This window comes from Oncorhynchus kisutch, linkage group LG8 (assembly GCF_002021735.2).
Source record: "Oncorhynchus kisutch isolate 150728-3 linkage group LG8, Okis_V2, whole genome shotgun sequence".
Lineage (NCBI taxonomy): Eukaryota > Metazoa > Chordata > Actinopteri > Salmoniformes > Salmonidae > Oncorhynchus > Oncorhynchus kisutch.
The window spans coordinates 66588389-66710284 of record NC_034181.2 but is presented as its reverse complement, the minus strand read 5'-3'; the positions used below and the strand labels follow the sequence as shown (position 1 = coordinate 66710284).

At 43.8% G+C, this 121896-nt stretch overlaps 4 protein-coding genes across 6 annotated transcripts in view; 3 read left to right on the top strand and 1 right to left on the bottom strand.

Annotated features, from left to right (window-relative positions):
- Positions 1-270: 270 nt before the first annotated feature.
- On the top strand, positions 271-51943 carry LOC109895248 (PH domain leucine-rich repeat-containing protein phosphatase 2-like). Its single transcript, XM_031830914.1, has 19 exons — positions 271-578; positions 4273-4553; positions 8622-8755; positions 22895-23085; positions 23524-23649; positions 27747-27901; positions 29551-29697; positions 30247-30477; positions 32907-33109; positions 33226-33286; positions 35108-35203; positions 35911-36066; positions 38643-38843; positions 39053-39215; positions 41301-41431; positions 41601-41714; positions 42514-42708; positions 43266-43497; positions 43664-51943. The coding sequence occupies exons 1-19, from the start codon at positions 384-386 to the stop codon at positions 44954-44956; spliced, it is 4305 nt and encodes a 1434-aa protein (XP_031686774.1). The 5' UTR covers positions 271-383; the 3' UTR covers positions 44957-51943.
- Positions 51944-52331: 388 nt separating this feature from the next.
- On the bottom strand, positions 52332-56772 carry marveld3 (MARVEL domain containing 3). 2 transcript variants are annotated; one of them, XM_020488656.2, is made up of 4 exons: positions 56615-56772; positions 55119-55440; positions 53851-53948; positions 52332-53190 (listed from the first exon to the last, which is right to left on the bottom strand). In XM_020488656.2, exons 2-4 carry the CDS (start codon positions 55415-55417, stop codon positions 52580-52582), a joined length of 1008 nt encoding a protein of 335 aa, XP_020344245.1. In that variant the 5' UTR covers positions 55418-55440; positions 56615-56772; the 3' UTR covers positions 52332-52579. The 2 variants fall into 2 exon arrangements, with proteins under 2 accessions (XP_020344245.1, XP_020344244.1); XM_020488655.2 differs by having other exon boundaries at positions 56516-56771.
- A 383-nt stretch (positions 56773-57155) lies between these two features.
- On the top strand, positions 57156-88086 carry LOC109895389 (ubiquitin carboxyl-terminal hydrolase 10). 2 transcript variants are annotated; one of them, XM_020489044.2, is made up of 15 exons: positions 57156-57492; positions 69301-69369; positions 69869-69914; positions 70304-70363; positions 71223-72455; positions 75441-75532; positions 75655-75764; positions 76000-76058; positions 76153-76256; positions 77717-77816; positions 78028-78205; positions 79446-79611; positions 80550-80694; positions 81687-81752; positions 84733-88086. In XM_020489044.2, exons 1-15 carry the CDS (start codon positions 57466-57468, stop codon positions 84918-84920), a joined length of 2643 nt encoding a protein of 880 aa, XP_020344633.1. In that variant the 5' UTR covers positions 57156-57465; the 3' UTR covers positions 84921-88086. The 2 variants fall into 2 exon arrangements, with proteins under 2 accessions (XP_020344633.1, XP_020344635.1); XM_020489046.2 differs by lacking the exon at positions 70304-70363 and having other exon boundaries at positions 57176-57492.
- A 12368-nt stretch (positions 88087-100454) lies between these two features.
- Positions 100455-121896, top strand: part of LOC109895390 (cysteine-rich secretory protein LCCL domain-containing 2-like) — a 24963-nt gene continuing 3521 nt past the window's right edge. The window contains exons 1-11 of the mRNA XM_031830913.1: positions 100455-100640; positions 107171-107561; positions 111050-111168; positions 116646-116778; positions 118667-118782; positions 119266-119528; positions 119650-119777; positions 119866-119996; positions 120124-120167; positions 120281-120353; positions 120741-120816. Coding sequence (XP_031686773.1) covers positions 107256-107561; positions 111050-111168; positions 116646-116778; positions 118667-118782; positions 119266-119528; positions 119650-119777; positions 119866-119996; positions 120124-120167; positions 120281-120353; positions 120741-120816 — 1389 coding nt within the window. The 5' untranslated portion in view covers positions 100455-100640; positions 107171-107255. The remainder of the gene's footprint in view (positions 100641-107170; positions 107562-111049; positions 111169-116645; positions 116779-118666; positions 118783-119265; positions 119529-119649; positions 119778-119865; positions 119997-120123; positions 120168-120280; positions 120354-120740; positions 120817-121896) is intronic.

The following is a 121896-nucleotide window of genomic DNA, read 5'->3' as shown; positions in this document are numbered from 1 at the left end:
CTTATGTATGTGTGTGTATAACATTTTTCAAAATGTAAGTATCAGACTCTAGGGCAGCAACAAGAAGCAGCCTACATTGAGTGAAATTAAAATGTCATGCATTAAATCAAAATCGCAAGACAGTTAATGCGGTAAAGCACACGTGTAATATGTGTATAGGAAACCTAATGAATAATTCAGTACGCCTCTACTCAGAAATGGGCAGTGCCTTATGAATAATATGTTACCCTGCCTCTCTAATGTTTATCGATAGACCCAATCTGACAGCGGTGATATTCAGAGTCGTTATGGCGTCGCACCGAACGGGAATGGGATTTTTCAGTTGCCGCATGTATTGGAATTTACCAGTCATGTTCCACGTTCTTTTGTAGTTAAATATACACATGCAAATGAAGGAAGAAGATAATATACCGGGAACGGTCAATGGCACCGTTATGGAGCGAAAACAAGGTGGTGTCGAAGATAGCAGGGGTTGTACAGACACACTGGTCTACGAAGCGGGATCTAATCAAGCTGCAGGTCGTGGCGGCCGCAATGGTACAGGAAACCGTGTCGGAACGGGGATACGCGTTCTAAAGGTAACTATCAAGCAGGTCATATGTTTAGGTTTATCAAAATTCTGCAATCGCACAGTTCCCGGTTCTAACAGGGCCGAAGTGCGTGTGAAATTATACTCACGCGTCATCCAGTTTGAGCATCATTGATGTTCTCTTCTATAGTGATAATTATGTTGGTTTTGAAAGTATAGCGTTCAGTGCAACAATGTGTCGAACTACATCGCCATCATCCTTTCACTGTAGCTCTTTCTAGATTGTAACATAAACATTTGACTGAACTGTTACAGTAGGCAACCATTCGAAATGTTGCTACATATTGTCGTGCTAAACTGTGAGTCTAACCTATTGATCAGAACACGTCAAATCACATGTTTGAACGTGCTGTTTATTGCTGAAAATGAATAGCATAACCTATTATGGATCGTGTAACATTTTGTAAACTTTTCAATGTGTTTAGCTATTTAGGCAACATGTTTGTCATTGGATCAAATCCACTTTGAAATTCCTAAATAGCCTATGCAAAACCGAGTCAATAGGCTAGCGGACCACCGATAGGCCCCATCGAAATCTTGGACTGAGATTGTTCTGTAGCTTCGAGCCCTCAGTTAGCACGCACGATTGACAAGACATGTGATTAACTGTTTCCTTACTCATTCGTGTGCTCTTCTGCCATTGTCACTCATTAACCCATTAGGCGCAATTTACATAAAACATAATGGCTTGTGCCAATTATTCCCATGCATAATACTTTAGAAAATATATTTCATAGGCTGACATGACCCTCAACCATGCTTCTATGGATAGACTGCTTATCTCACCAATCTCTCATGTGATACTGTCATGGAGAATACCCCATTCAGTTACAATTGCACTAAATATAAATATCCAAAAGACAACTTCATTGTAAGGACCATTAGATTTTATGTTAATTGAATCATGAATGGCTGCTGCTGCAGCTAACGGTAGCCTTGTATTCAAGCAACCAAGATGTAAACCTATGAGTGGCGAGTCAGTGGCGGTTGGTGCCATTTTAAGATGATGGAGGATGATCATTGTTTTAATGAGCTTGGCCTTATTTCTATTACAGCATATTGAATGACTGCCATTGATATTCTATTCACCCAGCTCAATGTAACATCAATAGGTTTAGGCTACTCCATGATACTCAAATATACCCTGACCCTACCCATAAGGAGGTTGTTTAAACTAGCCTATGAATGAAAGTTTACAAGGCAGGTGCACATGTCAAGATACTGTCACCTTGATTACTAAAAAGTGACACATTCGAAACCGCCTTACAGAATCTGGCATGCATTTAGCTGATCTAGGGTGTAGTCATTTGTCCAACAGTTGCAAATGAGAGTTTCTATTGGACAAATTCAGGTACAGTGCATTCTGAAAGTATTCAGACCCTTTGACTTGTTCCACATTTTGTTGCATTACAGCCTTATTCAAAAATTTAATAAATCGTTTATTTCCCTCAATCCACACACAATACCCCATAATGACAAAGCAAAAACTGTTTTATTTTTTATTTTTTTTGTACATTCAAAAATGTACAAAAATGGGGTTATTAAATTTTACGTAAGTATTCAGACCCTTTACTCTGTAAGTCCGGGCTCTGGCTGGGCCACTCCAGGACATCCAATCTGATGTCCTGAGCACTCTGGAGCAGGTTTTCATCAACGATCTCTCTGTACTTTGCTCTGTTCATCTTTCCCTCGACCATTACTAGTCTCACAGTCCCTACTGCTGAAAAACATCCCCACAGCATGATGCTGCCAACCACCATGCTTCACCGTAAGGATGGTATTGGCCAGGAGATGAGCGGTGCCTGGTTTCCTCCAAACTTGAAGCCTTGCATTCAGGCCAAAGAGTTCAGACTAAATAATCTTGTTTCTCATGGTCTGAGAGTCCTTTGGGTGCCTTTTTGGTAAACTCCAAGTGGGCTGTCATGTGCCTTTACTGAGCAGTTGCTTCTGTCTGGCCACTCTACTGTAAAGGCTTGTTTGGTGGAGTGCTGCTGAGATGGTTGACCTTCTGGAAGGTTCTCCCATCTCCACAGAGGAACTCTGGAGCTCTGTTATTGACCATTGGGTACTTGGTCACCTCCCTGACCAAGGCTCTTCTCCCCCGATTGCTCAGTTTGGCCGGGCAGCCAGCTCTAGGAACAGTCTACTCTAGGTGGTTCCAAACTTCTTCCATTTAAGAATGATGGAGGCCACTGTGTCCTTGGGGACCTTCAATTCTGCAGAATTGTTTTTGTACCTTTCTTCAGATCTGTGCCTTGACACAATCCTGTCTCGGAGCTCTATGGACAATTCCTTGGACCACATGGCTTGGTTTTTGCTCTGACATGCATTGTCAACTGTGGGACATTATATAGACAGGTGTGCCTTTCCAAATCATGAATTTACCACAAGTGGACTCCAATCAAGATGTAGAAATATCTCAAGGATGATCAATGGAAACAGGATGCACCTGAGCTCAATTTCAAGTCTCAGCAAAGGGTCTGAATGTTATGTAAAATATGGTATTTCTATTTTTTTGTTTTAATAAATGTACAAACAATTCTGAACCTGTTGTGATTTTTGGGTTGGTGTGTGTGTAGAGGCTGTATTTTAGAATAAGGCTGTAACATAACAAAATGTGTAAAGTCAAGGGGTCTGAATACTTAATGAATGCACTGTATGTTTATCCCTGTTTGACATCTCAGAACACTGTTTGTTAATTCATCTTCTGATCACTCTGAGTTGTTTGAGCTTCATTTTACAGATTTGATCTTTGCCATCTCTGGCCTTGGACAGTTGTAGTGGTCATGGAGTGAAATGACGGCAATGACTGTCTGGGCCAATGGTCAATGCTCAGGGTCGTGGCAGCCTCTCTGTGAATGAGTTTTCCCATCATGTTGACTCACACATAGAGACCTATGGTGTGTGCATTTTGTTGCCTGTCGCCATTGACATGTGTGTGTTGTCATTGCACATAGTGAGGTTCTCTATTTTTGGGTGAGTGTGTGCATATGTTGCCTGTCACCCATTGAGGTGTGTGTTGTCATTGCACATTGAGGCCTGTTGTGTGCGTCTTTGGCGCTGTTGTGCTGAATAGATGCAACTCAGGGCCCTGCTGTCTCCTCTGTTGTCTGTGTGTGTGCTGCGGTGCAGTGTGGATGCCAGCAACTGCCTCCCTGTGCCGGGCGGCTGTGGGGATACACGGCATCGTGGGAGGATGACTTCATCAGTGTCTAACTAATGACCTGATGCCTGGCCACTAGACTCAAAAACCAGGGTCCAGTTCACACAGCACCATCCTGGCTGTTCTTACCCTGTGTAAATATTTGTTCCGAGCTTCTCCAGATTTGAAAACAAGGCCAGTGACTCTGACACAGGCTACACATGTCATTCTGGGTTGGGCTCTCAGATTTAGCAAGGATCCCATTTTAAGGTCACCAACGCCTATGAGCTGTTTGCAGGTAATCTAATCTGAACTTTCAGTTTTGCCAACCTGACAAATTGACTCAATTGAATTTGTCATCTGGATGTGTTGGAACATGATGCAGCTTGAGATGTCCTTTATTCAGAACAAGGCTGCTGCAAGACGAGTTATCATTAACTACCGTAGAAGACCATGTAAAGTACTCTTCTCTTACACGCCCAATACATTTACAGCGTATCAGTGGTGGCGGTCTTTTCATCTAATGTTTCTGTTTCTCCAGCGGAACATGAAGAGGAATGGGAGCAGAGGCTGTGTTACCAGGAAGACCCGCTTTGGATCGCGGGAGCGGGACTGGCTGAAGGGGGATGCCCAGCGGGGCTGTGTGTGTCTGTACGGGGGAACAGTTGACCCCCAGCCCCCAGCCTCGGGCCCACAGGCCTCCTCCACCCTCCAGGCAGACCTGCGGCTGGTGCTATGCTCCACCACTACCACGGTGGAGGAGCTGTGTGCCCAGAGAGAAGTAGAGGGACTATACCTGCAGCTCCATGGAGACCTGCTCAGGTAATACTCACCACCACAACTCTCCTCTCCCACTCACGTCTAGTACCACGGTGTTATGTTCACAACTCTCCTCTCCCACTGACACTCACGTCTAGTATCACGGTGTTATGTTCACAACTCTCCTCTCCCACTGACACTCACGTCTAGTATCATGGTGTTATGTTCACAACTCTTGAATATGTTAGAAAGATGGCATTCTCATAGTGTCATTGGTTCTATTTATTGCTAGACAGTGTGTTAAATTCCAAATCTAAGTAATCCCATTCATGTTCAATGTCACATCTTTGTGCTTTATTCACCTAGTCTCAAAGCCTGATCAGTCTCAAACCTTTTCATACTGTTGTAGCTTTGTTACCTCATTCTGGCACTGCCAATTCCTCCATTCTATTTTTACACATTGGGTCAGGTTTGTACTCTGTTTTCTTGAGTGCTTATGAGAACTCTGCTGCCTGTCTAGAACAGGAACAGTCTCAAAGATCTAGACTTTGACTGACCTACACTACCGTTCAAAAGTTTGGGGTCACTTCGAAATGTCCTTGTTTTTGAAAGAAAAGCACTTTTTTTTATCCATTTAAAATAACATCAAATTGATCAGAAATACAGTACATTGTTGTAAATTACTATTGTAGCAGGAAACGGCTGATTTAAAAAAATAAAACTTAAAAAAAAAATCATTTTTATTGAATATCTACATAGGCGTAGAGGCCCATTATCAGCAACCATCACTCCTGTGATCCAATGGTACATTGTTAGCTAATCCAAGTTCATAATTTTAAAAGGCTAATGGATCATTAGAAAACCCTTTTGCAATTGTTTGTATTTTATTATAATTTTTTATCAATTATGTTTATTGTATTTCTGATCAATTTGATGTTATTTTAATGGACAAAAATATATATTTTCTTTCAAAAACAATGACATTTCGAAGACCGTTCTCTTCCTCTATAGTGCGCAGCGAATTCTACTAGAGGAAAAGACCAAATGAGAATGACATCCTGGCATTTTAAAGCATAAAACATTTTTAAAAATGCATGCCTTATAAAACTGCATTTTTTTCGCATACCCAAAACACCTAATATTTAGAACACAAGTACGGGTATTCAGACAGACCATGACTTGACAGCTGTTTATGACAGCACTTTTCCAGAATAACTCGTCATGACGATGCCTCTGAGACAGGCTATAATCTGGTTATACCCACTTGCTCTCCTCTTGGCTTTTTTTGGTCAGGCAAGGGAATGCATTTTACTCCCGGTAAGACTATTTTTGGTTGAACGCTGAGCACTGCAGGATGCACTAAATGGGTCATGTTGTGCAGAAGAAAAATAACGCATAACATGACTGAGTTTTGTAGTGAATTACACACCTTGTTGCAGGATGCGCTTTACCTCCCCCTATGATATTGATTTTTACCAGCTGGAGCCCTCTACCACCTGAATTACATTTCTATAATCTATTAATACAGCTGGAGCCCTCTACCACCTGAATTACATTTCTATAATCTATTAATACAGCTGGAGCCCTCTACCACCTGAATTACATTTCTATAATCTATTAATACAGCTGGAGCCCTCTACCACCTGAATTACATTTCTATAATCTATTAATACAGCTGGAGCCCTCTACCACCTGAAATACATTTCTACATTCTATTAATACAGCTGGAGCCCTCTACCACCTGAAATACATTTCTACATTCTATTAATACAGCTGGAGCCCTCTACCACCTGAAATACATTTCTATAATCTATTAATACAGCTGGAGCCCTCTACCACCTGAAATACATTTCTACATTCTATTAATACAGCTGGATATGCACTGGCAGTTTAGCACTATGCTGGTAAAGTTCTTTTCTGAAAAGACTGGATCAGCACGGGCATGTCTCTATCTTTTTTTGAGCCTGAAACCCTCTCAGGTTTGGTCCTGTAACCACCTAGGCTTCTCCTCTCTCCCCTTAAGGGAACTCTGATCAAAGTCATTTCACATATAGGTGATACAATGTCTGATTTATCTCGGTAGTGCCATGTTATCTCCTCCCACATCCTGAAGACTGTTGGATAACTGTGCTGCCTGGTGGAAATGTCAACACTGGGTAATTTCATGTACCTTCAGGTTTGAGTAGTGTTAGTTGTATTCTTGTTATTACAATTTCAAGGCCCATAGTTAGAGATTTTCCTGTACTTTTGTTTACTTTTTAGTCAGTACTTCTGAAAGTAGCGCTCAGAAGACAAAAATGGTCCCAGAAAATGTGTAGATATGTGCATCATGTTATTGCTCTCACTCTGCTGTGTGTGCATCTTGCTAGCTGTCACTCAAAGGAACTTCAGCGAGGAACTTCAGCTCATTTGCTGGAACTCTAATTGTTAGGGGGCTGGCCATACGTGAGGGGAAATGTGGGGAAAATGGGGCTGCACAGCTTCCAGTGAAACCCCTTTCAAACTAGGGATTTGTATAGCAAATTGATGTAAAACAGTCATTCTACTCATAGATTATGCATGTATGAACTACACTTTGACACATCTAGCACAAAGCGCTAGGTTTAAAATATATATTTATACTTCGCCAAAGTTCTGGAGAATGTCTTAAGAGACATATACACAACAAATTAAGGGAATGTATCTAGCCACCCAAATGAAGGAAAGGAGCGTTTTGGTGTCTTTTGACAGAGATTAAGTGACTGTAGATTTAGGAGCCTACTGTACTCATGGCCACGAGGGGAGTGGATTTGTGAATAAATGTACATGCTCTCAGAGCTTGTGTGAATGGTCGACAGGCAGTCCTGTACAGACAGTCATCCCTCCGAGCCTGCCAGGATCTGTCTAAATCCTGTGTGAGGTGCTGGGGCCACGACTGTGTGTGATCAGCAGACATGATCCTGATTGTTAGACCCCGCTGGCAGAGGGAGTGTGGGCATGGGCAGAGAAATGCCACAGCAGCCACCAGACGCTGTGTCACCTCACCATCGCACTGGTGTGACAAGGGCTGTGGCTGGAAACATCATGGTAATCCTAAACTACAGTACATAGAGGACCTGCGCTGGGAGTTGGCTATCACAGGCGTACTGACTAGGGTGGGTCTCTTAGAATGTATGGAGCGAGGTGGGGAGGAGAGAGCCAATGATGACTTCTTCTAGAATGGTAATGCGTTAGAATAAGCAACACAATCACACACTGTATGCCGCAAAGAGTTGCAAAATCTGAGGCTTATTGATTTACAGCATATTGTGAATTTTATTGGGCAAAGCTGGGGCTTCCATAGACAGTGGGTCATTGTGAAAAATACCCTCACAGATTTTGAGTGCATGGAGTATTCAGTGGTTCTGTAGCAGATATCCTTGGTGTGTTCACGTGCGGATCAGAGGTGTTGCGTTGAAGGCGTGCCAGTGACAGGCTGGGGGTCACAGATTGCAGGCTCAGCAGACCTGTTTGATAGCAGCATGAGAGGCCCTTAACAGGATTAGCCATGGAATGAGATGATGATTTCATTCGGGCAATAAGGCAGAGGACTCACACAGGGAGTTAAAATAAAGCGGTTCCATCAACATACCATTCAGACACATTATTCCGATGAGCTATTGTTATTAGAGTGCATGTTGGTCATTAGCAGGTGCTTCATATGATTAATGATCTTCCTCCATGTTCTTCCTCCATATCTGACATTGAACTTAGGACCTGATACCTGTGCGGGGATAGTTTCTCTCTCTGCTTGATTGACATCCGGCACAGAGTTGGACTCTGTAAATGTTTTGATAGAGGAACCTTGTCAATTCCCCAAGTCTGAAAGTGAATCACCTGTGTCCAGCTCTGCTGATTGGCGTGACAGCTTTCCTTTGGACCTTACCTGTCATAACACAGGGAAGGATGGATTGAAATGTCTCTGCTTGCGTGTGAGTGTGTGTGTGCTTGCGTGCCAGAAATGGTGGATGAACTATGCCCCTTTGGTTGGATTCCAAGCGTGGAGGCAACAATACACAAATGATTTATGTGTAGAGGAGAATATGTGTGCCTGTTAAGGGTATTGCCTGTGATTGGCATGTATCCTGATGGTTTCTATTTCTGTCCCTATAGGAGGCTGGACCCCTCTGAGCGCCCTCTCCAGATGGTGTATGACTACCTGGCTGCTATAGGCTACCAGGACCCTCTGCGGGTTCAGAGAGAGGCGGCCAACTCGGACCTCAGCTGCATGATCCGCTTCTACAGTGGTGAGTAGTGACCCAGGGGGCCTGTCTACGGCCATCTGCAGGCCATGACAGGCTCTCCTTCACTTGGCTCTGGCTGGGCTCAGCCAGCTCTGATGGAACTAGGCCTGGAGCCCTGTCAATGGACCTGGCTCTACAGCTGATGGAGCGGTCTAAACTGTCAGCTTCTGGGATGGGTCCTGTCGTTCTGATCTATAGTATGTGTGTGTCGGAGTGTTTGTGACGGTGTGTGTATTTTTCCACTACTCTCCCGGCTGCAGGGCTGTTAGCACTATCCTGACTTAATGAAGTAGGCTTCACTCACCTCGATTGGGGTTTATTTTTGCATAATCTTTTTATGCATATAACAGTCTTTGTCACATTGGAGGAAAATGGTACTCTTTCTAGTATTCTCATGCTTTGATATGCATCATTTTCTTACCTATCTGTTAATATTGTATCTCTGGGTCTGCATACTGTCTGTCTGTTTGCAGGAGCCAAGCAGCCTAGGCTTGTTGTACTTTAGCTTTCATACCGGCAGCAAGACACACCTCTGATCGTGCTGGCAGATCGGTCTGTCAGAGATTTTGGAGCAGCATTTTGTACTTAGAAGAATTCATGTTTTCCACTTAAAGGATTATGCTTTCTCTGTCTGCGCCTCTCTACACTTGAGTGAAGACACTGTCCCTAGCTTCAGTATTCAGCTAGTCTCAATTATTCTAGCACATTAAGAGGAATCAAACTGGTTTATCAGGGCCAGAGGGGTAAACTACGAAGCAAGCTAGATCTACTCTAAAGGTAGCCAGCTTCAGTTAGCTTTCCATTCCAGCTCAGGCTTCATCCGTACTACAACGGTGAATATTGCTCGTCCACCTGCGGCTAACTCTAGCACTTCTCTAGTTGTAAACTGAACCCTTCATTGAGACAATGCTGAAACGTCAATCCATGGGCAAGTCAGTTACACTTTTATTTTTGTCTTTATATATTTTGGCCTGTTTTCTCCCCAATTTCATGATATCCAATTGGTAGTTAGTCTTGTCCCAGCGCTGCAACTCCCGGACGAGAGAGGGGCGCCATGCCAAGCCGCAGGAGGGAACACCGTACAGCTGGCAACCGAAGTCAGCGTGCATACGCCCTGCCCGCCACAGGGACTCGCTAGAGTGCAATGGGACAAGGACATCTGGCCGGCCAAGCCCTCCCCTAACCTGGACGCTGAGCGCTGCCTCATGGGTCTCCCGGGATCGAACCCTGGGCTGTAGTGACGCCTCTAGCTCTGCGACGCAGTGCCTAACACGGAACCCAAACCGGTTGCGAGCGTGCGCCATTGTGCATACATTTATTTTGTTCCCCTACACCAAACGCGATCACGACACGCAGGTTAAAATATCACGAAAAGCATTAAACATTTATGGCAATCTAGCGACCTGTCACCAAATTAATGTCAATGATTCAGTTTGTTTTGATATTTTAACCTGCGTGTCGTGATCGCGTTTGGTGTGGGGTGTGGCAAAATAAATGTGTGCACAACGGCGCATGCGCGCAGCCGGTTTGGGTTCCGTGTTAGCCCTTGGCAACGCAGACGCTCGTTGAAGCGCGCGAGCAGTATGGGTGCAATTATTGAATAACATAGTCAGGGTATTAGACCCCTACGCCACTCGTGAGGCGCCCTGCATTTTAATTTGTGCCGAAATCAAAATGAAAGAAAAGGTATCTTGCAAATTCAGCAGGCTATCATATAAACTAGACTTTTAGATGTGCGGTCTCTATTTTATTATTTTGGTGTGGTTATCAATGCACAAGAACCTTTTCCCTCCAATTATAAAATAGTTGTATTGGGTCATACAAAAGTTTAACTGTGCATGAAGTTTCCAATGCATTTGTCATTACTAAATGTGTAATGTGATAGGTATTTTAACATTACTATTTTGAACACACAACACATTTGATTTAATAAAATATTTAATCAGTTTGTCTTTCTCAAATTAACTGGATGATGATGCAATCTTTGTGAGAGGGCGGGAATCTGCTGTCATTGGTCCTCAACTCGCGGCTCAGACACTCAAGATCAATGTAGTTAACTCGTAGTTAGCCTGCCCGGTGCAGGTTAGATCTGAAGGATTTGTTGCCATAGAAATTCACCTGGCTAAAAGGTGAGCAATGTTTGTGGTACTGGTTATTACAAGTTACTCGAGTTGACCAAAGTTACCTTGCTAAGTCCTCAAACTACATTTGTAGTTTTGGTGCTGAGGTGATGTCTGTTTTAATAATGTTTCCATTTTTTGAACCAGCTTGTATTGTGGTTTGGGTTGCTACTACAACGGTTCAATCCCACATCTTCAAAATGAGGGCCCATGAGTGGCTGCCTTCTCTTCTGGGAAGTGGTTAAGTGACCACTGCTGGTTCAGGCCTGTGAGGGATTTGTGTCAGAAGCAACCCTGGGAGTGGGTAACCTTCATTACTCTGAGGCCAGGATGCAGCCCAAACAGCCATACATCAGGGCCCAGACTGACCATCCTTCTTCCCTGGGCCTGTCGCAGGTTAGCGTTTTTGTAATGGATCTTGTTCTTTAGGCAACTCTGCAGTGGTCACTAGCTGGCACAGCCACAAAGTCATAAAATCAGATTTATAAACCAAACTGTAACCACACTGCTAACCTTAATGCCTAAACCAAACCATAAATGAAGACCAAAGAGCACATTTTCGTTTCCTGAATGTTTACAATATAGCTAATTTTGACTTAGGCCAACTGCAAAGGGGAAATCGTTCAGTTTGAACTCGCTCAGGACAAGACACATGACAATAAACGTCAACCTGCGGGCCTGGCTGGCAGCGTCACTGCTCTGTCACAGCCCCAACAGTAACTAACTACCCCTGAGTCACTGTGATGTATGGCACCAGATACAGGATGGATGTGGCTGGTTCATTTTAACACACTGGGAGATGTATTTACAATGGTGTGATGTGTCCATATCATTGTCACTCTCTCTCTCTCACTCCTCCCTCTTTGTGATCCTGTGTGGTAGTGGCAGGTCTAATTATCCTCTTATCAGTCCTGATAGGCTTTGCTGTAAGGGGAAGAGGAGTGGGGACCTGATGTTCTGTAATGCCTCTCCTATTAATAACCAGGTTGGTGCTGAGACTGGCTGGGCCTAGCACTGTGCAGCGCTGTGTTGCTGAGTCAGTGTCACTGTGTCTGAATGGCAGGGGCTGTGGCCACGCCCATGCTGTGGTGAGAGACAGTGAGAATGACGGAGCGAGAGGGGAAGAAAGTGTGGCCAACATCTCTGGCCAGCATAGTCTTCTCACACTGTCACACACGGTGAAGGAGCCCCTCTCTTCCCATCCACAGACTGGACATGCTCAGGCATTTATTTTTTATTTAACTAGGCAAGTCGGTTAAGAAAAGATTCTTATTTACAATGACGGCCTAGGAAGAGTGGGTTAACTGCTTTGTTCCGGGGCAGAACGACAGACTTGTACTTTGTCAGCTCGTGGATTCAATATAGCAACCGTTGGGCCAATAACCCAACCACTAGGCTACCTGCCGTCCCATTCACAATACCTCCCAGAGAAATGCTTTTTATTTAACCTTTATTTCTGAACATACTCAGGCTGTTTCAGTGCATCTACTGTCGCTAAAGTAATACACTAAAACTATAGTTTTAGTGTATGTGCCTTTTGTATTGAGAATAAAGCATGCCCCTCTTGTCTGTCTGGTTGATATTCTCAGTGCTGTAGCTCTGTTTGTCTGGCTGTCAGCTCTCCAGCACGTTGCAGGCCTCATTCTCAGTCACGGTGTGTAGGCTACAGTGGGAACAAAACAGCGCTGGTCTTTCCTCTGCTCGGCCCAGTCCTGTGAGAGCTGGCTGTGCTGTGCCGTGGTGTTAGTGAGCAGAGCAGGCCTGTGGCCCGGAGGTTGGCCAAGCCCTGGGAGAGAGATCCTTCACCTTTTATTAGCTGCTTGTGGGAAAACACAGGAGACCCTGGCATCCTAACTAGGCTAGCAGGGTGGCTGGATTGGATCAGATGAGGACTCATACAGAACTATGGTAAAATGTCTCCACTCTCAACCCATACAGTCATGGGGTAACAAGTCTTTCCACCCACACATCTAAGGGGTTGTTAAAGAGCTCTCCACCCACACAGTGGTGATGAAATAGATGGGCTGTGTTAGTTGGAGAACTCCATAACAACCCTGTGCTGTACATATGTCTTTCTCAGGTGCCTGGCAGCCGTTGTCAGGGGTAACCTAACCTCCTGATTAAGCTGATGAGGGGATCTCTGCCGCAGCTGTAAACAGTACAGCTGTCATAGGAAGGGTTTGTCAATATGTTCATGCTTAATGAAGTCTTTTTAAACCCTTTCTAAGGCCTGCATAAAGGCTTCACAAATCAGTTATAAGCATATGTCATTCTATATAAAGGGTGGAATAAGGGTGATCAGTTGACACGTGACAAAGCACATCTTATCACCCTTAAATAGTTAAGCTTTATATGTAATAAAGTGTGTTGCTATTAAAGTGTGACCATGAATCCTGCATTCACTGGGCTTTGCTGTGCACACCTTTCTAAAATGTGTTGGTATTCACACTGCAGGGGTGTTGAAGGTTTTTTGCTAAGCACAGGTTTATGACTTCCTTCTCTCTTTCTATGTCAGAGAGGTGTTGATAAGGGAACATTGTGTGAGTTATTAAAATACACACGGCTCTATTTGTACAGGAAACTAATCTCCGAACCCCCCCCCCCAAAAAAAAACACAGCCCTGTTGCCCACTCACAACAGCCTGCTGTGGCGCTCCAATGAGATGAAAACAAACATGGAGGGGGGAGTAAACATGAATAAATGCTGACTTAATAAAGCACTCTCTATGAAAATAGCGCTCCAGAGACCTGGGGGGGCGTACAGCTGCACCTCTGAGGGGGCATGTGAGTCCTGGCGCTGGTCCACTGGGTCTGGCTTCACCTCGACCGGTCCGGACCTGGTTCTGCTGCAGAGCTCAGGAGCTCACATCCAGCCTGGGAGCCTTTGTCTCAGCAGAGGGGAGTTAATCATATGAGGGCTGACCAAGTTTGTCAACTAATGAGTTATTGATCTGCCAGGATCTTGTAAAAAAATACCAATGAAAACGAAGTAAACAGCGTGGAGGCCCTAAGCTGCGCTGACAGGGACCACAGCAAACCGTAGGGGGTCCAGCAGTCAGGCCATAGAGGTCACTGGGCTGCTGCTCACACAGGGGTCTTCTGGTCCCCTATTACAGACTCACCCATCTGTAATGGTCAGTGCCAGGAGGAGCAGAAGGAGCGCGATTACAGTACGCTACTTCCTGGTCTCGCTAACTGATGAACTGAATAACAGAGGGAGGGAGAGGAGGAGGGGGTAAGAGAGGGATGGCATGACCAGGAGGAGAGGAAAAGTGCTCCTACTCATGAGAGACATTACACCCCACTGAGCAGCATCTCTGCATCTCTCTACCTTCTCAATATTATATGCAGATCCTAGATGTGAGTCAGCAATCAACTGCTAGAGATTTTCCAGTGTCAGACACTGGCACCTCAGCCTTGAGTCACGCAATATCTGGCTTAAAGAGCTGGGTGCCTCGGAGTTCGAGGGGATCCTGCCAGTTTAGATTGGTCTATTTCATTGCAATCTTTATTGGGAAATCCCTCATCCTATTGCTGAACCATAGAGGGATGGGGAAGATGTGCATATCGGAAAGATGCTCGCTGGACTTTCCACCTTCCCATTGTTCAGTTTCCAGTAAGCACTGCCCCTGTCCCATAGTCCTGTCTGACTTGTCTGCATTATTCTGCTGAAGCACTTTTCATTTCATTTGATTTCCCTAGTATGGAAGCAAGCTTAAGGACTTTATGAATTGCATTTCTCACAGTAAGAATAGGTCACAGAGGGGGCCTGCACGGCTCTGATTTGATGTTATTGCCAAAAATGGCCTGCTGTTCTGATCCTGGGCTGCAGTAAGCTTGTGTTTCTGCCTCCACTGGCCCCCCACTGCAAGCTAACCTAATCTATGCAATATTCTTCTAGTACTCCCTATTGGAGACAGAACATCAAGGCAGTTGTTCAGTCTGGATGGACGGACGGGGCTGTCTGGAGTCATGTCTGGCTGACAGTTGAAACATGGTCTGGTTTGGGGGATTCTCAGGTTCTGGTACTCCATAGGGAAAGTTGATGTGCAAGTGTTGGGTCTATAGAATGTGCTTGGCCCATTGCCACCTCCTTTAACTCTCTCGCTCACTCTGTGTCTCTGTATGGTAGTTTCAAAGCCATAGTTTGACACAGTTTGACCTGCCTCACTACCCTGCCCATCTGGTGACTGTTGAAGTAAGACTTGACCACTGTCGCCAAGACTGCCGTCAACAGGAGACAGGGACATTACAGCTGAGGGACAGAGGGCAGGGGTGTGAGGGGGGTTCACCCAGGACATACACTGAGATCTGTCACTTGTCACTCTGTCCCTGTGGCTTGGCAGTGTCTGAACAGCGGAACTGGGACTAGGTTTAGTGATTAGGCATGTCCTCCCTCTACCCCTGCTGCCGAGGACTCCCACCCTGCTTCTATTGGAACTGCTGCTGGAGTCTAGCCTCAGAGAGAGAACAGAGTTAAACAACATCTGCCGCTCTGCCAGATCTGTACACATTTTATGATCAATGAGATTGGTCCATATCATAAATCACTGCTGTGGGATTGGCTGACTCCTGCTCAGGGGTGAAGGGTAATTAAACACTCACCTACATATTTATTTGGACAGTGAAACTAAAACTTTTAATTTGTTGCTATACTGAATCTAAACTTTTAATTTGGCTCATACCCCTCAAAAATGCTAACCTCCCCTGTTAATGGTAATGATGAGAGTTTAGCATGTCTTGGGGTATGATCTTTGTGCCTTTTTAACTTTCTCACTCATCATTATTCCACAATTCATTCATGATTATCCATAATCATGGTAGCATCCACATTAATGTGGAAGTGAATAGAAACATATTATATTCTTATTTACATTAAGAGACTCCAAAATGACACAACATTATTTACCATTAATTTCTATTGGGAGCAACATAATCTGAAACGCAATCAAAACAAACTGAAAATGCATCCAACAAGATTGTATCGTATCTAGCGTGATGTAGTCATTGCGTGCTAGGAATATGGGACCAAATACTAAGCTTTTGACTACTTTAATACACACAAGTATATGACACCTTCAAATGAGGGGACTAGACACATGATTGCTTTAATTTCTAAACAGTAAAACAGATCTGTATGAAAATACCCTCAAATTAAAGGTAACATTCTGTACTGTTGCCTCATATGAAAAATGTGATCTCAAATCCAAAATGCTGGAGTATTGAGCCAAACTAAAAGTTATCGCTTCACTATCTAAATACATATGCAGGGGAGTGTAGATGGTGCAGATGTACTAGGCTGGAGCAGACTTTGATTCCAAGTTACTCATCGTTTCCCTGGCAACTCTGACATGGTGGGAAAGCATGCATGTTTGTTTTGGGTGCAGCAGTTTGTCGTGAATGGCTGAGACTTGTTTTCATTGTGATTGAATGAGAGAGTGATTGTCAGAAAGTGTTATTGTTGTGTTAGGAGAGGAAGTTGCAGTGTCAGTGTTCTCCCGATCCGGGGCACACTGCAAACATTAGTGGGGTTGTCTTTCGTTTATTTATTTATTTTATCTTTTATTTAACAAGGCAAGTCAGTTAAGAACAAATTCTTATTTTCAATGACGGCCTAGGAACAGTGGGTTAACTGCCTGTTCAGGGGCAGAACGACAGATTTGTACCTTGTCAGCTCGGGGGTTTAAACTTGCAACCTTCCGGTTACTAGTCCAACGCTCTAACCAGTAGGCTACCCTGCCACCCCTGTTGCATTGCTACAGGGTGTTGGCAGGTACGTACTTTCATTATCATCTCATTCTATCAGAATGACGGGGAATACAAGATCATTCTAAAGCAATAAGGCCTGAGGGGGGTGGCGTATGGCCAATATACCACAGCTTAGGGCTGTTTTTAAGCACCACACAACACAGAGTGCCTGGATACAGCCCTTAGCAGTGGTACAGTATATTGGCCATATACCACAAACCCACAAAGTGCCTTATTGCTATTATACACTGGTTATCAGTAAAAATACATGTTTTGTCATACCCGTGGTATGCGGTCTGCACCACTGTTATAGAATGAATAAAGAATCTTAAATGATCATTTGTATGTTTTGTGAACGTTTCAGGTCTGTTTGCTGGGTGTTTGAGCTGTGCTGACTGTTGTAAATTGTTGTACATTAAACCTAATGCAACAGGAAAAAAACTTGTGCCTGCGAATGTAATGAGTCTATATTATAAACTGGGTGGTTCGAGGCCTGCATTCTGATTGGCTGACAGCCGTGGTATATCAGACCGCATACCACGGGTATGACAAAACATGTATTTTTACTGCTCTAAATACATTGGTAACCAGTGTATAATAGCAATAAGGCACTTTGTGGTTTTGTGGTATATGGCCAATATACTGTACCACTGCTAAGGGCTGTATCCAGGCACTCTGTGTTGTGTGGCGCTTAAAAACAGCCCTAAGCTGTGGTATATTGGCCATACGCCACCCCCCTCAGGCCTTATTGCTTTAGAATGATCTTGTATTCCCCGTCATTCTGATAGAATGAGATGATAATGAAAGTACGTACCTGCCAACACCCTGTAGCAATGCAACAGTATAGACTGTGGGTATTTACACACAACCATGTTACAGTTAATGGGGGTGACATTTTTCCATGGCCAGAGCAGGGAGAGCAGAGCACAGCTCAGTGTCTCTGTGCGTTCAATTATTTCAGCGTAATGCTGCTGTGTGCAGAGGCCCGCTTCTCAGATTTGGAGTCGAGTCCAGAGGGATGTCCAATTTAGAAATGCTTGTTGACATCCTGCGTGATAGTCAGAAGATCTCGAAGTAGAATTGATTTGAAGGGTCTTTTAGGGCTATGCTTCGTTTAAAATAGCACTGATTTGTCCTTGAGCTACATTCTGCTGCCGTCTCTCAAAATGCAATCAAACCCCCAAATATTGACTGACTTTCACTTTCCTCTTATTGCTGTAGAAAACGCTAACTCTAGTTAGAAGCAGTGTTTTCAGTCTGGCCCTCTGGCTCCATTGTTGAGAGAGGGATTACATCTGTAGTGTTTCTGGGGGTTGTTCCAGCTTGGTTCATCACTGTGCGCTAACTACAAACACTATCAACCATTCCCTCTCTCACAACCCACTGCACCAGAATCAACACTATTTATAATAATGAGGCAGTGTTTTTCCTGTGTTTGTGTGATGGTGGAGGTGAGAATGCAAAGTGGGACTCTGAGCCAGTAGTCTGAGATTTTATTGACGTGCCTTATTGGCGTGCTGTGTTCTTGGATAATTTCACATTGAGGTGGAAAGAACAGGGAGGTGATTATTAGGTGTTTAATTCAGTTGGATGGTGAGATGAGAGGAAAAGATTTTGGGTTGGCTGGTAAGCAGCAGTTCATTGGGGATAGAATGGGATGAGTGTGTGGATGAGGGAGGAATGTGGCTGTTTAGTGGATTTGCTGTGGGGCCAGTGGGAGAGAGCGTCCTGTCTGCCCGTGTCTTCCTGGCTGTATGTGGAGCCCCTAAAGGGCTCCAAGTCTGCCTTTGACAGGTCAGCCTCCTACCTCACTGAGATAGACACATAGAGGACAGGGCAATGATGCAGCTCTCCCCCCGCTCTCTTTATCCCTCTTTCCCTGTCGATTGCTCTTCCCCTCTCCCTCTCCTTCTAAGGCTGGCTGCCCTGGGCCCCCGAGTGCCTTTGTGCTGGAGCTGAGGTACTCTGGTCCTCTTCTCTCTTACAGAGGGGAAGCCCGGGGATCAGAAACCACTATTGATCCCCAGCCAGCGCCAGCGGCCCAGTTTGCTGTCAGAGGCCATTGTCTTGTTCATTATGGGTTTTCCAGACAGCACAAAATCAATCAGCCTGACTTCATTTTGATCCCTGGCTGCCACTGACGTGAAAGAGAAGAAAGAAAAGGGCAGAGAGAGCGAGGACATGTCTGCCTGCCTCTGGGAGGTGGTATTAAAGAAAACGCAGATCTTGTTATTTCAAGGGAAATTGAAAAAAAAAAGCTGTGTGCCCTTTGAGCTTATTTGACCAGACTTTAACCTGAGTGTACTTGAGGCCTGCTGGGGAGGCCTGCTGTTTGTGTCCTTCAGAAGCAGCATACTCAGGCTGCAACACTAGCCTCACCTCCCTGCTACATAATTTGATTGAACGAGGGTTTAATGTGACAAAAGCCTGACTCATTCATCAACCTGACTGATGCATCAGGGTTAGAGCATCTCTGAGAACAATCGCAAAGTTGTGTGTGTGTGTGTGTGTGTGTGTGTGTGTGTGTGTGTGTGTGTGTTAATGAAAAGGGAGGACTGATCAAACGCTAGGGACACCTTGAGTTGAGCCAATGAATGCTCACCTGTATCACCTGGTGTTTTGATCAACCTTGTCAGCAGCCTAGACATGCAGAGCCCAGTGATCTCTGATCAGACGTCAGAGGGAGTGACACTCACACCTTTAATCTCTACCATGGATGAAGCAATAGATTATAAAGCCTTCAAACTATCTTTTAGATTCCATCCAGCGAATAAATGGGTTTTGATACGTTATTACAGTGTGTCATATCAAATGTTAAGCATGCTCTAGAGGTATCAGCTAAGGTCTATGTGGATGATAATGAGACTATAGGCTGGGCTGATCTGCTGACATAAGAACACTTCCAGGAAGAGATGTCATTTTCATTGACTAATGCATAGGTGACATCATCATGACCTGTTGATATCAGTGTGACTTCATGTTCTGGCAGCGTCTAGCCCTCTCCTTGTCTTTGTCTCTTGATCACACTACCCCTTTTGAGAACATATGGTATTAATTAACGTAATGTTTTACATGGAGTGGGTGGGATGTACAGTGGGGCAAAAAGTATTTAGTCAGCCACCAATTGTGCAAGTTCTCCCACTTAGAAAGATGAGAGCGGCCTGTAATGTTCACCATAGGTACACTTCAACTATGACGGACAAAATGAGGGGAAAAAATCCAGAAAATCACATTGTAGGATTTTTTATGAATTTATTTGCAAATTATGGTGGAAAATAAGTATTTGGTCAATAACAAAAGTTTATCTCAACACTTTGTTATATACCCTTTGTTGGCAATGACAGAGGTCAAACGTTTTCACAGGGTTTTCACACACTGTTGCTGGTATTTTGGCCTATTCCTCCATGCAGATCTCCTCTAGAGCAGTGACGTTTTGGGGCTGTTACTGGGCAACACGGACTTTCAACTCCCTCCAAAGATTTTCTATGCGGTTGAGATCTGGAGACTGGCTAGGCCACTCCAGGACCTTGAAATGCTTCTTACGAAGCCACTCCTTTGTTGCCCGGGCGGTGTGTTTGGGATCATTGTCATGCTGAAAGACCCAGCCACGTTTCATCTTCAATGCCCTTGCTGATGGAAGGAGGTTTTCACTCAAAATCTCACGATACATGGCCCCATTCATTCTTTCCTTTACACGGATCAGTCGTCCTGGTCCCTTTGCAGAAAAACAGCCCCAAAGCATGATGTTTCCACCCCCATGCTTCACAGTAGGTATGGTGTTCTTTGGAAGCAACTCAGCATTCTTTGTCCTCCAAACACGACGAGTTGAGTTTTTACCAAAAAGTTATATTTTGGTTTCATCTGACCATATGACATTCTCCCAAACTTTTTCTGGATCATCCAAATGCTCTGGACATGTACTGGCTTAAGCAGGGGGACACGTCTGGCACTGCAGGATTTGAGTCCCTGGCGGCGTAGTGTGTTACTGATGGTAGGCTTTGTTACTTTGGTCCCAGCTCTCTGCAGGTCATTCACTAGGTCCCCCCGTGTGGTTCTGGGATTTTTGCCCACCTTTCTTGTGATCATTTTGACCCCACAGGGTGAGATCTTGCGTGGAGCCCCAGATCGAGGGAGATTATCAGTGGTCTTGTATGTCTTCCATTTCCTAATAATTGCTCCCACAGTTGATTTCTTCAAACCAAGCTGCTTACCTATTGCAGATTCAGTCTTCCCAGCCTGGTGCAGGTCTACAATTTTGATTCTGGTGTCCTTTGACAGCTCTTTGGTCTTAGCCATAGTAGAGTTTGGAGTGTGACTGTTTGAGGTTGTGGACAGGTGTCTTTTATACTGATAACAAGTTCAAACAGGTGCCATTAATATAGGTAACAAGTGGGGGACAGAGGAGCCTCTTAAAGAAAAAGTTACAGGTCTGTGAGATCCAGAAATCTTGCTTGTTTGTAGGTGACCAAATACTTATTTTCCACCATAATTTGCAAATAAATTCATAAAAAATCCTACAATGTGATTTTCTGGATTTTTTTTCTCATTTTGTCTGTCATAGTTGAAGTGTACCTATGATGAAAATTACAGGCCTCTCTCATCTTTTTAAGTGGGAGAACTTGCACAATTGGTGGCTGACTAAATACTTTTTTGCCCCACTGTATGTGCTCTGTGTATGTACAGTATGTGTGTGTGGTAGTGTATTCGGAAAGTATTCAGACCCCTTGACTTTTTCCACATTTTGTTACGTTACAGCCTTATTGTAAAGTTGATTTAATTGTTCTTTCCCCCCTCATCAATCTTCACACAATGCCCCACAATGACAAAGCAAGAACAGGTTTTTAGACATTTTTGCAAATGTATTAAAATAAAAAACTGAAATACCACATTTACATAAGGATTCAGACCCTTGACTCAGTACTTTGTTGAAGCACCTTTGGCAGTGATTACAGCCTTGAGTCTTCTTGGGTATGATGCTACAAGCTTGGCACACCTGTATTTGGAGATTCTCCCATTCTTCTCTGCAGATCCTCTCAAGCTCTGTCGGGTTGTATGGGGAGCATCAGATGTTCGATCGGGTTCAAGTCCGGGTTCTGGCTGGGCCACTCACAGACATTCAGAGACTTGTCCAGAAGCCACTACAGACTTTTCTTGGCTGTGTGCTTAGGGACGTTGTCCTGTTGGAAGGTGAACCTCCCCCCCCAGTTTGAGGTCCTGAGCGCTCTGGTGCAGGTTTTCATCAAGGATCTCTGTACTTTGCTCTGTTCATCTTTCCCTCAACCTTGACTAGTCTCCCAGTCCCTGCTGCTGAAAAACCTCCGCACAGCATAATACTGCCACCACCATGCTTCACCGTAGGGATGGTGCCAGGTTTCCTTCAGACATGGTGCTTGGCATTCAGGCCAAAGAGTTCAATCTTGGTTTCATCAGACAAGATACTTTTGTTTCTCATGGTCAGAGTCATTTAGGTGCCTTTTGGCAAACTCCAAGTGGGCTGTCATGTGCCTTTGGCCAGACGGAAGCCACTCCTCAGTAAATCTACCATAAAGGCCTGATTGGTGGAGTGCTGCAGAGATGGTTGTCCTGGACGGTTCTCCCATCTCCACAGAGGAACTCTGGAGCTCTGTCAGAGTGACCATCCCTTACCAAGGCCCTTCTCCCCTGGTGGCTCAGTTTGGCCAGGCAGCCAGCTCTAGGAAGAGTCTTGGTGGTTCCAAACTTCTTCCATTTAAGAATGATGGAGGCCGCTGTGTTCTTGGGGACGTTCAATGCAGCAGAAATGTTTTGGTACCCTTCCCCCTCAACACAATCCTGTCTCGGAGCTCTACGGACAATTCCTTCGACCTCACAGCTTGGTTTTTGCTCTTACATGCACTGTTAACTGTGGGACCTTTTTATATAGACAGGTGTGTGCCTTTCCAAATCATGTCCAATCAATTGAATTTACCACAGATGGACTCCAATACAGTTGTAGAAACATCTCAAGGATGATCAATGGAAAAAGGATGCACCTGAGCCCAATTACAAGTCTCATAGCAAAGGGTCTGAATACTTATGTAAATAAGGTATTTGTTTTGTTTTGAATAAATTAGAAAAAAATGTCTTAACCTGTTTATGCTTTGTCATTATGGGGATGTTGTGTGTAGATTGATGAGGAAGACAATTCATTTAATCCATTTTAGAACAAAATGTGGGAAGAGTCAAAGGGTCTGAATACTTTCTGAATGCAGTGTATGTGACCATGTTCTTTAACTAACAACCCCTCTCCTCCCCAGAGTGTCCAGTGAACGCGGACCAGCAGGAGCGAACCCTGTTGACGGGCGTGTTCAGCGTCAGGAAGGGAAAGACCCAGCTGCACAAGTGGGCAGAGCGCCAGGTCCTCCTGTGTGGAACCTGTCTGATTGTGGCCTCCGTCAAAGATAGCCTGACGGGGAAGATGCACATCCTGCCCCTGGTGGGGGGAAAGGTGAAGGGTTAGACGTCAGAGGTTGGAGAGATTTTTTCCAAGCCCACACATTCCCCAGGGTCAAAGAGAGACAGAGACAACAGCAGATCACAGATACAACAACACAGCTGGGACGGACAGAGGGGATGCACTGTACAGCACAATGAGAAGGGAGCAAATACATACATGCTGTGTTTACACAGGCAGCTCAATTATGATATTTTTCCCAATTATTGGCCAAAGAGCTGATTTGATTGGTCAAACAACCAATTAGTTTAAAAAAGATCAGAATTGGGCTGCCTGTGTAAATGCAACCATAGACATGCACATTCAGGCACACTTAAGTGTCTCTGCCTTATATGGATGGAGCCAGTAGTCACCATAATGCCTTATAATAGTTTCTTTGGAACATCAGTGGAAGTGTCTGTCCTCCTCAACATCTCTGTTCTGTACGTTCAGGTGGAGGAGGTGAAGAGGAGACAGCACTGTCTGATGTTCAGCTCAGCCGGACCTCAGGCCCAGACATACTTTGTTAACTTCGACACACTGGCAGACTATCAGAGGTGGCATCGGCAGGCTTCAAAAGTAAGTGTGTTTACCTGTCAGAGTTGTTATGTAGGACAATCTGTGTGCCTAAGCTTTGTGTTTGTTTTCTCTGATCAATTATGCAAGGTGTCTGTCAGGAAACACAGTGAGGGGTTGTCCTGGTTGGTTCCTCTGGGCTGGGATTCAGAGTGTACAGTGTGCTGAGAGGGCAGAGTTACAGAGTGCCCACTACCTGGTCTGTCCTCCAATCAGAGTCCTGCTGTGGACCACATGTGACCTCTGTGATTGGCTCTACTGCGACGACAGAGGACCAGCAGTGTCTGGCTTTGATTAAACAACTGGCTAGGAGGGTGCATGGGTTATTGATTGTGTCTGTGTTTCTGTGTGCTTGCACATGGGACTCAGTACAACTGTATGGGGCGGCAGGTAGCCTAGTGAGCGTTGGACTAGTAACCGAAAGGTTGCTAGATCGAATCCCCGAGCTGACAAGGTAAAGATCTGTCATTCTGCCCCTGAACAAGGCAGTTAACCTACTGTTCCTAGACCATCATTGTAAATAAGAATGTGTTCTTAACTGACTTGCCTAGTTTAATAAAGGTTAAAAAAAATATGAAGTTTAGTGTCCTCAGCCCCTCTCTCTGTCCCTCCCTGACAGCTCTGCTCCTCTCGCTGTGCCTCTAATTTCTAAATTAATGGTCATTGTGTCCCAGCCCCTTACTGGGCCCTAACGAGCTCTGTGAATGCCTCCGTCCAGGCACACAACGAGCTCTGTGAATGCCTCCATCCAGGCACACAATGAGCTCTGTGAATGCCTCGATCCAGGCACACAATGAGCTCTGTGAATGCCTCCATCCAGGCACACAATGAGCTCTGTGAATGCCTCCATCCAGGCACACAATGAGCTCTGAATGCCTCCATCCAGGCACACAATGAGCTCTGTGAATGCCTCCATCCAGGCACACAATGAGCTCTGTGAATGCCTCCATTCAGGCACACAATGAGCTCTGTGAATGCCTCCATCCAGGCACACAATGAGCTCTGTGAATGCCTCCATCCAGGCACACAATGAGCCGTGGAGAAAAAAGGCAACTGAAAAATGAAAATCCAATTAGTAGTAGATCCATGTCAAGGAGCTCTCTCTCCCTCTCTCTCCAGCTCTCTCTCCTCACTACCTACCTACCTATCACTGTGGTGCGGATCACTGAGCTGGAGTGGCCCTGTTACTACGGGAGCAGTTTAGAAGAGTTAGACATCAGAGGTTCCTATGGCGACATGATTGGCTGGAGATGAAGACAGAGAGAGAGGGGAGGGAAGGCTGAAGAAGAGAGTGGGAGAAATAGAGAGAGATGAAGGGGGAGTGAGAGAGAAGAGTGAGAGAGGGAGAGATGTAGGGGGAGTGAGAGAATAGGGAGAAAGAGAGAGATGTAGGGGGAGTGAGAGAAAAGAGGCTTTGAGATGAAGGCAGAGAGGTGAGGTGGGGCTGAGATGTTTTTTTATTTTTTATCTTTATTTAACTAGGCAAGTCAGTTAAGAAAAAAATCTTATTTTCAATGATGGCATATAAACAGTGGGCGAACTGCTTTGTTCAGGGGCAGAACGACAATTGTTTTTTACCTTGTCAGCTCGTGGATTCGATCTTACAACCTTTCGGTTACTAGTCCACTAGGCTACCTGCCGCCCCAGATTAAGAGATGAAGATGGAGGGGAGGATTGAGATAGAGAAAGGACTGGAGGGGCAGAGAGAGATGAGGGGAGAAGAATTAGAGGAAGAGTGGATGAGATGGTGGATTTGGGGCAATACTCATGCCAGGCTGGACACAATCAAGCCCTTGTTTCAGTGTGTGTTTCTGAATCAGTGTGTGGGGGGGGGGGTTGTTGTGATGGGGGCTGTGCTGGCTGGCTAATGGCTCCTTGCTCTGACAGTGGCCTGTATGTGAGTAGTTGGGCCTGGTGAGTGGCCTTGTGGCGTGCCCAGTTCCTCCCAGACAGAAAGGCTTTTGGAGGCTGTCTGAATGCACACAGGGAGGAGGGGGTCATCTTCCACAGCCACACACACTGGGCATTAAGAGCTCCCACTACTGCCTAGCTGGCCTATACCCCACAGGCTTCACTCCTCTCTCAGGCCAGTCAACATGCAGGTCACTTCCACCAGCCTTTCTGTCTATTTCAATTTATTTTCTCTCTCATTTCTCCTTCTCTCTCTCTCTCTCCTTCTCTCTCAAATCTCTTCATCTGTTTCTCTCTGACCAGCGCTGGATGGCCTTTTAACAGCTAGCTGATGAGTACTCTAAGATTTTGTCTTTGTTTATCCCTAAAAGCAATGATGTGACGACATGCTTTGCTGGGCAACCAATCTATTTCCTGGGGTGTTGCACAGTATGCAGTCCTGTGGTGGATTGAAGCGAGCATGTTTTCAGACTGAGAAATGTGTTAAGCTACAACCCCCAGACAGTGTCCTCCCTGTGCTGACAACTATACAGTCTTATCTTTTCAGAGCTGAAGGAAATGCTGTTCAGCTGCATTCTGCACATGTAGATAAGTGAGCAATGACTGTGTGAGCACAGCCAATGAAACGCGATGGCGGGACTGGGAGAGCAGAACAGTGCAAAAAATCTCGACTAAAATCCGATTTAGTCAAGGGTGAAAGTAAGCCAGAGTGGTCCAGTACGGAGTCCTGGCCAAATAAATAGGAAGGGTACACCGTCCCGGTAAAACATGAGCCTGTCATAATAATTCAAACAGATTCCAAGAAAACTGTAGGCTATTACACTATTTATCATTAGTCATGTGAAAGATTTGCGTATTGACTTGAAGAGGTGTGGAATAGTGCCGTTTGGTTTGACGATAGCACTGAAATCTTCCAAGGCAGAGATGAGTGGCCAAGACCGAGATGCACACGGACAGAGTGGACACATCAATTCAGGTTACAAGACTTGTAGGCCTAATGAAGGACAATCACAGAATGCCATTTGTAAGACTTTGGTGTTTTGTAACAGATATCTCTTTGCGTTTATCAAATGGCGGGTGCACAGGGCATTTGGATGCCAGAATGGTAGTTGGAATAGTGTGTGTGTATATATATATTTTAGCCTTTATTTAACTAAGCAAGTCAGTTGAGAACAAATTCTTATTTACAATGACAGCCTAGGAACAGTGGGTTAATTGCTTTGTTCAGGGGCACAACAACAGATTTTTACCTTGTCAGCTCGGGGATTCGATCTAACAACCTTTCGGTTATTGGCCCAACGCTCTAGCCACTAGGTTACCTGCCGACCGAAAACGGAAGTAACCGAAACGGAAGTCCGGATGGAAGTCTGGACACTGAATGCATTACAGTAGCGTATTATAATGTAAACTCCTGCAGAATTGTGTTCCTTGCAGTAAAATGATAGACCAAATCTACATATTTGTTTCGGGAACAGGAGTGGCAAAATATGATTCAAATGTGCGTTTAGGGACCGTGCTGTGTATCCTAGATGTGCAATTTCTTTCAGCGACATAGAAGCTCAAAGTATTCAATTTTCAACCACATAAAATATCCATCAAAGACTAAATTGAAATACTATCAGAACTCCTATTAAATGAATATGGATTCTATTTAATTCTATGATTAGGAATATAAACAATTTTAAAAGCACTTTCACACACAGGAGGTCCCGTTCCGGGAAGAAATGAAATCTACTTTCAGCCCTGGATATACACAGCACTCACTGTGAGGATCATGATTAAGTACCACACACCTCTGTGGAGTTCATGCTGCCAACTCTACTAGACCACGACGCTAGAGCTGTGTGAACATCCTGTTTTGTTATGGACTCACAACATGACCTTATCAGTATTCCTTTGTTTATAATGCTCCATAAATCATTCTGTAATGCTGAAGACAGTGTATGAATCCAACTTCCCTTCTGTGAAATGATCATTATTGAACCGACTCAACCTTTTTTAATTAAAGTTGCATTTTTTTATTAAAGTGTGTGTGTGCAAACCTAATTTGCTCCATGCAGGTGGTTTCTGGTCAAAACCTGATTTATGACCATGCTGGGCAAAACCTTGTTCTATTATCACCAAGCTTCAATAAAAAAAAAACAATTTGGGAGCAGTAAACAGTAAACAGACATGTCCTGTGTTTGCAGGTTGTTTCTCAGACCATCAGCCTGGTGGATCTGTCATGCTACAGTCTGGAGGAGGTGCCAGAGTACCTGTTCTACAGCCAGGACCTCACCCATCTCAACCTCCGACACAACTTCATGTCCCTGCAGGGCCCCGGAGGACTGCTCAACCTCCCCAGGTAAATACACTCTCTCACCAGGCGGGGCAGCACCAAGCCACTGACACACCGTATTCAGGAAACCCCTACCTAATACTAAGTAGAACCTAAAACCTGTAGCCCAATACCAATCCTGCCAAATCTCCCAACAAAACCTTCCCAGTAACACACTTACCTCAATACTAAATCTTCATCTGTCCACAGATATACTTGTCCTCCCTGTTACAATGCAATGTGTGGTCGTGTTACAACACAGTCTGACCGTATTACCCAAATGCATTATGTAAGCATGTCATATGATTTTCTGCAACTACGTACATTGTTTATCACAGATCTTGTTTTATGGTCTAGTCGGTGCTGATACGTTTTCCTGACTATATCTTTTGTTTGTGGTCGATGCTCAGAGACAGTGGTTCAGCCTGCATATTATCTTGTTGAGGGGCAAGAAGCTAAGTGTCCACTCCTATGGTCCAACTGAAGCATATTTGAACAAGCTGGCATTCTCAAAAGAGATAATGCTATTAAATGTTAATGATCTACTACCCTCTGTAGTATTTCCTGTTGTAAGGCAAGCAGGAAGGGCCGAGATGGAATAAGTGGTGTACGTGTGTGAAGGGCTGTGGAAAGAACACATTCTAGAGGATCTACTGTGCCGGGTAGCTGAGAGGAATAAAATGTACACATCACTGCATCTCTCGCTCTCTCTGTCTCTGTCTCTCTCTCTGTCTCTCTCTCTCTGTCTCTCTCTCTCTCTGTCTCTCTGTCTGTCTCTCTGTCTCTCTCTCTCTGTCTCTCTGTCTGTCTCTCTGTCTCTCTCTCTCTCTCTCTCTGTCTCTCTCTGTCTCTCTCTCTGTCTCTCTCTCTGTCTCTCTCTCTGTCTCTCTCTCTGTCTCTCTCTCTGTCTCTCTCTCTCTCTCTCTCTCTCTCTCGCTCTCTCTCTGGCTCTCTCTCTGTCTCTCTCTCTGTCTCTCTCTCTGTCTCTCTCTCTGTCTCTGTCTCACTCTCTCTCTCTCGCTCTCTCTCTCTCTCTCTCTCTCTCTCTCTCTCTCTCTGTCTCTGTCTCTGTCTCTCTCTGTCTCTCTCTCTCTCTGTCTCTCTCTCTCTGTCTGTCTCTCTGTCTCTCTCTCTGTCTCTCTCACTGTCTCACTGTCTCTCTGTCTCTCTCTGTCTCTCGTCTCTCTCTCTCTGTCTCTCTCTCTCTGTCACTCTCTCTCTCTCCTTTTCTCTCTCTCTCTGTGTGTGTCTGTCACTCCCTCTATCTGTATATTTAGACTCCGAGCAGGCCTAGGAGAGTGAGGGAGGGGGGGTGTATGTGCTCTAACATGTGGTGTGACTCACAGCGGCCACCTCCATCCCCCATCCGTTCTGCATCACTTCATTCACTGAAAAGCTTACTTTTTGTGTTTGAGATGGGGTTTTGATATGGATATGATACTCACCGGTCCTTGAAGAGGAAATGAAAATGTGAACAGCCTGTAGTAACAAGGACACAAATTCCAATGGAGCAATTTAAGATGAACGAAACTACAGGAGCCAACGCAATGAGCTCAAAAAATACATCTCTTTTTATAATCAGACTTGTCGCAACAAGCAAAGCGTTGCGTTTGGTCATTCATTGAACATGTCAGAAAAGCCAGCTCCAGTTTTTCAAACCCTCTCTTTCTCCCCAGGTTTTCCCAGCTGAAGAGCCTGAACCTTTCGCATAACCGCCTGGGAGTGTTTCCAGAGTCTGTCTGTGAGATCCTCACCCTGACAGAGCTCAACCTCTCCTGTAACGGCATGAACACTGTCCCCGCACAGATAGGCAACCTCCAGAGGTAAGACAGTCACACACATACACCCTGTATCAGTCCGCCAAAAATATATCTTCTTTTCATTTTGGCATAGAGTACATTCTAACATTCCCACTCTAGCTGTGTTAGGTAGGGTGTAATTCCATGGTGGTCAGTATCAGTTCCTCTATGTACTGGATGTTGGGTTGGACATTTTGTGCTGCTGGGTGCAGAACACTCCACTCGCCCCGCTGCTCGCCTCTCCACATTAGCCCCTTTCTGGCCACATGAGCCCACATCCTCCTCTTAGCAATGAATAATTATCAAGCATGTTATCGCTGTGTGTGTGTGTGTGTGTGTGTGTTAATTGAATCAATGCATTAAGTTCAGCTGTTTGTTGTTATGCAATCAGATTAAATCAAGCTTTAAAATCAGGCCAGTTTCATTGCTCTCAGCTCACATGATGCTTAATATAGAATGATTTCAAATATACAAACACCAACATTTTCACCTCTCATTATGGAATGCCAAATAGTTGTGTATCCTCAGAAAACAGAGATGAAAGAAATGTAAATGTCTGTCTCTGTCCCCCAGTCTGCAGACCCTGTCTCTGGATGGGAATCAGTTGAGCTTCCTTCCTGAAGAGCTTGGCGGCCTAGCTCAGCTCAGCAGCCTGGGGCTTTCCTTCAACAACTTCCCCCACATCCCTGGTGTGCTGGATAGGCTAAGTGGCATGGACAAGTTAGCCATGGCTGGGAACAGGGTGGAGACCCTGGAGCTGGGGATCCTTGCCAGGATGAGCCACCTCAAGAACATCGACCTGCGGTGAGGAACTCCGTCTCTTTCTTTCTATTCCTATTTCTCACTCACTCTCCCTCTCTCATCCCTCAGTGTATACACTCTACTCATCAGTCACAGCATGCATAATGCAGGATCAATACACAATGGTAATAAGATCTCCCCTGTCAGTAAATCTCACAGAGAGTTGGCAGCAGCGGTTCAATGTATCCCCCCCAAATGCACCCCACCCCGATGCCTGACCCTGCCTCACCCAGACATTTTCATATAAAATTCCTTTCTCATCTCTCTATCCAGCTCTGATGCAGCCATTGATAGTGAGGTTGATCCCCTAAAAACCTGCAGTATCACCCCCTTGATTCCCTGTCACTGTTTTAAATTTTAGTCATTATTCATCTCTCTCCTCCCGTCTTTCTCCCTCTCCCTCTATCTCCCTCTCTCTCTCTCTCTCTTTCTCCCTCTCTCTTTCTCTGCCTCACCTTGAGAATTAGTTATTGGGTGGAGGGATGGGTTGGATTTATGGGCCAGTTGGGCTCATAAAAGGGAGAGGTACTGCAGAGTGAAATCAGATCAAGGAGACACACAGGGCCAGTCTGGAACTCATCAGCCAGGCAAAGAGGATGGACTACTGCTCTGCTCCACTCCTCACCTGAACTGGCCTCTGGTTTGGAGGAGGAGCACCAATACTTTTTTTCTAGTTGCTGACTATATTCTGTCTTGTCTGTCTGCGGTCAGCATTCTAACCCAGTGTTCTGTTTGTCTGAAGCCAGTGCTTTAACATCATGTTGATGTTAATATCTTAATTCTATGTGTATGAGACCTGTGTGTAAATTAAGCAATAAGGCCTGAGGGGGTGTGGTATATGGCCAATATACCATGGCTAAGGGCTGTTCTTAGGCACGACTCGTTGGATACAGCCCTTAGCTGTGGTATATTGGTCATATACCACAAACCCGAGGGGCCTTATTTCTATTATAAACTGGTTACCAATGTAATTAGAGCAGTAAAAATACACGTTTTGTCATAACCGTGGTATACCACCGCTGTCAACCAATAAGCATTCAGGGCTCAAACCACCCAGTTTATAATGCTGTTTATACTATGGCATTGTTGAATACTCATTTCTGATTGGCTTGAAAGGCATTTAAGAGTGTGCATTATTTCCCTATAATGCATGGTATATCAGCAGGGTAGAATTCAATGCCTATAGTTCATTCATGTTCTATGTTTGAGCTGCTTTTGAAAGCAAAGTCAAATTGAATGCATTATTGGCATTGTTAAATTAACACATTTCTAGCGGTAAATGTGTTAAATTATAGTATTATTATGGTATAAAAGGGATAATCAACTTGGGGCTGTGTGTTCTCTGGAAAATGCAACTCTGTGGACGGTCAGTTGGAACACACCTTTCACGTCGTGAACGCATAGCCCCTTGTTCATTTTCCCTTACGTACTGTATGAGGCCTGGGTGTTAATGCTGTATACTGTATGAGGCCTGGGTGTTAATGCTGTATACTGTATGAGGCCTGGGTGTTAATGCTGTATACTGTATGAGGCCTGGGTGTTAATGCTGTATACTGTATGAGGCCTGGGTGTTAATGCTGTGTACTGTATGAGGCCTGGGTGTTAATGCTGTATACTGTATGAGGCCTGGGTGTTAATGCTGTATACTGTATGAGGCCTGGGTGTTAATGCTGTGTACTGTATGAGGCCTGGGTGTTAATGCTGTGTACTGTATGAGGCCTGGGTGTTAATGCTGTGTACTGTATGAGGCCTGGGTGTTAATGCTGTGTACTGTATGAGGCCTGGGTGTTAATGCTGTGTACTGTATGAGGCCTGGGTGTTAATGCTATATACTGTATGAGGCCTGGGTGTTAATGCTGTGCACTGTATGAGGCCTGGGTGTTAATGCTGTGTACTGTATGAGGCCTGGGTGTTAATGCTGTATACTGTATGAGGCATGGGTGTTAATGCTGTACACTGTATGAGGCCTGGGTGTTGATGCTGTGTACTGTATGAGGCCTGGGTGTTAATGCTGTATACTGTATGAGGCTTGGGTGTTAATGCTATATACTGTATGAGGCCTGGGTGTTAATGCTGTGTACTGTATGAGGCCTGGGTGTTAATGCTGTATACTGTATGAGGCCTGGGTGTTAATGCTGTATACTGTATGAGGCCTGGGTGTTAATGCTGTGTATTGTATGAGGCCTGGGTGTTAATGCTGTATACTGTATGAGGCCTGGGTGTTAATGCTGTATACTGTATGAGGCCTGGGTGTTAATGCTATATACTGGATGAGGCCTGGGTGTTAATGCTGTGTACTGTATGAGGCCAGGGTGTTAATGCTGTGTACTGTATGAGGCCAGGGTGTTAATGCTGTGTACTGTATGAGGCCTGGGTGTTAATGCTGTATACTGTATGAGGCCCTGGGTGTTAATGCTGTGTACTTTATGCAGGCTGAACGGTCTGCGCTGGGTGAAGAGTGAGGCCCTGGAGGCAGTGAAGCAGGTGACCCAGCTGGACCTGAGGGACAACCACTTGGCCACCCTGGACCTGAGCTCCATCTGCAGCCTGGAAACCCTGCACTGTCAGAGAAACCAGCTGAGGGCGCTAACGCTGAGTGGCTTCACCCTGCGCACGCTCCACGCCAGCAGCAACCGTGAGTGGAGCACCTCCCTCCCTGGCCCTGTCTCTCCAGGCCCTCTACCACTGTTACATAATGCATATAGCCATCACTAGCTTGGCTGCTGATCACTGCTTTTCCTCTACCCACAGGCCTGACCACAGTCAACATCTACCCAGTACCCAACCAGCTGACACAGATGGACCTATCACGGTGAGTGCTGTGTGGCCAGGGCCTCAGTTTCTCAATCAGTGTTATGAGGTTATCAGGTGTTATGGTATTGGTATTGTTATGGTAATGGTATTAATCCATCAACATTCTTCTCCTCATCATGAACTTGGTATATTGGTACCTTTTTTCATATACGGTGCTTTCGGGAAGTTTCCAGACCCCTTCACTTTTCCACATTTGGTTACATTACAGCATTATTCTAAAATTGATTAAATAAAAAAAATTCCTCGTCAATCTACACACAATACCCCATAATGACCAAGTGAAAACGGGTTTTTAGAAATGTTAGCAAATGTATTAAAAATAAAAAACAGATATACCTTATTTACATAAGTATTCAGACCCTTTGCTATGAGACTCGAAATTGAGCTCAGGTGCATCCTGTTTCCATTGATCATCCTTGAGATGTTTCTACAACTTGATTGGAGTTCACCTGAGGTTAATTCAATTGATTGGACATGATTTGGAAAGGCACACAGCTGTCTATTTCAGGTCCCACAGTTGTCAGTGAATGTCAAATCAAATCCAATTTTATTTGTCACATACACATGGTTAGCAGATGTTAATGCGAGTGTAGCGAAATACTTGAATGTCAGAGCAAAAACCAAGCCATGAGATCGAAAGCATTGTCAATAGAGCTCGGAGACAGGATTGTGTTGAAACATTTCTACTGCATTGAAGGTCCAAAGGACACAGTGGCCTCCATCATTCTGAAATGGAAGAAGTTTGGAACCACCAAGACTCTTCCTAGAGCTGGCTGCCTGGCCAAACTGAGCCACCAGGGGAGAAGGGCCTTGGTCAGGGAGGTGACCAAGAACTTGATGGTCACTCTGACAGAGCTCCAGAGTTCCTCTGTGGAGATGGGAGAAACTTCCAGAAAGACAACCATCTCTGCAGCACTCCACCCATCAGTCCTTTATGGTAGAGTGGCCAGATGGAAGCCACTCCTCAGTAAAAGGCACATGACAGCCCGATTGGAGTTTGCCAAAAGGCACATAAAAGACTCTCAGCCCATGAGATACAAGATTCTCTGGACTGATGACACCAAGATTGAACTCTTTGGCCTGAATGCCAAGCGTCATGTCTGGAGGAAACCTGGCACCATCCCTACAGTGAACCATGGTGATGGCAGCATCATGCTGTGAGGGTGTTTTTTCAGCGGCAGGGACTGGGAGACAAGTCAGGATGATGAATGATCCAAAGTACAGAGAGATCCTTGATGAAAACCTGCTCCAGAGCAATCTGGATCTCAGACTGGGGCGAAGGTTCACCTTCCAACAGGACACCGACCCTAAGCACACAGCCAAGAAAAGGCAGGAGTGGCTTCGGGATAAGTCTCTGAATGTCCTTGAGTGGCCCAGCCAGAGCCCATACTTGAACCCGATCAAACATCTCTGGAGAGACCTGAAAATAGCTGTGTAGCAACGCTCCCCATCTAACCTGACAGAGCTGGAGAAGATCTGCAGAGAAGAATGGGAGAAACTCCCCAAATACAGGTGTGCCAAACTTGTAGTGTCGAACCTAAGAAGACTTGAGGCTGTAATTGCTGCCAAAAGTGCTTCAGCAAAGTACTGAGTAAAAGGTCTGAATACTTGTAAATGTGATATTACAGTTTTTTTATTTGTCATTATGAGTTATTGTGTGCAAATGGATGAGGGGGAAAAAACAATTTAATCTATTTTAGAATAAGGCTGTAACGTAACAATGTAGAAAAAGTCAAGGGGTCTGAATACTTTCCAAATGCACTGTATATGTACAGTTGGAGGTAAAAACCTCTGTGACCTCTATGACCTCTGTGAAAAGGAACCTGCTGGAGTACCTTCCAGACTGGGTGTGTGACAGTAGAAAGGTGGAGGTGCTGGACGTTACACACAACTTCCTGTCTGAACTACCAGCCAGGTTAGTCTCCCTACGAGGACTAGTTCATCCTTCTCAAACTCCTCACTTCCAACTCTAGTTATTCATCTAAAGATGATCAAAACATTCATATGTGTTAAGGTAGATTAAAGGCCGTTACTTGCATTGTCCATCATGTTGCTCTATATGTTTAATATGTCCATCTCGTATCATCCGGATTTGGCTTTTAAACGTTCTGAAATTATTATAAGAATGAGCACCATATTAATCTGATTAAAATTGGGCATCATTTAGCCAATGTCCAGCCAGAAATAACTGTCCCTAAAACATCAGCAGATGTGTTGACAGTCAGCTGATGAGAGGATTTCATTGGCTGTGTGAAGCCAACGTACGGCTTGTCGTCTTTCTGTCAGCAGACTGTGATCTCAGTATGGTGATGCTGGAGCACTCCGCTCAAAGCAACCATCATTTAACATTACCCTTTAACACAACTATTTGAATCGACCAAAGCCTTCACAAACAAGATAATATTCGGCTCAACGGCGTAGCTGCTGATGAGACCTCTGTGTTATTCTTTCTGGAGTAAATTGTGCTGTGTTGGTAACTTTAGGCTGCCAAGTTGAAAAATACATTGATGGATTTGTTGGGTGTGGAGTTACCTTACCTCAAGATTTCCCCCAGTTTCACAAATGATCAAATTCACAGCAGGAGATGTTCTCTCTCTTTCTTTTTATCTCCCTCGCCACTAGACTGCTCAGCAGCCTGAGTCTGAGGAAGCTGCTGGCTGGGAACAATAGGCTCCAGAGACTGCCTGACCTACTTGACCACATCCCCCTGGAAGTACTCGACCTCCAGCACAACAAGCTAGGCGAGCTCCCAGAGAGCCTCTTCTACAAGGCCTTAAAGTGGGTCAATCCACCTTCCGCTCTCTCTCTTCTCTCTCTCTTTGCACCCACCCTCTCTCCTAGCCTTCTCTTTGGTGCTTGTCCTCTCTCTCCCTCTCTCTGCCTCTCCCTCCATTTCTGACAGGTGTTTTGGAGGTTGCAGCTGATGCTCTGTCTCCCCCAGGGCCTGTGACGCTACTGCTGCTGCTCTAACCCCGGAGCCTCTATTCAACCACAACAACCAATTAAAGGACAAAACAGGATCGGCATATTGAAATGAAACACTGCCCTAGAGTACATCCTCTTTACATCATGCAGTAGAAATACAGTATAAATATTTGATGGGGTTGATGTATCTAGCTTAAAGTGGTTGGCAGTCTGTAAGAGATGTCTTACTTCACATAGACATGTGGTGGCCCTATTTAGCTGCTCCAGTAGAGGTGGACTGACTGGGTCCACTGGACTTTTTATTCCTAGGCTCTGGAGGGTATGGCTCAGTGGACCAGTCAGAGAGTTGGACTGTAACGTGAGCCCCCCCCCCCCCCCCCCCCCCCCCCCAGCAGCCTGACGCTCTACTGTTTACTGTCTGATAAATCACTGGGCACCCATTAGGCCTGGCCTACTCTACTCTGTCTCCCATGCTGAGACATCGAGCGCCAGTGTGACTGCTGTAAAGTGCCTCATTGGTCAACAACGTTTGTTTCTCAGTGTTTTAAAATAGCCACCACTAGAAGGTGTATTCTTATGGATTTTCTCCCTGTCATCCTTTATCTGAATCTGTTTTGTTAAAGGAAATTTATGGCCAGAGTGTTGGTAACAAAAGCATTTAACTCTCAGGTCATAACAGTTTTAAGAGGAAGTCCTACATTTTACACTGTCTAAATCATCTAATGCTGACTTGATGTTACACATTTACATCACTTACAGTTGAAGTCAGACGTTTACATACACTTAGGTTGGAGTCATTAAAACTTGTTTTTCAACCACTCCACAAATTTCTTGTTAACAAACTATAGTTTTGCAAGTTGGTTAGGACATCTACTTTGTGCATGACACAAGTAATTTTTACAACAATTGTTTACAGACAGATTATTTCTCTTATAATTCACTGTATCACAATTCCAGTGGGTCAGAAGTTTACATACACTAAGTTGATTGTGCCTTTAAACGGCTTGGAAAATTCCAGAAAACGATGTCATGGCTTTAGAAGCTTCTGATAGGCTAATTGACATCATTTTAGTCAATTGGAGGTGTACCTGTGGATGTATTTCAAGGCCTACCTTCAAACTCAGTGCCTCTTTGCTTGACATCATGGGAAAATCAGAAGAAATCAGCCAAGACCTCAGAAAAAAATTGTAGACCCCCACAAGTCTGGTTCATCCTCGGGAACAATTTCAAAACGCCTGAAGGTACCACATTCATCTGTACAAACAATAATACGCAAGTATAAACACCATGGGACCACGCAGTCGTCATACCGCTCAGGAAGGAGACGCGTTCTGTCTCCTGGAGATGAATGTACAAGTGCAAGAACAACAGCAAAGGACCTTGTGAAGATGCTGGAGGAAACAGGTACAAAAGTATCAATATCCACAGTAAAACAAGTCCTATATCGACATAACCTGAAAGGCCGCTCAGCAAGGAAGAAGCCAGTGCTCCAAAACCGGCATAAAAAAGCCAGACTACGGTTTGCAACTGCACATAGGGACCAAGATTGTACTTTTTGGAGAAATGTCCTCTGGTCTGATGAAACAAAAATAGAACTGTTTGGCCATAATGACCATCGTTATGTTAGGAGGAAAAAGGGTGAGGCTTGCAAGCCGGCGAACACCATCTCAACCGTGAATCACGGGGGTGGCAGCATCATGTTGTGGGAGTGCTTTGCTGCAGGAGGGACTGGTGCACTTCACAAAATAGATGGCCGCATGAGGAAGGAAAATGATGTGGATATATTGAAGCAACATGTCAAGAAGTTGATGCTTGGTCGCAAATGGTTCTTCCAAATGGACAATGACCCCAAGCAGACTTCCAAAGTTGTGGCAAAATGGCTTAAGGATAACAAAGTCAATATTATTGGAGTGGCCATCACAAAGCCTTGACCTCAATCCTATAGAAAATTTGTGGGCAGAACTGAAGAAGCGTGTGCAAGCAAGGAGGCCTACAAACCTGACTCGGTTACACCAGCTCTGTCAAGAGGAATGGGCCAAAATTCACCCAACTTATTGTGGGGAGCTTGTGGAAGGCTACCTGAAACGTTTGACCCAAATTAAACAATTTAAAGGCAATGCTACCAAATGCTTATTGAGTGTATGTAACTTCTGACCCACTGGGAATGTGATGAAAGAAATAAAAGCTGAAATAAATCATTCTCTCTACTATTATTCTGACATTTCACCATTCTTAAAATAAAGTGGTGATCCTAACTGACCTAAGACAAGGAATTTGTACTTGGATTAAATGTCAGGAATGGTGAAGAACTGAGTTTAAATATATTTGGCTAAGGTGTATGTAAACTTCCGACTTCAACTGTATATCACTGGCAATTAATCCTGGGTTCTTTCCTATTTACATACAACGCTCTCTGCTCCTCCTCCTAGCCTAAAGTACCTGAACGTGTCAGCTAATGCCCTGGAGACAATTCCCCCCAGCAGCCAATCAGAGGAGAGTCTCAGCACCCTCCAGGAACTGTACCTGACGGGGAACAAACTGAATGAGAACTGCGCTGCTCTGCTTGTGGGACACCAGAACCTCAGAGTCCTGCACATGGCCTACAACCAGTTGCTCTCTTTCCCTGCCAGGTAACCAGCTCCACACCCAGTTATACTGCCTTCCTACTGTACCTATGAAATGCCTCCAATCAGTGGACGTATTCTACACTACTTTAGAGATTGCGTCTCTAGACATAAAATGTTTTCTATTGCTCCTAATATACTGTAGCTATTCTTTAGATCTGATATGAGCCATTGTTCTGTGGTGGAGACGTCTCTATACTGCTCTGTGTGTGCAGTAAACTGAGTAAACTAGAGCTGCTGGAGGAGCTGAATCTGAGTGGCAACAAGCTGAAGACCATCCCCTCCACTGTTTCCAGCTGTAAGAGGCTACACACCCTCATAGCACACTCCAACCACATCAGTGTGTTCCCCGAGATCCTCAACCTGCCAGAGATCAAGGTCAGTTTCACTCATATCTGTTTATATTAGGGCTGTCCCCGACTAAACAAAATCTTGGTTGACCGAGAGTCGTCCTGTTCTTTCGACCAATCGATTGGTTGAAATATTGAAACTTATTTTTCCATATATAGACACACACCCTAATAAAAATCAACCATATGCACTGAGCTTGTCTGATGCTTTAAGCCACTGTTTGATTAAATAATTAAGATGACTCAAGAAAGAGCCCGATGGGCACATTGTGTTAAAAGATGAAAAATGATAGCGAGTGCCTGTGTGACTGGTGTACGTTGTCTCGCTCTCCTCCCTGCTGCAGCGAAAAATCCCCACAGCAAGTGTTTATTGCCGCTGTCCGTGCTGAAGCAGCAACGTCATTTCAGCCATTACCTGTTTCTGACTGAAGTTATGTTACTGAAATACATCATTTGTTTAAGATAACATTCCCTATTCCCTCAACCTTTGCTCTCTTTACTTGAAACATGTATTCATCACATGCACGTGGCCAGTAGGGCCTGACCTATAACCTATCATAATCACATCAATAAATTGGTTATAACAAATTTCGAATACAGTAACACATGACAGCAAAATGCATGTGGAAGATGTGAAAAATAAACTCAGAACAGGTGAATGTTTACTGGTTTTGTGCCAAACAGTTGCTGTTAGATTATAATATTATAATTTGAAATAGTGTAAAAACACTAAATATGTGTACCAAGGTCTGTTCCAATGAAAATAAATAAATATATAAAGTGTTTATTACAGCAGACTAAAAACAGTTGCATGCATTTGTGAATTGCAGTTTATTTATCGTTGAGGCTAATTATTCACAGCTCCCTTTTGTTATTTCATTTTAAAACAAAAATGCTTGATTGCATTTCAGAGCATGAATGTCTTATGTGCTGTGTGATGGCATGAACAAATGGATGATTGATTGATACATTAGCCTATATATTGAAATATAGGCCTTAGTAAGTTATGGTATTAAGACTAAACACGACGCGCTCTTTTGCATACAGCTCGATGGTGGTTATACAAGGCTGCTATACCAAGACCACTAATGATAACGACATTACTTATTATTATAATGATGATTATAATAATAACAGTAAGGAGATCAAGGAAAAGGAGGCTACAGGAGTGAGAGCTGGGTACATATTATGTGTGACAAACAGGTGCTGTTAGATTACAATATCATTTTTCTGCCTGTTTGGAACAGTGTAAACAACACTAAATACATTAAGTAATACCAGTCTGTACTAACCCCCCAAAAAATGTAAAGCTTAAATTACAGCATAGCAAAGATTAAAAACAGCCGAATCTGTGAAATTGCTTTATCTGACATTTTGCTGTTGCATGAGGCTTGGTCCTCATGGAATCATTAGGTTATTAACTAATCACTCAAACAGGCAACAGAAGCAAGACCTGTCTTATTTCTGTAGATATATATGGATGATTTATAAAGCCAGGAACATTTGACAGTTAAGTTGGCGTTTCCTCTCTCCTCAATTGTTTTTAGACAATTAGGCTGAGTCAAGATCTGTTTCTGCTGGCTCCACCGCGTTGTTTTCCATCCCAATATGCAGGTTAACTTTGCTATTATGCAACATAGGGAAAGGCGTCAATTCTACGGCGCACTGAAGGTTATGTTTCAGAATCGCGGACAGCGACCGTATCCAATGCGGGAGAAAGTGCATTTGCTATAAAATAATACTAGACTTACTAGTGTTGCATTATTTTTTACATAACATAACCACATACAATTTCAGTATCTCACGTCTTAGAGTGATGGACTGTGCCCTCCCCGTGGTATCTGCAATGGATTAGTCCACTGAGACAGGCACGAATCAGACAGGTGTCTTGTGCACTGCTCGACTAAAGAAATCTCGGTCAACCAACAGGCTATCGACCAAACAATCAACCAGTCGACTAAATGGGGTCAGCCCTAGTTTGGGTTTTGTTTATGCATATGTCTTTTAGATGTGTATATGTCTTTATTACAATGCTATAATGTATAACAGTGTGTGTGTGTGTGTGTTATCTTCTCCCTCCACTGTGTGTGTGTGTGTGTGTGTGTGTGTGTAGCTTGTGGACTTGAGCTGTAATGAGCTGACTGAAATCCTACTGCCAGACTCTCTAACGGCCACCCTGCACGAACTAGACCTGGCTGGCAACAGCAGCCTCTTGCTGGAGCACAAAACACTCAACCTGTTCAGGTGACACACAGAGACTACAGTGTCACGTCGCACAACAAAGTATCAGGCCGCTGGTGTACTTGGATAAGCTATGCGATAAATTCTATTCTTGTGCTACAGCGTGAATTATGGTTCAGCCCACTGCATGGTGGGGTAATGCCCCCATCTCTTTGTGTCTCTCTCTCCTCAGTCACATCACCACCCTGAAGCTGGACCAGAAGCCAGCCATGGCCACCGGGGACTCCCTGGGCTCCTCCACCCTGTGGAACCACGGCTACTCTGAGATGAGTGGGCAGAGGAACAAGTGAGCCGAAGGGAGGGAGGGAGGAGGGCTGAGGGGGAGAGAGAGAGAGAGAGTTACTTTGAGACAGTGAGTGAGCGTGTATGTGAGGGAAGCCCTAATTTATAACAATCTGATGAGAGGGTATAAATGGGATTATGAGATCACGTGTGGTTTTAGAGAGTGCCTTTAAGGAGCATTTCCTCTTTCAGGGAATCGCTGTGAGCAGCACTACATTAAATGGTCTGAGAAGAGGATGTGCTTCTCATAGTCCATATCAGCCCGTTTCTTTTCTGCTCTGCCTCTTGGCTGGGATCCTATTTTAAACCCTACCCGGGGCTATCATATGCATGTATGGAGGAGTTACTTAGTTATCTAACTGTACAGCCCCAGCACAGCTTCCACTGCCTGGGTGAACGTCTGTTGGGCCTGGCATCTAGGCCCCTGGGCAGTGGATCTTGTTTAATAGTAGGGAAGGCGGGGAAGCCTAATACTTCCTGTGGATACAACGGGTATAAAGCGGTGTCCCCTGCATCATTGATGGGGGCCCAGTTTGCCTGGCTCGTGTCCTAACAGGGCCTCACAGGGTCATGACCACCACAGTGTCACAGGGGGCCATGCCTGGATGAGCCCCTGCTGTCTCTGTAGGAATAGGGCTCTGTCTCAATGTGTTCAAGTATGGATGAGTTATTCCTGTTTGGCTTGAATTTGAGGAAGATTGTATAATGGGATTTACACACAGAAAATGTAACCACATTTTGTTTCCACTTTTTGTGTAAATCTTATATCAATACTAACAGTATTTTCTCTTCCTTGGGGACAGATTGTGTGTGTCTGTGCTGGCAGTGGACCGCTTTGGGGATAGTGTTGAGGCGGCCTATGGCGTCTTCGACGGAGACCGCAATGAGGAAGTTCCTCGTCTGTTGCAGTGCACCATGGGAGATGTGCTGTCGGAGGAGCTGCTGCATTCCAGTGTGGACAGTGTGTACATGAGCAACACCTTCCTCACCTCACACAGGTATGAGCATCATGCATACACAGACACACACCCATTCTGCTTGTATTACTGTAATACAAGCAAAATGTAGGCACATTTCAGTATCCTATGAATCAGGGGCGTGACTTTGGTTTTAGAAGTGGGGTAGACATCATCATCATTATTACTTATTTTTTATCCAGATAAACACTCCAAACAACCTACCCCACCGATCTGAGATGTCCGCATGGTCCTAAAGCACACCATTGCCTCGTTTTGTATCACATTCCAATTATAAAACTGGGGGGGACAAAAATGCAACTTCAGAATATGGGTGGGACATGTTCCCTCCCTCGCCCCCACTGAAAGTTGCGCCCCTGCTATGAATTACTGTTACCCTTTAAGGAAGACAAACCTACAATTGTACTATTCCGTGTTCATTTACATTTGATTAATTCACAACTGCATTAGCTAGGAACTAACATATGCAAATAACAACATAATGAATATTCATAATGGTCTACTTTTAATGTTTAACAAAGAAGCTAGCTAATTGCAGGGCATGTGCTGATAGTTGCATTCTGTGATGTATGATGCAGGAAACTGGGCATGGCTGGTCAGAAGCTGGGTGCATCTGCCCTGCTCTGCTACATCCACCACGAGCCGTCGGAGCTGGGCAGCTACTTCAGCCTGACGGTGGCCAACGTGGGCAGCTGCCAGGCGGTGCTGTGTCGAGATGGCCAGCCCCTGCCCCTTTCCAAGGTTTTCAGCCTGGAGCAGAGCACCGAAGAGATGGACAGGGTCAAACTGAGCAAGGCGATCATCACTGAGGTACTGTGGGGAGTCAGGCGTGTGTGAATGCACGTTTTTGTGAGGGCCTTTGTGTTCATAAAGATCTACTTGTTAGTTAATGTTTGATGTGATGCCTTATGCTCCGAGGTATTCATTTGTATTCAAAGTGCAGAGCTGAGTCCCCTCCTGTGTTATTGTGTTGTAGGATAACAAAGTGAGTGGAGTGACATGCTGCTCTCGCCTGCTGGGATGCTCTTATCTGTCTCCCTGGGTGCTGCCCAAGCCCTGGGTGCGCACTGAGCCCCTGTGTTCCCAAGATGAGTTCTTGATCCTGGGGAACCGGGCGCTGTTTGAGAGGGTGTCCTACCAGGAGGCTGTGTGCAACGTGCAGGCCGTGAGGGACCCCCGCGCAGCTGCCAAGAAGCTCTGCACGCTGGCCCAGAGCTACGGCTGCCGGGACAATGTGGGGGCGGTGGTGGTGTCCCTGCACATCGGGGAGGACAGCTGTACCTGTGAGCCCCCTCACGCCAGTACTGGTATTGAACCCCGGGGACCCCCTCCAACACCCCTCCCCGTCACTGCTCCCCAAGGGGACCCGGCCACGCCCTCCTCCAGCAGTGGCATCGCTTCAGAGTTCAACAGCGAGACTTCGGCCTCGGAGGTGGGGAGTGAGGCGGGCTCCACAGCCTCTGACGAGCACCCCTCCACTGGCCCCACGGCCCGACCTGAGAGGCGCTGTAGTCTCCACCCTGCAGCCACGCTCTGTGCCCCCGCGGGACCCGGCTCAGCTGGGGTAGGGGGGCCCCACCCTGTCCTATTCCAGCGCCAGCCCTCCTGTGCCACCTTCTCCAGTAACCAGTCTGACAACGGGCTGGACAGTGATGACGAGGCTCCACTAGAGGGGGTCATCTCCAATGGGAGCAAGCTGGAGGTGGAGGTGGACATCCACTGCTGTGCTTTCCAGATCCGTTCTGGGCCAGCCGCGAGCCCAAAGGACCACAACCTGGACAAGACACGCTCCGACTACCCCAACGGGAAGATGCGTCGTCAGAACAGCGTGGTGGTGTCAGCCACTAATGGCTGCCTGCTGGCTGTGTGTGGCAGAGAGATCTCTGACCTAAAGAAGTCCCCCTCCACCTCCAGCCTCTTTGGGAAGAAGCTTTCCAACGGCTCCGTGGTGGCCCCGGAAGATAGCCACAACCTCATCGAGGTAGCCCTGGAGGCCCCTAAGAAGAAGTCGGGTTACTTCACTGCCCCTGCCCAGCAGGACCCCGAGGACCAGCTGGTAGTGCCTCCCAGTCTAGAGCAGGATGTTAGGGAACAGCTGAGGGGCCAGAGCCCTATGGTCCCAGGACCTCCACCCCCTTTCACACCCCCCTCCATCAGAGACCCTGTGTGGGACCACCCCCACCCCCCTGCTCCCATGCTGCCCCAGCGGGACCTCGCCCCTAACCCTATCCCTGCCCTACAGCAGGAAGTCTATGATACTGCCCTCTAGAGGGGGCCAGAGCACAGCGCCACCCTGTGGTAGTCCTGTGACAGTGCCATACCAGGGGGGCAGAGGAGGTCTCTCTGGCACAGGTGGGATATTCCAGTTCAAGTTTCCATTCAGCTCTGTCATGAAGACCAGATGGACATGTGGGGCCTTGACTGTTCACACATGAATGCGTTACGTCACGTTAGACGTAGAGAGGTGCTTAGCTAACTGTCTGATGAACCTGGTGGAACTGTCTGAGTATCAGAGCTGAACAGGCACTGAAGTCACCAACCATGAAAATAGGTTGTGAAAAGAAGGGGGCCACCGGAGGCCAAAATACCCCAGCCTGAACTAGAATACCTCATGCGTTTTAGACTGCAGAACTTGTTTGCAACATTTCCCTTTACTTGGAAGGAAGGTCAAATAGTGAAATGGTAGAATAATCCATTTGAGTGTGTTATCATTCCATTGCTGGGGGCTGCAGGGGCTCCTAGATCCCAGGGACAAGTCCTGTGACCAAAAGGTGAAAAAGTGCCTACTGTAGATGACTCAGCCCCAGATGTCCCTGCCTCACTGCCTGTGTGTGTATGGAGGGGGGAGGGGACACACATCAGTATTAACCCTGGAATAGGACATCACTGTGTGACAGCGTCCTCCAGGGGCCACCAATGGTACAGCCACTTCACGCGCTCGCTCTCTCTCTTTCTGTCTGTCTGTCTGTATATATATCCTACTTTATCTCCCTCTCTAACCTGTTGACCGCACAATGGCTGGCAGGACTGGAAACTGGGCTGACTGGCCTTACTCTGTGGCACAAGGATTCAGACTGTGTATGCTAGAGGCAGGTAGGAACATAACAGCAGGCGATAAAAAAAAACGAATCTAATTTGAATTTACAAAAAAAAACTAAGAAGTGACCCTTTCTATCAACACCATAATCCATCTATATGGAAAATACAGTTAGTATCTATATACACATTTAGTCTGAGCAGTGTAGTGCAGAACCACATCGTGGTGTAATCACAAGGCCAGCTTGGCCTAGTCCCAGCATCAGGATGCGTATCCATTTGGAAACCATTGAAGCCTTGCTGGGAGGAATAATACAGAAAATAACATTCAAAAATAGCATCAAGATCTCATAAAAAGGCAAACGCAAAATAACATGACAGTGCATTGCTCACCTGTACAGAACCAATATGGCATACCGCTTCAAAACCATTATTGTAACACTGTATCCGTGACGGTGCATGGTCAGCAAATTTTAACAGAAAAAGTCATTATATTAATTATGTTTTATGGGCAACATGAGTGGTGACAATGAAGACGAAACAATTGTTCACGGTGTTCATATCTCAAAGACGCTACAATGCACACCAGATACTGTACAGTAATCATTACAAGTGATGGGTGAAAAAACATGTTCTTCGCATTATTCGAGTGCCATCATTTAAGGAGTCCAGATACTGTGAGGTTGTGTAGCCCCTTTTTCTTTAGTTTTTCTAGTTTCACGCTTGTTGTACCCAGGAAATTGTGCAAAATCTCTCCAGTGACCAACATATCGAAAGTGTTTTTTAAGGTTTGAGAATCATTCTGTTCCCATCATTCCATTAGCTTCACAGTCAACTGAACAAAATATCCATGAGTAGTGTACTAAAATGAGGATGTAACATGGTATATTATTTGACATGTATATGAAAAGTATGCATGTTGTGAAAGTCTATTTTAATCATGCAGTTTGTATAATTCCTTTGGAGCCTGTAGATATAGCTGGCTGATGCTCTTCATTTTAAGTCAGGGACCGGCGAGAGAAGAGTAAAAATAATTGAAATAATCTACTGACAGATTCAATAGGGGTTTGTGGGACATCTGGTGGTGATAACTATGAATTGCCTCAAATGTTAGTTCTATATCAGTGAATATCACCAGTGTACTCTACCACCGCTACCACCTACTGTATAACAGATTCAGAACAAGCACAGTGTGTTTTTGTTGGCAGGACAGAACAGCTCATTGTTGTCTTGGCGACAATAAGGGCTGGTTTGAGTAAGAGGGGTGGTGTGAAGCTCACATGAGTGGCAACACCAAACCATTTCAACAGGTGGGTGGATGACTGGATGGGGTATTGTGAAGGAACAACGTTTCAAGAGGTATGTAAGGACACCTGACCTAATGCTGAGGAGGATGTTCTCTTACTCTTCTTTCACAGTGTAGAGACAAGCCTTTGTCTGTTCCATATGTTTCTAAGCTGTCAGAGGACCCTTGGTTAATACCATCCAACCAATGAGGAAAACGGGTTTATCAGATTACGTTTGTGGAATTTTAGCAAAAATGAGCAAAGCACTTTTGTGTCCCGAGAAGAGTGAAAAAACTAAAGTATTGAGTGTAAGCCATTCGTTTTGCATCAGAATTTGAGTTCAGACTTTATTTGGGGCATTTGCAAATGGTTTTAGTGTTGCTGAGCTATGGAGTGGCCCTGACTTTTATCTAGCACAGACATTGTGAAATATGTCCGTCATGGACATTACTTTGAATAAAGGCATCTGCATAATATGGGTCAGTTGACTGTGAATATGACATTTCTATAAAGTTGCACTTGTGCTCCAGCAATGTTAGAGGATAGTATTCCACTAATTGACTCATCATTGATATATCAAAGCTGCAGACCAAAATCTTTCACCCTTCCCCTTTGTGCCTAACCCTAACCCATTTTAGAGAGGACAACTTTCTGACTTAGTAAGAGAGGGCTTGTTGTCTGACAAGAGAATGACTGGGATGTGTTCCTAGATGCCACTGTGAGAAGGCTAGTGGCATGGTTGTAATACTTACCATAGCTGCTTAGCTAGCTACAACCCACTATGCTTGTTCATAGCCTTAATGCAGTGCTGCCAGTCCTAATGATGATGGTGACTGTCTTTTTCTGTTGGTTTTATTTCCTTTAGCGGAGCTGGTTTTGCCCTTTGACCTTACGTGGCAAGGTCAGGAGCATATAACACGGCAATATTTTGCATTATTTTCTCCAAATTGCAGAGGGAGCAATGTAACGTTTCAAGCCAGTAGAACAAGGATTAGGACCAGAGGGGTGGATTCTAAAGGTTTCGTAGAATTGGCAGTATTTTAGATGCTCAAAAACCTCACAGCGGCTTCGAAATGGCTATTTACTTCATCCTTAACATTCAAGACTGGATTGATTGGTGAATTTTCCTTTCTAAAGCCTGCTTGCTTATAATATGAGATGTATTATATACAATTGAAGTTGGATGTTTACATCTTAGTTAGGTCAGTTAGGATCACCACTTTATTTTAAGAATGTGAAATGTCAGAATAATAGTAGAGAATGATTCATTTCAACTTTTATTTCTTTCATCACATTCCCAGTGGTTCAGAAGTTTGCATACACTCAATTAGTATTTGGTAACATTGCCTTTAAATTGTTTAACTTGGGTCAAACGTTTCAGGTAGCCTTCCACAACCTTCCCTCAATAAGTTGGGTGAATGCTGGCCCATTCCTCCTGACAGAGCTGGTGTAACTGAGTCAGGTTCGTAGGCCTCCATGTTCCCACACGCTTTTTCAGTTCTGCCCACAAATGTTCTATGGGATTGAGGTCAGGGCTTTGTGGTGGCCTATTTTGTGAAGTGCACCAGTCCCTCCTGCATCAAAGCACCCCCACAACATGATGCTGTCACCCCCGTGTTTCACGGCTGGGATGGTGTTTTCCGGGTTGCAAGCCTCCCCCTTTTTCCTCCAAACATAACGATGGTCATTATGGCCAAACAGTTCTATTTTTGTTTCATCAGACCAGAGGACATTTCTCCAAAAAGTACGATCTTTGTCCCCATGTGCAGTTGCAAACCGTAGTCTGGCTTTTTTATGGCGGTTTTGGAGCAGTGGCTTCTTCCTTGCTGAGCGGCCTTTCAGGTTATGTCGATATAGGACTCGTTTAACTGTGGATATAGATACTTTTGTACCCATTTCCTCCAGCATCTTCACAAGTTCCTTTGCTGTTGTTCTGGGATTGATTCGCACCAAAGTATGTTCATCTCTAGGAGACAGAACACGTCTCCTCCCTGAGTGGTATGACGGCTGCGTGGTCCCATGGTGTTTATACTTGCGTACTATTGTTCGTACAGATGTACGTGGTACCTTCAGGCATTTGGAAATTGCTCCCAAGGATGAACCAGACTTGTGGGGGTCTACAGTTTTTTTTCTGAGGTCTTGGCTGATTTCTTTAGATTTTCCCCTGATGTCAAGCAAAGAGGCAATGAGTTTGAAAGTAGGCCTTGAAATACATCCACGGGTACACCTCCAATTGACTGAAATTATGTAAATTAGCCTTTCAGGAGCTTCTGAAGCCATGACATCATTTTCTGGAATGTTCCTAGCTGTTTAAAGGCACAATCAACTTAGTATATGTAAACTTCTGACCCACTGGAACTGTGATACAGTGAATTAATATGTCTGTAAACAATTGTTGGAAAAAATTACTTGTGTCATGCACAAAGCAGATGTCCTAACCGACTTTCCAAAACTATAGTTTGTTAACAAGAAATTTGTGGAGTGGTTGAAAAACTAGTTTTAATGACTTCAACCTAAGTGTATGTAAACTTCTGACTTCAACTGTATGTTTTATTCACTTATTTTGTTCCAACTTCGGACAACATCTGCTCTTCAAAGGATCAAATACTGTTGAAAGCACTTTGTACATAGGGAGATAAATATATTCAAAGATTGATATTTGAGTATTATGTGAGATTTATCAAAAATGCACATGAACTCATAGGGCTTGAGTTGTCGTTGTTGTGGCTTCTGTCAGCCAAACATATGTCTTCTCTAAGAGAAAGTATCCAATAGAAGTGCTAATAATTCAAAGTGAAGTGTGAGAGAATTACAAAACTGCTTTTCGGTTGGATGCAAGTTTGTCTTTTAGCACAAAGATAGGCATTGTTCTTCCTTGTTCAAGTCTTAAGGCTTTTTTTGTATTGAGTCATTCTGCTTCCATGAGAGGAACAGCAGCTGGTGTTGTGGGGTGAAAGATCCTGGCTCATTCTAGGGATGATAAGTGGCAGAAAGCAGGCATTTTGAATATTGCTTTGTTTGCCAACGGAAGCCACCTGTTGTGCCTCAGGCGGTAACACAGGTACATGTACGCACCACAGGTGTGGGTTTGCCCTCCACCCTGAGCATTACAGGACAGACTAAAGAAACAGATTTGAGCTTGCACACATCTGACATTTTCATATGGCATTTAAGTTGAGAACATAAGAACAGTATGAAGAGGTGATTGTCTTTGATGTGGTTGGTGGAACAAGATAATTCAAAGTTCTCATAATCCTCTTAATGAACAGGAAGTTGGACTTCAAATAAACTACACAATGTAGATGATTATGAACATGAATTCCCTCACATCAAATATGCAAAGTGTCACCTGTTTATATTACTCACAGGTTACACACCTAGGAGGATCCTTTTTTCTTAACTATGGAAATGAGTAGTAACTGAGCATTCTTGTCTGTGTGTGCGTATGCATGTGTGAGAATGGTGAAGTGCAGCGTTCTGCCATCGTGTGCGTTTTCACCTCTTGTCAACTCTTTCTACACAGTGGTCCATGTAGAAAAGTTGATCAAGAGGCTCCATAATTGGGCCCTAGTTTGCCAAGTGGGGACCAGCAACACACTACTAAGCCCGGTGCGTTCCAAATGCACCCATGTTATGTGTTCTAGCAGCCAAAAATGCATTCCAAATGTAAGAACATGCATCTGCAAATCCTTAGCCAATTATTATTTGCTATTTTGTTTACAGTCAACTCTCCCTTGCTTTTGTAAAGAACCAAAAAGTTGACTCCTACTAACAAGAGCTAGAAACAATATTGATTGAGAAGGTCATTAACCTATATAGAGGAATAAATGTGCCTGTACATATGCATACCGTACGTATGGCTACAGTAAGATGGGGCACAGAGTAACAGATCAAGGTGACATCACAATGATGGCAAAGTATTCCCTTTAATTATTTAGTAGAGGAGATCAACTACTGTTCATGATCTGAGTGCACCATAATCCTATGTAAATACAGCTGTGTGTGACGGTATGCATATTTAAGTAGGTTATGGTGTCAATGCTTTTCTGATTCAGTTAATCCAATCTCTGTAAACACATTATAGGTTTTATTTCTCTTCACAGAGGGAGAACATGCTGCCTGCCTGTTTGTCATTGTGGTCTGAGTGAGAAAGTATGCACACGTGCATGCATGTGTTGCTATTATATTTAACAGAATGAATCTCCATTCTGTTGAATGATTATGGTGAACTCTGGAAAGAATCTGATATTGAGGACGTTCCGATATTGAGGACGTTCTAATTGTTTAACATGTGACCAAAGTAAACATTGTTTGATCTCACCTTTCTTTCTGTACTTTCTTTTCTAGAGATGCTTGAATATTTTCTCTCAATGCCAAGAAGCTGAGGTTTATTTTTCTACATTGTTTCATGCAAATGTATAGGTCCTTCTCCACTACAGAATCTAGAATAAAGGGATTCTATTGTATATCGTTGCATATTATGGTATTTTTATTTAAGATTCTAATTTGTGTATTTAATGTCTGAAGCATGCCATATATAAATGCATATAAATATAAAATGTATACAGTGCATATATGTGATTACTTTCTACAAAATGTTAACATTGTTTGTAAGCCAAGGCATTGTTTTGAATATCTGGAGCATATCTAATATTTTTGTTTATATTTTAGCATGTAGAAAACTGCTACAAATATTTGTATTCTGTTAAATATTTGCTGTAATTCGTTTTAGAGGATACCTTGTTTTATCATTTAGGGAAGGACTAACCATGAGCACTTTTGCTGTTTCAGCCAGAATTGTACTCCTTAAAATTTTCAGTGGGCGATGGTTTATTATTTCATTTGAGATGCTGCTATGACTAGTTTTGAGCAGAAAAGCTGTATTTTTAATTAACTTTCAGACAAGTAGCAATAAAAATTTATACTGTGAAAAACCTGGGCCTTGGTGCATTTCTATCGTTTCCCTACCTTCTGTTCCCCTCGATTGTCTTTCTGATGATAGCATTGGCCAGACACTATCCACAGACGCAAATCCATGGTGTTTCTGAGCTGCATTGCAGAAACCGTTTACCGTTTCAGAACCAAATGGAAGCAAACATAGCAAAACAAGATTTTTATTGGATCAATTCAGGTAGATCCCTCCCCGTTCGCTTTCGTTTAAGAAGCGTTTTGCAACAGAATCGGCGGAATGAATACACCCCTGCTCTCTTTGCTCTACTCAGATTTATGTTTTCAGTCCCACAGAGACCACAAACAACTATTCTTCTACATGATAAAATGGAGATATTCTAGGCAAGAGGGTTCATGAGGAAGAGAAATACATCCGTTTAAGATTTTTATTAGTAAAGAACAATGTTTGACAGTGTAGATGTCTCACATCTGTAACATTTAGTAAAACAAGTGTGCGGTTTTTGAAGTCACAAATGTACAAAATTGCTCTTTGTACAGAAACGTTTTTTATCAATCACAGTTCATATAAAATACACTAGCATTTATTGCTGTTTGACCAAATTTGACCTCAACCCTACATTTTTTCCACTCTATTCACAGTGGGGGGTGAGCAAACCCCGTTATAAGTTACAATCTTCCATCGCTCTCAGTCTCTTCATCTCCCTCACTGCCCTGAAAGCACGGATGGCCAAGACCATTCCGAAGATGAAAACAATGACTCCAAGCACCCCGAAGAGGCCTCCAGCGATGTCTGCTCCATTGAGTGCACACGCAAAGCCCTGATGCCCTTTGCTCTTGTAGAGCGCTTCCCTCTCTGTACAGATGGGGTTGTCGTAGGTCTCCTGCAGCTTGATGAAGTAGAAGGCCAGGGCAGGGATGTAGCCCAGGCCGATCAGGAGGTTCACCAGGGCCTCACCCAGCAGCACAGGGGGCCAGCGGTAAGGGACTCTCAAAACCCCGAAAGCCAGAATGATGCAGGCATAAACCATCAGAGCCCCTCCACAGGCCATGCTGAAGATGTATGGAGGTAGCTTGAGCTGGTGGAACAGTTTGTCCAGCTCCTTGACCCTGTCTGCGTCTGCTCCAGTGAAAGCCTGTGCTCCTCCATAGTAGTACTGGTAGAGACCCCCGAGGCTGGCCAGGTCCCGGTAACCCCCGGAGTTACTGTAGGACACTCCTGAGCAGATGACTATCAGCAGGTTTACAAAGACCTCCATTATCTGGCATAGACCTGAACAGAACAGATCAAGAAAGAGCTAAATACATGACTTATCATACAGTAAGAGTCTGGGAGAAATCGAGCTGAGTTGAAGGTCAAGTTATACGTTTCACAAGAGAGGGAGGATTATGCGACAATGCAGCTAAATTGAGGTTGATCCGAGTTCAACCAACATGGTTGATGGTTAATTTCAGTGGGAATTTCACCTCAGAGGGAGATAGAAGAGACAGTATGCCATTGTGTGAATTAAACATATCATGGATGAACAAACAATTTGGAGAAAGAAACCAAATACAAAAACTCCTAAATGTTGAGTAATACAGATATTATAACTCAAAACTCCAATCCCCTCATAAATCCCCTGTACCCTCAGAGGGTGGTCATGTGGTTGGTTAGTTCATTCGTAACCCAACTACATTCCTACTACAGGGGTGTAGTCATTAGTTCAAAACCTTTTGCAATGGAAACCGTTTGTGCCCAACGAAATCGAGTTTATATTGGACAAATTCAGGTAGGTCCCTCCCCATTTGGTTCTGTTTGGTTCCGAGTGAATAAATCCCAGGACCAATTAAACAGAACAACGCCTGCTACACCGTACCAACAAGATTCACCCACAAAAACATTTCAGGTGTAAGTTGTTGCTGTTTGTTCTTTAATTTAAACATGACTTGCCTCTGGCTGTTAAGGCATATCTGAGGTTGTACAGAGCCTGTCTGTCTTGTGGCTCATAGTATTCCCCCACAGAGGGAGATGTGGAGGCTTCTGTATACCTGCAAAGACAAAATCACAAGTTGATACATTTTACATTGAAACTACACCACATAAACCCACCACACCACAACCCTCCTCCATAGCAGAGAGCAGGTTTTGTATTCAAGGGGTTTACTTTGGGCACCCCAAGAGTCAATGTGCCATTCAAACACAAACAGACAGACATTACAAGGAGTCCATTCCAAACCAGTGAAACTGGAGACTTCTCACGCTGTACAGTATATTTGGGCAATAATACGGTAACAGAATGATGCAGACTCAGATTTTCACTTTAAAATGTATGCCAAACAAAAACCAATGATTGGAAAGTTAAATAAATCATACAACTATATCCCCAAGGATGACTTTTCCTGTGTTTTATATACACAGTGTACTAAACATTAGGAACACATGCTCTTTCCATGACAGACTGACCAGGTGAAAGCTATGATCCCTTATTGATGTCATCTGTTAAATATACTTCAGTCAGTGTAGATGAAGGGGAGAAGACCGGTTAAAGATGGATTTTTAAGTCTTGAGACAATTGAGATATGGATTGTGCATGTATACTATTCAGAGAGAATGGGCAATACGGAAGATTTAAGTGACGTTGAACAGGGTATGGTAGTAGGTGCCAGGTGCACCGAGTTGAGTGTGTCAAGAACTGCAAGGCTGCGGGGTTTCTCACACTCAAAAGTTTCCCGTGTGTATCAAGAATGATCCACCACCCAAAGGACATCCAACCAACTTGACCCAACTGTGGGAAGCATTGCGGTCAACATAGGGCAGCCTCCCGGTGGAATGCTTTAGACACCACCTAGAATCCATGCCCTGACGAATTGAGGCTGTTTTGAGGGCAAAAGGGGGTGAATCTCAATAATAGTAGTGTTCCTAATATAATAGTGTTCCTATTATTTTGTACACTGTATATTTCCACACTGAGGTTGGAATAATAATGTGAAATTGTGAAAGTTATGATAATGCCCTTTTAATGTTTTGGTGGGATGGAGTTTTGGCCTGCCTGGTGACATCACCAGACGGTAAATTAGTTAATAGACCAATAAGAAAGAGTTCCAAACCTCTCTGCCCATAGAGGGGTTAGTTGATTAGCAACAAAACCAACATGTGCTCAGCAATGCCCAGGATGGTAACTGTGGAAGCCACTCTATGACAGTCAGATGGTCTCTTACGCTCTCTGTTGTCCTTGTTGACTACTGCCTCTGTGGTCAGGTGGTGCGTCCTTGTGAGAGTGAGGTGTCGTATCCCGCTGTCTGCCAGAGTAGTCCTTCTCCCTGACCCTCCTGTCAGCTCCAGAGTCCTTCTCATCCCTGTATCTCTCGTCCATTTGGTCTCTCTTCCGCCGGTCTCTCTCTCTTTTCCTTTCCCGGTCTCTCTCTTCATGTGAGGAGCTTCCTCGGTCGTGAGTGCGGTCCCTCTCCCTGCTCTTGCCATACTCATCCCTCTCCTGGTATCTGCTTCTCTCTGGCATTGTCTGGTCTCTTGGCCACTTCTCTGAAAATGTATTCGAATGATCATTGCCGTGATCAATTGAGTATTAGTGTAAAGGTGTCATACCGATATCTCAGGGAGATCAGATGACAATCCCAATCTATTATTTGTGCATGTAGCCCTACTAAACATTGGTGGCAATGCTTGTTGGCACTAGTGAGTTACCACGTCGCATTCCTCCGATTCAGAAATGACTACAGAGTAAAGATGGGGGTAATCTAACAGCAGTAATGGGTATCTCTCCATAAGGAGCCCTGGGGAAGGGATGTAACCTGAATCTTCCGTTATGGTCTGACTGTGACCCGCGTCTTGGGTGGTTCTTACCCTACCAGGCAAAAACTGTCCAGGAGAAACCTGCCAAAAACCCACCCCTTCTGTCAATTGGCTCCTGGATGCTTCTCTTTTGATTGTCTCGTGACTATTTCCTCATTCTACGGCGCGTAGCACCGCCCGGCGACACTGTGATACAGTTGCCCAGTGGGAAGCATTTACCCATTACTGCGACCCATAGAATGAGGAAGCAGCCTGGAGCCAATAGAGAGATGCATCCAGGAGCCACATGAAAGCGGGGCAGGTTTTGGGCGTGTTTTCCCTGGGTGGTTCCAACCTGGCCAGGATGGGAGTCACAGTCAGACCCATCTTGAATGATATCTCCATGATTCTGCACACAACTGAATACACATTGAAAAACTTTGACAAAGGTTTAAAACGTCACACAAAATGCTGACACTGACTATCAACCTGGTCTCCGAGCATTTCGTATTATTCTGTAAGTACATCTGAGGTGCGCCATTTAGTATGACGTTTGATATGGTTACATAAGACATATGGTTACTTAAGGCAAAACCGAAAGTATAACGCGAGAGTCTAGCAACCCAAATGTCACAACATATCATACGAAATGGGTGATGGACACCCACAAATTAATACATACCATACTAAATGGTGGGTTTCGGATTTACGTACAGAATAATACGAAATGCTCTGAGACCAGGTTGTGACTTGAGGGTTGAAGGCACTATGGAATAACGTTTGATACTATATTTGATGGAGTTAAAAACATACAAGTTAACGTTACCTGTGACGAATGATAAGGGTCACGGGTATGCTGTGTGTTGAAGCGAACCAAACATTGAGATAACGAATTGATGAATGAAGAAAGAACAATTAACAATACCTCTTAATTCTGGTTCTTATCTGGATTAATTTGTGCGAATGATTGGATTCTTTACGTCTTACTTTTCTTGTATCTTGGGAAGTCTTTCGTCTCCAAGCTCCTCCCTCTCACCTGTTCGCTCTATAGAACTCCACCCCTACCACAAAAACAGCATTCCGAGGGCATGGGACAAAGGTGTGTAGTGTCGGTGGAAAAAGTGGTGTTTCAATTGTGAAGTTTTTGGGTGTCAGAGATTTTAGTGCAGAAGAACTACTGGGGGCTTTAAGAGAAGGGATTCCAGACTCCCAGGCAGGACGACTCTGTTGGTGCCAAAGTAGTGGGAAGGGGTGTTGGGGATATATATATATATATATATATATATATATATATATTTGTTAGATTGTGGTGCACCCCCCCCCCCACACACACACACATTTCCCTTTTTATTTTTTACACATGTGCATGGATGGAATGTTGAATTAGCAAAACAGCTTCGTTATAACAACACAATCGGTCTGTCCTAAATGATACATAGCTGACAGCTCTTTTAGCTCCTACTCAAGCTGTCAAACGTTCACTACTATACCCTCCTACCCGGACGTAAACGCATGCGTTCCCAGAGCACACTAGCCATCCGCGGCGCGCGCAGGCCAGAAGCAAGGAGGCGAGACAGAAATGGCGGCGACGGCGGGGGAAGCAGCGTGATATGCTGTAGCAATAAAACAACCTTAAAATACAACTGTCAGTCCATTGCCGAGAAAATGAAAAGGATGTCGAATTAGGCTGTCTTTTGTAATAATTATTACAAAAAACTAACACCTTCCCCGGAGAACGTCCATCTTCTGATTGGAAAAGAGAATCTCACAGGGAGCATGGCTTCTCAGAGTAACGTTAACCAGGTAACGTTACAACTATTCACGCTGCTGATACGCCTAGAATTTCACATTTGACATAAGATTCATGGAAAAAGTAGTCTTAAGTAAAATAGTTAGATTTCTTGATGTATTTCTTGGCCACAATATAGTGGTAACTCGCGTCATAGAGACGTGTGATGATAAATGCTTGCTAATGCTGCCCTAAAAAGCCTATTTCCCCATTGAAACACCAGCATGGTACAGGCCCGAGGAGCCTCCATTCAAATTAGCCAACAGTACTCGAAGTAGGGTTAGTTGAAAATCTAAAAATTGGCAAAAATCGTGGTCACGTTTTGGGTTGAGAAAATAACATTCGAAAGACTCGAACAGTTGTAATTTTCCTTTGACAATTTGTAGTTGTTGAAAAATGCTGCGTGTATGTGCATGGCCCACCTGCTCTGGCTGATGCGACAGGCCTGCTTATCACAGTGCAAATTTTAATAACTGGTTGTTAGCTAGCTTAGCATTTAGATACGAGTAATGTTAAAAAGTGCCGACGAGTTATAAGCAAGGAATTCATAAAATTGTATATGGTCAAACGTAAACTTTAATTGATTTGTCTGGCCAGCTAGCTACCTAGCTTCATTTAGCTAGCTGGACAACTAGCCAGAGTTCGTGCGGACGCAGATGGTGTGGCTAATGACTTAGCTACTAACTACACTGGGCCTGATCAGAAGCGGTTTATGTATATTTCCGAATCTGTACCATTCATAATTCGGCAAACGGTTCGGAGCTTGCGCGTTGTGCACTCCGTTTTTGATTTCCCCTTTAGAGCATGTAGCTAGTTGTGCTGCTTTCAAGGGAAGCTGACTCATGTGGACAGACCTCCATGATCTGTTTAGCTGTAATGACTTGTCACGGCCTGAAGTCGTAACTACTAGCTAGGTAGCTAGCTATATATCCTACATTGAAAGGTAGTTAGCTATATATTCTGCCCGTGTATAACATTAGCTAACTAGCTAGACATGGCTGTATACATCCATGTAGCAAGCTTGCCTGCTGGGGACCAGGCTAGTGAATTTCTAAATCCACCAACCTATGGAACATCCTTTTTAATTCAGGAAATGATAATCTATCTACATGCTGGAATGTTGAATAAAATACAACATTTGAGCCTACTGTACCGGTTGTCTCCGTGGGCAGGAATGAGACTATAATATATCCACAATAAATCATTATTAAACCAACTTTTCAAAGTGCTGGTAGTAAGATTTGTCACACGCATGAACACAATGCATAAACATGCACGCGACGCATGTATACTTGCCAAGCTCTGTGCACGTTTTTTACATGGTTTTGTGCATGTCAGGTGATAGAAATCTGAACACACTACCAGTTCTTTGAAAAGTTGGTTTAATAACACTTTCCTGTGGATATATTGTCTACCTGTCCATATAAGGAGAGCCACGCAGATAACCGGTTGAGTGGGTTCAATTTAAATTGTATTCACCATTCTAGCTTGTAGAGGACCGTTTCCTGAATTAAACACAGATGTTCCAGACCTTGGTGGATCTAGTAGGCCGTCATTGTAACTGACTTGCCTAGTTAAATAAAATGTTTGTTTTTTTAAACTAGAAATTCACCTTACTGCTCCCCGTGCTAGTTAGTAGTGCTGAGCGATTAAAAGAAATGTTGGTTATTTTTCATTTTTTAAACAACTAATTGACCCATGGCGGTTCAATTATTTTAATTCCAATTTTTGAGCTCTGCGCATTTTCTGTAGAGATAAATGGAATAGTCTGAACTGTGTGACATAGTAGGGAGTTGTAGTTTTCAACAGGCTAATATACTACGTACTTTGGTGCTGAAAACATGGTGATTTGAGTACGATGACCATAATCTATTGTGCCAGCCTACTTTTCCGTTCTGTTTGGAGCCCTGAGCAATTATAAAAACGAAATGGAGCTGACACGGAGACTAAGCGAAGAGAGAATGTGCAATCGAGAGGGGTAGAAACAGTTTAGAGGTATCTCTACCTGAAAATACATGACCTAAGGGATCGATGGTTGGTATTCAGCATTCAAAAGTGTGCCTTATTTTCTTTGAATAACTACTAAAATTGTGATTTGTCAGACAGCATAGGCCACAGATATATAGAGATTGATGACTTGAAATGAAATAGTCATCAAATATTGTATTAAAGTAATGCGAATACATTATGGTTGATAAGTAGTAATATACAGTCAGTTCCATTAATTGTTTATTTTATTCTGTTCGTGTTCAACCTGCATAATTCATAATTCTTTGGCACATTAAATGCACCATCGAAGATCGTGGGTGTTTTTTAATAAATACCACTCACCTCAAAAAGCACTACCATCTAGCCATCTTGTAAATATCATAGCTAGCTAACAGCTTAGCTTCGAGCTATTATTCTACCATAGCTATTACTGTTACAACTTTCCATTGCTTATGTCTGCTTGAGAGCTAGTGTTGGCTAGCAGCTTCTTAGTTTGCAACAAGGGTTCTCAAAGTGGGGTCTTTTAAGATATTAGCTTTAAAGCTACAACAACACAAACATCTCTGCCACATGACAAAATGTGTAGATTGCAGGAAATTAGCTTAAACTGCAGAATTCTCTTTGATGCCAAGAGACGGGCCTTTAAAATGGTTCTTCCCAGGGCCCGAGACTTGGTTCATCTGACCATGCACTACCAAAGTCATAAAACTCCTTGTAAGCTATTTTTTTAAAAATCAAATTCGAGTTGTTCTGATTATGAGGGGGTCCTACATTAATTTTGGGGTGGCAGGTAACCTAGTGGTTAAAGTGTTAGGACAGTTTTTTTCTTCTTTTTTTTTCGCCTGGCCAAGATAAAGCATAGCAATTCGACACATACAACAACAGTTACACATGGAATAATCAAAACACAGTCAATAATACAGTAGGCCAAAAGACAACAAATACAGTGAGTGCAAATGAGGTAAGTTAAGGCAATAAATAGGCCATGGTGGCGAAGTAATTACAATATCGCAATTAAACGCTGGAATGGTAGATGTGCAGGAGATCAATGTGCAAGGGAGCAAGATAAATAAATAAAAATACCGTATGGTGATGAGGTAGGTAGATGGGCTGTTTACAGGTGCAGTGATCTGTGAGCTGCTCTGACAGCGGGTGCTTAAAGCTAGTGAGGGATATATGAGTCTCCAGCTTCAGAGATTTTTGCAGTTCGTTCCAGTCATTGGCAGCAGAGAACTGGAAGGAACAGTAACCAAAAGGTTGCTGGATCAAATCCCAGAGCTGACGAGGTAAAAATCTGTTGTTCTGCCCTGAACAAGGCAGTTAATTGTTTCCCGGAAGGCCATCATTGTAAACAAGAATTTGTCCTTAACTGACTTGCCTAGTTAAATAAAGGTTGAAGTAAATAAAAACCTACTTTCACAAAATGGGTCGCCTGGTGAAAAAAAAGTTTCAGAGCCCCTGGTTTACAATACAAGGAATTGCAGACGTTTCAAATTTGAGGGTATAATCTACAGTTCCTTCAGAAAGTATTTACACCCCTTGACTTGTTCAGCATTTTGTTACAGCCTGAATTTAAAATGAATTACATTGAGATTATAACCCATAATGTGAAAGTGGAATTATGTTTTTATAAATTCATTTATATGAAAAGCTCAATGTCTTGAGTCAAGTATGGTGTAGTTATTAATTACACTTTGGATGTTGTATCAATACACCCAGTCACTACAAAGATACAGGCATACTTCCTAACTCTGTTGCCGGAGAGGAAGGAAACCAATCAGTGATTTTACCATGGTGACTTTAAAACAGAGTTTAATGGCTGTGATAGGAGAGAACTGAGGATGGATTAACAATGTTGTAGTTACTCCACAATACTAACCTTATTGATAGACTGAACAAGGAAGCCTGTACAGAATAAAAATGTTCCAGAACATGCATCCTGTTTGCAACAAGGCACTAAAGTAATACTGCAAAAGAAATTTGGCAAAGCAATTTACTTTCTGTCCTCAATACAAAGTGTTATTTTTGGGATAAATCAAATACAATATATTGCTGATTCCCACTCTATATTTTCAAGCATAGTGGTGACTGTATCATGTTATGGGTGTGCTTGTAATCATTAAGGACTGGGGAGGGTTTTTTTTGATAAAAAGAAACGGAATGTACCTGATTCAGTGTGCTTTCTACCAGACACTGGGAGATGAATTCACCTTTCAGCTAGACAATAACCTTAATCTAAATCCAAATATAAATACTGGAGTTGCTTATCAAGACGACGGTGAATGTGGCCGAGTTACAGTTTTGACTTAAATTGGCTTGAAATACTATGGCAAGACCTGAAAATGGTTCTCTAGCAATGATCAACAACCAATTTGAATTTTGAAAAGAATAATGGGCAAATGTTGCATTATCTGGGTGTGGAAAGCTTTTACACTTACCCAGAAAGGCTTGCAGATTTAATTGCTGCCACAGGGGATTCTAACACAGGAGTCTCCCACCCTGTTCCTGGAGAGCTAACTTCCATTAAGTTTTTGCTCCAACCCCAGTTGTAACTAACTTGATTAATATTCTCAACCAGCTAATTATTAGAATCGATGTGCTAGATTAGGGTTGGTGTGAATTTACAGGACGGTAGCTCTCCAGGAACAGAGTTGGAGAACACTGTTTTAACATGCATTGACTCAGGCTGTTGAATCTAATCAATATGTTTTACAAATGTTAGATGTTTTTCTTCCACTTTGACAGACTATTTTGTGTAGATCGTTTACAAAAAAATGACAAATCAATTTGAATACCATTTTTGTAACAACAAAATGTGGAGAAAGTCCACGTGTGTGAATACCAGGTAACTAGTTAGTACATTTCTTGTTGGCCTATTGGTAATCTGTCATAAGGTCCATGTTTGTCCATCTACTAAGTGTTTTTAATCCTACTCAACCATTTTCAACAATGGTGGTTTATAGCGACGCTTAAGATTAATAGCTAGCTTACTACCTAGCTAGAATGCTTGCTCATCCACAGATATTTAAATCAATACAGAGTCGGCCTAAACTAGATGTCAAATTCCCATTGTGCCATAGGGTCCACCCCACCAGGGCTGGTGAATGTAAGAAGACTATCTAGCTGGCTGGCTTGGGGTTTAAGTTTAGGTGCATGTGTGAAACTGTGTATATCTCACTGAAGGGGTGAAATATTAAACCATTGATCTAAGGGAGGTCGTTTTGTTCTGAGTTGGATGTTTTTGCACCTGATGTGTCCACTGCCCTGCCATTTGATATTCTTAATATAAAGCTCTGGTATCAGGGATTGAATGCACGTAATGGAGACATTCATTTATGATTCACAATAAAATTACATTTTACACTATAGATTGTCTCTGAGCATAGAAGAAAATTGATTGAATGCCCATTGCAGAGAATTGAATGTACCTGCAATGTATGGGTTGTGCACAAGGAGCAGCAGAAACCACATCTTTGCTTTATGACTCAGGGATTCTAGATTGAAGCAAAGGGTAGAGGAATGGCAGCTGTTGGACACCGTTCCACACCACAGCGGTGGGTTGTCTGGGTGTTGCATACCAAAGTATCATCACAGTGTTTTCCAAGTTAATAAATGAATGCTAGGAGTCTTCAGCTGAGTAAATGCTTCCATGTATTGTGGACGTCAAGCATAAAATGGTTCATGGGCCTGTATAGTTTCTACCTAAGTATATTGTACTGTGCATTTGCCCATATTTTAGTTTTTGACCGTTTTGTCAGTTGGTGAACAGCATGGATTTTGGAATGGTGGATTGTCTTAATGTCACATGACAAATGTGCGTGTTAGGAGTGGGTAGCTGTGGGTAAACCTAGACCTAATTACGGGTTTGTAACTGAAAAGGATGGCGACCTCTTGTCACAGTGACAATCTGATGTGTTCATTTTTTAAAACTTTAACTATGGAAAGTGGTATGGTTAATTTCCAAGCATGATCTGATATGCTGGTGGTGGCCTTCATCTTTTGAATGGTGAGCTCCTGATTCAACATTATGGAAATGGAACATGAGGCTCAGAGTTGCCTGGCTGGTTAGGTATTTTTCTGAACAGCAGGGTGGAGCTGTGTTTAAAGAGCTGGGCTTGCCTTCCCATTTGTCTTACTCTTGAAAGATCCTGCAACACAATGGCCTCGGAGAATCCCATCCGCTGTTGGTAGTGTTTGAATGACATCGCCCTGTATTAAAGTGTCTCTTACGTGAATAGATTATAGTCTTCTCTGTCATGTCTCTGCTCAATGTTTTTTCAGTTCTTGGGCGTCACTCACTGTGTCAGCTAATTTCTTCATAAGAATGTAATAGGCAAGCCCCGACATGCATCATTGGTTTATTCGAAACGTGTTTGACCTTATTTGTAGTGTTACATATTCAAGGAATGCCAAGTTTGCTAATAGTGACTTTTTGCATTCCAATTTGTAAGGCCTTGTAGGGCTGGCTGAGTCCCAGTCCAATAGGGAACACTGAGTAGTGATGAGGTAGTCCCAGTTCTTGTAGGTTTATGGGGTAGTGGATTGTTATTCTATGCATCAGGTGGGAGTTGGTAATGTCTGGTAACTTGAAATTCCAGTGAAACAACTTGTTTGACTGGCTCTTATCAGCTTGTCTGCTGTTTGACATATTTTCTCTCAATATACCCCCCACCCCTCTAAGCCATCTGCCCCATCTACTTCCTTAAACCCGTCTTCCACATGAAGCACATTTTGGATGTCGTTTTGTTAAACAGAAGCCTCATTGAATGCTCTCTGTAATATATGATTATCATTCTACTCTATTGACGTAAAGTATACTAACATTAGAAATTTGCACGTGTTCAGTTTCTCTAGTTTAGCTCCTTTTATCAGAGACAATGTCACCGTGCTTTATATTTCATATGGATCCCACCTTAGAATGTAAGCCCCACCCCTGCTCCCTGATCTGTAACAACATTCATTAAAAGTGTGTGTGTGCGCACACCATCTCACTGGAGCATGTTGAAGTAATACAGATGGCCATTTTGTGGTAATCCTCAATCCATACCAACAGCGAGGGAAGCTTAGTGTGGTACGTGTGGCACGCCTGTAAAAAGAGGCAAAGGGACATTCTTTCTGTTGTGATTGTATTAGTTGTCCCGAGGCCTTTGGATTATAGCTGGCTGTTTGTTGCCTGTAGTGCCATTTCAGCAATGTTGGGCCCTCATTTGCGAAGAGTTACATATGCTTGAACTGCACTTTCTTTTCTCTGTGTCTCCCTTTTCATGTCCCACAGTGCTGGGAGGATTCTGTGTGGTTAGCGAGCTTGTTTCAACTGTTCTTTACTGCTCCATGTCATTGGACACCTTCCCCTCACCATGCACCACCAACACTTGTTTTATTTAGAAATCATTTTTTATTTGTTGCCTAATGAAAGACTTCAAGGTTGTCTTTTCAGGCTGTAATGTTATGCAGATATGTTTTTGGCTCCTGCTATTCTGTAATGTGCCAAACCAAGAAAAGTCAACCATGCGATTGAAGGACCAGTTCACCCCACTGTGCAGGGCTGTCGGTGTGCAGCAAGTGCAAGAGACCTTCAATTACACAGTGCCACTGGGATTAACTTAACCTGCCTTCCCCATGCTGGCTATAAATATCTTTACATAGCAGTGTATTGCTGTGGCCAGCACGTGGCTGGGTAGAGTACTATCCCACTGTTAGTGTCTGGGCTGGAGGGGGATTGCCTTGTCAGGTTCATGCCGACATTTTAACGCCTTCCCGAAAGATTCCCATTTAGATGAACACACATTGGCCTTGGTCCAGTTGAGTTTCAAACTGATTGATAATAGCAGAAGGGTGTGTGTGATTTGGGGATTCCTATATTTATGAATATTTAAAACATCAGATGTGGGCCATTGTAAATTAACTAAATTGAATTCTTATTACTGCATTGATCCTCAAACAATACGAATGACCACCCCACTTCCAATTATTAATATGGGGAATTTGGTTGTGTGTAGTGTGAAAAGTGTTGCCAGTACTCAACTCAATTTGCTTAATCGCATTAGTGTGGAGCCTTGTGTAAAAGGTGCAGCTAGAAGGAGTAATCCCTGGACAGGGCTTGACATTAACTTTTTTTTGGTCATTTGTCAAAAAATAGAAAAAGGTTACAGGGAACCACTTTACAAAATAAAATGAATTACTGTATTGTTTACCATAGAGAAGAGAATCAGACAAAAATTTTGGCTGCACTCTCCTTATAGATGACTTTGCATATTCAAGCCTGTCTCTAAATAAAACACTGCCCCCTTTAACCTGTTATGGCTGCATCCCTTTGTTCTCAATTTCCGCCTGAAGGCATACCCAAATCTAACTGCCTGTAGCTCAGCCCCAGAGGCAAGGATATGCATATTCTTGGTATCATTTGAATGGAAACATTCTGAAGTTTGTGGAAATGTTAATTGAATGTAGGAGAATATAACACAGTAGATCTGGTGGAAGAAAAGAGAAAGAAAGAGCATACGTTTTCTGTTTTTTATTGTTGTAGTATCATCTTTCACATGTACTAGAATAGGATGCTGGAGATAATTGTGATGGATAACACAAGAGGGCAACTGTAGGTGTGCAAAGTTTCAGACTGATAACTTCAGGAATGGGTGAGCTACATGACATTTAGCATGAAGTCACCCAGGTGTCCCACACAAGTTGCCCAAATGTACCCAAGTGGCCGAATTGGTGAAATGACCTATAACTATATACAGCAGTGCAAATAACTATATACAACATATCAAAAAGCAATTATAACACACACACACACACACAAAATATTAGAAAATACATGTGGGAAGAAAGAGAGAAAAAAACAGTACACCCCTTGGAAGTCCTCGTCATAATATTTTCTGCCTGTGCCCTGTCCCATAGCAGTCTCTTTCTGATGTAAAGCCGAGGCAAACTGAACAAGTGGTGCATTTCATGTGACACAGAACACAACGACGCCTCCATGCTGTGCCCTTTTGGCCCTGAGGCACAGTCATGCCTGCAGTAATGAACTGTGGCATATGAACACCACTGGGGGCACAGGTAGAGCGGGCAGCTTGGCACCGGGGACTCCCAGTCGGAGTCGCTATCACTGTGAAAGAAAACATTTAAAAAATATTTGTATTGTATGAGCCTTTTATCAACACATAAAATAAACATATGTATTGTATAGAGCAGAGGGAACAGTCACTTAGGTGAAGTGCTGTTCCATTCAACTCCGGCCATTGTTATGTGTGTATGTATATATATAATATATATATTACACCCAAACAAACCAACACACACACACACAAACTACACATTTCATTGCAAAAAAATATATATATAATTTTTTATATATAATATATATATTTTTATATTTCATAAAACAGCATTAGCACTTACCTGTCCAGAAGTACATCCTGCTCCTCAGTTCGTTTGAATCATAACACTCAAAGATTCCTCAAACAAAAAATCTGTCTCACTTTCACTTTTTCACTTTCGCTTTACCTGATTTATTCGCCATGATATCTTCAATGAAATCGTTGAAACTACAACTTTCCGAAATACAGCTGCGCGTAAAAAGCCTTACAGCAACTATTCTGATCATCAAGGCGAGAATGGAGTTCCCTGCGCGTGCGATTACAAACAAGGAATTGTGGTCCAACCCCAAACCATTACATACTGGTGTTTACCTTAGCTCATTGGCTATCTACCCAGCTAGATTTCAAGAAGATCAGTGGTCATTGGGCAGAAATATAGTCAATCAATGAAGCTTCGCTAAAATTATTGGTGCGTAAGGTTGTCATTTATTGTTGTCTTCAAATCCGCTCACTTCGGTCAATACTCCCCGCAAAGAAACCAATGACGTTTGGCTGTGTTGCAAACATCCAGAGGAATGCACTGAAACCCACCATGACTAGATAAACGATTGTTTACAGGGGGGAATCACGCCGAATGCTCCGTAAAAAATTGATAGAGATGGAATTCACGGCACAAACGGTTTACAAAATGTTTCGATTTAGGCTATAAAAATTGATTTTATCAAAGAAAACAGCACTTAATTTGATCGATGGGAAACTCCGGAAGAGAAATAAGAGCAAGATATCAGAATGTAAGTCATAATTTTACCTTCAGATGTGAATGTGTAAAAACTGTCATGGCGGAAAATGTTTCTGTTCTTGATTGCTCTTCTCAAACAAAAGCATGGGATTTGTTCTCTGTAATAGCTATTTTAAATTGGAAAACGTAGTTTGATTACCAAGATTCTAATCTTTTGAAGGGTATAAGACACTTGCATTTTCAAGAATGTTTAATGTTGCGAAGTTGTATTTTTAGATGTCACTCTGAAATTTCCCCCGATGTTGGTCCCTGTACGGGGATTGCAGCCATAACAGGTTTTAAGGCTCTCCTGGAGGATGTATGGCCACCTTTTGGTAGCCTATAAATAATTGCAGCATTAAAATGACAACTGTATACTTTTGTATGTCCACGGTTTAAAACACTCCAAAATTCATAACCACTGCGCATAAAAGTAAAACAATGAGACAGATGAAACTGATCAAACAGTTTTGCTTAATGTTGATACATTGTTATTCCTTCATATTATAAGCTCAATATTTAAATAATAAAAAAAACTTTTTTTTTTAAATGACAGTTTATTATGAAATAGTTTCAAAATGTTGGCCACCTCCACAACAGGCACTGTCCTACAGCCTCCGGTCTTGTGACCATTTGATCTAAACTAAGTGGCCTGAGTATGTCGACAGAATCAAGCCTTCAGAGGTTTAATGTTAATTATCCTAAATTATTTTTGTCAAACATGACTGGTGTTTACCCTATATTTATGTAATTAAAATTCTCATTAAAGTTTGACTACATCTTCTGGCGCCTCCAAGTCAGCATCGGTTTGGACATGAGGCTGTAGCTGATATGCATATCACATACTTTGTCATGTAGGGTTTTTATTTGGCCTCTGATCCAATTCTGATTGGAGTAATTGTTAGTGTGATAATAATAAAATATCTACTTAAATCTGTTATTCTTGTCCTGCAAGCATTAATATCAAGCCCAGCTGGATGAACCCATGGGATTTGAGGGTCAGAAGTCCAGACCAGCATACCAAATAATGATACTTTACTGCCATTAACATTTTCCTGCCCCAGAACACTGTGAGCATTTTTTAAGTTGTTACATTGGGGGACATAAGATTGATAAAATAATGCATTGTGGCCAAATGTCAGCCAAGATTTCAAAAGCATTGTTTTGCTCCACTTTTGAAGAAACAAAAAAAATGGGACTACAATAGTTACTTCATTCCCTTAGAATGTGTTACATATTGGCTGAAGACAGTGAGTTGGGTCTCTCCATTTGGCTCAGTTCTCTGGGAAGTGGGCTGTCAGGAGCCATTTTGCCATTCTAATGCTGCATGACTCGTCACTTTTTCATGTTGTCCCTTACTTTTACTCAAACCCATGGCGCAATCTGGGCAGACTGATAGGCAAGCCCTCTCCAAGGAGGCCTAGGTTTACTTCTCTAACAGGTCTGTCACAACTGTATCAGTTCATCAGTAAGAGGTGTACTCCTTGTCTGTAAAGTTCTCTGTAGACAAATGGAGGGCGAAAGCGGACTTTTTTCAAAGTGTGTTTCTCATGGCGTCTTGGATGTTTTAGCAATATTTCACACTTACGTTTCCTACACATGTTAATATTGAAGATACCATGTAATATATGTAGTAATTTAATAAATAATATATTGATTTTAAAAGGTTGCACATGATTATCCTCAGTATGTTGAATCAGATGTTTTATGTAAATATATATTTTCTCTCTGCGCAGTACATCTTCGGGGAGTTCAGCCCTGATGAGATCAATCAGTTCTTCGTGACTCCACGATGTTATGTTGAGGTAAGACAGAGTTTTGAGTGAGGCTTTACATTTTTTTTTTTTTTAAATCACATGCGTTTCCCCCAGCTTATAGCTGTTTTGACACAGTCTAGTCTACGGTTTTAAGTGTTGGTGTGCCGTTTGCTCTTAATGTTAACCGGGTCGATCTTAAGAATGGTCTTTTGGAAGCTCATTAACACCCAAACCGCTGAGTTTATAGATTTAGTCCAGTGTGTTTATCTACTCTGTCATTGTGTCTAAAACACAGAGAAGACGATGGTTTATTGCGTATGTTCTCAGTTTAGTGAGTGTGAACAATATAAGCCACAAAATAACATGTTATCACCAGTACTGTCATCTGCCCCCCCTCCAACATGCACATTACACAGATGTGATTCATTGATAAGCAGGAAAGCTCAGACTGACAAGTCGTGGTCTATGAGGTTAACACTATGTTTGATTATTTACTTTAACTAGAAGTGTCTTTTTAATTTGTAATCTAATCTCTGCTCTTTGACAGCTTCCCCCCTTCAATGACAAAGTCTCCTGCGTCAGTCAGTCTTCAGGTAAGAACGTCTACTGGATTACTCTTAAGTTATTTAAGTTTGTCTTGTAGACCATTCCAATCGTCATCCGCATGAGGCCGGCCAGCGATCTCTGGGTTGACAACACTCTTGCCCCCACATGATGTAATGGTTACGACCAAAGTCAAACATACATACCCCCGTTTGTGCTAGTTGGATCCAGACCTACCTGACTGAACTGCATGTAAGAGAGTGACAGTTTAAGTCTGAATTGACATTGTTTAAGATGACGTTTAACTTGTAAAAATATGTCCAAGCATACCTGTAGGGCAGGGATTTTGGAGCCAACAAGTTACAATAAGTCTGTCAACTATACCCCTCCCCTGCTCATAACACTTAATTTTTTACCCTGATTTGTATGACTTATTCAGGAAGTTACTGCACTCCTGCTGTGCCTTACATTACGGAGTCTATGAGACGGCAGGTTTGCGGTGAGTTTTGGGTCCGACACTCTGTGCTTATTATTTGTTGCTGAAGCACTCAATCCCAGGTCTTAAAAACTGGTGGCTTTCTAAATCTTGCCCCTATTTACTCTCACTCTTGCCTGTCCGTACGATCTGTGAGGCTTTGCATGCTTAGATGCCGTTAAATATCTCCTCTCTATTGCATTAAACACATTGGCACCGCAGCAGTGCTTTAAGTTGACTTGTGATTGATTTGTATACCCCCTCCGTCACTTAACTGGATGGATTGAGAGAACCCTTTTTTATTGGACTTAAGGGCATAGTAATGGTCTTATATGGAAGCTAACAATTACAATAGGTATTTTGTTTTGCTAGGGTTTGTCACTCAATGCATCATTATGACTCTGGAATTAAATCCCTTTGGTAAAAACACTAACAGAGGACACTCTAATCCACAGAGAAGAGCGAATCTCAAAGGAACTCTAACCATACCTTAATTCCCCCTCAGGGTTTCCGGTGTCTGGTTTGTATGGATGACCAGTCATGTCTTATATAGCCCCGACGTACCATTTTCAGTGTTGGGATGATTTGAATTTACTAACGTTTTCCTCATGTTCACCTTCAGCTGTTTCTCTCACTGCCTATCATCTTTCAATTTGCAATGTTAGCAACTTGCAAGGTCAATGTTTGATATATTCCATTGACTTTGTGACAGGTAATGAAGTTGGAAATTGTGTTGTATATTTCATGATGCCGAAATTTGTTTTGGAGTAGTAAGTATGAATAATTGGTCACAAGAGTATTTTGTGTTGTGTGAACCTTTGTCTTCAGTGCAGAACTGTAGTGCCTTATGTTCCCAAGCTAACTGACATATCCTCCTCTGCAGGTGAAGACTACCAGCACATTGAGTTTGGTGTGGATGAGGTGATGGACTTGGAGCCCGTGGGAGTGAAGGATCCTCTCTTCAAGGTGTCCAGCACTCTGAACCCCCAGGCTCCAGAGTTCATCCTAGGATGCCAGCCGTCTCAGAAGATCCCGCAGACAGCCGCAGCAGACGTCCCAGACGGAGCACACTACAACTCCCTGGACGGACCCGATGGCCCCGACTCGGAACCCTCCGCCATGGACAGCAACCAAAACTGCCAGGATGGGGACGGGGGCCCGGGCAGCCTGGGCCAGCGGGAGAGGAAGAAAAAGAAAAAGCGCCCGCCAGGATACTACAACTACTTGGAGGGCTCAGGCCCCAATAGCGGTGGCATGGGTGTGGAAGGGCCTCCTGGAAAGGGGTTGGTGAATGGACACGGTCTTAGCGGCCCTCACCTCGGGTCGCAGGACATGGTTGGTAAGATGTTGTCAGGGGGTGGACTTTCCACCTCAGCCCCTGTCGCTACGGCAGCAGCATCGGCTGCTGTGAATCAGAGGACTTGTGATAGCCCTGATGAATCGTCTTTGGACTTCACGAGTGGAGCCGCCTCTTTATCAGATGGTAAAGATGCGGCCTCCTCCTCTTCCTCCTCTTCTCAGAGCAGTGGGGTGGCAGAGGGAGGCAGAACTGCAGAGCAGCAGCCTGAGAACATGGCTCCAGAGAGCCCTGAACTGCTGGGCAGCGGCGGGCACAGCCCCTGCCCCACCTCCCCTCCCCCCCCCTCAGTTGCTGTGGCCAGCCCCCCTGCCACCATTGCTACTGCTACTACTGAAGAAGAGGAGGAGACTAAGGACAGTGGGGTGGCTAATGGGCTGGCTGAGCCCCATGCTGACATCAGTGCAGACGGACACAAGGAGGCCTCTGAGGCATTGGAGCAGCCCCAGCAGCAGGCCCCAGCTCCCTCAGTGGAACCTGCTTCCTCCCCAGACTCTGAGGCCCAGCCGTCAGTGGCAGAGCAGCCTAAGTCGCCTGCCTCTCCGGCTGCGCCCGCTGCCAACCCCCTCAAATCCTGGGCTAGCCTCTTCCACAACTCCAAGCCTCTGCCTGGAAGCCCTCAGGCCTACGTGGAGGTGAAGAACGTGGTGGAGGTAGTGGCTCCCTCCCTGGCCACCGTGGAGCAGCATGAGAAGGCTGGGGAGGTGAAGGAGAGCCCTGTCCATGTATCAGAGGATCCCATGGCCCCTAAACTTGCAGGTAGTGTACTCTCACAGATAGCCCCACAGTGTGAGGAAGAAGAGCTCACAGGTTAACCCTTATGTCCTTTGGAGTGTGTTAGGACTGTCCCTGACAAAAAAACAAAAAAATCTATATTTTTTTGCATTTCTACCAATCTGCGTGCCAGTTCTGGTTTTCATATGCACATTTTTGTTGAAGTTTCATTTAATTTATAATTATCTTTGGATCTCAAAATCATTGTCATGTGGTTCATCAAAAATCTATATGAAAATGATACAAACCTAAAAAGTGACTATGTAACAATAACCTATAAAGCCAACCCTTAATAACATTGCATTCAGCAGGTAGAACACATTGGCTACGCGTGGCCTGTCTGTAACGAACTTGAAACGTATTAGCTATTAACTTGGGTCCGGCCTGAAGCTCCTTGCAACGTTGTATAAAATATTCTGGGCCCCCAGAGTTTCCTGTGCCAGTGAACTCTGGACATGCAGCTGTAGGCTATTTGCGCAAGGGATAAGAAGTATTCAGGTAGGCCTATTTTTATGATGTTTCCACTGGATCAGAGCATGACATTGATCTAAAGGGAGAGATCTGGAAAGGTTTTTCAAATACATTGAGGAATTATTGAAATTCTCAATGGATGTAGAAACAGACTTTGTTTGCTTGCTGTTTGAGGTGAAAACATTACTTTGAGAAGTTCCTCGACTCATTAGTGGTGGTTTGTTAAGACGATCAGAAATACCTGATCCCCAAATGGGCACATTTATATGCCGACATTTGCGCGCAGGCCAGGTAACCTATAGGCCTACTTCTATGCCTAATCAGGTGCGCATCCTTTCTCAACATTGACAGGAGCGCTCCAAGAAAATAACAATGACTAAATTGACAACTCAATTTAAATGGAATGAAATAAACCAGAACTTGTTTCTCATAAGTGTAGCATAGGTTGTGCGCTCTGCAAATAGCCTGTCCGCTCCGACAGTGAGAACGATAAAAGACTGGAATAATAATAATATTGAATGCATTAATCTTTTTTTCAATTTTCACCTAACAATTCTCACAATTAAGTTATGAAACAATGAATGTGCACAAATTAGCAGGAGGGTGCACATTCTGGAGAGAGACGTGCATTGTGCCACCACACTCGCCTTCTTGAGCTGTGCCATCCCCCCCGCAGCCTCTGCGATGGATTAGTCTGGGCCTCCGCAATGGATTAGTTCACTGAGATGGCCGCGAATAAGACGGGTGTCTCATGTGCAATATATTTGCTACTGTTCGGCTTTAAAAAATCTTGGTCGACCAACAGCCTATCAACCACTCAGATAAATCCAGCCCTAGAGTGAGTTGACAAAACTATATCCATTGATTATTATAATAGTCATTAATTTGTACACTTTTCATGTTCTGTATGCATGTGCTGAAGTTCAGCCTCCCATCCACTTGGTGTCACCATTGGGGCGTTTAGCTAGACTGATACACATGAGCACCAGGTGGTGCTAACACTCAATGCTTGGTAAGGCCCAGATTACTATGACACATCTCCATGACATGCTTTACCTCACCACCCTATTTTCCCAAATAATTCACCAATGAATGGAGCTGGGGAATGAATAGCAGGCCATGTGAGCCCAGGGAGACTCCCATGTAGCCAAATGGCCTTGCTGGCGTCAGAGAGTCATTGTATATAGCAGTAATACTAATACATGTTGAAGGCCTCTATTCCAAACTGCATTCATGAGAATACAGGCATAGGGTGGGCTTTAGCTACTGCTTTACCAATAATGTATGAGCAGCATTAATTAAGTCCCATTACCATGACATCAACCGTATGGATGTTTAGATGCAGTAGACTAGAGCAGGATAAATCTCTGACCTCACACACAGAATATAAAATAAAATTGCAAAGCTACATAATGAGTTGATCTTGTAAACTGCCTAATTAAAGGGGATATGTAGGATCATATCCTGATTACTAATTTCCCAACAACAGCCTCCAGGTGTTGAGACTACACTGGGGGTTTTTAACAGCCTGTGAAAGGGGGGATTGCCATGTCTGGGTAATGTGTTTTTTTGTCTTGACGGGATTATTGCTTGTCTCACTCAGTGGTATGACCCTTGGCTTCCTCAGGGCCTCATGGATGTAGTCCTGTGTCTGGAAGAAATATACAGAGAGGCCTTCTCAGTGGGTTACTTAAGCCTGTCATCCTTTTTGTAAAGTGGGATTTTTCATCTGAGGTATTTATGAGAGAGGGCTTCTGGGCATTCTAATGTGCTTCTGTCTAGATAAACCTGATGGTTTCCTGTGCTCTATGGCTGTAAATAATTAAACCAGGCTCCATGTGGTTGCCTTCACCGTTCAATGGAAAGGCTTAGTTTGTACCCACAATACAGTGCTCAGAAAGCGCGCTCCTGTCAGGAAATTAACAGGAAGCTATTATAGGACCCCTTACTGCTGTCACCACTACCACATCTCATTTTGATTTCCAACCCTGTATACGATCGTATCTCATCTGGAGTGTGCCTTTACTGTTTAGGCAAACTATTTCTCTTCTCTCCTGGAATGATTGTTTCACTTTTAGCAAACCTGTTATCTATAAAAAACATGTTTCTATCATTGAGGTTGTTCATATTATGATATGTAAGTAGGCGGAACTATCAAAAAACTGCTTGCTATTTTTAACCCATTGTTTTCCCATAATGTGATTATGTGGTGGTGTTCTGATATGGAATGTCTGTCCACGTTACCATGGAAGCTGTGTTGCCAGTGACAGTCTCCCTTCCTAGGCGTGGCACAGTATCTCCTTGTTCTGACAAACCAGCCTTGTGTGCCACTGTCATATGATGCAGAGTTGGAAGAAGGGACACGATCTATATAGCACATGGTGTAAATTCATATTATTTTTTGCCTGAGGTTTACAAACTAGCTTCTATTTGAACTTTTTGTTTGATTTTAGTAAGGGATGTGAGTTCAAAATCATGTGTACTTGTTTGAATCCCCAGAACTAATTGAGAATGTGAAGTTGATACACAAACCAGTGTCTTTGCAACCAAGAGGACTGATCAACAGGGGAAACTGGTGCTATATCAATGCTGTATCCTTTTCTCAGTTGCATGTGAAATGCTTGAATCACATCATGTCATGAACAAAATTACAATAAATGTCTGTATTTAGTGTTCCAATGAGGTGATTTTGCCCTTGACTGCCACCCCCAAGACATTGCAGGCCCTGATTGCTTGCCCCCCCATGTATCACCTGTTGAAGTCCATTCCGCTGTTCAATGACACCCAGAGACCCTGTACTTCCACACCCATGATGGACAACTTGTAAGTAGCCTCTCTCCCTGGGAGCTGACTGGCTGTTTTTAAAAGTCAAATCTCACAATCAATAGAAGTCTTGTTTGTGTGCAAATAAGCAGCGACAACAAATTCCTGCCTGAACTAAATTGGTTAAACTGTGTTAAGAGTATTGAGAGAGGGTGTTAATGTGTTCCCGCTGCATTGGGTTGGGTGTGTACTTCCTTTGCTGATTACAACTCCCTGACCTGGTTTCTCCCTCCAGTGTAAGGCTTGTGAATGAGTTCAACAATATGCCTGTGCCATCCAAAGCCAAGCAGCAAGGTAAGCTGTCTGTCAGCATCTTCTAAAAGAGCTAGAGTTTATTGTATTTCCTGTTGATGTTCATTTGATATGTTCCTTGTTGCTTTTTCCGTAGCTGCTGGTGAAAAGATCATAAAAGACATTCGCCCAGGTGCTCCTTTTGAACCCAACTACATCTACAGACTCCTCACCCTCATCAAGTCGAGTCTCTCGGAGAAGGTAAAGCCATTGGGCATCCAGACCAAGCTTTACCTTCGGCCTGTAAAATGAGTAATGTGTACTCTGAGGTTGTACTAGCAATTAGAACTGGGAGATGTATTTTATTCATTTGAATGTTTTAGCGCAGAATATCGCAAGTCTTTTTTTATGTCCGCTTGTTGTCATGTTTTATTTTTGGTCTAGTCTCCTTTGCTCCCTTTGTGCTGTGTGCACCTTACCATTTACACACACACTAAGTCCCTCTCCCTGCCACTCACAACAACAAAGATGAGAGATCACTTCTTCCTCTCTGACAAACCGTTTTCAACTTGCCATTTTGTGGTTTGGTCCAACAGAATTGGTCATATGGAGACTGAAACACATTGAGACATTATTTTACTGTAATAGAGGAAGTTAACCTTTCTAAATGATACCTTTTTTATGTCTCAACTCCTCAAGTTGCTCACAGAGCAGACACTACTAACAGGAGTATCAATGAACATTGGTTCTGGAAAATGTGTGTTCAGCATTTTAGCCAGAGACTGTTAAACTAGCTGTCTAGTCTGTTTTATAATTGTGCAATAAGCATAAAACACAAATATAAGGAATTCTAATTCTGAGAAATAAGGTAGGCTACATGATTTCAACGTCTGAACAAAGTGGACAGGCTAGCATGCTTTTCAAACCGTTGGAAACAGACAGAACGGTGTGTTCATAACAATTATACCTTGTTAGCCAGCAAATAGGCCCAAGTTGGCTAAACTTGAAATATAAAGATTAACTGGCTACTCGGTAGCACATGGGCTTGAGTGATTGTTTGAGACCTGTGTTAATGTTCTATAATGCCTGCTACAAGTTAGTAATTATTAGTGAATGTGCATTATACATGGTTCTGGTTAAATTTGTTACAAAAATGTTATTTTCACAGACTGACTTGTAAGCTAGATCAGTGATTATTGCAAAAAATCAGGAACTATTTTTGATAAAATAATTAAATTATTAGTGGCTCTTATGGTTGTGGAAGGCTTATATTTAGCCTAAGTATAACTTCACACGCCCTGAATTAGAGCAATTAAACTGAAACACTGTATCGTTTCCTGACACTGGTTTTATGTAAAATTCCACATTGTCGTCAGTACACTTGAGTCTATGCACCGGGGACATTCAGTCTGTACCTGTCTGATGGTACAGTACATGGATACATGTACAAATATCCATCCGTTGGTGCATGAGACATGCTGACTCATTACTGATTCATAATCATATGAAGTGTAATTAAAAAAGCTATTCCAAATGGAATGAGAGAGCTTTTGAGGCAGGCATTCCCTATGCGGTTTAGATTGTATCTCACCTGTGCCATGTGCACACTGATGTCCTGTCCTGATGCTCAGTAACAGCTGAGGCAGTGGTGTTGCATTAGAGCGGAGGCTCTCTTGGCACCGTGGTCTCATTAGTGCTGATGGTTGTGCGTTCTCTGTCAGGGTCGACAGGAGGATGCGGAGGAGTACCTGGGTTTCACCCTCAACGGACTGCATGAGGAGATGCTGGCTTTGAAAAAGCTCTTCTCCCCTCAGGAAGAGAGTAAGTAGTGCCATGGTCTAAATCTGATGCATGAGGTCTTACAATTATCTATTTACACGTGCTCTCTGCTTATGAACTTAACTGATCTAGTCCATTTTCATTTCACATAATTTCCTTATGTTCTTTGGCCTCACTGCTGAAGCTGGATCTGCTCTATGATTTCCATTGACTGTGGTTCTAAATCAGTTGTCTCTTCTCCTGTCTTGATCAGAAGCCCCCACACCCAACGGCCCAGAGTCCCAGTCAGGTGTGGATGACGATGTTGCTGATAAGGAGGAGGGGAGCGAGGACGAATGGGAGCAAGTGGGCCCCCGAAACAAGACCTCCATTACACGTCAAGCTGACTTTGTCCGCACCCCTATCACTGACATATTCGGAGGGCACATCCGGTAGGGTAACACCGTTGACTTGTGACGTGTCAGGAAACTCACGCACAGTTTCTTTACATGTGAGGTGTTGCTTATAATGGAAACTTAATGTTGTTCATGACGATATAGTCAAGTCAATGTTTTGGTGGACCCAAAGCCTTTACTACTATTTCCTTGGAAGAAAAGTCTGAGGCTTGGAAAGACACCTGGCTTCTCCCACATGAAGCATGAGTGATGGTCAGCCACTGAGTGTTTCTTTTCTCCCTGCCCAGAGCTTATTTTCTTAAAGTCCAGCAGCAGAACTGTGGCACCAGTGGTGTCCTTGCCCTTCTTTTTATTGGCTGTGGCACAGGTGCTTGGTATGACAGGAGAACAGAGAGTATAGTGCCATCTTTATCTGGGCCCCCTTGGGCTGGTTGCCCTGGCACCACCTCTGGGCCCCCAGCTCCAACCTTAGCTGAGGATGCCATCCCAAACAGGCCTGCCACCAGCTGGCTCTGGGCTTTCTCTGCCCCAGAAGCACTCTTCAGAATAACAGCCATTGTGGCCCGGCCTGTGGTCGGTGGCCTGGACAGCCAGGCGTGAGACACACACTCTAGCAAAGAAAGAATCACAAAACAACTTTGAAAGTTTTGGACCTGTGAGGGTGTGCCTGGGCCAAATGACATGCTCTCAGAGGTTCTGATCTGGCACACGCCTGGCCTGACTGGGTTACAGATCACTTCAGAGGATTATTTTTCTCTGAAAAAAGAGAGTAGTTAAAGTAAATGGACATAAGGGCAGACCTTCAGGAAGGTCTTGGTTGAACTATACATACCCACTGAGTTCAGTTACATTCACTTTTTCTGCTACTCAAGTCAGGATAATTGGGTTGGTTGAGGGGAATCATTGGAGCAAGGTTGAAATTATTTTCAAAATTTAAAGAGATTAGCATGACCGCTTCACTCGTATGGCTGTCAGAGGGCTATGAATGTTGGAGTTGTTTTTGCCATTTGAACATTTTGGATCCGTTTCTGCCACTAAGGAGAATTTGAGGAAGGAGAGGAGATGATTCATAAAGGTGTAGTTTGGAGAGACATGTAGAGCGAATCTGTAGTATGACACATACACTTTCCTTCAAAGCTGTGATGCTGTTTTCTGAGGTCAAGATGTAGTTGAGACACTCAAAACCCATTACTGTATGAAGCTTTGTGTAATGTCCTTGTATGCATTGTATTTCATTGTCTGAAGTGGGGTATATTTGACTTTCTGTCCTATGCAGGTCGGTGGTGTACCAGCAGAACTCTAAGGAGTCAGCCACCCTGCAGCCCTTCTTCACCCTGCAGCTGGACATCCAGTCAGAGAAGATCCGCACCGTTCAGGAGGCCCTGGAGACCCTGGTGGCACGGGAGTCAGTTCAGGGCTACACCACTAAAACCAAGCAGGAGGTAAGGGTCTTACACACAGTACACCAATGCTACTACTAAACCATTACAAGGCTTGGATGTGTTTGCATATCAGTGATTCTGATTTCATGCTCAATCGCTTGGTTTTTCCGCCACATGCAATTAGTTGAAGTATGTTGATCCAAACTTGAATGCTGCTTTGAAAACCTCCAATTGATTTCCATTTGTTTTTCTTCTGCAATCCGAAACAAGGATGTGGGCATGTTGGCATTTAAAAGTAAAAAATGTAGTGTTTAGACAATGAGAATATTAGTTACTGTGGTGTCTCGTTTCTTTTAACTGGAGTATTTGGGATGCTCAGCAGCACACTCCAGTACACAAAGCACTCTCCCCTTGATGGGCCCCTTCTAATGGGCTGAAGTAGTCGGACTCTTAACAGATCGTCTTCCCATTGACCTTGTTTCTCTTAATAGACTGAGGACTGTGTTGTGCGTGTGGACTCTAAAGCATTGTTTATGCTTCATGTCCTCTCTGACTGAGCTGCCTGGTGAAAACACAATGTTTTAAAGCCACAGTATAAGAAGACAAATGTGCCTTGCCTGCGTCTTTTGTATGGAAACAAAACTGGTGAGGGCAACATCTGTTGGACAGCTGTGTTGTTTACCAACCTCATCAGCTTTTATTTTACAAGACAGTTGTTACTGTACCTTGATATCATTTTAGAAGTAGCTGGTAGTTGGGGTCACTGTCTGGTTCTGACAGTGAAGGTGTAAAACCCCAGTGATTCACAAGTGACTAGATCAAAGCTCACAGCAGGCTCTTGGTGTAGGCCTGTGTGACAGTGTGTGCTGGTTTTGTTCAGAGTCTAATCCCTGGATAAATTGGGAGATCCTGTACTGGTTAATATTAGCTGTTTGATGTGGTGCCACTGTGTCCAATAGTCCACTGGCTCAGTTTGATCATCTCTCTTGTGTTTGCAGATTGAGATCAGCCGGAGAGTGACCCTAGAGGAGCTCCCGCCAGTGCTGGTGCTCCATCTCAAGAGATTTGTGTTTGAGAAGACTGGAGGCTGTCAGAAACTGATCAAGAACATTGATTACCCTGTAGACCTGGAGATCAGCAAAGGTACATGAATCACTGAAAAGCCTCCACAAACCATTGATTGAAGTCCCCACTTAAAACACATGCCCCAATTATTGAATTAACACTATTGAATGTGTGTGAAGCTCTCTGAACCCTGGGTGAGAAAGGCAATCGTTCATAACACACTTCAGTCAGCATCTGATCATATTCCAGTAAAGACTAGTCTTTCCACAATCTGAGTCCTAGTTAGACACACACAGGTTTAGCTCACTTATCTGACATTGCGTATTTAAACGAGGGTGCCGGCAAAGTGCTGGGAAGTCGTCATCGGCGGCAGGGAGAGATGATTTGTGGGTTGACCTCATACCGTTAAAGGCCTCCTCATTCAGCCCAAACACCCAACCTCACACAACTTTACACCTCATCAGTCCTGTGCTGGCCAGCCAGCCTGCCTATGTTTACTGCTCTGCCCGGTCTACCCTACAAGCCCTGAACCCACAGCACACGGAGGAAATATTTATAGAGGACCCCCCCCCCCCCCAAAATACCATGTCAGGTCAACATGTCATTAATATCTGAGGGAGCCTCTGTTTCCATCTGTCCCATGTAGGATGTTCATGTGGGCTTTCTGTAAGTAATCCTAACGGCACGTCTACCAAATCCCCACAGACAAGGTCCCAGGAGCTTGAGGATATTAGTACTGTAGATTTACAGAATAAGCATCAGAATGTGAAGAGAATCCCTGGTTCGTTCCAATGTAAACTGGGTCCAGCGTGTTGGGTCTCCTGCGGTGTATAAATTCTAAAAAGTAGGCTTTATTTTGGTTTGGCATGAGTGGCAGCCTGCCAGCATTCTGCGTACGATTTACCAAACGCTACGCTGGTGTATTTTTATAGCCACCTTTATTTAGACAGGCTGGCTTTCATGGCACACAGACCCAAATAACTATAATTGATGGTGCACTGAGGGAGTATCTTATACATTTTGTATCTCTCTGTGATCTGGCTGTACTATATTAATATGTCTCTCCTTAGATCTTCTCTCTTCAGGGGTGCGGAGTAAAATATTCAAAGGCCAAAGAACCTACAGGCTCTTTGCAGGTATGTACTATATATACTGATTTATGATCAACTACAGACCTCTCCTTCTACACCCACAGTGTCACACAAATGGTCATAATCATTCAATTATATGCAGTAATAGGGCATTGGCCCTATGCTACAGGCAACAACATATATAGTCAAGCATAAGATGTATTCAAACATTAAGTTCAATAGTTCATAGGATTCTCTTTCGATGTGTTCAGACTCGCACTGGGGTTTCCTTTCATACTCTGTTTACTCCACATGCTATCTCAGTGACTGATAATGTTGAGCTACCTTGGAAGTCTTGCTTCGGCAACTGTGTTTTTGATAAGAAGCAGATTGAACTTCTCCGAGTCATGACTTTGTTCTTGGAAAAATGTTATGTTTTGGACTACTCATTTGACCCTTCACTAAGCCACACCCAATCATTTTCAGCAATCAATGGAAAGCAATAGTTGTCAAGTCCCACTCCTCAGACAAGCTCACACTAAAATCTCATGAATGGCAATGAGGGCTATATCAAAAACTTGAGTTTTCATTATTTAAAAATAATACTAGCAATTAAATGGCTAAATAATAGAATACTACTTGGTACTGTGATTCCTGAAATACAGAGCCTGTTTTATTTTTTTATTTTACCTTTATTTCTAGTTAACCTGGCAAGTCAGTTAAGAACAAATTCTTATTTTCAATGACGGCCTAGGAACAGTGGGTTAACTGCCTGTTCAGGGGCAGAACGACAGATTTGTGCCTTGTCAGCTTGGGGATTTGAACTTGCAACCTTCCAGTTACTAGTCCAACGCTCTAACCACTAGGCTACCCTGCCGCCCCAATTTATCAAATCTGAAATGATACTTTTGTTACATAGGTAGTTCTGTCTATGTAGTTCATAGGTAGTTCTGTCTCATTGACCACCAAACATTGCTCATGCTAGCTAGCTAGCTAGCCAACCACTTAATGTATGTTAGTTAGATAAGTTAGCAATGTTGTGAATCTGCTGTCGCCATCAGGATAAGATTTGAAAGATCTATTTAGCTCCAAAAAGTGTTATAGCTTTGACTGCATGCTGACAGTGAATTCAGAGCCATTTAGTTACACTATAAACATAATTTTACCAGGTTCCTATGAAGAAATTCTAATGACAGTCCACCACAACATAGCCTACCCAAGTTTCCTGACTAGCAAGGTGTAGTCTGTTTCTTTAACGGTAACCAAGGGATGCGGGCGGGGCTTAGCGAAGGGTCAATTTCAGGAAAGGTTGACTCAAACCATGTTTAGAAACTTTTAGTGGGAGCAAAATGCTGTTTCTGCTAATTTCTCTATGCCCTACCAAATTCTAGAGTGTTAACATACCTGTTTAATGTACTGGACAGTATTATGATTTGTCTATGGAGAAAGGTGCATGTGAAGTGTTTTCTAGACTAGAGCATTGCCCCAGACTTTACCACAGCCCTGCCCACCCCTATAACCTCCTCCCTGGCAGGACCAAAGGGAATAAAAGTGAGCCTTCATTAGGGAGCTCTGCCTGCTCAATGAAAACATCTCCACTGTGCTGCTGTCTGGTGTAGGTGTGAGTGGCCAGTGTTCAGTTAACTGTTATTTCCAGCAGCTCATTCAGCATGTAGTTCTCTTGCCCCCTCCTCCTCTCTCTTCACGCCTCACTGACCAGTTTAAACAGAGACAACCTCCACTGTGGATATGGGGGTCCTTTTAATCTCCCTGTAGTTTGGAGGTAAATTGTCTTCAGCCGTTTATTTTCCTTTCAGACCAGAAAAAGTCTTTCCTTACTTGTCAAAAATATGTTAGTAGAGTAACCCCTAGCAACTGTTGCTATAGCGGTGCAGTTAATCTTTTACTGTAAGATCCTGGAGGTAAAAGTTTTGCCTAGTCTCTGACCATCTGGCCCATGGGTCGGAGAAAGTTTTGCCTAGTCTCTGACCATCTGGCCCATGGGACGGAGAAAGTTTTGCCTAGTCTCTGACCATCTGGCCCATGGGACGGAGAAAGTTTTGATGAAAAGGTCTCATGCTACAGTGTGTAATATGATAACATAACAGTATAGTAAATATGTAATATAAGCGCCTTTGGAAACTTCATTCATTCCACTTTAAAATTCTGCCGCCAGTGAAAAGGTGAACCTATGCAATCAAGCACTTAGGGGGAAAGTTGTCTCAACTACACACGGGTATTTCTCGTTTCCCTCCAGTTAAACCAACCATTCAGTTGTGGTTGCACATATCTGTTGTCAGATGAGGGGGTAATGATGTTACTCCTTGCCTATAGTAGCTTATGGTTTCAGTACAAAGAATGAGTTACCGCCTGAATCTAGTTCTGTGTCCAAATCAAACGGATCTAACAAGATTGGCATGTTTACTCAACTTAATTAGTTATTTCTGCCTGGTAATAACTGTCACTGTGGCTTAAATCCGAAGCCCACTTTTAAACGTGGTCTTCATGGTATCGTAGTGTTTCACTTTAAGGGCGTTAAGTCCATTTTGGAACACGTGTTGCCAGCCTGTAAATACGGGCACAGAATGGACAATGTTATTTTCTTTCCACATTCTCCTGCTGTATATACTTAGGTTTTTACATTTGGTCATGATTGATGCATTGCCAAGAATTCTTACGACACTTGATCAGATATGTGAAAGAATTATAATAGAAGTTTGCTTACAACATATTTAATGCCTACATCAATAACACACTGAAATGGTGGCCTCTCTGTAAGGCTAGCAACCCTGGTCTACATGCCTAGGGTGCTCCAGAAAGTTTCTGATATCAGTAGTTAGTTACTGGCTCTGACCTTGTGTAGCCAGAACCAGATACCAGAATTACTTTTTCATTTGGACATTTTAGTCATTTAGCAGACACTCTTATCCAGTTAGTGCATACCTCTTAAGATAACTTGGTGAGACAAACATGTAAGTGCATTTTTCCTCGTTTCAGTCTGATTTCCGCCTCTGAAAAGCTTCCATTTTGTGTGTCCCTGTCGCAGTTGTCTATCACCATGGGAACAGCGCTACAGGCGGCCATTACACCACGGATGTCTTCCACATCGGTCTGAACGGCTGGCTGCGCATTGACGACCAGTCAGTGAAGGTCATCAACCAGTACCAGGTGGTGAAGCAGACTGCCGAGCGCACTGCCTACCTGCTGTACTACCGTCGCGTCGACCTGCTGTAGACACCACACACACACGTTCATGCACACTCAGAGGAACACTCGATTTACACATACACTCCCACTACACACATACACACTCAAGTGCACATACACATGCATACATACAAACTAATGAACAGGAACACTGCCCAACTTCTTGCAAGATTTTCTTCCTCCCCCTCGCCCCTGCTTTTCCAGAGAGCCAGCGTTTCCAACAATGCCTTTTTTCCTTTTATCTTTTTTTGAAAGAATTAGAGGGAAAAAGGACACGTTGTAAAATATTTTCCCTGTGATGGCTTCCTCTTCTCTGTGTGCCACTGCTGTTTTTTTTAATGCTGAGAGGAGAGACTGTTGAATGGACTGAGGGGAGGGGACCTTGAGACTCGCCTCTGAACCTACAGCCTCGTTCAGACTGGGAACAGTTGGTACTTTACCCACAGGACGAACTATCTATCTACAACACCAGGCTGCAGATGTCCGGTTGGGCTGCTGGAGAGAAGTCATCCTTTTTTTTTTGTTAATCTACTTTTTTTTTTCAATCTTTCTTTCTGTTGTTGTTGAAAATGGCATAAAATAATCAGTGTTTTGCCTTTTAGCAAGGGGATTTGTCCTAATGAATTTGCAGCAGTTTAAACACCTGTTGAAATTTTGTCAGAGTGCATCGAAAAAGGCCCAGCACCAGCAAACAGCAAAACATTATCAAATGAGTCTCTTTAACTCCAGAGGCAAGATGCTCTTCATGGCCACCATCTCTTCTTACTTCTCCACCTTCCTCACTTTCCTGATGCTTTTAAATCTAGGTAAAACTTGAGCCATCAAAAAAATAGAAACAATTACAGGAGAAGAGGTGCTGCTACAGTGTGCTGAAACTAAACAGCTTTGTTTGAAAGAACCTTGTGTTTTCTGGGTGTAGAATTAGAAAGAATATCTAAACAATTTTAATGCGCTTTAGGATTTAAATGATTAAAAAAAGAAGCTACTGTGCACGTATAATATATCTGATCAATAACAAGATGTGGATGTGCTAATGCACACTTGCAGATATTTTAAGATTTAAAACTGTAAAAAAAAAAAAAGAAGAAAAAAAAAGACATTGAATCAAGTTGAGTGTCACCTTGTTTGGCTCCCTGAGTGGCTGTTAGTTCTAAGGATTTCTGAGTACTCTAGAGAGATGCCAGTGAAGACTGAGATTCCACCACAAGCACCAGCCCTTGTTCATTTTTTCCCTATCCTTTCCCCCCTCCATCCTTCATTTATCATTTTTTCCTTGTTCTGGTCTAAAGGTTCCATCTATGTATAGGCAGTCTGCCGTTGTAGAGTTACAACAGCCACATGACCCCTTACCCCCCAACTCACCAGAAAAAGGGGGCTGCCTTAGGTTCGCAGTGCAAAGCTTTCTAATCCAAATCTCCACTCAATGTACAAGTCCAACCCAGTGAGTGTGACAACTGTAAGTCAAATGTCTGTAAAGTTTATGGGAATGTACCTGACCTTTGCATTTCCTCTTTTGTGGCTGAGTGCAGTTCCTTTCCAGCGAGAGAGACTGTCCATGTTGAGGGGAAGTGGATCACATCTGCTGCTTGGCTCTAGAAATGAAATCCCCCACAACAAATGCCCACAAAAGGAAATCATGTTTGTTTTTGTTTGAGACCTTGCTTTTGCATCATCATTATTATTCATTGATTGTGTTTTGAGTTTCGCTTAAATTTTATTTTTCATTTGTTCAATAATACCATAATACCGTTTCCCCAGAATTATACTATATGTCATCTAAATTGATATTTGAGCGAAATTTCCCAAGGTAAAGCACAACAATGAATAAATTGGACAAGGTCTTTGCTTGATCATATATAGATTTTTTTTTTCCTTTACGTTTGATCCATAGTTTAATCTTAAGGGACATTTCAAACAAACCAATGTCAGAATCTGTCAGTATTTAATCCTTTACAAAAAGAACATAACTGGTACATTCCTTTGCTGAAGACTTGGTGCATTGTGGTTTACCCTTGTATACTCTATGTCCTTAATGGGCAAAGACCATTTTCTAAAGATCTTTCACATACTGTATACACTTTCTCACATACACACTACGTGTGCACACACACTTGGCCATTAGATAAAGCGAGGTACACAACTGCGAATGGGTCTTTTGGTAAGGCGGCTCTCACACTTTCCAATTTCGGACCACTGGAAGGTTGGGGCAGTGCGAAATCATTTTTCCCACATTGGAATAGCAGAGCATGCATTTTAGATCCAACAGGAAGAGCTTATTTTATCCCATTTCTCACTTTGTAGTTCTCTCACTGATGGTAGCAGAGACTTATTCAATATACCTGTATCCCCTTTTATTTGAAATGACTGGAAACTCTGAGTAATGGAAATAGTTATCTTACCATGTGCAATTTCTGTGTTGCACACTATTGAGTTTGGAGCAGTGTCATTTAAATTGGCCACAATTCCCTTCCCATGAATTAGCGTTGAATATTTTGTCCTGAAAAATGTGTGTTATGTTAATGACTGCAATTTTGTAGTCTAAACCGTGCAGAATTTGGTTCCCACAAGTCATTTGCTTATTACTTATGGGTATGTAAAGTTTTTTTTGTTTTTTTATCTCCAAGTGAAACCAAAGGATACTTCACATTGACCCTGTTGGCTTTCATAATTGCGCTAATGCTTCTGTCTAATTTTGGTTTCACCTCTGCATCAGGTTCTGTTGCCACAGCTCATGATTCATTCAATCGGCATGCCTCAGTCATTCCATATGAGGAAATTGAGCTGATATGTTCAGATCATTATAAAACTCCGTATAAGTGTTAGTTCAATTGTGCTGATGGCTATGTGGTCATATCTGATACTCATTGTGACAATGTTGGTTTGATTTGTTTTTCTTTCCCCCCTGAAAAATGTTTTGAAGAAGATGGTTTGAAACAGACACTAAAGCTTTCAGAAAGCTTTCTGTTGTACACATTTTATCCCTGAGTCTTTTTTATGATTATGGTCAGGATATGTGCTGGCGAATCGCTTCAATGATGTCGTTCTATTTAGTTTGTGCTTCCTAACACGGTTGTCTGCTGAGGGCTTGTGTTGGGATATCAAGCTGAAAACTATATGCTGTCTTTTAATCTCAATCCTCCAGCATTCTACTCTTTTTGTTTATTGTTCAAATAAAAGATTGTGGAAAACCGAAGCAGTTTGTTAATGGTGTAGTCAGAAGACTGCTTAGCTTTCTTCTAGTACTCCTAACATCTGTAGTCTCTACACACCTTCAACTGCCCTAGTACAGACAATGTCACAATAACAGCCTGGTCTCATAGACTGGACATAACATAGTAAATATGAATCCAAGACACTCAAATTAGTATGGTATGGTCTAGAGGTAGACCGATTATGATTTTTCAACGCCGAAACTGATTATTGGAGGACCCCAAAAAAAAGCGGACACAATTTTAAAAAAATATATATATTTGTAATAATGACAATTACAACAATACGGAAGGAACACTTTTTATTTATTTTTTAGCTTAATATAATACATCAATCAATTTAGTCTCAAATAAATAATGAAACCTGTTCAATTTGGAACAAATAATGCAATTACTATCTTCTGTTGGAGAAGATAGTAAAAGTGCAATATTTGCCGTGTTAGCTTTTTTTATACAAGTTCCTTGCTCAGAACTTGAGAACATGAAAGCTGATGGTTCCTTAACATGAGTCTTCAATATTCCCGGGTAAGAAGTTTTCGGTTGCAGTTATTGTAGGAATTCTAGGACTTTTCTCTCCACACCATTTGTATTTCATATACCTTTGACTATTGGATGTTCTTTTTGGCACTATAGTATTGTCAGACTAATCTCGGGAGTTGATAGGCTTGAAGTCATAAACCGCGCAATGCTTGAAGCACAGCGAAGAGCTGGCAAATGCAGGAAAGTGCTGTTTGAATGAATATTTACGAGCCTGCTGCTGCCTACCACAGCTCAGTCAGACTGCTCTATCAAATCATAGACTTAATTATAATACACTGCTCAAAAAAATAAAGGGAACACTTAAACAACACAATGTAACTCCAAGTCAAACACACTTCTGTGAAATCATACTGTCCACTTAGGAAGCAACACTGATTGACAAATGTCACATGCTGTTGTGCAAATGGAATAGACAACAGGTGGAAATTATAGGCAATTAGCAAGACACCCCCAATAAAGGAGTGGTTCTGCAGGTGATAACCACAGACCACTTCTCAGTTCCTATGCTTCCTGGCTGATGTTTTGGTCACTCTTGAATTCTGGCGGTGCTTTCACTCTAGTGGTAGCATGAGACGGAGTCTACAACCCACACAAGTGGCTCAGGTAGTGCAGCTCATCCAGGATGGCACATCAATGCGAGCTGTGGCAAGAAGGTTTGCTGTGTCTGTCAGTGTAGTGTCCAGGCAATGGAGGCGCTACCAGGAGACAGGCCAGTACATCAGGAGACGTGGAGGAGGCCGTAGGAGGGCAACAACCCAGCAGCAGGACCGCTACCTCCGCCTTTGTGCAAGGAGGAGCAGGAGCAGCACTGCCAGAGCCCTGCAAAATGACCTCCAGCAGGCCACAAATGTGCATGTGTCTGCTCAAACGGTCAGACACAGTCTTCATGAGGGTGGTATTAGGGCCCGACATCCACAGGTGGGGGTTGTGCTTACAGCCCAACACCGTGCAGGACGTTTTTCATTTGCCAGAGAACACCAAGAGTGGCAAATTCGCCACTGGCGCCCTGTGCTCTTCACAGATGAAAGCAGGTTCACACTGAGCACATGTGACGGTCTGGAGACGCCGTGGAGAACGTTCTGCTGCCTGCAACATCCTCCAGCATGACCGGTTTGGTGGTGGGTCAGTCATGGTGTGGGGTGGCATTTCTTTGGGGGGCCGCACAGCCCTCCATGTGCTCGCCAGAGGTAGCCTGACTGCCATTAGGTACCGAGATGAGATCCTCAGACCCCTTGTGAGACCATATGCTGGTGCGGTTGGCCCTGGGTTCCTCCTAATGCAAGACAATGCTAGACCTCATGTGGCTGGAGTGTGTCAGCAGTTCCTGCAAGAGGAAGGCATTGATGCTATGGGCTGGCCCGCCCGTTCCCCAGACCTGAATCCAATTTAGCACATCTGGGACATCATGTCTCGCTCCATCCACCAATGCCACGTGGCACCACAGACTGTCCAGGAGTTGGCGGATGCTTTAGTCCAGGTCTGGGAGGAGATCCCTCAGGAGACCATCTGCCACCTCATCAGGAGCATGCCCAGGCGTTGTAGGGAGGTCATACAGGCACGTGGAGGCCACACACACTACTGAGCCTCATTTTGACTTGTTTTAAGGACATTACATCAAAGTTGGATCAGCCTGTAGTGTGGTTTTCTACTTTAATTTTGAGTGTGACTCCAAATCCAGACCTCCATGGGTTGATCAATTTGATTTCCATTTATCATTTTTGTGTGATTTTGTTGTCAGCACATTCAACTGTGTAAAGAAAAAAGTATTTAATAAGAATATTTCATTCATTCAGATCTAGGATGTGTTATTTTAGTGTTCCCTTTATTTTTTTGAGCAGTGTATAACACAGAAATTCGAGCCTTAGGTCATTAATATGGTCAAATCCGGAAAATATTTTGAAAACAAAACTTTTTCTTTCAGTGAAATACGAAACAATTCCGTATTTTATCTAACAGGTGGCATCCCTAAGTCTAAATATTGCTGTTACATTGCACAACCTTCAATGTTATGTCATGATTATGTACAATTCTGGCAAATGAATTATGGTCTTTGTTAGGAAGAAATGGTCTTCACACAGTTCGCAGCGAGCCAGGCTGCCCAAACTGATGCATATACCCTGACTGCTTGCACAGAACGCAAGAGAAGTGACAATTTCCCTAGTTAAACTAAATTCATGTTAGCAGGCAATATTAACTAAATATGCAGGTTTGTGTATTGATTTTAAGAAAGGCATTGACGTTTATGGTTAAGTACACATTGGTGCAACGACAGCGATTTAAAAAAATTTATAAAATGTTTTGCCAATGTGCTTGGAAAATCCATCACCCGTTTGGCAAAGTAGGCTGTAAATCGATGATAAATAAACAGGCACCGCATCGATTATATGCAACGCAGGATAAACTAGTAATATCATCAACCATGTGTAGTTAACTAGTGATTATGTTAAGATTGTTTTTTATAAGATAAGTTTAATGCTAGCTAGCAACTTACCTTGACTTCTTGCTGCACTCTCGTAACAGGTAGTCAGCCCGCCACGCAGTCTCCTCGTGGAGTGCAATGTAATCGGTGTCCAAAAATCCCGATTACCGATTGTTGTGAAAACTTGAAATCGGGCCTAATTAATCGGCCATTCCGATTAATCGTCGACCTCTAGTATTGTTACGTAAGAGAGATGGTTACTTAAGGCAAAAACGAAAGTAGGGTGGTTGGTCGGCGTGGATAGGTGGGGCGTATAACGCATACGTCAAGTAACCCAAAGGTTGCGAGTTTGAATCTCATCATGCCATTTTAGCAAATTAACAAGTTTTCAACTACTTACTACTTAGCATGTTAGCTAACCCTAACCTTAACCCTTTTAGCTAACCTTAACCCTTTAACATAACTTCTTAACTTAACCCCTAGTCTAGCTAACGTTAGCCTCCTAGATAGAATTCGTTACACATCATCAAATGCCTAGCATATTGTACATTTTGCAAATACATAACATGTTTAATACGAATTGTAATTCTTAACATATGATACGAAATGGGTGATGAACATCCACAAATTAATATGTACCATACGAAACTTAACATATTAAACTAAATTGATTGTCTCGGATTCACATACAGAATAATACGAAGTGCTTTGAGAACAGGTTGACATACATGAAATGAAGTAGAAACCAACCCTCACTGTATATATTGCATGTATTGTAGCCATTCTATTAATAATCACCTGTATTGTAGCCTACCGATATCTAGAAATAACCACCCATGGTCTCATTCCTCATTTAGTTTTCACCTACAGTATATGATGTGCAGTATTTACAGTATGCTGTAGCTGTTCTCCCCCTGACCAGGACTGTGGTCAAGCTGGCTGCCTCTGTGTCCTGACTACAGTCTGTTTCAGGGACGTGAGCTTGCTTCTGTTTGGTTTATACAAGCAGGCCCATCATTTCAGATTTTGCCCCCTCTGTTTTTCTTGCTATAATTTGGCCTTTTGCAGGGTGCAGGTTTTGCTCTCAGACTTGAACATGTAATTAAGTGTGGTATTTTTCTTGTTAATGTCACTGCACAGCTAAAGATCATCTTTATAGGGGGGGGGGGGATTGCAGCCCTGGGCACCCAGTGATGGACCACCTATATACTCAGAAGTGTCTCTTTCAGCCACACAGAGAAAATTATAGGATGTAAGGGAGCTTGTTTTATCTCTTCCATTTTTATGGCATGAGTGGATGTTTATAGCCGGAACACACATTTTTTAAAAGTCAGTCATTTGTAATGGGCATGTTGCTGTGCAAACCCTGGCATGAATGTACACTTAAAACAGGGGCTACTACATGTAGGCAGGGGTTGTAAAGTAATGTTTCAACCTTCTAGGAGATACTTTAACATTACCTGTGACGATTTAAAACTAGCACCATTGCCTGTGCCACAGAGGTTTGACGCGTCAGGGAGAGATGGTCTAGTGAGGGATGGCTGAATCAGAAGTGCTTAGAACATTGAGTGAACATGAAGTTCAGAACTCTCCTATATGGGGGCTGAGTGCAAATTCCCCCATTCTTTATGAAGGATGGAGAGATGTAGTGCAGGAGAGAAATTAAATCTACCCATAGAAAAAATGTGTGTGGTTACATACATCCATATCAACACCATAGCCTCCCCAAACCTGTCCCCTAACCACCTCAGTCCTTATTTTCAGACTCATTTGTCTTGGCTCCAGAAAACTATGCAATTTGAGACAACCATGTCCTGTCTGTAGTAACCAGTGAACTCGTAGGGGGAATCACATAGTTTTAAAGTTTCTCTTCTGAATTGCATACACAATTCAGTCATTTGCGTTTGAATGGTAATGAGCAGTAACGGTTACTTTCGCCCCCCTCCACTGTGTGTTGCACAGGACTATCCTGATCCAGTCAAACAAACTGTAGACCTTGAGACTGGAATCCCAGGCATGCACTCCCTTCTCTGGTGCTGTGATGGTCCCTGTGCCCTCCAGCTACGCAGACCTCTCCCTATAGCCCCCTTGGCTCCTCACTCCAATGGCTGAGCCCCAAGAGACTTGCCACTTTGCCCTCTGTGATACTCCCACCCTCTTGTTCACCATCAAGTCCCATATGCTGCAGTCCTACATTTCCCAGCCTAAACTATCATGGATGTCTTATTTCCTATCTACTGTATGTGGAGCATCTTTCATGTTCTTTTAGAACAGCCCATATTCACCCAGTCTCATTTGGTTCAGTCACACTGTGTACCCCATTACCCCCCCATTCACCCCCTCCCTCCCCCTCTGGCTACATTTCTCCCTCACCATCTCAGTGCCCCCTGTTCAGAGATTCCACAGTGCCCCCCTTAGTCGCTAGGGAAACAAACCCATGGCGACCGGGATTCGAAGGATCCCCCCCCCCTCGCCAATAAACTCCAGAGCAGGGGTATGAGCAGAGCAGAAGGGTGTTCTGAAATACTGCTGAGGTAAATGTGAACCCCCCCTGTGCTTCTCAGTGTAGCGTGGCACCTGGACAAAGGCCCATTCAGTCAAGGTCATGGTTGGCATCCTGTTACCTGAGTTTTATGAAACGCTGGAGATTTCCAGATCCATGGTGGATTGCATGATAATGAAGAGCAGTGCTCGAACTGACACAGATGGGAGGATGTTTGAGTCACCTTTCTCATTTGGCTTTGAACCCCCAGATACAGTCTAGGATGTGAATAATCCCCACTCAAATTAAATCTGTAAGGACTCAATTCTATCTGAAGTTTGATTCTGAAAGTGATCCTCTTCCTCAGTCCACATCTCTTCCTACAGGTCTCAGGGAATAGTGCCCTCTGGTGGACATAAATCACACAACCATCAAGCCTGTGGAGATTGTTTGAATGTTCAATGTCAATTATTCAGTATACCGGTAACAGGTTTAGACTTTGCCTTCTTTTCATGGCACCATTCATTGTGGTGAAAAGAACCCTCTGGCTGTTCTGCCTCTCATAACATGTGAGCCTATTCTCAGGACTAGAAACTATATTAGTTTTCCACAATTGTTTGCGCATGTTTGCTGAATCTTTGGACCAATTTCCCAAAACTCTAAACACAAAACCACAAACACAAAGTTCAAAACTTTACAAATCTCGAGCAAAAGCAGACACTGCAATCAAACTGTTTCACCTCTTTCCAAAATGTTTTTTTAGCATCAAAATGACGTGCGTCATGAATAGATCTGTCTACTAACCAACACACTGAGGTGCTCAACACAAACACTGCTATGAATATCCCATCAGTAGGTTTATGCCTTTTGCATTGTTGCATTAATGTATACCTCTGAAATATACATAAATGGGCCGAGACAAATGCCATACAGTAACAAAAACTTCGTCATTTATTTCCAAAATGCAGTATTTTTTTGAATACTTTTTTTGTATCTAACACTTTCCAGACCCAACAGGAGAAAACCAGGAAAAACATTCAGTAAGAATGGGTTTTCTGTACAAAAATGTAAAATGAAAGTGGATCATTGTTTCAAAACTCAAAATAAAAAACTACAAAAACATGCAAAATGTAAGAAAAAATACATTAGGCTCCATCCTGCCTCCTGTTTTGGTCTGGCTCACAGCACCTCATCTACATCGCAAGCGATGTTCTCCCTGGCTAAACAGAGGGGAAAGAATATTCTGGAGTGACGGATCCAGCCGCCGAAAGCCCCCATATCAACTTCACCACATGCCTCCTCCATTGCCTGGACAAGAGGCATGTGTGCGAGGGGATGGTGGTCATACACCTTCCATCGCCATGCCGGAAAAAAATATTCATTTGGGTTTAGCAATGGGGAATATGGTGGGAGGCAAAGAACAATAAATTGTGGGAGGTCGATGAACCAGTTGGGGACCAGAGCAGCCCGGTGGAAACTCACGTTGTCCCAGATGACAGCATACCTGAGCTGCTCTGGTCCACCCCTCTGCTCGGCTGGAATGAGGATGCTGTGTAGTGTGTCCAGGAATGTGAAGAGAAGGGCGGTGTTGTAAAGGATCAAGGTTGGCATGGTGATGGAGGATGCCTTGCTGGCTAACGGCTGAGCACGTGGTGATATTTCCTCCATGCTGTCCCGGGACAGTCACGGTGCCCAATAATGTTCTGTCCCCTTCTTTTGGCTAGGTTGATGCCAGCCTCATCAATGTAAATATAAACGCGCTGAATTGCAGCGGCATCCAGCTCCACGTCTCTGAAACAGACAATACAATATGTGACATAGACCAAGAGCAGTCAATATGGTGAGGCACAATACACTGGATTACAGTACTGTAATGTGTCTATACAGTGCTGATATGATAGTAAATTCACAGTATAGTACTTACTTATTCATAGCGCTGTTCTTTAACCCTCTCTGAGTTTCGCTCAAATGGCACCCTGTAGACCTGTTTCATCCGGATTCGGTTGTGCTGTAATACACGGTCCAATGTAGACAAGCCCACCTGGTGAATGTTATTGAATATTGTGTTGTCTGCAATTATGTGGTTCTGGGTTTATTGTAGTCTAATGGTATTGTTTGCCACCACCATGTTCACAATAACGGTCTCTTGTTCTAGCGCGAACAGCCAATGTCTTCCACTATAGTTGTCTCTCAGTTCTGCGGAAGATCCACAAATATGATATGATTTGTTACAGTAAGCAAAAATAAACTATTTTCTTAGGCCTACTGATATGTTGGACTGCAGTATACTACAGTATACATACATAAAGAGCATAGTGTAGATGGTAGGTAACTTACTGGTTCTCATTTCTGAATGTATGGATCATAGATGCAACGTAGTGGCTCAGGTTGGGCGGAACTCTCTGTCCAGCCTCCCTCATACTCAATCCATGGTTGAGCACATGGTCAACCAATGTGGCCCTGATCTCATCTGAGACAACTGTCCTTCCTTGCCTTCCTCATCCTCCTCTTCCTCTCACTCCTTCACCTCTAGCTCTTGTTTCATCGTTGACTTCCATTTTCCTCAAACAGGAGAGCTCATCTGTGGCCTTTTATAGTGATAAAGCTCTGATTTCTAAGTGAACAATTCAGCAACTAGTGTTTACACATGTGAGGAGTGGGTGTTGCCAATTGGTGTGTAGAGCTTGGCATTGTTTTCCAAAGGGACTAAAGAGATTTTGATTTTGAATGTTGTGCCTAATGTAGAGAACTGTATGTAGTGTTTTGCAAAAAGTGTGATATAGAATTGAAAACTGAGTATAAAGCAGGAATTGTGCTTGCGATTTTGCAGACTTGGTTTAGGGATTTGGTGCATGAGTTTCAGGTTTCGGTTGTTGCGTTTCAAGTTCCAATTTTAGTGTGTAAACAATTGGGAAAAACTGTAATCCTAACAGTATTTCCTGTAGCATGTTGATATCTTTACCAAGCACTGGACCCATGTGAGAAGGGAGGGGGGGGGGATGTAGAGATGTTCTCATCCTCTGTCCTAGCTGTCTGTTGACACACTAGCTGTAGTGCTTGGGCATCTGGGCACAGTGTTTAAACTGCTGAATTTCACTGCGGGTTTCTTGGGTGATTTGAGTAAAAAAGAAGAGGCCTTCAGCTGGTTGCACACACTGTGGCCTCTTAAAGGCCAACAGAGGGGTTTCACACAGAAAAAAGTCAATCACCGGATTAAGCGTTCCCGTCTCTCACTGTTGCTAACCAGTAATGTTACTGTGGTTACCTTAATGTTGTTCATTTTGGCCTTATTAGAATGGTATAGCGAAAGAAAAAAAAAGATAATTGAGGAGTAATGTAAATACAGTTTATGTGCTGGGTTCTTAGCAAGAGGGTGTTGGAGGATGTAGATATTTCCATCTTTCCAGCTTTGCAGCACTGGCACAGCAGGCAGGCCAATCATGGGACGCTAGGGGGTCACGGCTTCCCCTGGAAGGGTAGGAGAAGTAGGACAGGGTACCCTCTGAAGGGTAGGAGAAGTAGGACGGGGTACCCTCTGAAGGGTAGGAGAAGTAGGACAGGGTACCCTCTGAACGGTAGGAGAAGTAGGACAGGGTACCCTCTGAAGGGTAGGAGAAGTAGGACAGGGGACCCTCTGAACGGTAGGAGAAGTAGGACAGGGTACCCTCTGAAGGGTAGGATAAGTATGACAGGGTACCCTCTGAAGGGTAGGAGAAGTAGGACAAGGTACCCTCTGAAGGGTAGGAGAAGTAGGACGGAGTACCCTCTGAACGGTAGGAGAAGTAGGACAGGGTACCCTCTGAAGGGTAGGAGAAGTAGGACAGGGTGCCCTCTGAACGGTAGGAGAAGTAGGACAGGGTACCCTCTGAAGGGTAGGAGAAGTAGGACAGGGTACCCTCTGAACGGTAGGAGAAGTAGGACAGAGTACCCTCTGAAGGGTAGGAGAAGTAGGACAGGGTACCCTCTGAAGGGTAGGAGAAGTAGGACAATGTACCCTCTGAAGGGTAGGAGAGGTAGGACAAGGTACCCTCTGAAGGGTAGGAGAAGTAGGACAGGGTACCCTCTGAAGGGTAGGAGAAGTAGGACAAGGTACCCTCTGAAGGGTAGGAGAAGTAGGACAGGGTACTCTCGAAAGGGTAGGAGATGTAGGACAAGGTACCCTCTGAAGGGTAGTAGAAGTAGGACAGGGTACCCTCTGAATGGTAGGAGTAGGACAAGGTACCCTCTGACGGGTAGGAGAAGTAGGACACGGTGCCCTCTATAGGGTAGGAGAAGTAGGACAGGGTACCCTCTTTGGGAAATTCTTTCAGGACAGGTGAAGGAATTATTTGTGTTCTTTTGAAAAACCATCAAGAGGAAATGAAAGCACATCCATCTCCAGACAGAATATTAGTCCATGAAGCTCCTACATCAAACATGGAACACCTGAAACCCATGACTTATTTTAGGCAAGGGTCACAGAACTACTATAACGATAGGGGAGGAGATGTGTTAATAATATGGGTGTAAGACTTACATTCATGTATACTGAGTATACAAAACATGAAAAACATCTGCTCTTTTCATGACGTAGACTGACCAGGTGAATCCAGGTGAACGCTATGATGCTATGTAAATCCACTTCAATCAGTGTAGATGAAGGGGAGGACAAATGTTAAAGAAGGATTTTAAATCATTGAGACAATTGAGACATGGATTGTGTGCCATTCAGAGGGTGAATGGGCAAGACAAAATATTTAAGTGCCTTTGAAAGGGATATGGTAGTAGGTGCCAGGCACATCGGTTTGTGTGAAGAACTGCAACGCTGCTGGGTTTTTAACACTCAAACGTTTCCCGTGCGTATCAAGAATGGTCAAGCACCCACAGGACATCCAGCCAATTGGACAGCTGTGGTACGCATTGGGGTGCTGTGGACAGCTGTGGTAAGCATTGGGGTCAACATGGGCCAGCATCCCTGTGGAACGCTTTCTACACCGTGTAGAGTCCATGTCCTGATTAATTAAGGCTGTTCTGTGGGCAAAAGGTGGTGCCACTAAATATTAGGAAGGTGTTCTTAATGTTTTGTACACTCAGTGTATGTGCAAGACTGACATGCCCAGATACACATAAAAGCCACTGGAGCAGCTTTCTGATGTCTTTAACTGGTTTACTATACCTGTATGCAATAAAACGTGGATTCCGGGCAAAGCTTTTTGAAATAATAATTTTTCAATCATTCAGGTAATTTGTAAATGGTCATTTATCAGTTGTCTGGGTTTGATCTGATGAGACTTTTGCTTTGTCTTCACTCTGGTGGAGAATTGGAGAGATACTTTTGTTAAATGGAGCAGAATTCTCAAAAAGTCATTTTCAAATCCCTTTAGAGAAGATTCGTTCCTTGTAAAATGCACAACCTAAATGTTTCAGAGCAATATATTTATGGAGGAATTATGGGTAGAAAATGGTAGAAAATGTTTAGCTATTTAGTTGGCTTTTCTTCTGCTCGGTAAATAACAGCGACAATATGATGAACCATCTTCTCAGCAGCACACAAAGTCTCGGCTTCTCTGTGTTACCGTGCCAACCCTAATCCGTGTCTGGCGGGTCAACACCCCTCATGTCCCCCCGTGCAAGTGTCATAAACTTTTGTTTCTCCTACGTAACATGTTTGTTAGTGCGTCTTTTATGTGCTGCTGCTGAGTCAAATGAAGGCCAGCAGACATTATCTCTATTTTTCATCTCCCTCTGTGGTCCCATGAGGCTGTGTGTTTAGACAACAGTCAAATCATGATGGAGTAGTACCATGCCTTTACATCCACAGGTCTCGGTCAGTACAGAAGATGTATGCTATACTTTACATGTGGAGCGTGATGTAGAGGTTGGTGTGTCAGTGTTGCAGTGTGTGAATCACAGTATGTGTGTGTAAAGTTCCACCTTGGATTCCCACTCTGATGGGAGTCTTGGTCTCCATACCTGGGGGTAGAAATGTGAGTTCCCCATGGGTTAGGTCATCATCACGGAGACCATGCTGAGCTGTACCAGAGGGAGGGAGATAAAGAAGGAGACTGCTCTGACAAACTAGGTACTTGGTACAGATGTGAATGAAGTGTTTGCACATCTGAAGACAGTGAAGAGAGACGAGTGCAGTAAGAGCACCCCCTATTCTTCATTCCTGTTTGATCTACAACTGTTCTGTTTTAGAACCGAACTGCCCCTCCACTCTGCTATGGAAAGAGGACATTCTATCATGGCATACCTTGAGTGGCATCAAAGCAAGGCATCAAAATAAAAAGCCAACAAGTGAATAGTTGTGGAATTCAATGGAAATAAGTCCCAGACTTTATTGTATGTTATCCTCGATGATTTTACTCATGCACATGTATGGCTTTTTCAAGTTTTATGTGTGCTTGTTTTTTTAAATGGTCGAATTAATAAACTAAACTAAAACCATAAACTGATATATCATACCAGCTATCATATCATATGAAGGATATATTATAATACAACTATAGAGATCATTATTAATACTAATAAAGTTATACACAAATTACTATCACTTTCAAAATAGAGCAAATTATAATAATATCGTAGGTGGAATTATATTTACATGTATCCGACTATAATGATATACAATCATGCAATAATCTGTATGATAGGCTAATGGTAATTATCGATGAACTGTCTTGAAGAAACTCTGGCAACACTTTTGAATTGGAAAAGAAACAGAAAAGTTATTAAACTCTAAAAATACAAAACACTATTACGCTTTTCGATTGCACTGTTTCGTAGAGAATTACATACTTTGCGTTTTCCTTTCGACATCAATCGTCAGAGCGCAGGATGCTTGCCAAGAACATAGCCATCTTGAGGAGGGAGCTGTGGGAGTGACTAAATAAAGAAGAGTTCAAATGTGTTTCCCTCCTCGCTCGTTCAGCGGGGTCTCTATATAAAGCACTGAGATGCCGCTGTAAAGTCAGTCAACACTCACAAAGTTACTCTGCCCTCTAGGACCGCAGCCAACGAGTACAGCTCCACTTCAGCACCAATTTAGCAAACGGGAAATACTCAACCGGTGCCGAAGCTTTTGGATAATTGCCGGATAATTGTCAGTGATTGAGGTTAGCGTGTTTTTCTACATTTAATCATATTTATTCTGCAACATGTATTCACCATGTAATTCTATGCTTTTGGGTGCTACTGAGTTCAAACATTTTATAATGTTCAGAGTTGCTAAGAATATGTGAATGTATTTAATGCTGTTGTAAATTAATTAGCTTGTCATGAAACACTACTTATTTCAATATTGTCTTGAACATTGTTATAACACATGCAAGTGCAGTGCTCCAGCCATCATCACTGTCCACATTTCTACTTCTGTGAAATAATGTCAATCCCAGGTGTCAATTCCTAGAGAATAATTTAATGAAAACTGCATACAGTATGTAGCTTATATCAATAATATAGCTATTTTGAGTCAGGTTTACCTAGGAGCATGTGTTGTCTACTTGTCCAAGGGGAGTTGTGTTGATGTGTGACACTCCTGGGTTTGACATCGGGGGCAGTATAGAACAGAAGAGCTACTGCAGAGCCACCAGGTGAGAGCTGTGTGTGTGTGTGTGTGTGTGTGGCTGGCTGGCTGCTCTGTCTGTCACTCAGGTATAACATTCATGAGAATCATGAGAAAAGCCCAGAAATAAAGACTGGTGTGAGAATGTAGGCAGGGACACAAAGAGAGGGGTGTGGTGGGATGGTTGAGCTGCCTCAGGCCAGCCGGCTGGCTCCCATCAATGGCTGGGGCTGCTTGGCTCTGTGACAGTGTGTTGACACAGACCGGCCGTCAGACCTCAAGCTGCAGTTTCAGGCTGAGGGAGAGAGGAGGAATTGAAGGATGCATGGAGCAGTGGTATGACTGCTCTCTCTCTTTACTTCTCTCCCTCTCTGCCATGCCTTCTCCTGCCGGCTGATTTAGTAGCCCTGCTGTTTGTCTTCTCCTGGTCAATGAGGCTGAGGCTGGGAGCCTGCCTTGTGCCCTGTGAGCCTTGTGTGCTGTGGCAAAGGAGGATGAGAACCACACACTTCCTCATTTTCATACTAACATCTTCTGTTTTAGTAAAGAACTCTACATCTGTCTCCCCCTCTCTTTATTTGGCTTTCTCTCCCTCTATTTTCATCTCTCTATCCATCATTCTCTCTCATTAACTAATAACCCTTTCTGCTGTAGTTCTTCCCTACTCCCTCTCTCCCTCTACTGTTTTAGATTTTTTAAATGCAAAATCAGGTCAGCCAGATGAGTATCAGAGAGAGGCCACAGAGATTATGGACTTCTTGAACCTGACTGATTGCTCTCTTTCCACCCAGATTATATATCACTATGGCATCCAGGGCCATTAAGGACAATTCATGTCTTTAATGAAATATCTGCAGTTATGTTTACTGATACAGTGGGGCAAAAAATTATTTAGTCAGCCACCAATTGTGCAAGTTCTCCCACTTATAAAGATGAGAGAGGCCTGTAATTTTCATCATAGGTACACTTCAACTATGACAGACAAAATGAGAAAAAAATCCAGAAAATCACATTGTAGGATTTTTTATGAATTTATTTTCAAAATATGGTGGAAAATAAGTATTTGGTCACCTACAAACAAGCAAGATGGCTCTCACAGACCCGTAACTTCTTCTTTAAGAGGCTCCTCTGTCCTCCACTCGTTACCTGTATTAATGGCACCTGTTTGAACGTGTTATCAGTATAAAAGACACCTGTCCACAACCTCAAACAGTCACACTCCAAACTCCATGATGGCCAAGACCAAAGAGCTGTCAAAGGACACCAGAAACAAAATTGTAGACCTGCACCAGGCTGGGAAGACTGAATCTGCAATAGGTAAGCAGCTTGGTTTGAAGAAATCAACTGTGGGAGCAATTATTAGGAAATGGAAGACATACAAGACCACTGATAATCTCCCTCGATATGGGGCTCCACGCAAGATCTCACCCCGTGGGGGCAAAATTATCACAAGAACGGTGAGCAAAAATCCCAGAACCACACGGGGGGACCTAGTGAATTACCTGCAGAGAGCTGGGACCAAAGTAACAAAGCCTACCATCAGCAAGGGCATTGAAGATGAAACGTGGCTGGGTCTTTCAGCATGACAATGATCCCAAACACACCGCCCGGGCAACGAAGGAGTGGCTTCGTAAGAAGCATTTCAAGGTCCTGGAGTGGCCTAGCCAGTCTCCAGATCTCAACCCCATAGAAAATCTTTGGAGGGAGTTGAAAGTCCGTGTTGCCCAGCAACAGCCCCAAAACATCACTGCTCTAGAGGAGATCTGCATGGAGGAATGGGCCAAAATACCAGCAACAGTGTGTGAAAACCTTGTGAAGACTGAAAGGGTATATAACAAAGTATTGAGATAAACTTCTGTTATTGACCAAATACTTATTTTCCACCATCATTTGCAAATAAATTCATTTGCAAATAAATTCATTTTGTCTGTCATAGTTGAAGGCCTCTCTCATCTTTTTAAGTGGGAGAACTTGCACAATTGGTGGCTCTTTTGCCCCTCATAGTTCCAAAGGGGCTGAGTAAAAGTGAATTTCCTTGGTCACTGTGTTGAGCAATCGATGGAAGATTACAATTAAATCATTATTATGGATCTGAAAGGATATCCCCAGCTAATTTCTGTATTATGAAAGAGCTGAAAAGAGCTTTGAAAGGATTTGGCCAAACTGAAGATGATCAGGTACAATGTGGAGATTATATTTATGAGATATTGTCTGACTACTGAAAGCCTTGTAGAGAGAGTGTATCCTTTGAAATGGAGTAATACCACTCATTTGGCTACATAGCTGATGCCTGCTGGACTGTTCATTTATCACGGTACTCCATTTATTTTTAATTTTTTAAATTTTTTTAATCTGTCGGCCCTAGCCCCGAACTCAGACCCTGTGTGTAGTTAACCGACCCTCTCTGCCCATTCATCGCCATTTTACCTGTTGTTGTTGTCTTAGCTGATTAGCTGTTATGTCTTACCCGTTGTTGTCTTAGCTAGCTCTCCCAATCAACACCTGTGATTGCTTTATGCCTCTCTTATGTCTTTCCCAAATGTCAATATGCCTTGTGTACTGTTGTTTAGGATAGTTATCATTGTTCTAGTTTACTGCGGAGCCCCTAGTCCCACTCTACATGCCTCAGATTCCTCCTTTGTCCCACCCCCCCACACATGCGGTGACCTCACCCAGTATAACCAGCACGTCCAGAGATGCATCCTCTCTTATCGTCACTTAGTGCCTGGGCTTACCTCCACTGCACCCGCACCCCACCATACCCCTCTCTACACATTATGCCCTGAATTTATTCTACCACGCCCAGAAATCTGCTCCTTTTATTCTCTGTCCCCAACGCACTAGACAACCAGTTTTGATAGCCTTTAGCCGTACCCTCATTCTACTCCTCCTCTGTTCCTCGGGTGATGTGAAGGTTAACCCAGGCCCTGCGTGTCCCCAGGCACTCTCATTTGTTGACTTCTGTAATCAAAAAAGCCTTGGTTTCATGCATGTTAACATCAGAAGATTTCCATACCCAACTACAACATTTTCCGTCAAGATATAACTGCCAAAGGGGGAGGAGTTAGCCTGCAAAGTTCTGTCATACTTTCCAGGTCTATGCCCAAACAGTTCGAACTTCTAATTTTAAAAATGAATCTCTCCAGAAATAAGTCTCTCACTGTTGCCACCTGTTATAGAGCCCTCTCAGCTCCCAGCTATGCCCTGGACACCAGGGAATGAATTGATTGCCCCTCATCTATGTTCAGAGTTTGTTCTGTTAGGTGACCTAAACTGGGATATGCTTAACACCCCGCAGTCCTACAATCTATGCTAGATGCCCTCAATCTCAAACAAATCATCAAGGAACCCACCGGGTACAATCCTAAATCCGTTAACATGGGCACCCTCATAGATATTATCCTGACCAACTTGCACTCCAAATACACCTCTGCTGTTTTCAATCAGGATCTCAGCGATCACTGCCTTATTGCCTGCATCCGCTATGGGTCCGCGGACCACCACTCATCACTGTCAAACACTCATTGTGTAGTCAACATTAGTCAGAAATAGTATTATAAATATTCACTTACCTTTGATGATCTTCATCAGAATGCACTCCCAGGAATCCAAGTTCCACGATAAATGTTTGATTTGTTCGATAATGTCCATCATTTATGTCCAAATAGCTTCTTTTGTTAGTGCGTTTGATAAACGAGGCACCGGATGGACCGGGCTGTGGGGGAGCACTGGAGATCTGGTGCATACCACTCGCACCTCTCCCTTAGGCTCAATACCCACATTCACACTGCACCCTCTCAGCGCCCCGGAGACACAGCACGCTGCGCCGTAGCAGGATACCCTGGGCCGAAACGGCGTACCGGAGACCAAACACGCTGGGCCGGCACAATACGCCCTGGCTGGATGCCCACTCTTGCATGGCACTTGTGGGGGGCTGAGATGTAGCGCACCGGGCTAAGAACGCGTACTGGAGACACCATGCGCTTGACCGCATAACACGGTGCCTGACCAGAATGACGCCCGCCACGGTAAGCACGGGGGGGGGGCTGCCTCATGTGCCTTCTGCGCTGCCTTACCTCAAATCGTTGCCGCTCAACTTTCGCTGCCTCCCGCTCTTCCTTGGGGCGACGATATTCCCCAGTCTGTGCCTAGGGTCCCTTGCCTTCCAGTATCTCCTCCCAAGTCCAGGAGTCCAGAACCCTCTGCTCCAGGTTACCACTCTGCTTTGTCCTTTTTTGGTGGTGGGTGATTCTGTAACGATTCTCCTCCTCTTCTGAGGAGGAAATATCGGACCAATGCACAGCGTGGTAAGTGTCCATGTTGTTTATTATAACCGGAACACTGAAATAAAAACAGAAGTAGAACAAAACGCAACAGTTCTGTCAGGTACTCACACAAAACAGAAAACAATCACCCACAACTCAAAATGGGAAAACAGGCTACCTAAGTATGGTTCTCAATCAGAGACAACGATTGCCAGCTGCCTCTGATTGGGAACCATACCATGCCAAACACGTAGAGATAGAAAACATAGAATGCCCACCCCAACTCACGCCCTGACCAAACTAAAATAGAGACATAAAAAAGGAACTAAGGCCAGGACGTGACATAAAGACTGTTGGCATCTAGTGGAAGCTGTAGGAATTGCAATATGACCCCATTTACACTGTATATTGGAATGGCAAAGAGTTGAAAATCTACAAACCTCAGATTTCCCACTTCCTGGTTGGATTTTTCTCAGGTTTTCGCCTGCCATATGAGTTATCTTATACTCACCGACATCATTCAAGCAGTTTTAGAAACTTCAGCGTGTTTTCTATCCAATACTACTACTAATATGCTTATATTAGCATCTGAGACAGAGCAGCAGGTAGTTTACTCTGGGCACCTTATTCATCCAAGCTACTCAATACTGCCCCCCTGTCACCAAGAAGTTAACTACCTCCAAACGAGCTTCAATGCCATACAACACTCCTTCCATGGCCTCCAACTGCTCTTAAATGCTAGTAAAACCAAGTGCATGCTTTTCAACCGTTCGCTACCCGCACCCGCCCGCCCGACTAGCATCACTACCCTGGATGCTTCTGACCTAGAATATGTGGACAACTACAAATACCTAGGTGTCTGGCTAGACTGTAAACTCTCCTTCCAGACTTATATTTAACATCTCCAATCCAAAATCAAATCTAGAATCAGCTTTCTATTTTGCAACAAAGCCTTCTTTACTCACGCCTCCAAACTTACCGTAAAACTCGTAAAACTTACCGATCCTCGACTTCGGCAATGTCATCTACAAAATAGCTTCCAATACTCTACTCAGCAAACTGGATGCAGTGTATCACAGTGCCATCCGTTTTGTTACCAAAGCCCCTTATACCATCCACCACTGCGACCTGTATGCTCTAGTCGGCTGGCCCTCACTACATATTCGTCGCCAGACCCACTGGCTCCAGGTCATCTATAAGTCTATGCTAGGTAAAGCTCCACCTTATCTCAGCTCACTGGTCACGATAACAACACCCACCCGTAGCATGCGCTCCAGCAGGTATATCTCACTAGCCATCCTCAAAGCCAACACCTCCTTTGGCCGCCTTTCCCTACAGTTCTCTGCTGCCAGTGACTGGAACGAATTGCAAAAATGGCTGAAGCTGGAGACTTATATTTCCCTCACTAACTTTAAACATCAGTTATCTGAGCAGCTAACCGATCGCTGCAGCTGTACATAGTCCATCTGTATATAGCCCTTGCTCATTTATCACTCCAGTGTTAATCTACTAAATTGTAATTACTTCTCTACTATGGCCTATTTATTGCCTACCTCCTCACACCATTTGCACACACTGTATATAGACTTTATTTTTTTCTATTGTGTTATTGACTGTACGTTTGTTTATTCCATATGTAACTCTGTGTTTGTTTGTGTCGCACTGCTTTGCTTTATCTTGGCCAGGTCGCAGTTGTAAATGAGAACTTGTTCTCAACTAGCTTATTACCTGGTTAAACAAAGGTGTCTGGCCATGTGCTTTACTCTGTAGCCTGTTTTGTTGGCTGGCCGAATCACAGTGTGTTTTCTCCCCACAGCATCGAGTCTGCTGTGCTCAGGACCAGAGCTCACACAAGGCTGCCCACTGTGGTCTGCCCAGCCTGCCTAGAGCCCTAGACACAGATGCCCAGAGACCCGTCCCAGAGACCGGAGATGACTGCTGCCATGCCCTGCTGGCTCTCTGCCCTCACCCTCACCCTAAACCTCCTGGTCCTCTCTGCCAGGGAAGGAGCTGCCCTCTTCCTGCCCGACTCCAATGAGCTGCGGCAACTACTGAGCCGGTACCAGGATGACCAGAACAGCACCGATAACACAGTGGGTACTAGGACCCGACGGGCCATCCAGTGGACAGACCGCGGGGAGATTCTACAACTGCACAACAAACTGAGGGGACAAGTCTACCCCACCGCATCCAACATGGAGTACATGGTGAGACATGCAATCCTGAAATGTACACTACCGTTCAAAAGTTTGGTTGTCACTTAAGAAATGTCCTTGTATTTGAAATAAATGCAATTTTTTTGTCCATTAAAATAACATCAAATTGATCAGAAATACAATGTAGACATTGTTAATGTTATAAATGACTATTGTAGCTGTGAAACGGCTGATTTTTAATGGAATATCTACATACAGAGGCCCATTATCAGCAACCATCACTCCTGTGTTCCAATGGCACGTTGTGTTAGCTAATCCAAGTTTATCATTTTAAAATGCTAATTGATCATTAGAAAACCCTTTTGCAATTATGTTAGCACAGCTGAAAACTGTTGTTCTGATTAAAGAAGCAATAAAACTGGCCTTCTTTAGATTGTTGAGTATCTGGAGCATCAGCATTTGTGGGTTCGATTACAGGTAAAAAATGGTGAGTTGCAAAGAAAAAGCCATATCTCAGACTGGCCATTAAAAATAAAATATTAAGATGGGTAAAAGAATACAGACACTGAACAGAGGAACTCTGCCTAGAAGGCCAGCATCCCGGAGTCGCCTCTCCACTGTTGACGTTGAGACTGGGGCTTTGCGGGATCAATTTAATGAAGCGGCCAGTTGAGGACTTGTGAGATGTCTGTTTCTCAAACTAGACACTCTAATGTACTTGTCCTCTTGCTCAGTTGTACACCAAGGCCTCCCACTCCTCTTTCTATTCTGAATAGGGTCAGTTTGCGCTGTTCTGTGAAGGGAGTAGTACACAGCGTTGTCCGAGATCTTCAGTTTCTTGGCAATTTCTCGCATGGAATAGCCTTCATTTCTCAGAAGAAGAATAGACTGATGAGTTTCAGAATAAAGTTATTTGTTTCTGGCCATTTTGAGAGTGTAATCGAATACACAAATGCTGATGCTCCAGATACTCAACTAGTCTAGAGCAGGCCAGATTTATTGCTTCTTTAATCAGTTTTCAGCTGTGCTAATATAATTGCAAAAGGGTTTTCTAATGATCATTTATCCTTGATAAACTTGGAATAGCTAACACAATGTGCCATTGGAACACAGGCGTGATGGTTGCTGATAATGGGCCTCTTACACCTATGTAGATATTCCATTAAAAAATCAGTCGTTTCCACCTACAATAGTAATTTACAACATTAACAATGTCTACACTGTATATCAATTCGATGTTATTTTAATCGACAAAAAATGTGCTTTTTATTTAAGAAAAAATACATTTCTAAGTGACCCCAAACTTTTGAACAGTAGTGTTTGTACTGTAGCTTTAACTACACTGTCAACACACTGTAAAGAGGCTCACTATTCACACACTACTGTAGCGCAACAACCTCTATTACATGCAGAATACATGGTCAAAGTGACGGGTTGGAAGTTGTTTCACTAGCTGGAGGCACAGAAAGCTGATGAATAGCAGGTGCGTGGCAGGTAGCCTAGCGGTTCAAGCATTGGGCCAGAAAGCGAGAGGTTGCTAATTCGAACCCCTGAGCCGACAAGGTGAAAAATCCCTAATTGCTTCAGAGTTGATAATGGCAGACCCTGCTGGCCGTGATAAATATATTTTATTATTAGATAGTACAGAGAGATGGAGGTAAACGTCAGCATCAGTCTGCTGCTCAGGAAATACCAAGGTCTTGTGTTTATGAGACAGCGATATAATGTAGGTGAGTGTTTATAGGCTCCACATTCAATGGGAGGGATTTGGTTTTTACTACTGTTAGGTTCTGAACAAACAGAATAAAAACTCATGGACATCTAGAAAAAGCTCAAACCAAGTGTATTCACCCACTGGGTCATACAGCTGCAAAGACAAAGATAGGATTACACAAGAATAAATATTTATACCTTCCTACTAGGCGCAGTCTATTCCTTGCACATCTAGACAGCCAATACAGTAATTTCTTATTTTTTTCCACCTTTATTTAACCAGGTAGGCTAGTTGAGAACAAGTTCTCATTTACAACTGCGACCTGGCCAAGATAAAGCAGTGTGACACAAACAAAAACACAGAGTTACACATGGAAGAAACAAGCGTACAGTCAATAAAACAATAGAGAGAGAAAAAAAGTCTATATACAGTGTGTGCAAATGGCGTGAGGAGGTAAAGCAATAAATAGGCCATAGAAGTGAAGTAATTACAATTTAGCAACATCTCTGTTGCTAGTCAGGAACTTAATTGGTTCCCCTCACTGGTGTAGCCATGGCCCTGCCTGGTGCTAGAACCTTCCTGGGTGTGGAAGTATGTGTGTGTAATATGACTGTTCCTTCTCACTTCATCTGACCTGACCTCGGGCCGAATTCCTCGCTCCCTCCTAATCCTCAACTGTCCTACCTTAACAGTGACTGAAACCAGACTGTTTGCCCTTTGCCTCCCTCCTTAGGCTCCATGATGTTTAACAATACCATGTTTTGACAGAATGTAAACTTTCTGCACTCCCCCTTGTCTCACTCAGTAACTTCCCCTACACCTAGGTTCTATCCACCCTACATTGACCCCAACATATTCATTCATTATACAGGTAAAGTAATCAATAAGTTCTAGTATGGTAACATGAATAAGTATGTTTCAAGCTAGAACCCAACACGACAACAATCTTCTCTCCTGGAAAAGATGAGCTCATGGTAGTCAACTGCTGGCAGCCTGGAGAGGAGCTGGCTTACTGGGAGGATAATTACACTGACTCTACACTACCTGCTGGGAGTCAGACACTGCAGAGAGGGGTGAATGAAGACAGGGTAGGCCTCCCTCTGCCCTGCTCTTCTGTTCTCTGCCAGGCCTGGTTCTGAGGACAGGACTGGGGGTATAGCCGAGCTGGCATAGTCACGGGCATGCATATGTATGTGTGTGTATTTGTATGTGTGGTGGTGACCACCAATGGCCTGGAAATGTACTGAGGAGAGACACTGTGAGGTGCCACACTGTACCAGTCCTCTCCTCCCCCTCCTCCCCCATATCCAAGTGGTGAGAGTGGTGGCAGAGATGAGTTGCATCCCATCTTTCCACGTTCTTTTCCACGGGTAGAGAGAGAAACCCGCTCAGGAAATATGCCTAATTCAGCTGTGATTGCTGGGGATTTGTAGTGGAGTGGGGCCAGGCGCTGCTCCACTCACATTTCCTGGGCTAAAGCTAATGTTTTACTTGTATCCAGATCAATTTCAGCTCCTTGGGAAGAAAGAGGGCTAGCAGAGGCAAAGGTAGCTTGTGGTTAGGTAGGTAGCTATGAGGAGACAGGAGGAGCAGTTATTATATGAAGGGGATCTACCTGGTGGCCTGATATTAAAGCAGCTGGGGTAAGTCTAGCTGTGGAGATGGTCAAGGATGAAGGTAGTTTTGATGGGTCTGTCTCACTGTTCACTGATCATATGTTGGAGTGTGGCACAGTGTGGACCCCTTTGCTGTCATTAATGTTACTGAAATGTGTGAGTTTTAGTGTTACAACTGTGTTCTAACAGTGTTATTTGTGTGTTTCCAGGTCTGGGATGATGAGCTGGAGAGGTCAGCCACTCACTGGGCAGAGGCATGCCAGTGGGAACATGGACCTAATGACCTGCTCATGTCCATCGGTCAGAACCTCGCTGTTCACTGGGGCAGGTAAGACAATATGACACACACACGCATGCATACACACATGTACACTTCAAACACACACACACACACACACACACACACACACACACACACACACACACACACACACACACACACACACACACACACACACACACACACACACACACACACACACACACACACACACACACATATACACACACACACATATACACACACACACTTTGTGCTTTGTGCTGTCTGCTACCGAGTTTATGTGAGTCTGTAGTGTGGCTGTTGTGTGTGGATGTACACTGAGTGAACAAAACATTATGATGAACACCTGCTCTTTCCATGACAGACTGACCAGGTGAATCCAGGTGAAAACTATGATCCCTTATTCATGTCACTTGTTAAACACTTCAATCAGTGTAGATGAGAGAAGACAAGTTAAAGAAGGATTTTTAAGCCTTGAGACAATTAAGACATAGATTGTGTATGTGTGCCATTCAGAGGGTGAATGAGCAAGACAAGATATTTAAGTGCCTTTGAACAGGCTATGGTAGTAGGATCCAGGCGCACCGGTTTGTGTCATGAACTGCATCACTGATGTGTTTTTCGTGTGTATCAAGAATGGTCCACCACCAAAAGAACATCCAGACAACTTTTGGATGCATACGGGAGTGCAGCTCCCACTTTTTATCATAGGTACACTTCAACTGTGAGAGACGGAATCTAAAACAAAACTCCAGAAAATCACATTGTATGATTTTTAAGTAATTCATTTGCATTTTATTGCATGACATAAATATTAGATACATCAGAAAAGCAGAACTTCATATTTGGTACAGAAACCTTTGTTTGCAATTACAGAGATCATACGTTTCCTGTAGTTCTTGACCAGGTTTGCACACACTGCAGCAGGGATTTTGGCCCACTCCTCCATACAGACCTTCTCCAGATCCTTCAGGTTTCGGGGCTGTCGCTGGGCAATACGGACTTTCAGCTCCCTCCAAAGATTTTCTATTGGGTTCAGGTCTGGTCATCCTCCCCTCAATACGGTGCAGTCGTCCTGTCCCCTTTGCAGAAAAGCATCCCCAAAGAATGATGTTTCCACCTCCATGCTTCACGGTTGGGATGGTGTTCTTGGGGTTGTACTCATCCTTCTTCTTCCTCCAAACACGGTGAATGGAGTTTAAACCAAAAAGCAAAATTTTTGTCTCATCAGACCACATGACCTTCTCCCATTCCTCCTCTGGATCATCCAGATGGTCATTGGCAAACTTCAGACGGGCCTGGATATGTGCTGGCTTGAGCAGGGGGACCTTGCGTGCGCTGCAGGATTTTAATCCATGACGGCGTAGTGTGTTACTAATGGTTTTCATTGAGACTGTGGTCCCAGCTCTCTTCAGGTCATTGACCAGGTCCTGCCGTGTAGTTCTGGGCTGATCCCTCACCTTCCTCATGATCATTGATGCCCCACGAGGTGAGATCTTGCATGGAGCCTCACAAAGTGAGATCTTGCAAGGGTGATTGACCGTCATCTTGAACTTCTTCCATTTTCTAATAATTGTGCCAACAGTTGTTGCCTTCTCACCAAGCTGCTTGCCTATTGTCCTGTAGCCCATCCCAGCCTTGTGCAGGTCTACAATTTTATCCCTGATGTCCTTACACAGCTCTCTGGTCTCGGCCATTGTGGAGAGGTTGGAGTCTGTTTGATTGAGTGTGTGGACAGGTGTCTTTTATACAGGTAACGAGTTCAAACAGGTGCAGTTAATACAGGTAATGAGTGGAGAACAGGAGGGCTTCTTAAAGAAAAACTAACAGGTGTGAAACAGAAATTCTTACTGGTTGGTAGGTGATCAAATACTTATGTCATGCAATAAAATGCAAATTAATTACTTAAAAATCATACAATGGGCCTCCCAGGTGGCGCAGTGGTGAATGGCGCTGTACTGCAGCTGCCAGCTGTGCCACCAGAGACTCTGGGTTCGCGCCCAGGCTCTGTCGTAACCGGCCGCGACCGGGAGGTCCGTGGGGCGACGCACAATTGGCCTAGCGTCGTCCGGGTTAGGGAGGGCTTGGCCGGTAGGGATATCCTTGTCTCATCGCGCACCAGCGACTCCTGTAGCGGGCCAGGCGCAGTGCGCGCTAACCAAGGTTGCCAGGTGCACAGTGTTTCCTCCAACACATTGGTGCGGCTGGCTTCCGGGTTGGATGCGCGCTGTGTTTAAAAAAAAAAGTTAAAGTATTTTTTTACCTTTATTTAACTAGGCAAGTCAGTTAAGAACAAATTCTTATTTTCAATGACGGCCTAGGAACAGTGGGATAACTGCCTGTTAAGAAGTGTTAAGAAGCAGTGCGGCTTGGTTGGGTTGTGTATCGGAGGACGCATGACTTTCAACCTTCGTCTCTCCCGAGCCCGTACGGGAGTTGTAGCGATGAGACAAGATAGTAGCTACTAAAAAAAACAATTGGATACCACGAAATTGGGGAGAAAAAGGGGTAAAAAAATATATAAAAAATATTTAAACAATTCTACAATGTGATTTTCTGGAATTTTGTTTTAGATTCTGTCTCTCAAAGTTGAAGTGTACCTATGATAAAAATGACAGACCTCTACATGCTTTGTAAATAGCAAAACCTGCAAAATCGGCAGTGTATCAAATACTTGTTCTCCCCACTGTATATATATTTTTTATTATTATCGAGGAACACAAAGAAAGTACAAATAAAGTAAAAGAACCACAAAAAAGATCTGTCAGTTACAGCACATCATACATTCATCAGAGTAGTTACATTGACATCATCTTTGAATTAGACCATTTTCAAGTACGAAACCCATTTTCCCCAGTATTCCTGACCTCTCTTCTGTTGAGTTCTTAAAGCAAAGGTCATACGCTCCATGCGGTGTATTTCTCTTACAATGTCTATCCATTGTGTCACTGTGGGAGGGTCTTTTTGTAGCCATTTCCTAGTGACAGCCTTTTTACTGTCTGCCAGTAGGACCTTCAAGAGGTACTTTTCTCTATTGTGTAAGTTGTCAGGTATTTCACCCAAGTACAAAGAAATCCATGTTTGTTCTATGTCAAATCCCATAATTTTCCAATGTTAGATCTTATTTCTCCCCAGTAAGTTTTGATTGTGGGGCAGAACCAAAAGATATGAGAGTGATCCACCCTTGATAGCCCGCATTCTCTCCAACAAGGGTGTAGGGAGCCAGTCTCTTTTGATTTCAGTTTAAGTGTTATGAAGAAACGTATAACATTCTTCCAACAGAATTCTCTCCATGACCTTGAGCTGGTGGAGCTTTGAGTCTCTAATATGTTCAACCATGTTTCATCAGTTATTTCAATGTTAAGTTCCTCCTGTTTCTGTTTAATATAGTTTGTTGATTGTTTCTTTGAGGATTGAAAACCCAAGTAAAGATTGGAAATAGCTGCTTGAGGGTCAATCACTTTTATCTCCCTTAAGATATAGTGTCGAACTTGTAAGTATCTGTAAAAATCTTGTTGATCCAAGCCATGTTTTTTACTTAGGTCCTGAAAGTTCTCTAGGTCCTCATTCCTTGTAATTGTACTGAATGATGTGATGCCTTTCTGCGTCCATTGTTTAAATCTGCTCTCCCGAGTTGCAGGGATGAAGCTGGGGTCATATGCGGGCCAACTCAGCAGTTTGACCTCTGTCTAAATTATTTTGCTTAACTGCCCTAAACCGTGTCTTCAGAGAGAAATTAATCCACTGATTTTGTCTATTGTATATTTCTATTACCATGTCCTTATTTTCCCAAACTGACTATGTGTATCTCTGTCAAAGTAGTCTCCATGTCTTTCCATTTGGATTCGTATTCTGAATTGCACCAACACACCAGAGGTCTCAATTGGGCTGACACAAAATAATATTTTAGGCTCTTCAAACAGTATCTTAAATAATCCTCCTCCTCACCTCGACCCCCCCCCCCCCCTCCCACAAAAATAATGTGACACCCCCCACACACACTCCACCCCCCTTCTAGCTCTGACTCTACTGACAACTACATTAATGAAGAAAAATATACTTTCTGTCCCTGTGATATGTGGTTGTCCCACCTAACTATCTTAAGATGGATGCATTAACTGTATGTTGCTCTGGAGAAGAGCGTCTGCTAATGGACTCAAATTAAAACATTTAAAACATGGACCAACATCCTTGTGAAAAGCTTTTGACACTTTGTAGAATCCATGCCCTGACAAATTGAGGCTGTTCTGAGGGCAAAAGGGGGGAGTGCAATTCAATATTAGGAAGGTGTTCATAATGCTGGGTATACTCAGTGTATGTATTTGTGCTGTGTGTTTGTTAGGGTGTTCAGAGCATTGCAGCCTGACAGTGGGGCTCTTTGTGTATGACAGTGGAGGGCTCTTTGTGTATGACAGTGGAGGGCTCTTTGTGTATGACAGTGGAGCGCTCTTTGTGTATGACAGTGGAGGGCTCTTTGTGTATGACAGTGGAGGGCTCTTTGTGTATGACAGTGGAGGGCTCTTTGTGTATGACAGTGGAGGGCTCTTTGTGTATGACAGTGGAGGGCTCTTTGTGTATGACAGTGGAGGGCTCTTTGTGTATGACAGTGGAGGGCTCTTTGTGTATGACAGTGGAGGGCTCTTTGTGTATGACAGTGGAGGGCTCTTTGTGTATGACAGTGGAGGGCTCTTTGTGTATGACAGTGGAGGGCTCTTTGTGTATGACAGTGGAGGGCTCTTTGTGTATGACAGTGGAGGGCTCTTTGTGTATGACAGTGGAGGGCTACCTCAGTAGGTGCCATTCCAGGAATCTGCTCGCTCGCGCTCTCACAGACCCCCTCTCTCCCTCTCTCCCCCCTCTCTCACAGACCCCCTCTCTCCCTCTCTCCCCCTCTCTCACAGACCCCCTCTCTCCCTCTCTCTCTCACAGACCCCCTCTCTCCCTCTCTCCCCCCTCTCGCACAGACCCCCTCTCCCTCTCTCTCTCACAGACCCCCTCTCTCCCTCCCTCTCCCCCCCCCTCTCTCACAGACCCCCTCTCTCCCCCCTCTCTCACAGACCCCCTCTCTCCCTTTCTACCCCACTCTCTCACAGACCCCCTCTCCCTTTCTCTCTCTTCTGATGCCAACACCGGCCAGGGCTGTTTATCTCCCTCTCTGCTGCCAGTTTGTAGTCTCAGCACTTTTCAGTACCGTAAAAAGAGATGTTTACAATAAAGGGCCATAATTGATTCGACAGCCTGTGGAGCCATGTTTAGTTTTTGTAATTTTTTTTCAGCATGGCTCGAGTTCCCCAGTGTTGGAGGGAAACAGACTGTGAGTGTGTCTGTGTGTCTGCTAGGTCAGAACCGGACTAATCAGTGAAGGCCAGAGGGGAGCCTGAGGGGAGGCTGTTGCAGTGCGTCTCAAGCCCAGCCAAAGCACCTGGCAGCCCCCTCAGATATTCCTCAAATGGCAGCTGGAGGTCCTCCTGTATGAGCTCTCTGTGCTGCTGAGGCTGATGCTGCTCCCTCCGTGTCTGCAGATACCGCTCCCCAGCCTACCACGTCCAGGCCTGGTATGATGAGGTGAAGGACTACACCTACCCCTACCAACATGAGTGCAATCCCTGGTGTCCCGACCGCTGCTCAGGGCCCATGTGCACCCACTACACCCAGGTGAGTCTTGGCTGGGGGAGGAAGGGGGTGGGAGTTCTGAGTTTGGAGCGAGTACTTCCCTCAACAGTTCTACAATGAACAGCAAACCACATTTGGATCTAATTCCATATGAAATTGTATTTTTACAGGTTTCCTTTGAACTAATATAGATGATCTGTGTATGAGCCTGTGCAGTGTTCAAGGTCATATGTTTCCTCTCTACCATCAGTATATAATGGACAGCACGTGACTTTTAAAGGTGATGCTGCTGCAGGTATTCAGGTCCTGTGTAAAAACAATGTGTTGCCTGCAGCCTCTTCAATGGGTGTCCATTAACTAAAAACAGGGGGAGTGCTTTAAACAGTGTGGTTACCATAGGACCACATGGGGGCACAGTAGTGTAGTGACAGGGGAAGTTATTTGCCATCTCAAGACCATTAAACCATCACAGCAGAAAGGGTGAAACAAAGGGGAAGAAAGAGAGATAAACAGAGAGGGGAAGAGAGGGACAAGAGGGGGATGAAGAGGGAGAATTGGCTTCCTCTCCTCATAGACTTTACTTTGTAGCTGGGATGGGTTTGTGAAAACAGCCCGACTCATCCTCCTGTATCTGCATACTTCACACGGGAAACCAGGTCGCTAGCATCTGGAAACACTTCCCAGACACACCAATCATCTCTGTGTTTGACCTGGATTCCTTTGAAGATGTAATGCAGCAATGCGGGGAACAATGCCATGTCTGAACGCCCTGTCCTTGTTTCTGCCTTTCATTTTCTAGGAATACTAGCGTAGCGTAGCATAGTTGGGGTCCAATCCCTACCATAACACTGCAAAGCTAGGTTATGCTAGCCCCTCCGGGTCAGTATCCTCACAGTCTCTCTCTGGGATGACACAGAGCTTTACCACAGGCTCCAGCCCTCATCATCATATCTCTGTGTATGCTGTAGTGGTGTAGCAGTGCGGTGTCTATGCTGAGTCATTGTCTCTAAGTCAATACTGCCTGTGGCCTCTCACTGGCCCAGGAAAGGGAAACACATTCCTGAAAGATGGGGGGGGGGAGGAGTGAGAGTCAGAGAGAGAGAAATATAGGGAAGAATTTGGGGTACAGGGGGAAAGAGTGGTATTGGAGTCACATAACAAGCTCTCAGTAGTAGGACTGCCCTGGTGTCAAATCCATAGGTGCTGCCTGTAGCTTACATTTAAGTAGTAAAAAAATAAAATAAACTGTATTACTATTTTTCACTTTTGTATTTGGCATTTGATTCTTGATTGATACTTTTATTGTACTGCATTGTTGAGGAGAGTTTGCAAGCAAACATTTCACTGTAACGTATGCGTGCACGTGACCAATAAACTTTGATTTGATTTAACTACCTCTCCATATTAACAGAGGAAGTGGGTCTGTCCAGAGTTGTCTTTGTTCGGTCCGAGCCACTGCCAGTATCATTTATTTACATTATTAAACTGGATCATGAGAATGATCACAGAACGTCGCAAACAAACAAACTGTGGTCACACTCGACGTCTATCTCAGGGGCCCCATCAATCTGCCTCCAAACCCCAGCATGGGAGCCACTTCCTGTGGCAGTAATGAGGGATCTATGAGGGGCGAGAGGAGTGAGAAAAAAGAAAGAGAGAGGTCTACAGTGACATGGTGCTTCCTACAGATATGTCTGTGAGGCTTTTCTCAGATCTCCATAGCCACCCATGACAGGCCCTTTCAAAGGCTGCAGAGCTGCAGGGCTCCAAATCAAATAGTTTCAGCTAGTACAGTTGTCTGCACTTTTATGTGGAGCTGAGGAACTGTATCGGTGGAGATGGATGTGTGGTCATAGAAAGAACAACGAGTCAGCAATGCGAATGTCCTTTTATAATAACAATGTTAATAGAAGTGTTGTCTTCTCTGCAGCTGGTCTGGGCCACCACTAGTCGTGTGGGGTGTGCAGTGCACGTGTGTCCCAGGATGAACGTGTGGGGGGAGATCTGGGAGAACGCTGTTTACCTCGTCTGTAACTACTCCCCCAAGTAAGACCAGCTCACTAACGTTACTCTCATTTCCCCACTCAATCACACATCATGTCTCCAGTGTTCTGTTTTACATACTTCTTACCACCACATGGGGTGTTTACCTAATACCAAACGCTTTTGAGGGCACATGTCAGGGTATGAATGGTTCTGTCTAATGTTACAGTTAAAGTGTCTGTCTAAGAAGTATTTCACGACACATTGAGGCCAATTCTGAAATTCCAGCAGGAGTTGAAATACAAAAATAATAAAGGAATGGGAAAGAGAAACAGGTCCTAAGCAGAATGTTCCAGACAGACCTCGTTTCATTTCCAGAGGGAGAGCAGGAGGCTTTTCATTATCCAGCTGGACTCAGGGATTTAAGAGTGTGTGATAATGTGCAAAGAACACGTGAATAATTACTAGGCCATGTGCCGTGATGGCTGAGTGCTGATTAGTTTCCAGTCAGTCAAACTGACCACTGTGCTCCTTCCTCCTCCCCAGGGGAAACTGGATCGGAGAGGCCCCTTACCAACATGGGCGCCCATGCTCCCGGTGCCCTCCTAGCTACGGAGGAAGCTGCAGGGACAACCTCTGCTTCAAGGGAGACTCTCAGCGTTCTGAGACTGAGGATATGAACGAGGTGGAGAAAGCTCAGATTCCCATGTCACCCCGCACCACCGCCAAGCCTGTCCCCAGACCCAAACCCAAGCCTGCTGCTCCCAAGAAGCCCTCCACTCCCAAGGCTCCCACCAGCACTTTCCTGGGTGAGTTTGACTAGTGGGAATCGTGGTTGGGGGCTTTCAGAGTTGACTATTTTAATGTATTGTTTGGTAAGGAATGCCACTGAGATCCCTTATTGACCAGTAATTGATTTGTCGTCCACAGCTCAAAACATCAAGTGTGAGACCAAAATGCGTGACAAGTGCAAGGGAGCAACCTGCAACAGATTCAACTGCCCTGCTAACTGCCAGAACAAGAAAGGGAAAGTGTGGGGGACGCTCTTCTATGATGTGGTGAGTCTCACACTCAAGTCCAACATTTCACACTATACATTTTGTATGCCTGAATGTGTTTCTAAGGATTATTTTTCTATTTTTCTAGCAATCAAGTATCTGTCGTGCTGCTATGCATTATGGAATCATCAATAACAATGGTGGTCTGGTGGACACTACAAGGAAAGACAAGTTGCCATTCTTTGTCAAGGCAACAAAGAACGGCATTGAGTCATTCAGGTAGATATTTCTGGTAGTCTTTATTTTCTGTTGTCATTCTGCCTGCTATGCTCATTCATGGTTTGTGAAATGAATGATTTCCTGAAATGTAATGGTCTTCTAATGCCTGGCTTTGATCTCTTCACAGTAAATACAAAGCTGGCAATGCATTTGTGGTGGCCAAAGTGGAAAGTAAGTCACACATTTTCCAGAATAAGTGGAGCATGCACACCCTTGTTTTTTAGTTTCTTCACCTGATGACTTTTGCAGCTGTTGATGGCGTATGTCTCCTCTCTGTACCACAGGACAATCAGTGGACTGCTATGCAACAGTGGCAGAGATCTGCCCCTTCAAGAAGCCCTACTCCAACTGCCCAAGGTGCCCAGCTCCTCTCCCCCCACCATGTTTCACACGCACAACAAGAAGTGATGACTTGTGAATTAAGGGCTTTGCTTTGTAAGCAAAATCTAATTAGAGTCAGATTCCTGCTCTGGGACAAATGCTTTATACCTCCATTACAAAACCACTGGAATCTCCTAAACATGCAGACTCTGCTAGAAGGAAGCGCCAGTCTTTCCTCTGTTCTACAGAAGTTCTATGGACAATGTGTCTGGGTTATTCATAACATGACATACATTACATTTAACTAAATGGCAAATTCGTGCATAAATCCTGCATTTCTCATTGTTGCAACATAAACCGTGGGTCTGCTCATTCAATTGTATTTGTCAATAATAATGCAATCTCAATGTGTATCTCCCTCAGAGTATTCTGTCCTGCCAACTGCAAGAACGAGCCATCCTACTGGGCTCCGGTGGTTGGGAACAGCTTCTACACAGATGTAAGTGCTGGACCTAGTCACTGGGTATACCAGAATGGCATCACCATGCATGTCCTATCCTCACCATGCCTGTCCTATCATCCTGACCATGCTGAAAGGCTGAGAGGTCATACTGACAGAGGACAAAACGTTTGTCCCCACTGGGCCTGCCAGACAGATACACCTCAGTGTGTCTGCTCCCCAGAGAACTGTATCTGACTGGAACACTGAGCTGATTTATGTTGGACAGCAGATGAGTGCGGTCTAGCCCCGTTGAGCACTTAAGAGGCTGTGGCCTGAGGCGACCACGAGCAACTTCTGAATAGCGGTGTGAACATAGTTGGAATGGGAGCACTGGTGATGCAGGCCTGGTAATGGTCGCCAGTAATGTCTCGCCCAGTGCTGAGTTCGACCACACACAGCTGCTCAGCCCTGACTGGCGGATTAACTGACTCATAACTGGCCCAGAGATTGCATGCTTGAGGCCTGAGGTCTGAGGCATGGGACTGTCAGGAGAGGGCTTTAAGACCAGTCTCAGAGAGGGAGGAGCAGTGGGACACACTGTCATCTCCATTATTGTCACATCACCTCAGTTCCTGTCAGATCACCTCTTTCACTTCCTAATGACCCGAGGGTAAATCTCAAGTGATACACTACACTCCATACAGAGTGCTACCTTTGGCCAGAGACACATACAGCTCTAGTGACAAGGAATGCACTATATAGAGAATAATATGCCGTTGGAGACACGCCATATGTCATTCTAAAATCACCTCTGACCTAAGTTGCAAGTTGCATGTGTAAGCTAATGTGAGAAAGGAGCGAAACAAATAATGACGCTCCCCTGGGAACCATTTTGGACCTAAATTGACCCAGTTAGATGAAGTTGATGTTTTAAGTGTTGTTGCCTCGAATGAACTTGTTGACTCTTGTTTTTTCCCAACATTATTTCACTTAGATGTAGTCCAACTAGACACAGCAGTTTCCCAGAGATCTCAAACAGGGCCTAATGACTGTATTTTGTAAGGGCAGAGCCTGATTCTAACCCTTAAACACTCACAGTGCCAACACACAGCAAAACACAGCAGGAGAAGAGGAACA

Excerpts from the sequence above, each read along its gene's own strand:
- marveld3 (XM_020488656.2), bottom strand. The coding sequence starts at position 55,417 with ATGCCAGAGAGAAGCAGATACCAGGAGAGGGATGAGTATGGCAAGAGC. Across the intron at positions 53,949-55,118 it reads CAACAAGGACAACAGAGAGC|GTATACAGAAGCCTCCACAT; the intron begins GTAAGAGACCAT and ends TTGTCTTTGCAG. Across the intron at positions 53,191-53,850 it reads ATATGCCTTAACAGCCAGAG|GTCTATGCCAGATAATGGAG; the intron begins GCAAGTCATGTT and ends TGTTCTGTTCAG.
- LOC109895389 (XM_020489044.2), top strand. The coding sequence starts at position 57,466 with ATGGCTTCTCAGAGTAACGTTAACCAG. Across the intron at positions 75,533-75,654 it reads ACTGGTGCTATATCAATGCT|ACATTGCAGGCCCTGATTGC; the intron begins GTATCCTTTTCT and ends GCCACCCCCAAG. Across the intron at positions 79,612-80,549 it reads CCACTAAAACCAAGCAGGAG|ATTGAGATCAGCCGGAGAGT; the intron begins GTAAGGGTCTTA and ends TTGTGTTTGCAG.
- LOC109895248 (XM_031830914.1), top strand. The coding sequence starts at position 384 with ATGCAAATGAAGGAAGAAGATAATATACCGGGAACGGTCAATGGCACC. Across the intron at positions 4,554-8,621 it reads CTCCATGGAGACCTGCTCAG|GAGGCTGGACCCCTCTGAGC; the intron begins GTAATACTCACC and ends CTGTCCCTATAG. Across the intron at positions 30,478-32,906 it reads CTCAAGAACATCGACCTGCG|GCTGAACGGTCTGCGCTGGG; the intron begins GTGAGGAACTCC and ends TACTTTATGCAG.